The sequence below is a fragment of the Leptosomus discolor genome, chromosome 6 (assembly GCF_034619465.1).
Source record: "Leptosomus discolor isolate bLepDis1 chromosome 6, bLepDis1.hap2, whole genome shotgun sequence".
Lineage (NCBI taxonomy): Eukaryota > Metazoa > Chordata > Aves > Leptosomiformes > Leptosomidae > Leptosomus > Leptosomus discolor.
In genome coordinates, this window is record NC_141396.1 from 48,419,441 (window position 1) to 48,563,619 (window position 144,179).

The window sequence follows — 144,179 nt, forward strand, 5'->3', positions numbered from 1 at the left end:
AGTAGAAGGACTGGTGAATCATAAGCGTGGAGAAAGCTGCTGAAATGGTATTTATGGTGAGATCCTTCAGAGGCCAAGTACAGAGAGGGAAGAAAAGGTGATTGAAGCTGTTTCTTGAATTTGCAGAAAATGCTGAAAAGAGAATGAGGATCCCTTAACACCTTGTAAGAAAGATTAAAGATGCGGAAGCTGAAATAGAATTGTGGAAGCCAAATGAAAGCATAAAGAGTAACCTGAGCAAATCGCTTGAAAGTAGGATACGGATCAGCGGAGGGAGCGTCAGTATTAGCTCAAAAAAAATCAATAGAGGCTTTTGTGGGGCCCTGAAGAGATAACTGGGCTTTCCGGAAGCTTGGGCTGAAATGCAGCATCAATAGAACAGTCTGTTCCTTGTTAGCCTGCATCGGAAGGAAGATGCTGAGAGAGATGCACCATTCCTTTTCCTTCCCCCACAAGCTTCTGTTTTTAAAATACTCGAGTTTTACAAGTTACAGCTTAAAGTGTTTTTAAAGTTTAAATTTAGAATGAAACACTCTTCTTACCTCCAGTTCTGAACTTTAGGAAAGTCATGAGCTAAGCACACTGATCCAGTGGAGCATGGGTGGCAGACGCCAAATCAAGAAAGATCTAGGTCAGAACTGAAGAAGAAAACTAATGACTGTAGATGTGCTGCTCAAGGAGCAGACCCCCAGCAAGGAGAAGAGAGCACCTGGATAGGCAACTGGAGTCAAGGACAAGGTAAGGTGGGAGAGAATGCAGCATCCTTGGGAAGCATTGCTCCTTGCACCTGCAAATACGCTGTTTCCTCTTCCACAGTGAATCCATGGAGGAGGCAGCAAGAGGATGTTACTTTTGTCAGGGATAATGACTGTAACTCTGTGGCACTGACATTATCAAGGGCTGCTCAAGCAGCACATGCACAAGCTTGGGGCTCTTGTGCTTTGCACACAACTGAAAATGTAAAGAACATTCAGATACTAAGTAGGACAACCCCCCAGTTGTTATGGGCTTAGGCACGGCTGCTCCCAGGACACTGCTTTGCCTTCCAGCCCATCTGGACTGCAGCAAGGTTTGGAAGAAGATTCTCTGGCATCTCTTCATAAGTGCAAAGTTATTGTTGTTATGTGATGGGCTAGTGATAGAAACTGGATGAAGTCGTCCAGAGACAGCAGAATCTCCTTTCAACTAGCTCAATTCAGGTAACACCAAATAGGAGGTAGACCCTAGCCAGAGATGGCCAAGCCCAGAGATAAGTTTAAAATGTGTAAGATGTTCAGATTTTGAATTTTAGATGTTTAAACTTGACATCCTCTCTTGCCGTAGATGTATGTAATGTATGTTTAAATAATAATTTTCTCTATGATCTCCTGCTTTTTTTCCGTGTGCGTTTCTTCTCATTGGACAGATTGTAAGGTTTAATACATTACGTTTTCGGTTTGACTTCCTACAACATGGGGCAAGCTGAAGCACCTAGTGGCTTCCCAGGGCTGCCAGCACTCTGATCCTCAGGCAGAAGAGACAAAAGGCTGCAAAATGGCAAATAGGATCACAGGTTGAACTTTTAGAAAAAGAAAACAAATATAGAGTTATGCTGATAGATTAGATGTAGGGAGATTTTAAACAGGAGTTGTCAGGCTATGTAATTTTATGTCATCTGGAAAGCAATAGGACAAATATAAAAATAGGCCAGAATCTAGTAATCTTTTTTAACTCTGCATTTTGCAGTGACTCCACCTAAGCCATTTGTCTAGATATTATTTGGCTGGGTTGTAGTGGCGTGGTATGCAATTTCACTTAGTTATCCATTTTAAGGATCAGCCTTCAACTCAAAAAGGTAAGGGAAATGTTGGGACAGAAAGCAAGAATCTGTGATTCACAAGATGTCACATGCTTCAGTTTCTTGACTGAGATTTCTGAAATGAGAACCACCTGCTCCTGGTAGTAATGAAACATCTCTTATTGAAAAGCCGAACAGCTATTTCAGTAGAGTCGGGGGGAAAAAAAAGCTACAAGAAAGAAATTCTGCCAGAAGCTTCAGCAGGAGTCCTGTGAGACCAGAGAGGAAGTACAGCAGATCCTTCAGAGTCTGGGAGTCCAGCAGAAGGCTGCTAGTTCCAGCGAAATTAAGACAAAGCAGAATTAAAAATACAACAACAGATGAAGGAAGACAGTGAAAAAAAATGCAGTGAGGGAAAAAGGGGGAGGGATTAGCAAGAGGGCAAGGTGCAGCAAGCAGAGTATGAACTGGCAATTGAGCTGCTGGGCAAGGGGTTGAGTAGCTGAACCCCCGCGCAACTGGCCAGTGCTGTGACAAGGGCAGCCCCTCAAGATGCTGCTGCTAAATAGGGCACTGCCATGTGCAGTGCCGCTGCTGGATATTACAAAGCATTGATGCTGCAGCTTCTGCTGTACATTTGTTGTGGCACACTCCTTAATAGCTTGCAAGTAGAGCTGATGCATGTCTCTAAAATCAAGGGCTGTAACTTCTCAATTTTTGAAACAGAAAATCTAAGGCTGTGCTTGCCTGCATCATGTATTTTGTTGTGAAAACCAGCTCAGAAATGTCTGCAAAGGGCCAGCCTGCAGCACTTGTCTCTAAAGTAGCACTTCGCTCTTGGATGTCACTACACTTGGCTGTCCACTCGAGTAGATGAACTTCCATTTTCTCAAGAGCAATTTGAAAATATGAATAGCAGAAGGGGAGATGATATCCAGAAAGAAGGAGAGGGCCTTTCTCTGGCCTCAAGCAATATGCGATATTTGGGTGAGAGGTGCTGAAAGCATACAACTGTTGCTTTCGATTTTAATTGCAATAGAATTTAAAGGAATTGCCATTAATATGACATGAAAGCTCAGATGGAATGGCCTGGCATAAACCGAGCCTGTGGTTAGTTTAAACATCTATCACGCTGACCTCTCGTAAATCGGGGTCAGGAAAAAATGAGAGGGCAGGCGGGTGTTTGCTCTGTTGTTTGCTGACCCCAGAATTCAAAGGAATGCTGGAAGAATCTGCCAAGAATCTGGCTTTGTCAGGAAAATAACTTCTTGTTTCTGGAAGGACTGACAGACCTTTAGAGACAAAGAGGAGTGAGCTGGCATACAGGTGGAGAAGACTAAAACCAGAAGCAGAGCTTCTAGAAGTTTCTCCAGGTGTTGCAAAGAGTTAAGAATAGCAGGAGAGGCACAAGGCAGCGTGCCTTGGTGTGAAACCAGTCCAGAGGGTGGTAGCGAGGTGGGGATTGTGGCATCTTGGCACCATGCAAGGCTTGGGCAGAAGCCTGCCTGGTTCAGTCAGGGAAAGCAAACCCGGAGTCGCCAAGGTAGCTGTCAATTGCAGTGCGCTGAGAAAAGCAGATCGGCAAGCTCTGACATTGCCACAAAAATCTGGGCTGGGAACGAAGATGAGGCCCAGTGCGTATTTTATGCTATTGCCATTGTCAGAAGGGCTCAAATAATGAAGGATATTCCTCTAAAGCCAGTTTTTCTCACTTTGAGGCTGCCATATTGTGCCATAAAATGGAGCAAGAGAAAACCATTTCCTAGTTGCTAAAATAATTCAGCATTTAAATGGGAGCACCGTGATGGGCTGTCGACACACACAAGATGTATCGGAGGAAATAAGGCAAGTGGACCTGCTGCAGAAAGCACATGGAAGGGCAAGAAGAAATTTAGTCTGGATGAGCAATCTGGATGCCATCTTTGAAACACACTGGTTAAGAGGAGGGAAGGTGAGCATCCTTAGTCAAAATCAGACTTGTGAGGGTTCCCTTAACTGTAATGTCTAAGGTCAAGAAGGTAGAGCTAATGCACTACACTCAATAGGCAATCAAGCAGGAATCCTGTGACTGGCTTAAAACGTTGAACACAGAAGTTCTGGTAGAGCTTTGGAAAATAACCGAGAATATGAGAAATAGAAAAATACCTTTTAGCTGAGACTTTATTAAAAACAGGGATAAAAATACTGATTTTTACTTTGAGTTGTTTTTCTACATCCACATTTCTGCTAACTGTTATTACAGGAATATTATACATAAATAAGAACTACTTTTGTCTTTCAGAAAGCAATTAATGCAGATGGTGACACATTAATGCTTAATTGCATATTTTAAAACTAACTTTTAGGGCAATTTTAGGGCATGATGAATTTGCATTGAATTAACTTGGAAGAGTAATGGCAACTTCCCAGGATTTCTCACCTTAGATGAACCTATAGACAAAAGATCAAATCATAAATGCTTGTTTTCTTGGAATGACTAATTAGAAGACTTTCGAAACTATGCTGGCAAAGGGCTTCTGCAAAGTGTGTCAGGGCAGAGGAAAATTTAAAAACCGCCAAAACCCCTCCAACCACTACATTCTTAAATAACTGTTTGTAAGTTTGCAGCTCTTTATCTCTTAGCTATCAGCTGTGTTATGGATGAATACAGTAATATCTACTGGGACACTACATTTCCCTATACATCAAAACCATCTGAAAGAGCAAAAGCAGCAGCTCCTTCAACAGCAGCAGAGGACATTAGCCAGGCCTTGCTGCCTCAGTGTTTCACGTATCTTGGTACTATAATTTTGATTGAACCTAAACATGGAAATCACCTACTTCCTTGATTTTCAAAATAACTTCCCACCCACCCAATTATTTCAGTTGAAGCCATGAGCTGGCAAGGGAATGGTAAGTTAGGATTGGTATTTTTGGACTGTAAACCAAATGTTTATAAGGCAGTCTGGGGGCAAGAACGAGAGCCAGCAGAGGGTGGAAAAAGTGGTTCTGGAAAGAAGCCAAATATAGGTGGTGCTGACAGTCAGGGAGGGCAGCACAAACCCTCGGGAGAAGGGCAGGGGTGTTCAGGGATGCTTAAGAAAGTTAACTTGATGACATTTTTTTCGTTTAGAGCTTGTTCTTTTGTCAACAGCTAACTCCTATGTCTTCACAGTTCTAAACTGTGATCCCATCTGCTCTAAAATTGGGAGCTGAGCTCAGCAAGTACCACGAGACCTCAGCAGGATCCTGAAGCTGATGCTGGTACCTCTGTCACCATCTCTTCTCTGCCACGAAAGCCTCCAAGTCCCGAAGGAGCACAGTGCTTCTGGCAAAGCGCTTGGGCTGCTGCATGCACCAGAGACTACGACAGCCCTTCTCATCCTCCCAACTCACCCCTTCCAAAAACGGCAGGGTAAAACACCACTGTGCCCATCCCAGTTCGGCCCAAGTCTGTTACACCATAGGCTTAGCTGATACTTAGTACTTTATGACCATTCCTACAATATGTAACTTAATAATTCTACATAGTTCAGCACTTCGGCTGCAGAAGGGTTTCTCTTGGCAAATCAAAGTGGAAGGTGCAGATGATCTGCCTGCTCTGTCAGGATAATGGCTGTGTTATGACATGGATGGAACTATGGCTTTAGGCAGGCCAGGTTTGGCCTTGGGGAGCCTCAAGGAAGAAACCTCTGGCATTTGTGAGCAGGTGAAGTACAGAGCAGAAAAAACCAGCTGTGCTCCATGCTGATCATTACATTTCATAAACAAGAGTTTATATGCTACTTTTTTTCTTACTAGAAATGGGACTTGTAAATTTTTATTATGAACTTCAGAAAAGTCTCCTTAATGATGGCTGAGAACAGCTATGACACATCTTTCTCTTCTCAGGTAATGGGGATTTACCTCAACAGCTGTGACTCCCAGAGAACGTTGGTGGATGAACACTTGGTGAGCCTTACCACAAACTGCACAACCACAGCTAAAACCAGCACATTTAGCAATGCATCTACATTCAGCCTGTACCTGGGGCTAAACTGTAATAGTTGCTCCATTACCCAACAACCCCTCACCAGCCAGGGAGGGGAATCGGGGAAAGGAGACTCGTGGGTAGAAGTGAAACAGATTTAATGAAACACCACCAATACCAACAGAGATACACAGAGTTATACTCAGCCAAATGTGACAGGAGAGGCCAGACTAGGAGCAGGAGGAACCCCACAGCAGCTCCCTCCCCTTCCCTAGCAAACCTTCCCCTTTATAATGACCATGACATGATGGGAGGGGCTACCCCTGTAGCTCACTCAGGTCAGCTGCCCTGGCTGACTCCAAACTGCTGACAGCCTGTCTGCCATGGCTGGGCTGGGATTCTGTCCCAGCCAAACCAGGACAGGAATGTATTAAATGTTGTACCAATAATTTAAATTCTCATAGTTAACAATAGTACAAGCATTCCCATTTTTTAGGCTGGTGCCACCATACTAAAGGAGGCTAAAGGACTGTTTGGAATAACGTCCACATTGAAAAGGATACTACTTTCATGCATACACCTATACTAGCTAAAACCTGTGCCTCTGATGGGCAGGGGCTTAACTCGAGGCATGTGAGCAGTTCTGTTCAGCTGGTCTGGGTTTCTCTGTAGGAGTGGGGCCCATATGCTATGGTGTTAGTTTGCTATTCAAACACAGAGAGCATGCACTCCTTCTTCTTGAGAAACTCTACATACAGTTATCACAAGTTATTTTGACTTCACAAAATGCTGTTGTCCTTCTGCATAAAATAATTTACATGTTTCAGGGACTGATGGAGTTGAGACAGTCTAAATACAGTTTAAGAAAACAACCCTGGTAAATCTGTGCCTGAGCAAAGACTCCAGATCAGCCTGGGGCAGCGCTGTGACATGCCTTGACTTCCTTCTTCCCTTCTGCACAGGAAATGTGTTCTTATATTTGACTTTTTCTGTAAATAAATGGAGCATAATCAGGAAAACACTCACTAGCTTTGGACTCCAGCTTGTGAGCCGTGTGGGGAAAATATCAAAATATTTTGAGGCATATTTTGGCTAGGCTACTGTAAGATATGGCTGAGATGTGACAGAATCAACCATGTGCCAGACCTGACCTGGATAAAGCCTCTTCGGTACTTGTCTGAGTACGGGAGCTAGAAATACTGCAGCAAAGCGGGATGTTTGTTGTGCTGATTTGCGTCTCAATGGCTGGGTTTCTCCTCCAGCTGCAGCTGCTCCTGCCTGAGCTCCAGGAGCAAATGAAACCACATTGGGCAATGGTGGTGGCACACAGAGCCCTCTCTCCACGCCTTGCAAGCCAGTTAGCTTCTCCACTCTTGATACTTTGGGACACAAAGCAGAGACTTTTTTTGCCTTAAATCAAGTATTTTCTACTTTTCTCAAAATCTCCCATACGAGATTAATAACTGCCACCCAGTAGAATGTCTCATGGGATTTGTTTTCTTTAGGGGTTGCGAACGAAATGATGTTTGTGCCACGTCTCCAGATCACCCTTCACCTTGCTCCCAGCACCTGCTGTTCTGCCCAACAGGGACTAAGAGGAATTGGGAGAAATAGAAAAAAAGATCTAAAGAATAGGGTAAAGCCTGAGATGGGAAGACCTAAAAACCTCAGAAAGTAAGACAGAGACTGTTAGGAACAACACTGAGGTATAACCAGATGCAGTATCAGAAGTGTCTAATGTGGCCGATTAAATTTAAGACACAGATTCAGATTGACCTTACAGAGCTGAGACTGCTTTGTATACAGCTCAGGCAAAACAGTACTGGAAGCTTAAATCGGGTGCTTGTTAAAAGCCTGAATGCAGTTAATAGCATCATGTTGTTATGTGAAATGCCTTCTGGAGGAAGATAAACAATTTCAGTTTGTTATGGCTTTCTTTCCCACATGGACAAATGGGCCCAGGACCAAACTGTCTCTCAGCAGAAAGCCTTCCATCTCTGCACTCATGCAGCAGGTCACAGTTAACTGATTTTAATATCCTTCCTGGACACTCACTGGTGGAGCTGTTCCAATCAATGCTCTACAGTTAAAGTTCTTAATGACACTTCATTTTTTACCTTCCTTGACTCTTCTGCTGCTCATGCTACTGTTGAGTATTCCTTTGTATCTGGCCTGCTTTTTGTCTCTCTGTGCTAGTGTATGCTGAGCTATTATTTCCAAAAGCTAAATTTTGAGCACTCTCACCTTATTCCAAAGTTCCTAAGAAAAAGCAGAAACACTACTACAATAATTCTCATGAAAACCCAAACAAATAAACCAACTAAACACTTGCATGATTCAGAAAGACAAAGACATATTCATGCCCACATCAAAGAATGACACAATTGTACTTGCCTCTTCTTTTTGTTCTGGTACCTCCTGCTTTCATTCCAAGTTATGTAATTGCATGTTTTCCCAGTCTATCCAGATTAGGTAAGAAACACATTTTCAAAAGTACATAATCACTGAAGGATGCAGCTAGGCATCTACCCAAGCAGGTGAAATCCCATAAAATTGTCTTCGATCCTTAAGCACCTTCAAAACTCTGCCCTTGAGTGTTCCAGAACAAGGGCTTATCTTTCCTGGAAAACCACAAACATTTGTAAGTGTCACTAAAAACTACAGGACTAGCAAGAATTTGGTTAAAAGATACCGGGATAGAACAACATAAAAATAGGGCATAACTGGAGAAAAGCAATCTGAAGAAAAGAGATTAATACTTCTAACAGATGAGGAAAAAGGAAAATTACTGAGAAAATGCGCTTCAAGATAACTCTGTTTTCTGGCATTGCTTCCAAAACATCTTAGCTAAATTCCAATGTTTTTCTATGCAAATTCAATAGCACACAACATGTATCTTCCATCAATAGAATTGTCCCTTGTATAATCTCATGACTTAACAGTGCTGACAAACATACAGAGCTTTACTAACAGTAGGACCAATGGATTTTGGAACGTGTGTAGTAATGATTTAATGTAATGAACTTTTGCATCATGATTAGAAACGAGACCTTATCATTAGCAGAGGCTCAATCAGCAGATCTAAGAGAGGCTGCCAGATCATGATACAAGTCATTTGTCTCTCTCTGCTACAGAAAAAAAGGGGAAACCTTTCGTGCCACTCCTGAAACAAAACTAAAGGTCAGCCTTTGAATGGTATCCAAACCTTTTTCTCTCATAGTACTACAAATAAATTGCTGTCCTGCAAACTCTAGTACTTTGTCAGTAGTTCATTGCTCCATGCAGCAGCAGAAGGAACAAGGCATGACAGCGAGTATTTAACTAAGTGAGCCCAAGTTTCTGCAGATTTGGAACCCTCTTTGTGTTCCAAAACAACCACTGGCAAGAGGGAAAAGTTCAGCTGCAGATACATGTGTTCCTGTGAAGGCACAAAGAAACCACGCGCTAGTTTGACAGAAAAGAAGGTAGGGTCAGCCAGTACTTCATGACAGCACAAACAAGTATCCAAACTACAACTAACAGGCTTCAAGGGGCTTACAGAGCTTCACCCAGAATAGATGTCTCCTTTTTCACTTCTGAAAAATATCGGGTGTTCTCTGTGTTTTCTGCAAAATAAATGATGACAACCTTTCTTCAGTACGTTAGCACTCTCTTCTCTGTTTTGGTTATCTTTCCTCTCTCGTCATTTATGCTAAGTGCAGAGTATTGCTTTTTCTTAACAAAGAATTATACTTTTAACACCACAAAATAATCCCACAGTATAGTTTATGGCTTGTGACCTGTCTTTTCTAGCGGGCCACGTGTTGTTATGGTGTTCTCACTGCTCTGAATACCCCTGGCAAGCGCAGCAGTCCTTCCTGAGCGGTACGAACACTGTTACGGCAGGTACTGGGATAGCTCTATGTGCCCAATTTCCCAGAGGAAGGCATGCCATGTTGCATAAATAATTGTGGAAGGTGTACAAAATTAGGATGAAAGCCTTTATTTTCCCTCCGCCTCATTTTCATTTTGTTGAGAGGATGGGTAAAGTACCTGACACTGCTTCTCTCACCTACAAGCTTTCAAGCGGGGACCATGGAAATAGGCACAGAAAGAGGTTGACTCATGCTCTTTAGCCATCTCAGGCTCTCTGGTGAGCACAGCCAGAGCTGACTTTTGGAAGGCTGAGGTAACACGCAGCCTCATTACCTTCTACGTGTACATTTCTCCCTCCAACCTAAGGAAAAAGAATTTAAGATACCTTTCACAGTATGCTGATGTATTGCATTCATCTCCAATCTTCATACATAGACTGTCGGAGGTTTTGGAAAACATTTTAAAAGGCAAAAGGAGGGAAAAACATTCCCAAATGTGATGGTTTTACAGAAGGGCAAGGATCGCCCCAGCTCTTGCTATGATACCCAGTACTGTTTTTCTTTTGAGATTCTCATTTTTAACTGAAACTGAACTGAAAATTAAAGTTTTCTAGGTAGCTAGGATCAATTACAATCTGCACCTGTAACAAGTTTGATTACAATAGGGGTTTTCACTGCTGTTTTCTCTAAGAAAATGAAAATGCAGAGAAGCTGATTTGGCCTTTATCTTCTTCAGTCTAAAGAAATATTAAAATGCAAAACTCCAATATTTTTATTGAAATAAACGTTACTCTCACCACAAAGCAGGAGTGATGACTCATGACATGAATACATCTCCAAGTCAAGCCTTTTACTGTGCATAAACTGGGATGATTTGATCTTTCACAGATCAGAAACTGTTTTGCAGCTGAATATTAAATACAGTTAATATTGTAATTTTGGAGGAAGCGTTGGAATTTTACATTATAGAAATCTATTCGTACAACTTTGAGAATTACTATAATATGGTCAGGAAGTGTAACACTAATAGTAAGCAATCAAAAACCACACTATTTCCTTCTTTGTTCAACTATAAACCCAAGAATGCAGCAGCTAACCAAATTGAAAAAAATACTTCAATTACAGATCTTTTAGGCTATTTAAATTCTATTTTTAAGCAGAAAACACTAGATATTCAGATCATACCTCTAGTTTGTAACACAAAATCATAAATGATATGCAGTTGCAGGAATTATTCTTAGTTTGGCTTTCTAAGCATGTCTGCTTATGCAATGTGCCAATACTACTAAGTCCATAGAAATCAGAAACATTAAGAAAAACTTTTAACACTCATAAAAGAAAAAAAGAGATTAAACTCTTTTCACCAGCTCCTTCCAGGGGCTGTACAGGTGTGCTCTCTTCTCTAAAGCAGAAGAAAGTTATTTTATGAGTGAGAGCTTTTCAAGAGAACTCTTTAAAAATACAGGTTGAAAGAGAAGAGAGGGCTAAAGCATTTCTCTAACAATCACAACAATTCTTTGATCTTCTTCATTCCACGAACACCATGGATTTTATCCAAACAACAGCAGCTTATGAGCCACAGCACACATATGTAAGGTACGTTCAGATTACCAGTTAAATGCAGTTTTGAAGAGCTTTTACAGGATGTGTGAAATATGCTGAAGTAGGAAAATAAACAACTGTGCAATGTAACAAGTGTTCTTAATGTTTCTTTATTAGTTTAAAGGAACCCGGAGCTAATAACAATCTGTCTCTTACAGTTCAGAGCAAAGCTATTGATCAACAGCTACTTACTTTGCATTGGCTTCCCTTGGGAAGTTGTTGAGAACAGTTACATACACCACAGAATTATATTTTTTGCACTTAATACAGCATGTAAGTTAACAAACTTCTTCAAACATGATACATAAGGGAAGGAAGGAACCTCTAGGGTCTACAGTATTCCTGTGTTAACTGGTTTCCTATGCTTTCCTATATTTTTTTTTTTTTTTTAATACAAGGCTTCTCTACGATCGTCAGATCTGTATTCTTAAAGACAACAAACGGTTACAAAAAGTCTCAACTTAGACACGCTACAAAAATCAAATCATAACTGAGTAACTGTCTGACTAGCATTAAACTTTTGTGCGTAATGAGGTTTTATTTAAGAATAGACGCACAGGAGAACACTAGGTTAATTTTCTTTCTTTGTTTATGTCCTGTAGAAGTAAGGGGATACCACGCAGAAATGGAAACCTGCCTGGCGTTTTGTCTTGATTAAAATTCAGCACATTAAACAGGTTAGATCTGTGGATACATGACAAACCAAAGCCTCAGCATCTGCCCATTCCAGCGTCTTGCAAAGGTTCATTTTGTACCACTCTAGTTCAGCGCATTCTGAGATCGGAAGAGGCACTAATGAACTGACAGAAGTGTACTATCATACCACGTACAGCTTCAGCTGAAACTTTTAATTGTGGAATTAAATCAAAATAATGCTTTCAACTTGGCAGCAGAATATGTGCCCAGGACTAAAGGGATGCTGAAGCCAATAAAATTCTATAAAATAATCTTCATGCTCTGAATGACACTTTTGAATGATCTTGCAAGACACAGTGAAGTACATGAATTGTAACGGGTAGCATGATGGACTGAGCGAAGGAAAGAGGCATTCACAATGAGACGAGGCAGACAAATGATTAGTCAAAAGGCATCTTACATGGTAATTTTAATGCTTAAAGAAGGCAATAACTTTAAAAGTTACTCTACTTCACATTTTAGATAAGAGCTCTCACTTCGGTAAATATCAATCCGTATCTCTAGAGTAAACCCCTTATTATACCGAGTTGAAAGAAACACAAGTCAGCTGAACCGCTCTTCTGGGAGGTGCTTGAAGGAGTGTAATCAAATTTCTGCTTCACTGAGCTTACAAATCTTCAGGTGACGATGTTACTGCTTCAGACTCTATATTTTGCTTTGCCATGATCATTGATAACACATATGTGCTGAAAAAAACCCAACACTGATTGCAACAACATAGTTGATTACATTATTAATAATTACAAAATTTTTCAGAAATACTTTCGCTTGACCATTCTAGTGACCTTGTAATCGCCCCTTCCTTTCTGGAGACCTGAAACTGAATTCTGATTTTGCTTTCTAGCAAGTTTTTCCACTTGAAATTCCCAGCTTTGAGGTCCACTCCTGGGAGCACCACAAGAAGCAAAGGCAATGATTGCATCTTTTTTCCATCATTATCGCACTGAGAAAAGGGGCAGGCAACATAGCAGTAAAAGTCCAGACCTGTCTCGACCGTAGCTGTGTTTCACATTTTACTGCTATCTCTGCACGTACTGGGAAGAGTGGACTGGTGAGGTCCTAGGCTCACAGAAGGTGATAGCGTAGCAGAGGTGTGACTTCTGCTCTTAGGGGGAAGAGATGGGAAGGAACCATTCACAGCACTGAGCAGTGACTCCCCTTTGGACTATCTGAGGTTTTGCAGGGAGGTCTACACTCACTGAAAGGATCCTAACCGTGACATTAAGGCTGCAGGGAAGAGGCAAATTATGGGGTATTTAAGACACCCTGGAAAGCTAAGAGACTGATTTTTTTTTTTTTTAATAAATTTTTTTAAAAGAAACTTACGTTTAGATCTCTGAAGTGCTCGTTGTAGTCTAAGGCATAACCTACCACAAATAAGTCTGGAATTTCAAATCCGTAATCTGTATTGAGACAAGTAACAAACACCATCAATACAAGATTAGTGGCCATTATACAGCCCTTAATTCATGTGTTGGTTCTCTGACGAGCTATAGATATATGTAAACAGTTGAGGTTATGGTACTTCTGACTCTGAGACATCAAGGTGAGCAGTAGCCCTATACCTATTCCCACCCACAGACTATTTGTGACAGGCATGTGAGTAGGCAGTGGAGCGTAGGAAAGCGATGTGCAGCTATCAGTGGCACAACAGACACATTGCGCGATGAAGCCAAAATCAGAGCTGAAAAATTCTGCCTATGTTTGGAAGCTCCTTTGATACATGTGTGTGATGACAACTGTCTAGTATCACGCTAATGATGAAAAAAAAGTACAATTTTAATTCAGAAGTAACTTTCAGAGAATTGCCTATTTTCTTCTGGGAACAACAAAAAACTATTTTGTATCTTATGCTATCAAAACATGTCAAATGCTTCCTAAATTAAAGTCCCAACCTTATGAAGACTCATGCACATGCTTAACAAAGTGAATGCATGCAGTGTAGCCAAATCACACAACTCGCACACTTCAGGCTAAGCATACGTATGAATCTTTTTGAGTGTGAAGGTCTGTGCAGTATCAGCACTAATAAAACAAGTTAGACTCTTTCCAAATTGTTCACTAAGTAACTAGAGAAAAACACAACCTTATAGACACAAAAACAGGTCAGCATAAATAATTTTACAGGTAATTCAAGTAAGGAATTTATTCAACTATTAAAAACTGTGGATAATAGTCACTTTGGAGTCAAATTCAAGTAAGAAAATGACACAGCACTATCAGTGATTCCCAAGAATGATCTCTGATGTTTTATAAAATTCATCACAGTATGAACAAACAAGGATAAAACCTGTTTCATTTTACAAGTTAATACATAAAAATATTAAGCTACCCTTAATGAACTAATTTTATGTATTTTTTTATATGTTTAACATTAATGAATCCAGTCAAATATATACTTCAATTTACTGGATTAAATTCTAAATACTAAAAATATCATGGTATAAAAAGTTGTATAACAAAATGTTTGGGTCACCGTTCAGATTATTGGGCTAAAATCGCAGGGCTGTGCCCAACACCGAGTAACTTTTGCTTCATAAAGTTTTCCTCTCTCCCACATCCCAAATCAAGACCCTTCATGCTGTCTCCTGATACTCACCTGCCTACTCTCCTTCTACCCTCCTCCCCAGCTCAGCTGACCAGAGCCTTCTTCAGTAGCAAATACTGGTTGATCTCTTCTAGATGGATCTATTCTTTTCAGTATGTAGCCACATACCTGTTATTATATCATTTATTCTAATAAGTCTAAAATGACAATAGCTTGGTATAGCTCCATTTATGGCTTCATCATAGCACAGTAGAAGTAATAATTCAGAGACAAGTGGTGCTGGTGTGACACAAACAGAGCAGCAGGAGGAAGTTTAAAAAGCCTAATTTATCTTTTGCTTTTTGGGGGGTGGGGTTTAATTATAATATCTTTGTTTACCCTTTAAACAATACCTTTCAAAAATAATAAAAAGTGTTATTCTGTTATAAAAATGTAAAACTTGTGAATAACTAGGTCAAAATAAAACACCTTTGACATTCAGATGGAATCCTGCAGCTCCTGCAAAGAGATGCAACGAGGAAAGAAAAAGAAGAAAGGGACTTCCTCTTCTATGTAGTTTGTCAGAGAGAGAAGATAAAGTACTCACCTTTCATGGATAAAATTAAACCCTTTCATAACTTCCCTATAAAGCTAGTACTTCACAGACAACACCAGACTATATCAGGCTAGGCTTTCCACACCATCATTATCCAGATCTTTTCATTGCATCCCACAGCCCCATTGACAACTGATACTTTGCAATGCTTCTAGCAGTTCACAGAACGACATGGAAAGCAAGTGGTAGAACAGTGGTAACTTCTTGTACTGTCACATATAGATTTTCACAACAACACTTACAATCTGGTCTGTACCCATCAGGCCGAGATGTTCTTTTCACCAACAAACTGTAATTAAAAACAAAATAAAACCCATATAAATCTAGATATTTACCTGAATAACATGCATAAAACTACTCCCTTTATCAACAAACATTCGAGCCATGTGAATCACTGTTCTCGTTCTGCTTCTCCTCCTGACAAGGTACTGATGGCAGGGAAGAGATGGGTGTGTTCCCCTTCAAAGTCCATCAGTGCCAGTCTTCAAATGGCTGAAGGGTCACTGCCGCTGCAGAACAATACAAAAGCATTTCCTCTCCTTTCCCCCACCCTCCTCTCAGTGACTCAGGCAGCTCCTCTGCGGAGCTCCCCATGCGGTACTGCAGCACGGAATTAAAGCAGGATCTCAGAATGGGAATCTCCACTGAAAAATATCTTGGGCTAGGCTAACTACTAAGTTTTGTGAATGTTTTACTCACCTTGCCACTTTAATCATTTTTGGCTTGTATTTTTCTATATTATTAAGCAGAACCTTCATAGTCCTTCCAGTTCCAACAATATCCTTACAAAACATAAAAAATAGAGTAAGTAAAAGAACAAAGGAAAGCTGAAAAGAGGAAATCTGGACAATGACTGAGCAGTTTCACCTTATTTTGTGGAAATGACGTATTTTTCCCAGTGTATTGTTAGCCACATCCAAAAAAGTTTGTAATTGAGCTCACGCTCTTTGAAGCAAGCACTTTCTTCTCATAAAATAACCAGTTACAGGACTGTCCCCTCCCTCTTGAAAAAACAGCTTTTCCTAGTACTTAGGAAGTAACATGGGACTGGAGATGACTTTACTGGGCACTGCAAGGATGCAGGGATCACTTCTCATGTTGTGCTCAAGACCACCGTATGTCAAGCCCTGTCAGGGCTAAATCTGCCCTATTTGTCGTTTTATCAGTCCAGTACAAATGAGTATTCTCCAGAGCTGCTCTACCCAACCCGATCTGAATGAGTTCGGTAGATACCTGGCTACAAAACTGACCATGACATGGAGAGACACTTGATCCTGAACTCTGTGGGTGTGGACTTTTATTAGCAACGCCTTGTCTCTGCTCCCCAGCTATCTAACAGCATCAACAAAATTTGCTGCAAATTTTTTTCGTTTCTGCTACAACATTAGCAAATATGGAGCTCCTAGCAGTTATTCAGGCAACAGCTATCTCTATGGACAATGACTTTTTTTTCCCTCCTTTGCTAAGAAAAGGCATTCCATCATTTATACATATCCTTCATTCTACGGTCCAGCTTACTTCCCACACAAGCAGACTGGGCCTGAAATGCCAGTCAGATCCTGATGTGCTCTCTAACCATTCCGGTTGCTTTTCCAACATTTTAAAAGAGAACGACCTACATTGATTAAAAGGGAATTTGCAGCATCAGTGAGGTGACACATTCTTTTCCTCTACAACTGAACACTATTGATTTACATCAGCAAAGTATCTGTGATGGGCCCTCCCCACAGAAGGATGCAGGAGGCAATGCTAATGAGCAGGAGTCAGGGGACTTGAGAGAATGACTGACATTCTCAGCCAGCCTGTGAACAACCATGAAGTTGTAAAGCATGTGCAGGGCTGTGCTACTATCTCAAAGTCATGCAACTGAGAAGTGCAGGGCATCACTGCAGTTGATTCATTGTCCTCCAAGGAACAGAACAACTTGTAGAACAGGAGTTGACGAAGCCATAGAAAGAACAAATCAAATGAAACAGAAACAGAGACTCCTGGGTAACACAAGGCAGAGTGCCAATTACAGCAGCAACATAGTCTGATCCCTCACGCAATTGCAAAAAGACTGAGAGGTCATTAAGCAAATCAACCCCTCTCCCTCTTCACCACCTCCCAGCTAAAGAAGTGTAAACACAGAGGGGTTAGAAACTGAACACACAATTGTGACTTGACTACGTGACTTTACATACAATATAAACACCCAACTTACCTCCACAATTAGAACATTCTGAAAGAAACAAACAAAAAGGAATACAATTATACAATATTCACAAACTGAAAGAAACAAACGTTTGAAAAAGAGAAACATAGATAGATAGGTCCATGTGCATACATACGACATGGCAGAACACAAGGAGTTTCCTGTTTCAGTTTTGTGCACTGAAAAAAGAGCCAGCCATAAGAGCAAGCCCTGCAGTCAGGGGCTAAAAACTTTATTCAGCTCTGTCTAGGTTATCCTCTGTGCAAGAACGGATGTAGCTTTGGAAAATAAAATTAAATGGAAGAAATCCAAATGGGATGAGCTTCACTTCATTCCAGTGTGTCTAGCTGTGTACTACAGCGTACCCTATAGTTCACTAAAATACTGTTTCCAATGGTAATATGAGACTATAGCAATAATATTCTTACTCACAAATAAATGCTCTTCCTCCCTCCCCTTGCCCCCCCCCAACCTCACAGTACTCTCTTTCTCTTCCAATACTGCTGCTGAAATCAGTAGTATTACTTGAAGAGAAGGGGAGTGGTCCAGTCAAGAGCAATGATGTCAAGCCTTATGACAGAATGATCACACAGGCTGATCTTTTTGCTGAAATGGTTCATCACTGTTCCAGGAATCACAATACCTAAAGTGATTTCTGTTCTTCTATTAAAAGCAATAAGAAGTAGTAATGTCCTTATTAGAATAAATAAAAATCTCCTAGAGGGCATTATCATACATATGTTCAAAAGGATGGACTCATAATCTTGCATTAAGATCTACTTTCTGGGGTAAAACCTGCAACAGCAAGAGGGAAGCTATTTCACAGATACCTCTACCTATCTATCTATGTATACATCTTATATGCATATAGTGTGTCCTGCAAGACCTTGAGACAGTTTCATCCACGCAATATCCACCAGACTAGCTTACATTCCAGTTCCTCTCTGTCAGGCTTGTTGGCTTTGCTACATACATAACATGGAGACCACCTAACTTACTTTTCCATCACAGAATCCCAAGGTTAAGAGTTCTGAGAAAGATTCAAACACTATGAAGGAGGAGTGTGCGAAGGGAGCGTGCCCATAAACAGCACACCTTTGACAGTTTCATTACCTGATACATAAATCTGTTTTTAATCTTCAAAACAGAAGTTATTAATATAAATTATCCATATTTATAGTCATACTGCAGTTCCTCCTAACAATCACAGTGCTCGGTAGGGAGACATAGCATGCTTCATGCATCAACCACTGCAGAAACATGTTACCACACACTGTATTACCCCTGGATGCTTCTGAAATGGCAAAACACTTGGTAAAGGTGTGGAGGGAACTCCTGGTAGCAGGTCAGCAGATGTCAGCAATGGAGATATCACTCACGAAAGCCACTAATTTAGACTGAGCTCCAGTGGAATGTGTATTAATCTTGGAGGGTGCCTCCTTTTTGATGTTTTCATAACAGGTTTCACTGGTGGTTATCCTGCTTGACACTCCTGACTTTAAACCTCTCAGCTGCTGACACAAACAGCTCTGGATCTGAAAGACCTAATCCTGTAGAGGTAAAAAGTCAAAGGGCTTTTAACAACAGAAGTCCGAAGATGCTCTGCCTCTAGAAATTTCTTCATTCAAGACAGAATCGAAGTATGTCAGTCCTCTAGATAAGATGAAGAGACCAAAACCATGTTCAGGAGAAGCTTATGACAGGTATGCAGGGACACATTTCTTGAAGGAAGCCAGCTGGATCCAAAAAAGGTTTGCCTCTCATCTGGCTTCCTGGATGAAGTCATAAAGAGGAAAAACATTTCCAAAGACTATCCCAGGACACCTGGGTCTGAGGCATAAACAAATCACTTGATTCAGTCAGTGGACACCTGAAGATTATGTGCAGGAGTAATGGTTTAAGTATCCCCCAGGGGACTTGCACACCTAGTGATATATGTAAATATTTCTGTATGTATATATATACACACACACAAACATACACAAGACTGGGAGAAAGCAGAAGAGTTGACAAGGAAAGAACCTCACCAGAAGTAAGGACAGAAATGAACTGCTTTAGTGCCAGCAAACAGTCCAGGATGACTGTGAGTGGCACCTGGTAAGAGGTGCCGACCGGACACCAGCCTGACATCTTGACCCATTCTGCCAGTTCTGTGCATCTCTTGCTGCTCTTCACACTGTTGACAAGAACTTCCCTCCTGAAGGAAAAGCACAGATCTTCCAGCGGCAAGACCCACCCAGCAGCTATGGCATGAGATGGGACATACCAAAACTGACATGGCAGAGGGCTGCAGAGGCCTGCATCAGCAGACTGTCAGGGTGCAGCAAAGGCTGGCTGCTCCCCAAGTGAAGGGTAGCCCTGAGCGGAGTGCAGTAGTACAGCTGGCAGTGCAGGGGCCTCACCAGCCAGGGCTCAGCCCCACAGTGCCCCAGCGAGGGGAGTGGGCAAACCTGGTTCAGCCATGAGTGTGCAGCATCAGGCGAGTTCATGGTGATGAGGCAGATCTGAAGTCAAGCTGGGATGTCAGTCCCCAGGTTGGGACCAGGTCCAGTGAGAGTAACCATGATGAAACACAGCCCACTGATCTCCAGGCAGGTCCACAGTGATGAGGCAGGTCCGAGATTAAACTGGGAAGTCAGTCTGTGAGTTAGGGTCTGGATCAATGTCTGCAGTAACATACAGGCATGGCTGCAGCCGAGTTGAGGATCAGTACCCATACAGCATAGCTCAGGCACGGACTAAAAGCCCAGGGTTGCACTGAACTAAGGCTCCTGTGCCCACAGGTAGGTGCCCCAAGTGACACAGGTCACAGCCATTAAGGCCTATTAGTGTACACAGGGCCATGACAGATTGAGAAAAGCACAGTCCTGGGACATTTAATTGGTTGACAAATATTTTCTTCGCTACCACAGCTGCTTCAGCTACTCTATCATGAGCAGCAATAGGGATTCTCTTGCTTACTCGCAGGTGGAAATCATAAAATTAGAGCGAGGGGACAGCTGCTTCCCCAGCCACGGAATTTGCATTAAACCAATAGGGAGGGGCAGACTTCACTAACTAACCAGTGAGAAAAAAAAGTAGTCACAAACACTATAGACATAATATAAAATGGGGCTGAGGAGATCATGAAAATGTCATCAAGACTATTCTGTTGGCCTGAAGAATCAACTTAAAACTATCTCTCAGAGGTATCTGATTTACCTTTTCTTGATCATGATGAGGACTTCAGAACTTCCCCAGGCAATGTGTCTCAGTGCCTCAATATCTAAGAGCAAAAATACAGTTAGAAAACTACTGCTGATATTTGACCTGAACTTGTTTTGCAGTGGACATAGAAAAAACCCTTTATTTTCTTCTCTTTTTAACTTCTGTATTTGAAGACAGATTATTTCCTCAGCTTCCTCTTCTTCAGATTAAACAATCCCTACTCATTAACCATTTTCTCACAAGTTATATTTTCTAGCTTTCTGATTATTCTTTTATTCTCCTCCAGCTGTTCTCATGTGCAACTTGTGGCCCACATATCATCTCCAGTTCAGAACTGTTGCTTAGTCAGTTGTTCCTCACTTGCATTTATGCAAAAGATTACTTCTACATAAACACAGAAGTTCGTACTCATCTTCACTGTCATTACATGTCATTCTTTGAACCAAATTCTTAAAACAATTTCTTAAGATCATAGTATTATCTTGTAGTATTTTTCCAGGTAGCATCACTAACATTAAATGCTAATTCCATCTTTTAAATCATGAATTAAATATTGTATAGTCCCTGGAGAACATGCTTTAATGCACCCCGTCTGACAGTAAAGCATAATTAACTGTTTCTTCAGAACAGCTTTCCAACCAGTTATACACCCGCCTAATAGAAATTTAATCTTGTCTACATTTCCTTATCACAAATGACTCACATGAAGGAAAGAAGATTAACGTGGATCCAGACATGCCTGAAGGGTTTGTCTGGCCACAAGAGTCATAGACACCTGCGCATGACTTCAGCTGAAGTGTAAGATCTCGTATTTATTGCCTAACATGAGAAGGAAGGATATTGGTGGACCCTGAAATTGTCTGGCCAGCATTCTATTATTCTTGCCTCTTCACCACAGAGTCAAGGAGTCCAACAGTTGCAAGTGATATGCATTGGCTGATTTTGTCCTTTGAATGTCCCATTAATCAGACGGTTGTCTAGGTCAGGAAACACAGCTCCTGTTTTGTATTATGCAAATTTTCATTATTTCCAAAACACTGATGAGGATTTTCTGTGCTATGGAGAAATCCTGCATATAAGGACTTTGTAGTGGAAAAGCAACTATGAAATATTTAGATATGAAAACATTTTGTATATAGAAATAAGCAGGCATCCTGATCTTTGAGAGCGATACATTAGTCCCTGTTTTGATTAGGCAGGGTTACTGTGACTGAAATCATCACACTTCACCTCTGCTTATGACTGAAGACATTCAAAATGGTTTGCCATCCTCTGGTACCAGAAACCATCTCCTGCAAAATGAGATGATGTGCTGGGAAACTGACCATATTGCTGCCTATCCCCTACCTTTCTCCTGTTGAAGCAGGCTACTGATAGAAGGGTTCCAGAAAAGGGTTGGCATAGCAGCGTAGTAGAGGAACAAACTGCCAAGAAATGTTTTGATATACAGTATCCAAGACTAGGTAGTGGTGATGTGTAACTAAAGCTGAAATAGATTAGCTTATCCTTGAGCAGATAGACAGAAGAAGATAAAAGAAGAATGCAATGGATACAACAAATTGCTACATTATCGGTAATGTCACCATCAGCCTAACTGCACACCTAGCTGCTGCATCCGGCATATCTTGCAAAAGGTCACAGTGACATGAAAGACCTTATTCAGCTTCACCTTGAAATCCACCTGTGAGCTGGTGCGCAGGAGACTGGTGAAAGTCATCAGCTTGTGATGCCACAGCAGTAACTGATAGCTGGACAAATGATAGGAAGCTAAAGGATGCTGAAGATCTTGTTTCAAGTATGTATGTTTGAAACTCCTGTACCACATAGATCAAGACTGTTTTGTCCTTTCAGATGTATCTGAGGGAATTGCAGAGGAGGAAAACACATGAAAGGTAACCTGGCCTTCTGGAATGCATTTGATATTTTCTGTCTATTTTTGGAGCTTAGAGAACAGGAAAAATAGGAATATTTACTGACATATTGCCTAGACCAAAGATGGCTTAATTTCTGAGTAGAGCCATCTTCACCAATACAATCTGTGACGTACATCCAGAAATCCAATAATGGTGCTAATATATCTTACAGTGAGACACAGAGAAGTCAGTAATTTTTAAAAATATGTCCTGGAAAGATTTCTTACATAGTCCAAACAAAGGAGGGGCAGTGGCTCAACTCTCTGAGATTGAAACACCCTTCTACTGAGTTGTTGTAAGAGAATCAGCAGCTTTCATTGCTGATGGATCAGAGGATTGGTTGGGAGCTGGTAGATACAGACAACAGTGATTCATCCTGTGTTTACAGCTGTTTCTACCAGGTAGCTGGTAGGAAGTAGGCTGGTGCAATATAGAAATGTAGAAACATCTCAAGTTGGAAGGGACCCATAAAGATCATCAAGTCCAAGTCCCTGCTCCTCACAGGACTACCTAAAACTAAATCATGTGACTAAGAGCATCATCCAGACGTTCCATGAACTCCCACAGGCTTAGTGCCATGATCACTTCCTTGGGGAGCCTGTTCCGGTGACCAACCACCCTCCTTGTGAAGAGCCTTTTCCTAATGTCCGTTCTGAACTTGCCCTGATGCAGCTTCATTCCATTCCCTCGTGTCCTGTCACTGGTCACCAGAGAGAGGAGACCAGCACCTCCCCTCCACTGCCCCCCTTGAGGAAGCTGTAGGCTGTGATGGGGGCACTCCTCAGCCTTCTCCTCCCCAGGCTGAACAAACCAGAGGACCTCAGCTGCTCCTTGTAAGTCTGGCCCTCGAGGCCTTTCCCTATCTTGGTTGCCTTCCTCTGGACACACTCCAATAGTTTGACCTTCTTGCATCGAAGCACCCAAACCACACAGAGTACACACTAGTGCAGTGTAGAGTGGGACAATCACTCCCTCAACCAGCTAGCTGTGCTGTGCTTGTTGCAGCCCAGGGCACACTGTTGACTCACATTCAACATGCCATCAACCCAGATCTCTTTCCGTGGGGCTGCTCTCCAGCCTCTCATCCCCCAATCTGTATGTATAACCAGGACTATCCCGTCCTAGGTGAGGAATCCAGCACTTGCTCATATTAAATTGCCCAGCTCTCTAGCCTATCCACATCTCTCTGTAAGGCCTTTCCACCATCAAGGGAGTCCACAGCTCCTCCTAGTTTAGTGTGACTGGCAAACTTACTTAATAGTTGATTCCTGTGGCAAGGTCACTTATAAAAATACTAAAAAGACCAGCTTTAAAATTGTACTCTAACTGTATTTTTAAATGTGAAGTTTAAAATTCTCCAGTTTTGACTGATCAGGACGCACATAACTTGTGACTGCACATGCACATTTGCACTGAGCAGAAATAGTATTTGTGATGTGAACTGGAGCCACACAAAATTTGTGCTCTTGTATCCTTTTTTTTAGACAGTAGTAGAAATGGTTCACAGCAGCATGTCTTGGGACAGCTGGAAAAAGCAGGAGGTTTGTGACAATATTACTACTATGTAAAATGAAGAAGTAGTAATTTCTAATCCCTGCATTCCATGTGAATTTGTCTCATGGTAAAAAGACACATTTTCACTTTTGTAATAAATTTCAATGTATCTGTGAGTTTAAAAATTTTTAGTAATGGACCGGTAACCTGCAAAATTTGAAAATCTGTAGTTTACTGCTTGAGTTTATACATGGCAAGAAAGTAGGTTGTTGTTATAACTTATTTCAGAAGAAAAACCCTGACTGTAATAAGCTGAAAAATACTCTGGCACTGAGTCAATACATTTCTATTGTTTACCTTCCCACAGGTCAGTAATAAATGGAACAATGTCAGCTAACAAGACCAAGCAGGGTAATAAGATCATAATATGCCTCCTGCCTGAAGTAGTAAGTGCTGTGGAAACTATTTTGCACCTTCCTGGAAAAGAATAATAATTTTTTTCTAGATTTTGATTTTATATTCCATTCATAAGACTGATTTCAAAGGAAAAATTGCTATGAAATAGCAGCGCTTTGAAATTAGCACTAAATAAGAGTTTGGGGGAAAGGCTGTCTTTGAATTCTCATAAAGGGTAAAATTTTAACAAGGTAAAATGTTAAGTTGCAAATTTAGGAAGGGGGATTATTTCCTGGAAAGCAGAAACTCTACTTAAGTAATCAAATAAACAACCATACTTAATGCAATACTACAGCTAAGAGGACAAACATAGCCCTTGCATGTACAGCAAGAAAATCAGGTAGGTACACAAAAAGGGTACTTTCACCTTAAATGTTTCAGCATAAAATCTGCAGAATAACATGCACACACATTTTTTTGTTTTTAAAAAGCTGGTAAAAAATAAACAGAAAGAAAAGATTGAAAAAAGAAGAATGACTTCAGACCTGGAAAAAACACCTTACAGTGAAGTACTGTTTGTAGCAGGAAGTAATAGCTTTTATTTAATTAACAGCCCAGTTCCCAGTGGGGGAACATTTTTTCCACAAAAGAACTTTGACCTTTCAGCCCACAACCTCAAAGAGACCACAGAATACCTTCAACAGCTGAGCCTGGGAACAAAAATTCACAACTGCTGTACGCACTAGAAATCACAGACTCAATGAAATACTGGCTTTACAGCACATTATAATCTTCTACTGCAGCTGACCTCCAACTCATTTATCAGTGTTCCATAGCTGATAAGTTGCTCTCTTATTTTAGCTCAGAGGAATTCTTAACATTTCTATCTGCCCCTTTGGTCATGGGGCAGGTGATCATGCAGGGTAATCACTTTTTTCTCCCAAATTGTCTGAATAGCACATTAGGTTAAAATTAAGAGTTTCTCCCAATCTGTACTTAGCTTGAAGTTTGCTCATTCTGTTCAGACCAACAGAAGGATCTACATACTTGAAATTAATATTAATTGAAATTACATCAATTGCCTAGTATTAATCTCCTACTATTAATTCTACCTTCAAACCTTGTCTCATTTACATCCTACAGCATGCCAGTACTTTACAGCAGGCTTCCAATGTATTAGTTTATCTAGGAGCTTAAGTAATGAACTAATGATAGGCAAATATGCAACCATGTGACAATATAAATTTGATAATGGCAAGCTGCTCAATCTAGTAGGCAAAGATATTAAAAAAGGCAATGGTGAAATGCAAAAAGCTATCCAAATTCAGAAAAGAAAGTTAGGTTCACTATTTTAGTAGTGATGACAGATGACTGCTGGTAAAACATGCCTGAAGTAAGGAGGCCTCCATAGACTTCTCCATGAAGCTTTTAAATCAAAATAGTTGGTAGCTCGAAAAAGAAACTGTAGGCACAGTGAAGAAATTATCATTTGGGATCCTTCAATCTAATTACTCAGAAGTTCAGACAAGAATATAATGGTGCTTTTGGACCTTAAAATAAGAGAATCTCTAAACAAAGCTCTGTTTGTGATCAGACCAAATAACTGTACTGGGGAAAAAAAAAAGCAAACCAACCAGAAAATGAACCTTAATGCAGAAATTTTTAAGGAAGCAATTCAAAATGGCAGATTCACCAAGGTCTTGTAAAGCTCATTGAAGGTAAGCAGGTAGCAAGCTTAAAAGAAAAGAACTTTTTCACATGCTACTTAAATATGAAAGTCCTTGCTATAGGATCTTGTGGGACTAAAGGCATAACTGGAGTTACAAAGAGATGACACAGACATGGGTAACAGTTCTAGCACTGGATGTATTCAAAATGATAGTTCAGATGTAACTTGGATTTTGGAAGCCTCTGTTCTTGCTGTGTTTCATATATCCTTTCCCCAATGAAATTCCAGTTTGCTGCTGAAGACACAATACAAGCCTAGACAGACCTTTCATCCTATTTAGTATGGTAGTAATGGTCTTGCAGGTGGAGACAATACATGGAAATTGGGAATGATAGAAACACTTATCTTCAAGTCCCATTGCTGTCCTGAGTTCCTTCCTCTCTCTTTCTTGGATAGAACTATTCTTAAACCATTTGGGGATACATGCCATATATAGTTATACCAGCTTATAAATTACGCATAAACACACAGTTGCCAGAAAAGGTAAGTACTTTTATACATCCAGTTCCACAGATGAAGGCATATTCGTAAAAAATACAAAAGACTAAGAAATAAGATACAGACCCTTTTTACCTACCTCTGTTTCTTTTTTTGGGGGTGGAGGCAGACGGCTACAAAATAGTGTATTTTTATTCCCTTTAGTTCAATTTCCATTCAGAAGTCTGCATTTTCAGTTAGATTATTTCTAAAGGTATTTTCTTTTCATGTGTACTCCATATAATCAGAAACACATAAACTGATAATGCAACTCTTCAAACTGAATTCTTAACATATTATGAGCTTATTCATCACATCTTGCAGTGCTTGCTTTCTTAGCATTGCATTTGGGGAACCTCAGGTACCACTGGTTAAACAAGACATTTTATGACAACTTAAGTTATGCTTGAAGCAACAGTGCCATAGGGCTGAAGAATCATCAGCAAACAAGGTTAAATCAACAATGCAGCAAGTTTCAGTGAAGAGGTCCACAGAAGGCTACAAGGATCGCTGTTAGAAGTGAAATCATTTCACAGTATGCACAGCAATGAAATCCATATATACTAACACTTCATCAACATGTTAGAAAATAATACAAGAGACTTTTGAGAAATTAGGCATCTAAGTAGGAACTTTCTATAGGGTTCTAGAAAAGATCATGAATGTCTGATTTTAATCTTTTCTGCTGGGTTGATCCATATATTACGGCATTCCTGAAAGACAGCTATCATCTCAAAAATGTGTTGCTTGGTTTTGTTCCGTTTTGGTTTTTTCACACTGAATTTGGTCAGTGTCAGCTGCTGCTGAGAGCAACTTGGTTAGTAGGTTAAGAACCTACATATACAGACTCCAGCTACTTAAAGTCTGTAAAACTAGTTCAGTATCTCCAAGAGTTAACAGAGTGGGGGACGTAATGGAGGGCATGCCGATATGCTCTCACTGACATTTTGCTCTTAGACAGCATTGTGCTGAGTGCTGTACATGAAGGTTTTCTGCTTGCAGCCATCTTTATAACATGCTTCTGTTGTACATAAAAAGTAGAGCAAATTACCATGATAATCTAAAGGTAATGCAGGAATGGATTACTGTCTGCATTCTCTTACTTGAAGGAAAACATATAATTTTCTGATTATCTGGAATTGGAAGAGGATTTTCTGGACGCAGGTCAAATCAACAGAATTATGAATGTGTATGATGTTCAAGCAGGTAGACAGTGGGTGAGCAAAGCCCATGTGAAAAATGGGATAGGAAGGCTGTGAAGTTTTCTTCATATTTTCCTTCCTCCAGAACAACAACAAAAAAGAAAATAATGATGAACAATAGAACAGGTTACCTACGAAAAAAGTGATTGACTTTGGGGAAGAAAAAAAATAGCGTCTTTTTCTGTGGGGGAAAAAAAAAAGATGGCAACTCTCAGAAGAGTATAAAATCTCATTAGGACAAAAAGCAGAACAAAAGTGACTAAAGATGGCAGTTAAGTAGAGGCACTGAAGATACAGAATGCTTCCAGACACATAAAATCAACCTTTGAAAAGACGAAAAAGGCCAGGCTGCACATGTGACAGAAATACAGTAAGATGTAGAGATGAGTGGGGGACGTGACTATTGCAGAAGTGTCTAGTAGATCTTGTATAGCTTTACTGTCATATAAATAGTCTCTTATGTACATAATGTTCTAAAGAAATGTCATTATTTTTTCTGCAAATTTATGGGCATTACTCCAGAAAAGAATGCATGTAGGGAGAGAAAGCACAACATTAGCCAAGGCAGTGAATACTGAAGAAGGAAAAAAAAAACCAATAGCAAGTATAGAACCAACAGAATTCTGAGAAACAAACTTTCAGTTGTGAAGGAGAGGATAATATGTATTTTAAAGCTAGAGAATAAAACTTTGCATTTCACAGCTGCCACCTGTATGGTTTATTAAATACTGAAATGCTGACATATTTAGGAGAATGCTAGAGAAATAGCTCTCAGAACTGTTGTTAGAACCTATGGCATGCAGAGAAAATGGTTCTGTAAAGTAAGAGAAGAAATGAGAGGCGTAAGAAAAGAAAGTTAGATTGCATTAAGTTCCTGGAACATCTTCCCATATGACAAGTGGGGCAAGAAAATGGTGGACAGTGGATAAATTGATTTAGGTGAGACATATAAAGGAAGTTTGGAGATTTTATAGCACAAATCCTGCCACAAGGGAGTGAGGAGTGCTGCATGGTAGATATCTTCCTCCGAGTGAAACCTCTTTTTGATATGACCTGATGAGTCGTTTTGGGAGAGCACCAGAATAGTGATGGAGTACTCAAACTAACACAGTGATGTGCAGAGGGAATACAAGACATTCACTTTTTTTTTCCTTGATTGCTATTTGTTACTTTCTACACTTCAAAAATACCAAAACCCCTGGCTGCCAACAAGATGTACTTAATATGAACAACAGGAATAGTCCTTTATAAAGAACATAAGCATCAATCCATATTACAGAAAGATGGAATATCAGAAATTCACTGGCTCTATAATTGTATCGTACTAACCGTGTAACTACTTTGTTTTAATTAGAACTTCTTATTAACCTAACAAACTATTAATTTTGTTCACGTTATATGTTATGTGGAAATAGTGATATAGTGATACTTATAACAATATATGGATCTAATTTTGACATCAAATACATTATACAACTGTAATAGGTACTTAATTGCAAAATGATAGAAACTCTAAGTTTATGATTTTGTCTAACTTGTCTCATTTGCAAGGAGAAAGTCTAAGCGCTATAAGAGCTTTTTTGAAACGTTACAGGCCATGTTACATATGGAGTGATACACGGAACAATTCCTGTCAGTAGAAACTTTGGACTATGCAACCAGCTCCAAACCTCTTGGGACTAAGTATACACATATACAAGTGTAAGAGGTAAAAGGCAGTGATAACTCACAACTCTGGTACAACTAGATCTACTGAAGTTTCTAGATGTTTTAAAGTTTACTTTAAATGCTACAAATGCTTTGAAATATTGTTACAGTATTAATACTAAACAGGGTTATATTATTTATTCTTTCACCATTACGTAAATTTTCATAGCCATCTTGCTTTTAAAAAGTGCCTCTAGTTTTCTGGACAGTTATTAATTATCTCCCTGTTTTGGAAATTTATTCTTCTTTACAAACATTAATACTAATTTTTACCCAAATGAGCATTTCCGCTTTAAACTAATTGAAAACTAAGCAGCTACTTAACTGTGAAATCAGCTACTAAGAAATGTTATGTTCACTATTTACATCATTAAAGGAGAGATTCTGAAATTATTTTTTGCATAGAAATGAATAGTTACAAACTATTAGAGAGTCTTGAGCTATATCAGGACTCATTCTTCAAGTACCTTTACTAATGATTCATGCCTTGGAAATCTTCAGTCTTGCCTGTGGGACGTTTTTCACAGAAGAAGAATTTAAAATTGTGGATTAGTTTCTTCAGGTAACAGTTTGGGTCTGTATGCTAACTCTCCCCTCTCTCTGAATACTTCTATTTTTCATGGTTTGGGTCGTTATACATTTTTCCCAGGCTTATATTATTTTTATAAACAAAAGCATATTGTAGAGAAGTACAGAAGAGATATTCTTCCTTCTAAAGAGCCATTATCCTTAACAGCCTCTTTTTAATTAGCTTTTATAATTTTCTGCTTTCTTTAAGGTTTCTCAGAAAAACACATTGTTATAGAACAGCATGTTCATGAATATACTCAGTAATCTTTTTTCCCCAGTAACTCATGCAAATGATTTAGTTATTCACTAAGATTATAGGCTAGCCAAGGTTCCAGGCATTATTACTTAATGAAGAGCACTTTAAGATCAAAATCTCAGTATCTTTTGTCCATGTGTTTCAAAACTGTTTATGATACTAATGCTTTTGAACTTTACAGAAACTTAATGGAACATGTAGTCCAAACCCATGCTAGTACTTTCGAAAACACCTTCCATGATCATTAAGTTAATGGGTCTTAGCCTGGCATATTAATTTTTCAATATAATTACAAATTTTTTTTTTTTTTTAATAAGTATTCCAAGCAGGCAGGATCACAGACTGATAGAATGGTTTGAGGTGGAAGGGACCTTAAAGATCATCTAGTTCCAACCCCCTGCCACAGGCAGCAACACCTTCCACTGGACCAGGTTGCTCCAAGCCCCATCCAGCCTGGCCTTAAACACTGTCAGGGAGGGGACAGCCACAGCTGCTCTGGGCAACCTGTGCCAGTGTCTCACTGCCCTCACAGGGAAGAGCGTCCTCCTAATATCTAATCTAAATCTACCCCCTTTCAGTTTGAAACCATTACCCCTCGTCCTATCACCACATTCCCTCCCCACCTTTCCTGTAGGCGCCCTTTAAGTACTAGAAGGCTGCTATAAGGTCTCCCCGGAGCCTTCTCTTCTCCAGGCTGAACAACCCCAACTCCCTCAGCGTGTCCTCACAGGGGAGGTGCTCCAGCCCCCGGATCACCTTTGTGACCTCCTCTGGACCCCCTCGAGCAGGTCCATGTCTGTCTTACACTGGGGCCCCGGAGCTGGACACAGCACTGCAGGTGGGATCTGACCAGAGCAGAGGGGCAGAATCCCCTCCCTCGCCCTGCTGGCCACGCTGCTCTTGATGCAGCCCAGGATGCGATTGGCTTTCCGGGCTGCGAGCGCACGTTGCTGGCTCATATTCAGTTTTTCATCCACCAGCGCCCCCAAGACCTTCTCTTCAGGGCTGCTCTCGATCCACTCGTCACCCAGCCTGTATCTGTGCTGGGGATTGCCCTGACCCAAGTGCAGGACCTTGCACTTGGCCTTGCTGAACTTCCTGAGGTTGCATGGGCCCACCCAGCTTGCTTTGAACGGTTACTAGAGCCAGCAGTTTTAAAAACGAGCAGCTAAACAAAGGCACCAAAAAACACTTCAAGGAATGAGTTACGTTGACTGTAGGAGGCTCTGAATCAGTCTGCAAATGGCTGATTAGTAAAATGTGCTGAATACTTGCACTAATTGCTTAAGTCAACAACAGATGGAGGAGTTAGCATCTGTGGCCATAAGGCCACTCCTTCATATATCCAACTTTAAACATGTACGTATGAACATTTGAGCTCAAGCTTTGCATCCCAGCTTTTCAATCAATAAAATAAGTCTTATGGAAACCCTGTTCTCACATGTCATAGTGAAAACACAATTTAATTGTTCATACATCAGCTGTGTCACAGACAACCACACATACAACCAACCACTGAACATACCCTTTCAGTAAGGGTGCCCCCTGGCAGCCCCAGCCCTCCCTTCCTGCTCTGCTTCAGCATCTCCATACCCAGCTTCCAGCACTGGGCTCCCTTCCTGACCAGCAACCCCCAAACTAGCCCCTTCACGCCTACCCAAGACCCCAGCCTCCTTACCCAGCAATCTTAAACTATATTGCTTCAGTCTTCTCCCCAAGTATCTCCTAGCCTCCCAACAGCCAAATTTTGTCCTGTTCCATATCTGGGAACAGGAGGGCAGTGCCAATGAGAAAAAGATCACTGGAATTTTCAATACAAGAAAACAATTTACTTCGTTTTTAGAAAGAACAGAACTACTTGGGGTGAAACTTTCCTTCTCTCACACACATGTGGACAAACGTAAATACATAAAAGCCCTGCGAAAGAAAATGTTTTGCCCCAGTGAATTCAAATGATACTGGAAAGATTATGCCTGGCAAAGATATTAATAACTGAAACCATTCATGAAGAAAATTTGGGATTGGAAGAAGGGGAAGGGGACCTGGGCCTAGAAATTTAGAAAGTGTTTGGACTATCTGGGAAAGAGAAATGTTGGGTAAGACAAATAGGTGCACTGCCAGTTCTGCCTGTGAGGAAGAGAAACACACGCAAAATCATCATAGAAAAACAGGTAGCTCCAGTGTTCGAGTATTAGAAAGTGACAAATGAACTAGTATTTCCCAAGAACATGATTAATGCTTTAGCGATAATTTGGAAACAAACACCCAGCAGGAGTATTCAGAAGTGCAAACTGAGGACATACATATCACTAAAATATTCTGAGTACAACACCATTTTTTTTCATTTAAGTTCTAGTTGCATCAAAACTTGTTTAATATTAATGAAATATTTAAAGAAAAGTTTTTCTCTTTTTTCTTGTGTGCTATAGTACAACAAAAGAAATGAGTTTGCTAGTGCTACATTTGAGTGTTTTGAAGAAACTAACATTATTTAATGCCAGCTAATAAATGAGTAACTGTATGTACAGTACAAATAGATAAGGATTATGTTGCCTTAATGCACAAGTAAAGAATCCATTTCTGACCATTTTCCACATGGACCATTTGCCTAATGAAATCAGCCTTCCTTCCTCTTCCAAGTACTGCTTTGTTAGATGGTTGGATGAAAACAGCCACTCTCATTACCACAATGTTCAAGCACAGCACAAAGCAAAGCCAGCCTGATGTTGAAATAATAATAAAAAAAATAATCCCATTTGATGATCTGAGCTGATCTGAACTTTGTTGCGTAGGCAAAATTGTATTAAACTCCTCATATGCTGAATTCAACAGGGATACATGTGCAGTTCGCTTGCATGCGCGCATCGAAGGCAGAAAAAGCAATGCTCCAAGACAAACAAGCTCAGAGGAAGCATTCCAGCATAAATTGTGCCCACAATCACACTGATGTATATACATAACTACTGGGAAATCCCTACGCTAGGATGGAGGGGCTACATTCTGACCTTTTGGGGCATCTGCAATATGACAGCAATGGCATTACAGAAATTCAATAGAGATGAATAAATTTCTTTGATTTCAGTCTTAGTATCTGACAGTCCATGTACGAAATTACATAGCTTTTCTCAAGTGTTTTCAGTGGACGTATTTACTTTCTTAAATTTAAAAATGAACCAACCTTCCCAGTCAGCTTCGAAAGATCATCTCCTCCCATTATCTGCATATCTTGCATAGACTGATCATTCTGAAAGAAGAAAGACCAAACTTTGAAATTGGATATAATCATATAAAAGTGTAAACATGTTAACTTTTTTTGGATCTTTCACAGTCTTGGTTACCAATATTTTCCAGTGCTCATCAGTATTAGTTTATGACAAAACCACACTTTCACTCATCCCTGTGGCTTCTATCATCCCTGGTAATATTTAAACTAACATCAAGCTCCAGGCTTTACTGAACTAGAAAAGTATGCATATTTCTTTTTAAAATAACGTTCCCTTGCTTGCTATTTCTTAATATGATAAATGTTGAGTAATGTATTTGTCCCTTTCACAACAGGAGGACAGGAGCATCTCAACACTTGACCGAACACCTATAAGCACATACTGGTTTTGGAACTATCTTTACAGACACAGACAAAATGGGCTTACACGTGTCACACACAGAGAACTCTGCTATTTTTGATGAAATTCACTCAGTACTCTTTTCAGGGGAAAAAAGTTTTGCAAAAACTATCGCTCATTATCAAGAACAGTTTCAGTGTGCCAGACAGTTTCAAGAGCTTTGGTTTTGCTTTTTCAACTAACTCAAAGATAAAACCCTTGGGGTCAATTCCATGAAATAAAATAGTGCCAAGCAGGTTGAACTAAATGTGACAGAATAGTACGCATTGATTTTTGTATTAGAAAAGGTTTTTTGGTGGGTTTTTTTTTTTTAAATCAGTAAAACTTTTTTTGATAAATTTAGTTTACACACATTTCTACTTGAAATTCCTTCTGATGGAAAATTCTCAACCAGTTCTACTTCAAATTCATTACCAGCAGCACGCAAAGTTAAGATCACATAAGGGAGACATACAGAAACCCTACTTCTAAGGGAAGACAAAGGCCTTAAAAAAGGTAGCAAATTAAAAAATATACAGTCATGGCCAGGCTATACAAACTTTCCAGAGAAAGCAAGAGCAAAACCACATACAATTAATGTCTTGTTTTTTGTTTTTTTTTTTTTCCCCAAATTGGTGCATGTGCTAATCTAATCTCCGTAACTATAGGAAGATAGCCTTAGTCCAATTTTAGTAATAGCTGCAGGACCACATGACACTGTGGTCTACTAGTAACATCGGGAAGCTTTATCATTACACGCATCTGACAAAAATGCAATACTTGAACACTTTGCTTTTATTTCATAAACCCAGTGCTCTGAAGTCAAATGTTTTTCCACAAATAAATAATGAGACAGCAGGAGTTATAAGGTAGGTGAGGCTATACTAGGCTCTTATATACTGGGTTTATAGCTCTTCCCCTCAAGAAGCAGCACAGCAGAGGTAGCACACCTGTGCCTGCCACGCAGCACAGCTACAGCTGCACGCCTGGAGGTGGAAACTGCATCTGCCCAAGCGGCAGAAGTCCAGAGACTTCCAAGGCACCTTTGCAGCCACTTGATCACAAGCAATCTGACAACCCCAGGAACTATTTGTGGTCCCCATGGGAACAGATTGTCTAAATTAATACAGCTTTCCTGAGTAACTCTAAGGTTGCAGAATTGCCCAGATGACAATGTCTCTAGGTTTGCATACCGCAGACCCACCAAAAGGCTCCCATTACTCAGACTCCACTCCCTCAAACGCTCTCACATCACAGCTTTGTAAGAGGTCCTTAGCAGTCATTGCCTTAAAATACAGTTTTTAGAACTGCCTTCACTTTTTCTAAACCAGATCTAGGAGCTTTCAATCCTTTTCATGCTGCTCTGCTTTGTTTCCTGGGAAACAGAGCTAGAACAGGAATGAAGGTTATATCCCATATGTTTTCTAATATAAGTTTCAACATTTCTCTTATTTTTGAAGGAAAAACAGAAAGAAAAAACAGAGCAAGCAACTTATTTCCTCAGAAGATTATTTTAAAACTAAATAAAAAGTAGAGCTAGAGAAGATTAAGTTCAGGCTTAAAAGCATAAGCCTTTTGTTGTAGAGCAAGACAGGTCACTTCAAAAGTCAGTGACACAGTCAGGTCAGGACTATTATAAGACTATAAAAACGAGATAGTTTAATATCTACCATGACATGTGTAACCAAGACAGCGACAAAATATTTTTTCATTTCCAAATGAGAAAGTCTGGAATTTCATTAATAACCAAGACATAAGAACTACTGAAGAGGCAGTCTGCCCTTAGTTGCCAGTTGAAAAAGAGAGGAAAAAAGATAACAGTGAGGTGCAATGACTAACAAATTTATTTATTTTTAACTAAAATAAAAAACTCTTTCAGCAATCTTCACAGCAGCACTGTTTGCTTTGCATTTGGTATTTCTGGCTCCAGCTGAAAGGAAGATGATGAAATAGCATCTTCATTGCTGGCAAGCAGTTAAGCAAACACAGAAGTCATTGAGAGCTGGGGATCACAGCATCCCATCAATCTGCATATTCACACATTGGCTGTTGTGGCACAACTGCACACAATTATGAAAATCCCCATATTCTGACAATTGCTGTCAGAAGACAGGGCTGAGAATTCACTGTGCCTAAATATCATACAGAAAAATGCAGCTCAGAACCCTCCAGCCAAGGTGCTTTCAAGAAATTTAAAGAAATTACTTGCATCATGCAGTAAAGCAATTCTCTTGCAAAAAAAAATCAGACCATTTATTTTAATGCCATCTATAACTACCTCTACATTCATCAATTAACTCATATTGTAAAATACATACTTGCCAAACAGCAAGACTGAATACCACAATGTCACATTACTGTAATCATAACATTCATATAGATAAAGTGGACACTATGGTTGCCATAGGAACCTCTCTGTGTCGTCCCCCCACCCCAAGTTCTCAGTTTATAACCTCAAAAATAACACTGTGTTAAATGTTAAGTGTAAAGTACAATAAATGTCAGGAAAGAAAAAAAAATAAATCTGTTTCATTCAGTACTGATTGCTGTTGATTCAGAACTGCTTGTTTAATTTTCATGGTCTCAAGTCATTCAGAGCTTCTTTTTCCTTTGGGAGTAGTTCCATACCTTGACAAAACCAAGACAACTGAGTCTCTTGTACTTCTTATAAATGCAGGGACATGAATTAAGAGTTCACTTTGGGTCACCCAAAGTTCCTCAATACTTGCTTTCTAACATCACTAAACCAAATCAACACAATTTTTGCTGTTAAATGCTTGACAACAAATATGTCTCAGACAGAGACATATTAAAATTGCACTATGTTTTGGTTAATGCAGCACAAAATTTATTGCAGCTGTTTCTAACGTGACGATGCATTGTATCACATCCATACACCTCATCCCAAGCTATATTGCATTTTAATTTTTTCTGTTTAATAAATCTGCATTTTCCAGGATAAATGTCAACTTATTTTACTTGCTGTGTTGTGCTTTTACACCTGTTCATCTTTGGTTTATAATTTTATTTCATTCAGACCTTGTCAATATACATCTTCAGATCCTATGAATACTTGATGGATGAAAGCAAGAAGGTTGCTATTTCCACGGCATGCAAGATAAAACTTCAACTTTCTACACTGTCTGGAAACACAGATATTTAAATTCCATCTATACCAAGTCATGTCTTTTGAACGGGGTGGGAAACAGAATTATTACATCTTTTTTATATCTCCTGAGATCAACAGTTGGACAAAATTGAAGTCACAAGTGAAATGAGTTGGGTGGTCTCAGGAAAATTTATTATAAACAGCATTGCTCATCTGAAAATTGCACCAAACTGTGAACATCTGTTACTCTTCTAAAGAAACAGAATCTGGAGTACATTAATACTGGGATCAGTGAAACAAAGATTCTTTAATCATGGCAAAAAAAGTAGCTTTAACATAACAGTTTAAATGCATAACAGTTTAAATGCATAACCAAATTATGAAATATGGACACCAGCTCATCATCACATCTAGTTACCATAGTCTCCAGAGTTCGTATGGAATTTCTTCAAAAAAATGCAATTACCTTTTTCTCCCGAAATTCATCAGGGAAACTCTTAACAAAGAAGGATGTGACCATCAGGCCTGTTCTGCTTTACTTTCTGCCACCTGGGTGATATAGCAGATCTGCCAACCTGAGGATTTCTAGGAGGACAGGTCTCTCACTTCGCACCACCATCCCACCTCCTACAACTGGGTTTTCCAGGAAGGTTTTGGCCAAAAAGAAGTGATTGACAGACCATCACTTCCAGTTCTCCCTCGGAACCTCAAGCCGTTGAATACAAAGCATGTCTATGGCTTCCCCAATAGCTAAATGAAATGGTTACCACAGAATTACTGCCTGTAAGGTTTCTGACTTATACCCACAATTGGCAGAGTTTGAAAAGCAAGAGTCAAGCAATAAGTTTGGCGCAACATGTCCACTAAAGCAGAGTAGAGTTCAGTCTCCACATTCACTTTGGCTTCACCTTTTTATTTTCCATTAAGACTGTCATTAACTGCATGTCATCTATGCTGCCTCTGTTCTCATAGGGTGACCCATGACCTTGAAATGTCTTCATTAAAGACAGGATTACTCTTTTCCTAATTTAGGTATCTGAAAATTAAGACATCTAAATCTACGCATCCTGGGTTCCCTTCATAACCAACGGAGAAAACAAAATAAATCATCTGTTTCACCATATGGGAAATCTACAGCAAATAACTTACATCAAGACACCTAACTGTGAGAAATCCAAAGTTAGGTGAGATGAATTCCAGCTTAAGAGATGAGATCAATATTTTCTTCCTAAAAACCTCACTGAGCACTCGGAAAGAAATTATTTTCAATTGCATTTCCCACAGGCATATAAGAAGTAATGATCTTGACTGTTTTCCATTAGTAACACCCTGAACTATCCACTCTGGCTCCGTCTCAGACAAATGTTTAACACAATTCTCCTTGTACTACTCCAGGATGATTTGCTTGCATGTTTACTCAAAGGTTTCATTTTAAGCTAGGTGAAATATATTTAAGACATTTGAAGAGATACAACCAATCTAGTATTTCTTCCAACTTATGTAATGAAAAAACTATTAGGAACCAGTCTTTCCAGATTTTTTTACAAAAATATTACACTGGATGGTTAGTAGGGCTCTACACTCTAAAATTCCTGGAGTAGAAATATAAATTTACCTATAGGGTTTACCCACTGAATAATGAAGGCAATTGGATTTCATGTGTGCAGGGTTCATGCATCAAGAAATGGATCTCAACAAACCTCAATAAAACAATAACTTCCTTGGAGGAAGGATAGCAACTGGATAGGCTACAGTAACAGTAACTTTGAAGGTGATCTAAACAGCTACATTTTGAATGGCACTGAGGGAACAAGGTGGATGGTATTAAAACCAAAGGGGACAAGATGTTTACCAAGTTAATGAACAATGACAATTCGAACAAAATTCTTGGTAGTTCATACATGCAGTAAAGAAAAGCTGACACTTTGAAACATCACATGGACACAATTGACTTATGAAATGGGTGTTTTCAGAGACATGGCCTCAATACACTGCTGCAACAGAAATTGAAAGTGACAGAAAACACAAGCAGAACTGTATAATCTGTAGTATGTGTTAATTTGTATGCCAGAGATGGTTTTCAGTTAAGAAAAAACATAATGCTCAGATGAAAACAGAGCAGATATGATAAGAAATTACTTTTCAGTTAATATTTTTCAAAAATGAAGCCACAGAAGCCATGTCTCATACAACTTTGAAATAGAAAATTATTACTTCTATGTGACTTCGCTGCAAACTGATTCATAATATGACCAAGCTTTCTGCACTTAAAAAATAGCATTGCAGAAATTAATTGCAGGTGTTGTCAGAGTTTGGGTAGATGTATCTGCAATTATAAAGACTTCTGCTTTGAAATTATATACTGTTCAATAATTATGATACCTTTTGCTAGCTGACCATGCTCTACCATCTCGGTCATGAACGTAATTAAAATGAAAGTTTTGATTGTTCCAGTTTGGATGCTGACACCCTAGTATGAAACTTAATTGCTTTGCAGCCTGCCTCCCAAGAAGTACGTCAATATATGAATATGTTGGCTGGGGAAGTGTCAGTACGGCACCTACATCATCTGTTAATCTATTTTGCCTACTAGGTAAAGTCAAACTGATATATGAAGTACAGGCTATGAAATTATCCTCAGTATATCAACAGAAGTAAGAACATCAGTGGACTGGTAATACACAAAAGGCTGTACTTACAAGCAACCTACACTTGAACTGATACCATTTGGGGTTTCTTCTCTAAAGAACGACAGCTAAGAACAAAGGACCTCCAGAGTGCAGGTCAGAATACAGTCATGGTTTTCACAGCAGGCAACTAGGACTATCCAGGCTTAAGTAGCAATATTCAGCGGACAACTAATAAGTACCGTTAAACTAGAGACTTGCACAAATGAGTGGGATTTATACGGATCGCTTCCCAGTGAAGACTGGAAAGCACACCTTCCCTTCCCCAGAATCAAATGTATACCAAAGGGCTGACCGCAACATTCAAAATAATCAAGTACCAGGTCACTGACACATTTGTAGGAGGTGCTCTGAATACCTTGCTAACAAGCCAACAGTGCTGAACCAACTGGAAATCCAATACAGTAAATTGGCATACACCCACTGTCAGATCACCTGTCCCACAGGACAGTAAAGGTACCTTTGCACTGAAGCACCAACAGTTTCATGCATATCTGTCAGCTTTAAAGCTGCCTTCCTGAGCTGCTTGGTAATCACACCACCAACTACACTGCACTGGGAACTGCTTTATGGCTATCGCCAGGATAACCTGCGATAGTAAATTTTAAACTAGTGTAGGTATATCTATCAGAGTCTAATGACTACAGTGTAAGACTCACTTTACTTCTCTATGGTCAGATCTACAACATAAATAATCTGAAGATTTCACTTATATTTTATTTTTTTTCTTCCTTGTTATTCCTTATCTAAAAGCTCCATCACACAGGTTTGGAAGTGCTTCAAATTCAGGCTTGTCTATCCAGTTCCAGGGAAGGCCAGAGCTCTGCAATGAGGAAGTTGGCTTTGGACAGAGAAAGACAAACAACGAACTTACTGACAGCAAGGTACTCCTTATCAGCTGACCTATGGCAATGCGTGTGTATGTTTTTTCCCTGCTGTAAAAGCAAGGCAGATCATTCAGCTTAAACACCTCTCAGGGCAACAGTAAGTTATTAAACTGGATTGTTGACAGTCATCTGTTCACACATTCAGCAATTTCTTGTGTGCCAGGACTCCTGCATGCCTTCTCTGTATTTAATCCAAAAAAGGTATGGTATCTCGAAACAGATACTAGAAAATCCATCCCCTATAGTCATTGCTTCCATGGATCTTCTGTGGTATCTAATGAAGCATAAACTGCCATTGAAGCTTTTCTCTTCCTAGTCAAGGCATTTGGAATTCATCTGTCTTGTGTGTACTCTCAGACATCAAAGGTGAACTCACATGCAACATTATTGTAGTTAACACAGGTTAATACAGATTATACCTGAAACTAAAAACATATTTCTAGGGGCAAATATTAAAAGCTGTAAATTCTTTACACTCTTATTGCTGGAAACACATGTTCAACACTTTTTCCACCTATTAACAACTCCTGGGAATATACAGAAAAAAGATATTTCAAATATGGAAAAATCTCTAAAATCATGACGGCATACATGATCTACCCCTGTAGTTTTATTGTGGGTAAAACTTTCCTTAAAATTTCTAAACAGGGATGATTTCAGTTTTATTGGCATAAATATGAAGTAACTCTACAGCAAAACTGTTGTAAAGTGCAGCAGAATTTAGACCAGTTAACTTGGCTAATATGGATTATAGATAACAAATCATTTAGTATTTTCCTTCCTGGTTTAGCAATTAAGTTTTTTATATTTTCTTGGTATTGGTTCAATGGGTTGTTTTATTTAAGAATGAGGCTTGCAGCACCAATATAACCATATGGCACAAACAGCACCTGCACACTTAAAAAGATCAGCAAGAAAACGTCATACCAAATGTTTTGAATCGTATACAAATCAGAAACACAATATATCCTCAAAACTCAGGTTAGTTTTCACAGAGCATAGTCTGAGATTTTCTTGTGCTATAACTTATTTTTTCTGTAAAATAATATTTAAAACATGGAAATAAAACCTGCATGTGTTCCAGGATAAGAAAAGGTACTAACAACTTCATAGGGCTGTTCAGTCATGCAAGGTGAGGTTCAGACCACATACTTTGTCTCCAGAGATGGGAGGCAAATAACGTTTAACACTTACAGGCAAAAGAACAGTTTAGGAAGGTGTACTCTCCAGAACTGCCATAATCCTACTCAGGTACTCATTCTGGATTGCCAGGAGGCATTACTAAGGGTGTCCACCTTTTGCAATAACAATGTGATACAAGCCCACACTCTTGGAATAAGAGACTTGGGCTTCTTTTCTTCCTCAGCTCTCAGAAGACCACCACAAGCTAAAGAGTGCAGTGAAAAATCTTCCTCCTGTTACGATGCTATGGTAATGCAAAAAATCATAAAGGACACCAAGCATGCTATAGCCAGCTATACCCGACTCAGACAGGAAAAGGTCAGTTTGGGTTCAAGTCCACATGAACTGGAGTATCTGTCTTTTACCCAATTATTGTTTCACATTAAATACACTAACATTACAGCAGCAGAACTAGAAGTCATGTTTCCCAGCATCAGAGGGTCTCTGCTGGGACTTGTTGGGACAAGCATGCCAGTCGGGACACTACTAGATCCATAAGTACCATCTTGCCCCACTTTTTAAACTGTGTTGTAAAGTAATGAACAAAAATAAGTGAACACTGAAAAATTGTATAGTGAATTTGTAGCTCCATGCTAAAACCCCTGTACCTTGGGGGGTTCTGCAAGAAGAAAACAGCTTTCTCTAGACTAAGCACAAAGTACTAACCTTCTGACCCTGACTATCAGCATTTCCTAGGATACAGTGCCAAAAGAAAGGTAGCAGAAGAATTTTCAAATTTCTCAAATAGTCACAGGCTGAGAAAACAAGATAGATAGGTGTAAGCAAATTCATGAAAGATGAGACTGAAAAACCTCAAATGCTTAGTCCCTTCCAGAAACCTGGAGTCTAGTGAATCATTGATTCTCACAATTCAGTAGTGCTCTTTCATACCACCATGTTTAGTCCCTTGGCTAGTGACAACTTGGAAACTTTTGACAACACACATATCCTTTGTGAGTTTTCTTGCAAGGTTATTTTATAGCATCCCTTCTCTATTTAAATATTCTAACTTCTATCTACCAAACGTGAAGGGAAAAGAATTTTGTATGTGTCACACAGATAAGCACTGCAATAATATAGTACATCTAGTTATTGCCATATTCCTTTAAAGTAACCTTTTTGGTTTATGCCTTATAGCACCCCTGGGGTGTGGCATGGCATGAACATTGCACAAGCTATGATCTGTTTTAAGAAACAGCATTTAAGAGATGCCAGTAAAAGAGAGTCATAGACTTCCTTGGGAAAATTAGAACTCTCCACCTTATTTTAATTAATTCTGCCCCATTTCAGATCTCAATATAACACCCCCCCACCCCCCCCAGATGGTATTATTAGCACCCAAATAAGTAATCAAAGTGATATTTTTCCAATGCATAAACATGTCACAATACCTTCAAACTCGTCAGAATTTATTTGTACACCAGGATTAGCAACCATTATGTTCTGGACCTCTCTAATATTTAAAAGCCTATCTCCCTGAAACTGTAAAAATCTGTGAAGCAGACTGAAAATATAGACCAGTCTCTCCTAATGATGACATAGAGTATTGTTGCATATGTCATAATTTAGTAGTAGCTTGCTGTATTTTTGTTAGAATATGAAACAAAATATTTTACTAAGACTAAACTTAATTTTTTTTTAGGCTTTGTAACAACTCACTGCCTTACAACAAACATTGTATTCAGGGGAACTTCAGAATCTAACTCTTTGAGAAGACGACTTCTTGAATACTTTTAATTAAATCCCTTGACACTTTGAATCTGACCAACTTTTAAAACATCCACAGTCTCAATTGTTAAGATGTTCCAGAAACCTGGACTGCTTGAAAATACCAAAGATTCAAGCTCCCAAGAAAAACATTTAAAAAACTGAATAAAAGTTAACTTCAGATCTAAAGCTCCATTTATACATAGTAGCTGTACCCTCTGTAACATACTGCAATCTAACACATTTATTGCAAATTGGAAAACATTTTTCAAAGGAAAACATTACAGCTTGTTGAAAAATGTGACTCTTCAGGAGACAAATTTCTCCAGAAAAATTAGAAAATACCTCTTGTGGGATTTGCATTAGATCTGAAGTCCAGAAGAACAGAGTATCAATACAGGAAAACTGTAAAATTTTTTCAGTTAGAAAAAATAATTCCACAGCTAAAAATCACAAATCAGTATAAAGGAAGGTAATCCCTAAGCAGGGATCAATAGACTAAAACTAAAAGTATCGGGGCAAGGCAAGTAATTACTTGCTTTAATATGTCCCATAAATGCCTTAAACCAGTATCTTGATATTGCTAGAGAGCTGAAGCACAGCTCAGTACCACTCTGCCTTCACTGCCACATCTGTTGTAGTTTTGTCCCCATGGCAATCAGGCCGCTTCCTACTCAGTTCTCCCCCGGCTGAGCTGTTTGGTTCCCCCAAATCTTTTATATGTGAGTCACCGAAACACTTACTCATACTTAAAAAAAAAATCACTAAGAATTCAGATGGTGCTAACATATTTAAGTGGTGTGTAGGTGTGTTATCTGATGCATTCAGTTAGAGATCATCCCTCTATGAGTAAGTTTTACATTACAGATAAACTTGATAAACTGACTGTATGATAGGCTTATTATGACCTTTCCTGAACTATGCCCACAAATTAACACCTACTTACATTATTAGTAACACTCCAAGCCCCTAAGCAGTGCCCAACAGGAAAATACTGTATGTTTTAATTAAAATAACTTAAATCAGAAACACTTTGTTCCTCCTTACACTCAAGACAGCTTTGAGTGAGTGATGAACTCAAGCTCTCACATCTCACAGCTCTGCCATCACATTAAATGGAAGCTGTAGACACCTAGAAAAGAGAGCATCTGCCTCCAGACCTCAGAAATTTCACAGCACTGAATTTTAAGGTCACCTTTTATTACATATAGTACAGCCTTCTTCAGCTTGCCTTAGAACACTATGAAAAGTAGGTTGGTTCACAAAAATAATTGAAAAATCCATGCTCCCTCTGGCACCTCTGAGGAGCATCTCTCAGATAAAGAGGGGAGTCTGAGGCTTGCATGCCTGGTAACAAGGATCCCTTGACTATGTGCAGACTTTTCTCCAGCAAGAGCTGTGCTGACTACAGAAGTTACTGCTCACAAGCTGTCCCCAGCTGCTTGTAACTCTCCCTCTGGCAGGGGCTACTAGCAGGCTGCGATGCATGTATGCGTCTGGGTCAGTGAAAACGAATCCAGTGAGCTGAAGCAGTTCAAACAAAGTTCCTCATACCTGGTCTCATCTAGGCTGAGACAGGTTAGGAAGTGCTCAGAAGCAGCTGAGCTGGCAAATGTGACTGGCAGGAGGGCACTGCAGTCACGGAGGAACGAACTAGAGACTGTCATTGTTCCAGCCACTGCACATGCAATCAGGACAGAGACCCATTTCCAGTGTTTTAGTTTTCACACCAAACCACCAGCTGTACCTGATGTACAGATAAATCTGGCAGGAGAGTTTATTTGCAAAGTTGCCCAAATCATGCTGTTAGTCTGATAACACCAGCCACAATTGGACCAATGAGGCTGCTGTTCTTCTCACTACTTTTTTTGTAAATTTCCTAAAAAAAAAAAAATATTCATTGGCTAGTTTCAAGGATAAACTTTTGGGACAACTTCTGCTACTAACACATTTTCAGCTATTTCTCTGAAAAGCTTTAGTGTCTCTGAGGCTGACATTTTGCAGTAAGACACTGCTGCATGTAGAAGTGTTTGTTTCTTTCATGAAAAGTAATTCTATTTTTAAACAGGTCTTAACACTTGAAAACAAACATTTGGACACAGTTCAGAGGACTGAATTGTAGCATCTCCAAACATTCTATGCACACAAATTATTATGTTTCCACTGTTCCTCACCTTCTAAACTATCTCAGGTCCTGTTAAGTTTCCCAAAATAGCTGAAGTATCAGAGACAGAGATAGCACCAGTGCCTGCTTAAGACTCTGGAGTATCTTTGGCTTGGAACTGTAAAGGACCAGTTTTATTCACTCATTTTAGCAGGTTTGAGCATTTCACAGAGCTTTCACTCAAAAAGATACTACTACTTTAGGATGCAAATGCCATTTTATCCATTCACAGACGTGGAAAAGTACACACAGATAAAGTCCCTTTGGCAATTCTAGGAGTAGATTTCTAGTCCCAAATCTCTCATCTTTAGCTTGCCCATAAGACATCTATTTGGCAGCATCATCTACAATCACTAGAGCACATTTCTCAGGACAGTAACAACTTTAAGGTCTATATCCTTGACACTGGTAGCTTCTGTGGACTAAATTAATGTCATATTTTTGTTGCCCATTAGCTTCTAAAAGTATATTGTGCTGCAAAATTCTCTGTACAGGTGTTCACTGGCTACAGTGTTGACTGCAAGTCACGCATCTGAAAAAGGTTATATTTTAGTTTTTGAGTGTCCAGTACATGCAGAACCTCCCTCCAAATTAATAAACAAACCACATTTTGCCTACACTGAAGATATTTATTTGCATGTCAAATTTGCAGTTCAATCCGACGAAATTATTGCAGACATTAGCCTTACAGTTGACAGGAATTCGTGCTACCAGGGAGGCTCCAATTTGTAATTCTTCCATGGCTACTCAGCATCAAGAAAATCACACAGTCATCAGCTAAATGCGTGCGCAAAGCAAAATAAAGGGTACTCGCAACCTGCCCCAAAAAACCCCTGTAAGTACAAAAGCTAATGTGGATTCTCTTTCATCTCAGGACACATTTTTCCCAGAGAGGTGGTAGTAGCCCCATCCCTGGAAACATTCAAGGCCAGGTTGGACAGGGCTCCGACCACCCTGATCTAGCTAAAGACATCCTTGCTCACTGCAGGGGGGTTGGACTAGACAGACTTTGAAGGTCCCTTCAACCCAAACTACTTTATGGTTCTGCGATCTTAAGTTGTGTTTTCATGACACACAACATGGAGATAAACAATCACTGTAACACCGGTGTAAAGTCTGGGTATAGCCATGAATCATTAAATATACCTAGTTGTTTCTTTCATGTTGTTAAATGAATAAAACCATTTTGAAGTGACTTGCTTTTCACAGTCAGGATTACAAACACATTGTTTTCAGATGTAAAATCCACACTGATCTTAAAAAAAGTTTCATACAGTAAAATTCTACTCAATAAGAATAGGTTATTATGCAAAGCAGGAATGTACATATCACACCATTCTCTACTCTGATTATAATCTGATGCCTCAATGCTGTTGTGTTTTTTGAGATGTATTTAGTAATGAGTTATAAGAAGCTACACAGCAGAAGAATAAATTACTTTACTACATTTACCAACCAGCTTTCAACTTACTCATTATAAAATCCATCTGTTTCCTTACTCCTACAGTAGAGAGATTTATCAAAACTATTTACTGAGATGGCTTCATATAGCAAACCCATTCAGATTTCTACTAAACAATGCTTGTTTTGTTACTTGTTTTCAGAATTTTGCAGCACTAATATTTACAACTGTTGGTTATTAATCTTGGCACAAACAGGACTATATGTCAAACTGGAGGCTGAAGAGGAAACAGATCATATCAATGATTTTGTTTGTGGACAGACTTCAATGCAACCATTGTGCAAGGATTACAATTCAGAGGTCATGCTTTTTTATTAGTTATGTTCTGGAAGCCATAAATAATTTATTCATGTTAAAGAATTACATGAATTGATCAAATCCACATAATCCTCTAGAAGTTTCCTCTAAGTGACAGCAAACAGCACTCCTTTGAAGTTCATTCATACTTTTCCGGATGATTTTCAACAATATCTTCTCGACATCAGAAGATGAAAAATGCGCTTCTGGAATCCACAATTCAGATACTATATGGAAAACAGATCAATATTCTGTAATAACCTGTGCCTAAAATGAAATTAACAACTATGATGTATAATTTGATTATCAACAACTCATCTACTACCCTCTTTCAGAAATGCATTGCACAATTTCATAGAACAGTTTGGGCTGGAAGGGACCTTTAAAGGCCATCTAGTCCAACCCTCTGCAATGAGCAGGGATACCTTTAGCCAGATCAGGTTGCTTGGAGCCCCATCTAGCCTGACCTTAAATGTTTCCAGGGATGGGGTTTCTATCACCTCTCTGGGCAGCCTGTGCCAGTGTTTCACCACTCTCATTGTAAAAAATTTCTTCCTTATATCTAGTCTAAATCTGCCCTCTTTTAGCTTAAAACCATTACCCCTTGTCCTATTGCAGTAGGCCCTGCTAAAAAGTCTGTCCCCATCTTTCTTATAAGCCCCCTTTAAATACCAAAAGGCCGCAACAAGGTCTCCCTGGAGCCTTCTCTGCTCCAGGCTGAACAACCCCAACTCTTTCAGCCTGTCCGCAGAGGGGAGGTGCTCCAGCCCCCGGATCATCTTTGTGACCTCCTCTGGACCCGCTCCAACAGGTCCATGTCTTTCCTGTGCTGAAGACTCCAGGTGGGCTCTGAGAGTTATTCAAAATAACAGAGATGACTTCTGTCACTTTAGTCCACATAGAAATAGCCAAAGAAATCACAAAAGTCTTAAGGAAAAGTACTGTTCTCACTCCTAGTTTAGCTCTCTATGGTTTTCAGTGGGGAAAAAAAAAAAAAGCGCTATGCTACCAAGATTCACTCACCCTTCCCCAAAACATGAGGTTTATTACCAAACTTTGTAAAAATATATAATTAAGAGAATGAAATAGATATCTATGGATAACAATATGAGAGTACTAAATGTTTCACAAAAACAGGTAGCATGTAGAACACACGCAGAACAAGAATGCATGTAGAAAGCACACTGGTCTGCCTAATAAAAGTATGTGGTGGTTTTCCCCTCTTCCACCTGCCCCAACCATCACTTTCAACAACAACTCTTAGCGTGACTCTTTCAATTTTAAGCTTCCATCATCTGTCCACTAAAGAAGTCTTAATTCACACACATTTACTTTCTCTTCTACTGACAGGTTGCTGAGAACTTCAAGAAAGTCTACAGATTCTGCATACCACCTCTACTTCTCCACTTAAATTTTTCCAATTCCATTTCAAAACTGAGGTTTGATTTAAAGATCACATTTGGCATACCTATTGAACAGGATTAGGTGATATTGTTGCATCTGTTAGCAGGAGATTAGACTTGACGAGCCAGAATCTGTCTCAAGCTCTAAACCAACCTTTACCAGCCTGTCTTAAATTGTCTCTTCCAAACTGAACAAAGATAAGTTCTAATTATTGCTTGTGAACACTCTACTCTTCTGCTATATTTCTCATGCTATGGCTTTTCACTAAAATATATCCCATTCAGCCCTTCTCTTCATGACATCCACATCCTTCTGTTCCTAGGTTCATTTTCTTTTGGTTCATCCTCAAACATTTCTTGTCTAGTCCTACCCATCAATTTGTAAATACTCTAGTAAAACACCTGCCTGCTTCCTCTGTTGTACTTCCCTCTGGAAAGTAGTTCTTTAATCTGCTGAAGTTACCAATACCACAAACATATCAAAGAATTTCTGGATCCATGTTTCTTATCTCTCCTGTTGGTGTCATTCTCTTTCGATAACATTCCCGAGCCCAACTTCTTCCTCCACTACTTTTCATCCTTGACCTCAACCTATCATGTTTCTGAAAATAATTTTGAATTCTTCTATGCATCTGAAACTCTCACCTCTTTTCAACTTCAGAGCTCTAATTCCCTGTGGAGGAGCAATCACTCAGGGAAAAAAAAAAAAACAGTATGGTGAAAACCGAATATATTAAACTTTATTCATTCAGTTTTAAACTCAAAAATCTCTGCAGTTAATTCCACTGTTTCTAACATACTGAAATGTCTTCGAACTTAATATCTAAGCAGCTGCCAAATTTTATCAGTTCTTACATCTGTGTTTCCAGAATACATTGTTTTCCCCTAAAACTTGGCATGCAGCTTTCCATACCTGCATCATATTTCACTTGAGAACTATTGCAGTGCTTCCTTGTCTATCCACTATACTTATTGCCTCACTATTCTTCAGTTCATTCAAAAAAAGTGTTTTCTCTTCTCCGCCTCTTAAAACTGAGACCTGCTGCTTCTCATTCAACTTTATGTCATTAGGTTTTATTTTCCTCTTCATCTACTTCCTGACCCTTACCCTTAAGTCTACAGGATACTTCCATATCTGTTTATTTCCGAAATCGTATTTTCTAACTCTCACCTTGGTGCTCTGATTTGCCCACTGTGCCAGAAGCTTGTAAAGTCATTATACAGCCTCTAATCAAATCCCCACTCAATCGTCTTATTTTGAGCTTATTTAAATACACGTTTCAAATGAGAACAAGTATGTCATATCACCTGTAAGTCTACAAGAAATGGCATTCTCTAAAAAATCGTATTTCTACAGATGAGGACTATCCACATTATCTTCCAGTCACGAATCTCTTCCATTTCATAATTATTTTTAGTAGCATTCTTATTGATTAAGAAGCACTAAAAATCTGGGTTATAACAATGCTATCGAGTGTTCCTTCGCAAATCATGTATTTCTCATTTTACAGATATAAAACTTTGTTTACAAATAAACACACCTCATCTTTTTATTGATCTACACCTGAGCCTACAAGTTTCTGTCCACATGTGGAAATGCCTTAACGTGCTCTACTGAATCATTTTAGCATTCTAATGAAAAAAAAACCCTAAAGAAATGCAAAAATACAGTTCGATTTTTCAGGAAATAAAAATATGCTTTCAGACAAGGCAGCACCTCCAGTTTCAGCTGCAGGAATTCTATTGAAGGTCTAAGAACAAATATTGGTCTCTGTAGAGACTAGACAGTCTAACCACATTATTTTTAGGCTATGGTTTCCTAAATTGGATTCTACTTTGTTTCCTCTAAAATAATAATCAAATGGTATTTTCCCACATTACCCGTATATATACTAAATTCAGTAATCTCATATGCCAATTTGAGATTATGAAATAAGACACCACTTGTAAAACACAGGGAAGTTTCTCATTAAAATGCCCAGCCTTAGGCACATATGTCAATACTCTGCAAACGAGATAAAACCATCCTGATTATGGAAGTACAAGCAGCCACTCATCTCATTAATGTCCAGAGAATCTAAATGTACTATGGTTTGGGTTTTTTTAAAATCAATTTGTTTGTATCAAGAAGCCTAAAAAAGAATTTACATGCCCAACTTTCAGCTACTTAATATGAAGCAGATCTTAACAGTGACTAAATTCTAGAATACAATAACAGGTTTGAAAAACAAGAGGAGCCATGTAAAGCTGGTCATATTTACAATCTCCTTGCAATATCCCAGACATGAAAGTACAACATTTCCACTGATACTTTGCAGTTAAGATGTGCTTTCACTGATAGCAAGGTCTGACTCCGGGTCACAGTTAACACCCATTTTTGCTGCACGATTAAACCAAGAAAACCCACTTTAAATTGCAACCTCTAAAAATCAACTAACCTTCCAGTATTGAAGCTTGAATGAGACAACTCAAGAATTCCATGAGTTTGAGCTGAAATTAGTTGTTGGATTTGAACAGCTGGAGGGGGGAAGGGAGACATAGCTGAAGGAAGTATATTGAGAGCAGCAGGACTCCCTTTAGGAGAGAAACAGAGAACAGTTAGTAAAAGGAAGTAGGACAAATAATGTGAGAGGAACAGCATCTATAAAGTGAAAAAGGGATAAAAAGAGAGAACAGTAACAAATCTTAATAGAAAGTGGAACAGAAAAGGCAAAGGGAAGCAAAGGAGTGGAACCAAAAGACTTCATGTAGAGTCTTACCTCTAAAACTATAATTATTCGCCTCCAGTTAAAACGTAAAACACTGTGAGAGGTATGTTATTACAGAATAAACTGATATGGGGGATTTCAGAGTCTCATATGGCTGGGATAAAGAGTCACTCAAACTAGTAACAGCAAGTTCCTCAAGTGTTCTGACCACGGCTATGTTGACAAAGGCACATTCTCTAAAACCTGCAATTGGACAGGACACAACAATAACTCAAAACACAAAGGACTGCAGGTAGTGGTACTGGTACTCTAGTCAGCATTACGTTTATGCATATCTCACGGAATGAATCTACCATTACTACTGTAATTTCAAATATATACTGCAGTATCATTCATCTTCTCAAGACCAGGCAGACATCAAGCTCTGTTCCAAGCACTAAATCAAGCACAGCTTCAGCCTCTAAATACAGGAAACCTGTTTGGAAGCACTTACAAGAAAAAAAAAAAAAAAAAGGATTTATTTTCTAAAAACTAGATGCAAGCACTAGTTCTAGAGAAGGTGCTACCTTCCTGCTAAAGCATGAAGCTAAGATCCAAAACATGTACAGCCACTAAGTGCTAGGATCATCTAGGACTTAGCCTTGATAATTGCATCCTTGCATAACAATACGGGTATTGCCATTTCAGCTTGACATAACACGCTTTTATTTCACTTCTTAAGCAATTATGTGAAGATTTCCATGCTTGTGTGGTATACATCTCCTGCCACTCACTGGTTATGGGTTAGTGTGGCTAATAAGAGTTGACTTGTCACCAAGGAAAGAAGTTTTAGAACCAGGGTATCCTCACACTGGATAAGAGATAACCCAATCGGAAAGGCATGTGCATTACCTATATGCCAGGTACAACATAAAAGCTGATTTAAGTAATTCCACTACTCGCCAAACAGTATTATTGAAGTGCTATCATTACTACACCAAAAAAGTTTAAGTATAATTTCCATGCGCCTTTATGCGAGAATCTTTGTTTAGCCTGTACCTGAGGCTAAACTATAGCAGTAACTCTATCACCTGATGACCCCTCCCCAGTTGAGAAGGGGAATCGGGAAAAGGAGAGGAGACCCAAAGATTGAAGCAAAGACAGATTAAATGAAACAGCAAAACAAATAAAGTACACAAAGCTATACTCAGCCTAGAATGTTCAGCCATCACAGTCCTCAGGAGCAAGAGGAGAAGGAACAAGGAGAAACAGAAGGAACCTCAGCCAGAACTCCTCTCCCTCAGCAAACCTTCCTCCTTTATAATGACCATGACTTGATGGGATGGGCTACCCCTGTAGCTCACTCAGGTCAGCTCCCCTGGCTGACTCCAAACTGCTGACGGCCTGCCTAGGCTGTGATTCTGTCCTAGCCAAACCAGGACACTGAGACAAACATTATATTTTAGTTTGCTAATTAGTTCTGTAATAGTGCTAAATAGCTAGAAATTATATATATTAATATTGCACATGTCCTTCATAGGCCTGACTAATTCTTGAAAAAGAAGTCCCACGACTAAATCCTAACCAAATGGCTACAAAAGGCTCTCATCCACTTCTCTTCCATGATGGAAAAAATTCAGACTGGATTTGTGAAAGTTAAGAAAAGTCTATAATCACTGGGGTCAGAGCAAAATGCCAGCCAGCCAAACTCTGTCTGTGGAAAGGACATAGAGTTATTATAGGAAATGTTGGACTCAGCAAGTTGCATCTGTGCTCAGAGAGAAACTGTATTATCACTCCATTTATTTAGTGTAGTTCCTCAGACATTTCTAGGACAACTTACTTCTAGAAATGCTCCATCTTTATGCAGCGTGCACTACAAGGTGGACTATAAATGTACAGGTTATGCGAATAGAAATTGTAATCATGCATTCTAAAAAAAGGGCAGTCATCTCACTATCATTGCCTCACTGAAACAAACGAATCATTATTGCATAATTTCCTCTGAAGATAACAGGAAGTCTTGATCCGTACTTCAACAGCAGATTTGGTTCAATGGTTTATTTCATTTTCCTATAAAACACTATAATCATCTGGTATATTCTGCCTCTATGTAAACTGCATGTTATGAAGATAAAAGCATTTCATTTACTTAGCTTTAAACATTTAGAATAAGACATAGACTTATCATCTTGCAGTTATGCCAAACTATGTTGAGGTGGGGGTGGAAAATGAAGTAACATGAAATAACTTGACAGAACTGTTGAGGATTTTGAGAACAAACAACATCCGACATTTTACATGACGGAAACGAATAATTTTCTGTCAAAAAGTAAAGACAGACTAAATAAAAAAATACAGTTTGACGATGCTTCATATCCTCATTCATACTATCCACGAAGTATAAAGGGACATAAGCAAACATTTTAAAAGAAAACTTCACAGGTTTTTCAAACAAAAATACTTTTCACACTGTTTTTCTTACAATTTTGGGGAAAAAAAAATTCCCATTTACAAAAAGTCCACTATTTAGTATGAACATATAACCAGAATCTACATAAATAAGTTGTTGACTTACGTGGTAACTTTTCAGTCTAACAAAATCGACTTTCATGGAGATGAACCTTTCTGAATTTCTGCTGAGATTTTTAACGTGCTCCACAAGATCAGCACAGAACTTGTAGCCACCTTTGAGAACACAGAGAACCACAATATCATTGTCTCCAATGTCTTGCATAATATCTTTGGCCAATCGTTCTGTCCTGGGGCAAAAAAATCAAGGATAAAATAACATTAGATGCAGATTCTCTAAGTTCATGGTATGCTTTCCATGTAGTTAAAAAGAAACATCATGGTGAATATACAGCTTGACTGACAGGCTGTTTAAGTGTCTCGGCTTGACCGGGTTTGGATCAAGTTCACCGTAGACAGAGAGACAGTGACGGATGTAACATGCAAAGCATGTGAATCAAACTGGTTAATCTTAAATGCATAAATTCCCCAGTTACAGAAAAGGGAGTAACACATGTCAGCATATGTTGAATTCATAAGCATTTCAGAGACTTTGAAGTAAAGAATACAACTTAGCCTTCAGTTTTACCTCACAGGAAACATCAATATAAAAAATTCCTGTACAATCCACTAACTTATTATGTTAGCACGCAAGAACAATAAATGAAGTGAAAGAATTATTAGGGAAAAGAATTATTAGAAATATTTCACACTGATAGGCTTTGAAGATGCTACCCCTGTAATTTTAATAAAAATATAAACAAATACTATAAAGAAATACAGCATCACTTAAAAATTTATAGAGTGTACATTATCACTATTTCATACAGCAAAAAAGAAGAGCTTAAGTGACTTGTTCAAGGTCACACAGAGGAGAATAATCAAGGTTATGCTCCAATGAACCTGGAATCGCAGCGTTCCCATATCTCTCTTCCCTTGGACAATTCCGCATTGCAAATGCAGATGGCAGATGATTGAAACCAAAAGATACACATTTCTTCCATACAGTAGTACATAAATTTTCTACATAAAAATAATAAACATGAATCCTTATCTTAATTGCTTTGCTTTCTAAAGAAGAAGGTAGATGGCATTTCTAGACCTAAAACAGGGTACTAGGTCATTTCTAGGTGTAAAGCAGGTATCAAGAGAAAACTGAACAATGTTGTCGATGTTTTAGGAAAACCAGTTTAATGCATTACTTCCTGTAAAAACGTTCACTGGAAAGTTCTTTGATAGCTCTCTGAATTAGATTAGTAGTTTCAATGAGAACTTCTTGCCAAGATGCAATTTATTAAATAATCCTATAATTTATCCCACATCTTTCATGATTACATTTTTCGTATTGTTTTTTTCTCTACCCATTGTAACATGGGAATCCATTTGCCACTACATAAATGCATTGAACTTTAGTGAAATGTACACGTGTGCATGTACCAGAGAAGAATAAGCTCTAAATTGAAGGTAATATACCAGTTGTGAGCAAAAGCTGTCACTTCGTTTTCACATCTTTGTATTTATAATGCCCAAGTAAATTCCACATAGCAGTAATTAGTATTTTTTAGATTTGAAAAATAGAAGATAACATTAGATCGCCTTCTTTGATCTCAAACACATAATTCCTTTTAGTGATATAAGAATGAAGATTAGTAAAAGACTTTCACTTACTTTACTTAAGAATAGTAAAATAGCCTTTTATCTTCTTTTATCAAGTCTGAGAATAATGAGGAAAACCTCTCATTAAGAAGAAACATTTCTCTGGTGATTTTAATTTTCTTTTTATTCTTTCTCAGGTTGTTCGAGGAGCTAAAATTTCCAAAAATTCCAAGACTATTTTGTATTTTAAAATAGTATGTACTCCAGCATAGACAAAAATGTACTGATCTCAATTTCTAAATAAAAACATATCAGTTGAACCTATATTCAATTGCTACCAACTGACAAGAGAAACTTCTCAAGTGTGGAGCTTTCTTCCTACATGAAAATTTTGCATGATCAGAATATATTCAGTTCTGCATCCTTTTCCATTAGAACAGAATCAGTCTTTTCTGCTGGAGTAAGAAAAAACAGTGGAGTTCATTCTGCTGGAGTACAAAAACAACACTGGAGTTCAATGCTTACTTCAAACAAATTTATATTGAATGCTATGAGAACTGAAGCTGTAACGTATTTATTTAAAAAAGAGGAATTGAAAGCCAGTTGACTCTTAAGGAACAAACAAATACAGGAGTCATAACTCTTCCTTATGATGGATATTTACCAGCTTCTTTCAAGGAGTTCCAACAATTTCAGTACTTGCAAACGGCTGTTCAAATGTGGTAGGTAGAAAGCTGCAGGCTGAAAATGTCTCATAAAATTCCATTCAGATGTTCCCATTAAATACACTGCTGAAAATTACCACTTCCATTTTGTAACTTCTTCCTAAGATTTTTAACAGCATATCAAAAGAGTAACCGAGCGCGAACACTGAGCTGGACTACCACAAATACCAAAGCACCATCAGATGCCTACACTGAGAGCACATGGGAACTACTACGAAGTAAGGAATGAGGGATGATCAAGCTTTCCCACTGCCACCGTCCAAACCTGGCATCTGCACCCAAACAGCCCATGACACACTTTTTGGTTGTGCTGAACGGCAGAAGTCAACAGTGCAGTCAGGAACTGGAACCATTAGGTTAACTGGCATCAATGATTTGTACTAGGGAGTTGCCAAAGTTGTACATAATTGAACATAGTTTTTTCTCCTTTTTGTATTAAAACGACAGGATGGTTAGAGTGCAAGTGGGACATTAAAGTACAACTATATACAAAGCCTGGTATTTGCCCTTTCACCTTCAGTTCAGCTCTCTTGTAATTTACATTCCAACGCCAATTTCACTGTATGATCACATTCTCCTTTTTGTGGGACCCCTGTCTCATTCAATGCCCAAATCAGAAACCAGGTGAAAGAAATTAGACAGTGAGTTGCAAAGGCAACTACACATCTAGCATTTCCTAATCATCAAGCATTTATTTACTTTCCAAATTAAATAAATAAAGGTCTTTTTATAATTGCTAGTATAATATTTTAGGACAAATGTTATATACACCCTGCCCGTGGATGACAAGAATACTACTACTGACCAAAGAATTTATTTAGCAACATTCAAACTGCATGTACCTGTCAACAATAATGCCGTGAGGTATGAGCACATATTCCAGATCTCCGTAGTAGTGCTGAGGATAAGTGAACAAATCCAGACTGTATCCGGGCCAATTGTCTGAAATCTGCATATCAAATAGTACTGTTAAGAATACTTCATGGTGTTTGACAATGTGTAACTGATATAAAATCACTGTTCTAGTACACTCTATTGGCTGAATTAATCATATGACATACTCTCTTCCAGTTATAATCTACTATTTCACTTTTCCTATTAATAATTTTGCTTCTCAGTATATCTCAGAAATCAAACACTACAGTTTTTTTCCCACAGAATGTGGGAAATTTCACCTGAAATTACAAACAACTAGCTAGAAAGAGGAAATATTTAATACTAAACTAGTGACAAGTCTAAGTTTCTTATTACTTTCAAACTTGAAATGCAAATGTAAGATTACCAGTAAGAAGGGATTCTCCAATGGGAGATTCAGACAGCGGGATTAAAATTCATAAAATTGTATTAAAATCGTACATTTCTGGTTTACAGGAATTTTAAAGTCACACATAAATAAATAAATATTCTACAGGTGAAACAGCACATAGGGAGAATAAATCATGTGGTTCATGGATGGTATCTGTACAAATCAGTAGGAAGACTGTAGTTCTTGCCAAAGGTGAGGTTCTTAATTTAGATAAGTCATCAAAGGTAACTGATTACACAATGTTAACATCTCACTACACTATCAACTAGTCTGTAAATCTGCTGAAATACATTCACAGCAAAAATATTTTACAGATTTAATATATGCTAGTTCCATAAATATCAGTATACTAGAGCATTAGGAGATCCCACAGCGTACAATGGCAGTAGAGATTAAGCAGGGCAAATCAGCCAACAGGTGAAGGCTTCAGAAAGTTATTAAGATGCAAAGTCAACAGCACAAGAACCAAACAAATTCCAAACCAGCAATTTTCATAATTCCTTATGAAAGACAAGACCTGCAGGTTCACAAAGTATCTCAGAATCATTACAAAGCTTTGCTTCAGCATTGGTTCAGGATAAAAAGCGACACCTAACAGGTTTTCTTTAGAATTGTGTTCCTCGAGTCACATACTGCCTTTCTTCTTTCTACAGATCGGCCACATGAACCTTGAGCAGAAGGATAAACGGTGAGAAACTTGCCTTTGCAAAGTGCATGTCTTAATGGCATTACTGCTAAATATAGCCTTTAAAGGACCACCGCTGAAACTAACCTCTGCTTACGATGGCATGTGGTGAAGCAATAAACCATGTCTCAAAAATATCTAGCCTAACACAACATATTTGATGCTAAGCTGTTCCTCCCCATCTAGTCTCCTTGAACTTAGGCACAGCCCTGGCCTCATGCTGTACTGAAACAGTGTTCTGCTTCATGGATTTTTGTTTGGTTGAGGGTTTTTTGCATATTCATTGACAGCTACAGACACCTCGACTGTCGTGTTTTCTTAACTCTGTCCAACAGTTTCTGTATCAAAAAGAAGTTATTTGTTGGTAACTACTACCGAACATAAAGAGCACAACTCATGAGATCACTGGAATCAATGAAAGCTTTCCCCCTGACTTACACAAGCCTTGAAACTAGACAAAAGACAAAAGTTACTTAGTTATGTTCTTCATTTCCATAGAAACAGGAGATTATAAATATCCCCCTTGGCAAGGTTTTTAATTAGAGGCAAATCTTGCTCCAAAAACACTGCTGCAGAAGGCCTGGGAAGCCTATTTTCCCATCCTCATTTTCAGAACATTCGGGTGGCTGCCACTTTTTAAACATTTTGTAGCAATGAACTGTCTGGCATGGTTTTGTTCAAAAGGATTTTAACATAAAATGAAACAATTTAAGTGCTTGAAATGGCATAAGTACTATAAATACCCACTAAGAACCCCTGTCAGTATTGCTTACTTATGCGTTCTCATCAAATTGCACATTTTGTGTCATGCAGAAGGTCGCAGGAAGTGGATGGAAACTGCTTCAGAATTCATACAAACGAATAGCATTCACTTAGGTTACAGTAAGTCCTTTATAAAACAGGATCAGAATGAAATTTTTGATTCTCCTACTTATCCTTGTGGTTCTCTTGAATAAAAGAACATAAACTGCATCACTTTGCAATAACATAGAAGTTCCCATTTACAAGTCCTCACTGGCATTTGACAAATAAGATTAAATTCACATGTACTTTCTAATTAATTATTTTTCTACTATAACAAGCCTATTTCTTATTCTTCTTTCTTTTAAACAGGAACTTCCCAACAATAAGGCTTAGAAATTCTTATTTACCCTAAAGCTATTCATAGTGTTATGTTACAGGACAATTTTCAACTATAAATTTTTATGAGTTTTCTGCTTGTGAATTTAAAAAAAAAAAAAAAGTGCAACTATCCTCAGTTTAACAGCCAAGCATCAAAAAATACCTGCCCCAAATTAAACTCAACTTCTACTTACTTCTGTACTTCTGGCTTTAGCCCTTGAAAATATGAAGGAATTATTTGTGATTGTTTCAATAAAAAGACAGTAGTCAACTGGATAAATAAATATATATACTAACTATATTGGTACACAGGTGTGCAAAAAAAGAAAGTGAAAGAAAGCTATTTTAAATAGTTCAGGTGTGGCATGTTCAAGCAGCCCAGCAGAAAGTCTTCAGTAGGTCTTTAAAAAGTTGATGTGACTGTATGCAAAAAGGAACAGAAATACATGGCAATATCTGAAAGTGTTCCCTTGAGGCCTAACAGAGAAGCTAGAGACATTCAGTTGCAACACTTTTGGAAGAACATTGCTAGTTTCGTTCTCTGGCAAAGCGGGTACATGTGAGGTTCAAGCACAGCACTAGCTTCAAAGCGACAATGATCTGAATTCTGCTTTGGTATAAAATAAGGGAACAAGCATCAAGCAAAGTCCGGCTTTTGTAAACTTAAATCATACTGCCCTGGCCTTACTTTTGCTTGTTTTTTGGGGGTGTTGGGGAGCACATGCACACATTTCTGTGTGGCAAGCAGAAGAAATTAAATCAGTACAATAGATCACAGTTATGAGCATTCATGTCCTCTGCAATATCCTCACGTTGCTGTGGCACTAAACACAGTCACCTGCTTTAAAAATGTCGTTTATTACACGGGTGTCAGGAGAGGTGGCTGATGCACAGTGGTTTCAAGACAGAGCTTGAATGTACCGGATGGGCTTCTTTGGAAGGGGGATGGAGTGGACGCTGGCATGGGCAGGGTGTACCCGCTGCCTACACGGAGCCCCCAGCTCTGGCCCCATCCGGGCGGCTGTTCTGGAACTCAGTTAAAATCCCAATGCCACAATAAAATAAGAAGGTGGTGGCATACCCAGGGTGGTGGCAGTAGTAGCACCTGCTTCGCAGGAGAATCTGGTTTGTCCCTCAGAATAAGGAGCATATTCGTTCGGTTTTGCATAATTTATTCAGCCCCACAGCTACTCAAAACCCACTGCCAAAGTCTGGGCTTTTTCCCACTGCAGATGAACAAGGGGCAGCTTAACAGCGGGCTGTTACAGCGCTCCCTGATCCTCAAAGGCCTCTAAGCATTTCGGTGGGAGTCAGACAGACACGTCGGGATCGCTGGACATCCTGATCTCAGTCATTCAAGGAACCCGGTGAAAGGCACACGCACAGCCACTACTCGGGATAATTCAGGACCGTATTTTCACGGTGGGAGGCAAAAGCCCGGTGAAGCCTGGCGAGCCGGCCTGCCTGCCTGCCTGCCTGCCTCCAGGCCGGGGAGCCCAACACGTACCTTCCCGCCGCGGCCGGGCCCCCTACCCTCCGGCAGCCCCAGCAGGGCTGGGGACGGCGGGCTGTGGCGTGAAGCAACGCAAGCGCGAGGACGCGCCTCAAGCGCCGACCGGGTGAGCCGGAGGCAAGCGGGGACCGTCGCAGAGCGGCTCCGCAGGCGGGAAGGACGTGAGGGGGCAGGCGGGGGCTGGCGGCCGCTTCGGGGTGGGCGCCGGGCAGAGGGGGCTAGGCCGGGAGGGGTGCCGAGGCCCGGCAGGGAATGGGGGGTCACGCCCAAAGCGCCCAGGGAGCGACAGCCGGCGGGGAGCCGCGCTGATTGGCAGCCGGCGCGGGGTCTGCGGCAGGGCATGGCGGCGGAGGGCGGGAAGGAGCGGCGGGGAAGCGGGGCGGGGGGGTAATCGCGCACCGCGGGGGGCGAGCGGCCGGGTAGGGCCGCGCGACGCTTTGCATTTACCACAACGCCGCGGCCTCCGCCGCTCCGCGCCGCCGCGCCGCTCCCGCCTTGCCCGGCCATCTTCCTGCGCGCCCGCCCGAGGGGCTGCGGCGGGGCGGGGCCGGCCGGGGGAGGCGGCGGGGAGCCCGGTGCCTGCTGGGCTGTGGGGTGCCCGAGGGGGCTGGCCCCGGGGCGGGGGGCTGCACCTGTGTTTGGGGCCGGTCCCCCCTGCCTCCCTGGGGAGCAGAGCCTGCGGTGTGCCCGCCGGTGGCCGGGGCTCGCGAAACAGGCACTGCTCAGCTTTTCTTACGCCGTGACAAGGTAGGCCGGATTGCTGAAGGTGTCTGGAGAGGAAATGCGGGCTGTAACGCGTGAGCCATGGGGTGGGTGTTCAGAAAGCACTACACACGGCCCGGCGGTGCCTGCAGGCGGGTTGGCCCTGTCTGTGAGAGGGTTACGGCCTGAAGGAGCCAGCGCTAGTGACAGAGTGGCAGGATGGTGGAAAGGTTTGGACTGAGGTAGGTAAGAGGCCTGTTAGCGGACAAGATTAGGTTGGTGTGGTTTAAACTGACATTTTGACAGGTTTTTGCTTATACTCTATGGATGCCAGAAAGTAAACTTAGAATAGTTCATCAGTCTTGCTTTCCATCCTTGCTTACTTCTGAACTGGTGCTCCTTCTTCCCCACCACTATGTGTGTACATGCTGGAGCAAGCTATGTCTTCCCAATGCCTTCAGCCCACTGCCACGTTGCTCATGCTGTCTGTCCAGTAGAAGGAAAACAGATCAGGAACCACGCAGCCTTCTGCCACCTCCCTTCCAATTCTTTTAAAAGTATTATTAATATTTTGCTTTCACAGCCTCACAGGTGAGAAGGTCCTTGTTTCCTCTTTTGGGTTGCCGAAGGTTGTCTACCTTTACATTCCCGTATAAGAAGTTCAAATTCGAAGTTGCTCCATCCTTTTTGTATCCTATCTTTTGGGGAAAATGGTAACAGCCTCTTAGTCCACTGTGGGTAAAATTCAGCTTTTCACTTTCTTAAAAGTGAAAGTTGGTTACGATTTCTCGTGTTTATCTGTTAAATACACAACCGATAGAATTCTGCTTTTCCTATACTGTAAATTATTAAAGGAAGAAAATGTTGCTCTTGGGAGACCTGGGCATAATGAAATTTGCTTGATGATACCTGAGTGGCTCCTGCCAACCAAGTAGAAAGACATTTCAATTTGGTGCACTCCTTTTCTAGAATTGAAAATCATCTTTTGATAAACGGTTTGTTTCTTACATGCAGCCAGATCTGTTTGCTTTTAGGTGGATTAAGGAACTTCTCTTAGAAGGACTATCGCTACAATTGACAACATGTCTGAGAGGACAGAAGGCCAGGTTTAAAAAGTGACAAGAGTCCAACTCAAGAATATGTCTGCCTCAGAAGTGATGCCTCTATACGAAGACTGAGGTATGCTGGAAAAAAATAGTTCCTGTTCACAGTGCTTTAAAATAAACTTAATAAAAAGTAGGGAATTTGATAAACAGCATATACAGACTTAATATAAACCTACATAAAGTAAATAAAAATATTTGTGTAAAATAGGAGATTTTCATAATGGGCAAAATCTCTAAATACTTTTGCATTTCAATTGCATGTCAACATTTCATACAACTATTGAGAAAGTCTGATGTTTCATCTAAACTTTGGGATTAAATGCTACTGATTTGTACCCACAATCACTTTTCAAGATTTGAAGATTCTTCTTGCTTGAAGGTGGCAAGAACCCCTTCTAAAGGCCACGTTCTCCCTAAAGCTAGGGCAATCTGATTCATTTACCACCACACTATAGATAAGGCTGCTGTTGCATAAACATTGCAGAACTGGGCTCTATAGTTCTGAAGCTATTTGGATTACGGCTAGAAACTCAGATTAATTTTGCAACTATTGTATGAGTACGTGTTTTTTTCTATCTTTTGGATAGTTGGGTTACCATTACAGAGTTTTCTGCCAGTTTTAGCCACATTCTTTATCAGACCAGTGCAATACAAGAGATTGTTCTAGCTACACCACAGACAGAAGCTTAACGATTTGAAAAAGATTAACATGAACAAGACACTGAAAAATAAATTCCTCTGGCATTGTGCTGAAAAACTTAAGCAGGAAATGTTTGTTCTTCCCGTCAAGGTTGGAGGACTGCGTTTTGTCAAGTCTTCCTTTTGGTATTCTTCTCTTCCAAGAATTTTACACTGCTCGCTTAAGAAGTGTAACGAAGCCTCAAGTCTTGCTAATAACAATTAATACAAGTATGGAAATGAAAAACTAGATAAATTTAGCTGGGGTACAGTTTGAAGGGTAGTGCTGCTATCGGCAGCCACCAGTCCAATCCACAAAGTTGCTCTTCTCCATGTAAGATTTTTTTCATTGGCATAAAATGTAATTTTTTTTTTTTTTTTAGTTTTGTTGCAAATACGACAAATTCATGGTTCTGTAAACCCACAGAACTAATAGAAACCAGAATTAATGATGTTCTTTGTGCGTGATGGAAATGCAGCTGCTAAGGATCTTGCTGTGGAGGTATATGTACTCACTGAATGTTGACATTGGTTTTTTACAGTATGAACTGGTGTAGAATGAATGAATTTACAGTAGCTTTTCAAAACCTTTTTTAATTAGGGCCAAAATATGATTATTTAAAACATGGTATTAGGGCTTTAACTGTGAAAAAGACTGTAAGCACACTGAAGAATGTTCTGATTATCTTTGTTCAGCTGTTTGTTTATAAACTAAAAATAGGAGGAAAAGAATAAACACTTTTAGATACCCAACCATGGGAAAGGATCAAAGGGGAAAAGAACAAAGAAAACAGGGTAGATCATACTAACCAGTAGGTCTGTGTAGGTTTGGACACATAGCCAAAAGACATAAAGGAGCAGATGGAAGAAGCGACACACAGAGAAACAAAGCAGAGTTAAGACTCATATGCAAATCCCTTGTGAATGTATTTATATCTTGTCCTTTACAGAATGAACTTTATAATTTCAGTTAGTTACACATCTTTTCCTCTCTTACCCTTTTACTGGTAAAAGCAGGACTTGTAGTATCCACCCTTTCACAACTCCAATGTAAAGAAGTACTGAAAATAGAAGGTTGGGGGCAGGGATATATGAAGAAGGTCGTCCAAGACAAACATTACAGTGGAGTTACCTTTGCAGCCTTTGCAGCTCCATTATGTATTCTCCTCCTAAGAAGTTATAACAGACATTTGACAACTCAGTTTAATATGTAAGCACCAAAAATAGACAAAAAAAGCCTGAAAATCCAGAGTATTTCAAGAGGTATGGCTTACCTAGGTAGAAGCTTGCCAATTAGGCGGTGAAGTAAGGGCACTTATTCTGGTTCTGCCTGTTGCTGCAGTTGTTGTGTGAACAGCAGAACTGTAAACAATCTTATCAAACATAAACCTGCATTTCTTAATGGTTACAAGGTGAGCAACCCACCCTGTTGCAGAGAAAGGCATTTTTGGGTTAAGTGGTCACCGAAGAGCATATTAAAAACAAAAGTTTATCATATACAGTACTTTGGGGCATGTTGAAAGTACTTCTGAATCGTATTTCCTTCATAATGGATACTTCATATCCAGTTTCAACATACTGCAGAATGTTGAGTTCTTTTGCATTACCTGAGGTAGTTACCCTGTCCATAGGGCGGCTGCTGAAGACTATTTGCCAGACAGTGTTACAGACATCTGGGAGAACAGGAGGCAGTGTTTCAAACCGTTCCCCTACTTCCAAGAACCTAGGGACACCGTAGGAAAAGCTATCCAATTAGGCAGGGCTAGGTAGCATCCTAGGATGTACAGTATTATAGATGCTATACTTCCCCTTTGTCGCTCCTGTACTACCACACGTGATGGAGTGGCACTGCAAGCTGGAATCGAGCTTCTGTCCACCTTCAATTTCATCAGAATTAGCACCTTGAGGGATTGGAAAGTTCAGCTTTAAGGCAATTGCAGCATTTGAGACCCACAAGGGAAGCTCAGAGCATTTAGCTATCACAGTTAACCTGTACTGAGTCTGCGAGACTAACATGGGCTTTGAAAATTAACTACGGTAACTTTGGTATCAAGAAGATGGCTAAAAGCTGCTATTCAAGATGTTAGCTTGTTTTTTAATATTTTATGACATTTAAATCAATGTTCGGTACCGCTTGAGAGAATTCTGGGCCTTGAGTTATTTGGCCTATGATAAACATCTTTAATACAAAACTACATTTTTGTTTGTTATTAATCTCACTGTGCCAGACCAGAGCAGCGAGAGCTTCACTTTGTAATTTCCTGGCTCCTGAAGATTCTCTTCCTGCTTTTCAGGTTCACGTTATTAGTATAGAGTTCGTTATAGCTGAAATAAATGCAAACAAAAATTTCCTTTTGTCCTTTAATACTAGAATAAACTTTATTTCCTTCATAATATTGTGCAAATATTTCCCCTAACCAGCTATTGAGAAGTGTTCACATTTGAATGATAAAGCATTATTTTCAAGAAATGCTGCTCACATCATATCCTGTGACAAATTCATCAAGCGTGGCCATGAAAACTAGTTAGGGAATTGTAAATATATAGTGGGTCACACCCAAGGTAATGAATTTAACTGTTAGTTTTCTTTTTAAAGGAGGTTGCTCACCTGGCTTCATTCTTCTTTTTTTTTTTTTTTAATAAACAACAACAAATTTGGGAACATCTGCAAAGCAAAAGAACTGAGTGTTTTAGACAACCAAACGAATAACAGTTTAAGGACTTTTTTTTTTTTTTCCAAAATAGCTCAGTGGTCTTTGATGTAATTTTGTATACTTCACAGCTTGCCTAGAATAAACAGCGCAGTAACAAAAGTGTATTGAAAAGCAGAATCTGGTTCAGCAAGTTCTCCTGTAGCGTAGGCATGCTAAATGTTCATGGCTGGCCAGCTCCTGAGCTCTGTTGCTGCACAGAATGACCTGCTCCCTAAGGGTGCTGGAATGCTCATTTTTTTGTTTGTATAAGAGACAGACCATTCTTCCTGAGCAAACAGCAAAACGTGGTTGTTTCTTGTGCAGTGCTTGGGGCCACGTATTGTGTTGAACACCACTGAAGTTTTTTCCTCTGAGAAGAGAAAATTATTACATGGCTTCCTCAGCTCCACTATGGCCCTCAAAGCACTATGGGAACAGTTCTAGAGGTACTTGTCTATCCTTACAGCAGCTCTGGGAATTAGAGCACTGAGTCACCTAGATTTTCCATATGGGGCTCTTACCTAGCAAGACTAAATTAAATGTTAATTAATGTTGAGTGACCAGTTTGAGACAATAGCTTTCAAACTATTATATAGCACTGTCTAGGGTTGAGGCATAGCTTCTAACTTTAGGCACACGTATCTTGTATTTAAAACATAGAGGCTCAAATTGCAGAAGTCAGGAACCCCCCGCGAAAGAGAAATGTTGTATTAATGGCTACCAGTGAAAAAGCCAGCTATGTCATTTATCATTGCATTTCAAAAACATTCTATGACAAAGGCATGAATAAATCATATTGCTCCAGGGAATAAGTTAAGTGCTTTAAATCTCATTTCTCTTTGTTCAACTCCTACTTTCCAGTTGCTGAAGCAAATGAGATGAGGGTTCTTGGAAAACAGATCCCGTTCGTAAACAGCTTGAATCCATTCCCTTTATTGCAGGGTCTTAATTCATCCCCAGATTATCATATTTATTCTAAGCATCTCTACTTATACACAAAAATTTTATTGTGTCAGGCAGTAAGGAAAGAGAGAAAAAGATGATCCACACAACAGATAACTTAGAATCTAAGCCTAAGACAAGAAACAACTAGCTACAGTGCCAGGGGAATTCAAGGAACCTGCAGAGGTCAGCGAGATAAGCCCTAATCTCGGCTCACCAACAGCCCAGCTGTTAAATTTCTGGGTACCATTGGAAAGAACATCTGAGGAAGGATTTGAAGACAAAGTTATTCCAGTGTTTGCACATTTGTGTGAATTTCTCCATGCTACGTGGAGGCAAGCATGGAATAACAAACTGACAACGCAGGCTAGTCCTGTGAGCCGAAGTCCATCCTCATAGTCGCATCAACAAAACCAGCTGACGTGAAACTAGTCTACTGTTTAACTATGCCTGCTTGTCTACAACCATTTGTTGGACGTACAGTCTAGAAAAAAAATGGTGTTTTTTATAGCTTGGTGGAATGGAAGTCACATTTACCTCAGCACCCTTTAAACAGTAAATAAAAAAAAACAAACAAGAAACTCATAAACTCATCTCATCTTGGATTGCCGCCATAATGCCACTGCTTCACGTGGAGGGTGAAAACTCTGAATTTACCCACATTTTTTTACGTCATGTTACATAACAGAAAGGAGCTGGGCAAGATTGAGACAGAATGAAAAAAAATACCATCTAGGCATTCAGCAATCAAGTACACATCACTACCATGGATGTCCACTCGTGGGGAGGCATGGCCAGTCCTCCTTAGCTTGGTCAGGCTCAGAACGCCTCTAGTTACTGTGGTGGCCGATCCCGATCCGCTGCAGGGCTCAGCAGCTGGCTTCCTTGGCTATGGGAAATGTCAGGCAACCTTAATAATAGGTTTTGCCACCTGTCTGTCCTGTAATCATATTATTCATATTATAAGCATCAGAAAGCCAAGGATGAAAGTGTTGACTAGCATTTATCTAGGACTCCCATTTATCTGCATATATGTGAAATGTTCTTATCTGAGAGATATCTGCCTTCACTGGGGCTGAAATTGTTTGATAGATTGTTTTCCCTGAGATGTATGCCAGTGAAAGGACTACATTTTAGCTTTGTGGCAGAGGGGTCACAGCTGCAGTTTGCAATGCCAAATTTTCACAAACATATACAAAGGGCCAGAACACGCCCTCCTACAATAAACCCCACCTAAGAAAATTGGTGAGGAATTTCTCCCATACTATTTCTCCCACAGAATTTTGCCCTTACTGTTTTGTGAGGGGAATGAGGTTACCCCTCTGCACAGAAGATTTTGAAGAACTGTCCCAGACTTAATCCCCAGGAATGCATGCAGAGCCCAAGAAACCACCATGCTTTGAGACCAGCCACATGGAGCCCACATGCTCCGGTCAGACCTGATGCTTGCTCGAGGCAGCTCTATTGGAGCCATACAATCAGGAACTCCCTGTGTTTGTGACGATGCCATATCTGATCCCTTCCTTCCTGGATATAAATAGTTTCATTCTGAAGAACAGCCAGCGAGGTATTTATCATAATTTCATGTTGCTCTTTTTAAAAAATAGATACACAGTGTTGTCATGCACAACTTCCAACAGGAAATATTTTCGGTTTGTGGCAACATAACCCTTACTGACCAATAGAGCATTCATACCCCGTTCAGCATGTGTTTTGTGATGGTTATCCAATTTAATACAGGCCATTTAAAAATACCCGCTTGATAATTATGAACTACTAGAAGCATTTTGATGATTTTCTTTCTCATTATTTCATTGATGATCAGTAATTGACTAGGGAATTTAGAGCACGATTCAACTGGTAATGCTATTTTTTAGCCTGTGGACAGATTTGTTTCTGTTAATGTCTAATATCTTTTATGAAGAGATAACTCTGTCAGAACAATTGAGTTTACTCACCTTTTTGCTTCAGTTAGACTGGTGGTATATATTAGTTGATTCATGAACATTGCATTACACCTTCAATTTTTGGCATTTCCTGAACATAAAAATACAAAGTTACATTCTTTGGATTCTGTAAATTTATTTTGTCAAACTTCCCAGAGAGAATTAAAGGGTAAGAATGTTATCCTTCTGTGTGTATTTTCTATGGTTTTCATTATAATGTATTTTTTCCATCATCAGAAGTGTTGGTAGGTCACATGGAATACACATCAGAATAGACAGAAGGAGTTAGAACCTCCCTTCCCATAGGGTGACAGAAACTATTCACACGTATCAAGAGGGGAACATCCTGTGTGGCAGCAGAGCTACCTGCAAAGGGCTTTATGAGGTTTATGCAAAAAAACCCACCCCCCACAGTTCTGTTGAAAGACACTAGTGACAGCCCACTCAGCTGCAGAAGTGCATTGGCTTTAGTCTCTCCCTCTCCTGTTAAGCAGGAATACTTTTTGCATCCCTTCCTGTTCACTTCCTAACTTCCCAATAATACACTGATACCCTTCTGACAATTGTACAAAGCAGTCATTATTACTGGGGAATGATGAATGTTTCCAAGTGTGGCCTAGTTGCTTGTCCCAAATTTTGGGATAGGCCATCACCTACTTTGCATTCCATAAAGTTAGCACTAGTGATAACTGGAAGAACCAAATTCAGATCCTCAGCCTAACTCAGCCAAATGGTCTATAAGTAACTAAAAGCTGAGAGTGAGGCAGTGGGAATGCACGCTGTTGTGGAGTCAAATCTAGGTTTTGATTTTAAGCCACAAGAAATGGCCATGTTTCATTATACCGCATTTCTTAAGAAAGGCACCTTGTACTTCACCAGGACATAATGTGACATGTTATTAAGTGCTTATAATTGGTGTGGTTTTGTTAAAATATACTGTATAAGTCATTCTTTTGAGTAAACAGTAAATAAAATTCATATTTTACAAACCCACGGCTTTCTTCCAGCTTATATCTTTCAAAAATAAACATGATTGCTTAACAATAGGTTACAAAGAACAAAATACACATTCCTGCTCACCCACGCTTTCCTAGTAGATGTCACAGACAAGTTTAAGATGCACAAGAAATATAGCCTAGAACCACTGTGAAGTCTTCAAAGCCATTCCCTGACAAATTTATGAAAGGAACTTAATGTACGTGAAAATTTGGCTTTTAATAGCGTGTTTGAGATTTTTTACTTCATCCTCTGCTGATGGCAGATGCTATGATGTCACAACAGCTGCTGGTGGTAATGATTGATACCATAGAGAAAAAGCTGTGTTCTGAAGCAAAGGTTAAGCAGTAGGAAAGAAAAATTTTTCTTTTTATGCAGATAATTGCAGCATAGTGTGCTCATACAACTTCTGCCTAGGTCTTGACTCACATGCTAGTATATTGCTTTCATTCTAACATTACACACATAATAGCAATCAAAACATATTTTTCTACTTCAGTTGTGGATTAACTATAGTATTACAGAATTATTTATACATAAACACAGCAAGCTACATGTGGTGTCTGTATTGTGTGAAGTCTGTATTATTAGGGGCTTCCACTATAAAAATTGGTTTTGGTAACAAAAAATGAGTACACAAAAAGTTATGCAGAAGCCAAGCAGTTTAGAAATACAATCACTCAAGCTTTTAAGTAAAGTGCAACAGCTCTTTAGTGACTAGTCCAGAAGCCATCCCACCCTGAAATTGTATTTACCAAGATGTCTTCAGCAGCCAATTATTTCACTTTGTTTTGGCTATGCGAGGAAAGAAGTGCTCCAAACATATGAAACAGTATTTTTTATGCTTTTTGTATGATGTTTATAGAAATTTTAGTAGTTAATAAAAATTACAAATAATAATAGATTAAATTCATGTTTTTACACTCAAAGTTTAATTAAGAATTTTATTTCAAAACGTTTTATGAATTACACAGGTAAGAGCTGTATGTAACAACTTTTCTAGGAAGTTACGTAATTAGATTAGTCAAATATTTCCTTCTGAATAGTTGGCGGTGTCATTTTCTTCTGAGAATTTAGGGGGGCACTTCTGGAGATGTAGCGATAGAGAAAAGGCAGGAAAGAGGCAATATCTGAAAAAACAGTCTTTACTCATTTGCAATGTAGATAACTTTGTGCTTCTCAATTACTTCTATGTCATGCTCCAGTTGTTTCATCTGTGATTCCAGCTTTTCTTTCTGTCTCTTCTTGGTTATGTTGTCTATTTCTATTGAAAGACACTGAAATTCACGATATGCTTCCTCCCAGTTCTTTTTCAGCCCCTAGTGCCATTACATGAAAAGGAAATGTATGAGAAAAACTTACTTCATTAAGAATAGTATGTACATAAACTACTTCGGGGTTTTTTTGTTAATATTGCATTTGATAGGTGTCACTGCAATGTTAAAATAATAGATAAATATATGGATAATGTTTAATCATCTTAATTGGACCAGATTAACAATATGCTTAAAAGTCAAAGCAGTCACAGCAGAAATAATTTGGACTCATTCTGATGCAATATAAGGAATGGTCTTTAAAAAACTCTGTGCCTTGGAGAGAAAAAATTATAGTCTTTAAGAAGCAACAAAACAATAATTAACTAGCCAATGAAGGACCAGCTACAAAATTGCAAATCTGAAAAAAAGTATGTCAATGTGACTAACAGTCAACTCTGTAGCCCACCAGGAACTCAAGGAAGCCTGTACACTTCATTTCCAGTCCTCAGTATCTTCAAGAAAAACTGCACAAGGTAAATGAAGAGCAACTCTTCCTTATTCTACATAAGAATTTTTCTGTGCTTTCAATGATCCGCAGGTAGGCAACTTTGAGTACTCCATTATATCTAATGCTAATATGCTCACTGAGGAACTACTAGGATTCATAAAATCTGCCTCAAAACTGCTATCACTCAAATCCCTTCTTTTCTCCAAAATGCAACAGGAATCATCTTACAAACTGCACTAAAGAAACCACATCCCCATGAACAGCAACCTGGCTTCCACAGACACCACCACGTCACACACAGTGGTGTTACCTACCTTAAGTAATCACAAGAGTACCAATACGTGGAGCTCCAGCCAAAATGGCAGTTTCAGTTCATCTCACCACCAGCTCCATTTTCCATAATTGAGACTTTGCTCAGACCATGGACACCAAACTGATCTCACAATATTTTAACTTCTATGCGCTACTTCAAAAAAAATTCTAAATAATTGCATTCCCTTCCTAATCTACATTTACAATAACATCCACAGGCAACTTATTTGTTATTTGGACTAAAAAAACCTAGCTGTCACTGACCCTATCAACAATAATTTCAATAACTGCTACCTCTCTTGAATGCTGCTATGCAAAGAATTACCTTACTGGATAAAGTGAACTGTATCTTCCATATACAAAAGCCCAAGATTAAAATTCTGCCTAAAAAAATGCCATACAATAATCTGAAATGTACTCATAAATCTGTTAGTTCAACATCAGAGACAATTTGATCCACCAATATATGCTGAACGGAACCAGACTATGGTAGAAAAAGAAAATTTAAAATTTGTCTTTACATCCTCACAATTACTGCAATAACTGCTCTTACTTTCTCTCCTCAAGAGGATAATCAAAATCTACACATCCTATACATGCATATATGATGATTTAGTAGAGTTTATTCAGTGCATCAAATGTCCTCATGAAAAGTATATGGGTGAACTTAATAATCACCCCTACTACAAGGACCTCATACAGCAATCAGTAAATCATACAATATGGCTATCAGTGAGAAAACACTTTCCCAAAACATTTTTGGCTCTCAGTTTAGTTTCCTTAGAGGAGATCACAAAGTATCTTCAAAAATGAAGAACTGAAGTTACTCTCTTGGGAACTGAAGTTTTCAACTCTCCTCCAAACCTAAAACTGGATTCAACTGACACACTGATTTTATGGCACATAGTGATTTCCAACCTCATTTCCTCCTTCTCCACTATTATTAGCACCTTTTCTCCCAGATCGGCTAATTGAACAACATACTGAAGTTAAATTTAGAGGAATTATTTTTAATACATATTTAGCTTTGAAGATTGTTGCTTCTATTTTGTAACTCAAAGACCCTTGTGCTTAAAATCTTTGATTTTGTCCACTGTATGAATCGATTTAACAGAAAAAAATTACCTCTCGCTGCCAATACTAAGAAAAACATACTTTTTAATATGAACTAATATTCTACTGATTCAAAGCAGTGTATTTATTGCATAGCAATTTGTGCTTTTTGCATATTTCCATCTAGCATCTAAGCGTTGTCCATAAAGGTTACCCCAACAATATTCATATACAAATATCTACATAAATTTAAAAGCCCTACCTCAACATGTGAAATTTAGAGCAACGAGGCTATTTATTTACTGTCTTGTAATGCTACTTGTCTTTGCAATCCAAGGCTGTAAAGTACTTAAATAAAGCTCCCAGTCTAGCAGGTGTCAGGCATCATTTACGAATATATAGTCATGACAATAAATACTGTATTTCAAAAACTTTCACAAAAGAGTCATTCATAGCTTCTTGTAAATAATTCTTCTTTGTGTACATTAGTAAAAACTACTTTGGAAATGACTGAAAACAGTGAATTTTAAAACACATTAGAGCATGCACTCATCACAATTTACTCTGTCCCTACAGTGGAGAGATCAAAAGCAGATCACGACTCCCTCCATAAAAACCTCCCTCACAGCTCCTCCAGCAGCAATGGCATATGCTGACCACTATTGCTATGGGCTGGACCACAAACTGAATGTCTAACTCTATATATAACTCTAATACATATTGGATCAGTGAGAAATATATATTGCATTTATCAACATTCTCTTTTATGCCCATAAAATCCCAACAAAAGTAAGTATAATGGAGAGATCAAAAAATGTTGGCACAAATTATTTCCCTTTATTTTTGTAAGTTCAAGAGGCTTGATTTTGTTTTAAGACATCTATTGCCATGCATTCTTTCAAATCAGATGGTGCGTACGTGTTCACTAGCAATGCAAATTATTTTAAAAGACAGGAATTCCCATATGTCTGCAGCTGAGCACTGGGTAGAAGCCACATACCCTGGGGACACTTATTCCTCCTGACAATATAACAGTATAAGTAATCTGGCCCAGGAAAGAGCAAACATTTTAAAAAAAATTTAAAACAAAATGCTGAGTTAATAAAAACAATCTAAAATATTTTTAATTAAAAAATACTTAGTGCACTCTTGTATTTAAAAATACAGAACGTGATTTTAATCAAACTAAATGAAGAACTCTAAGCAGCTGAACTCGCATGCCTTTTTGCACATACATTTTTGCTGCATAGTTAACTTGCTGGACCATCAGCTTGTCCCATGCCTTTCCCACCATAAAAATATCTTAATCTTCACCCTTGCTGTTATATTCTTTATACTGCTGTCAGTGCAATACCCTCACCTCTCTCCCGTACTCCTTCCTACCTTCCACTGCTTGCTGCATAAGCAAGAGACACCATTGTGCTAGTTATTTTGGATCTTGCTGATTAACCAGTTAACCTTTGCAAGTGAGTTAGATTCTGTGTTTTCTCTCTAGATATGCTGCTGGCTGTTTATGGGAATTTAGCATCTTGGAGATGTCCATCCATCTGCTAATTAGTTTCAGGTGGCTGCTAAGATCAAGTTATTAAGGGACAGACTCATAAACAGACATCACAGTAATGTAAGCCTCATTTTCATAGGAAATATGGCTAAAATGTGGTCACGAGAAATTCCAGTTCAAAGATTTTAAAATGTCTCTCTTCCTGCTCTACTTCTTTTATGGTATTATTTCTCTTTAGAAAATCTTGTGCAATAAAAACTGTGTGAAAGACAGTATCCAAAACAGCTTGACAAAATACAGTTTTTCCAGGCATAAGTCTACAAATATATTGCAATTTAATTCTGTTTTCTGCTTTTGCCACATTTTAAAGCATGACCTTATGCTTTAGTCAGCGAGGTCACAATGTGAAGATAGAAACTGCCAATAAAAGTGGCAATGTTATGCATCAGGGAAAAAAAAAAAAAGGCAATTTTTGGTTTTCCATGATTCACAAGTACAGAGTCATAACTCTCACTAAATCCATATAGGTGATTTTCTGCATTCCTTTGAAGTTTCACTGAAATTCCAAGTCCTTAAGGGGGATAGGAATCCAACAGAATTGAAGTACTTGTAAAACTACTAAAACTGTAGCTAGATCAGCTCCCTTCAGTTCAGTTTACAGCTGTTCTGCAGCTCCATCTAGTGAAAAAGTAGCAAATTCATTTGCCTTGCTTAAAAAATCTAGTATACTTTTATTATTTCTATGGACTTGCATTACCTTACTTAATCTTTTGTACATGCTCCTAATTACACTAAATCAAAATATGCACCTGCAGAAGACTTCTCCTTTCTTCATCAGATAGCCTTTTTATGAATCTTTTCTCAAGATGCTCCAAGATACCAGCCTCATATTCTTTCTGAGCTTTCTTAATTTCTTCATTTCTCCGTGCTATGTATTTTGGTGTAACACCATAATCCTATAAGGGTAAGGAAGAAGTTTTTTATGTGCTTTTAAGAAGGAAACAAAGACATACCTGTCATTCATAGTATATTACATTTGCAAAAACAGCTTGAAATGGAATTTTGTGCCACTGAGTAATGAAATCTTGAGCAATAAAATCTTAAATCACCGCATTCTTCGAAGTATCAAACATGATTATCTTTGTAGCCTGAGCAAAACATATAAACAGTTCCCTTCATTTTCTTTTGGCGACCTTGGAAGAGAACAGAATCCAGAAAACAAATCGTCTATTTGTAAGAACTCATGGTTAAGTGAGGAGTTTGACACCTGTTAATGACAGCAAGCTATTTTACATTTTTATATGGTGTCAGATCCTACATTCTGAAACACGTTCCTTAGATACTTCCTTCGAAAGGTCTGTATCCCGATTTTTGCTGAACAATGCACGCCACAGAAGAGTGAATAGTGTTAACACATACAGGAAAACTGGACTAGTTAGGAATGATAAACTATCCCATACTGGATGTGGCAGAATTCTGTTTCTGGGAGGAAAAATAATTTCTGAATATCCCAGATGTACTTGGGAGAACACATCTATATTGCCTTATCCTTTGTAAAATGAAGCCTGTCTAGCTCTGCCAGAAGGTACCTTCTTTCTACCAACTGCTAAATGATTCACAAATCTTTCAGTGTTGGGTAGCGCTATGACTAGCAGTTTATATACATGTTCAGTCATGGAAAGGTACTGCAGGGGCTGCAGATTCACTTTTTTGCAACTTCTCTGTCATAAATTATGTCATATGCCATGTCTCTTTTCGCATAATGCTCTGTCCTAAGTTACCTGTTTAGATAAGCCAGACTCCTGGCACATTGTGTTTCCCCGAGTAGTAGCATGGACTGTTCTTATGCTTAGATGAGGCTGTCCTTAAAGGCATGCTGGCCCTCTGAAGCCGTCTCCCACGGCGTCCTACCTACTAGTTCCCTGAATAAGATGATGTTTGGTCTCCTGAAGTACAAGGTATGTACACTCCCACCTGCCTCCCCGAGGAGGAGGGCATCTCGAACTACTTCATGGTCTGTGCAGCCAAGACTACCATTGATTATCACACCTCTGACCAGTTCTGTCTCATTTGTAAGCAGCAGAACCAGAAGAGAACAACCACTGGTTGGCTCATCACCATCTGTGTTAAGAAGCTTTTGCTGATGTGCTCCAGGAACCTTTTTGGATTGCCTTCATCCCATTGTTGTCCTTTCAGCAGATATCAAGGATGGTGAAGTCTTCTGTAAGAAGCTGCACTGTGATATGAAGATTTCCACAGGTTGCTTAAAGAGATTTCATCCAATTCCTCACCTGATTGGATGGTCCATAACAAACACACTTTTGACACTGGCCTTTCCTCTAATCCTGACCCACAAGCTCAACCAGCCTGCTGCCAATTCCATAGAAGAGTTCCATATATTTGAACAGCACCTTCATCCAAAGGGCAACCCCTCCTCTTCTTCCCTGCCTGTCTTTCCTAAAGAGCCAGCACTTATTCATCACAGAACTCTATTTGTCTCCGCATTAGATACTCTCTGGGTTCCCAATGCAACACGAATGCCATTGCTTTAGCAGCATCATTCTGCCAATTTTTTGCTGACAGCATAAGCAAGGGAAAACAGCAAAGGCAAGGCACGACTCCAGTGCCAGTGATTTCTCCTTGATGAATTTCAAAGGTCTGCCACAAACAGCAGTGGTATCTAAACATCTCAAAAAGAATCGTAAACGTTTCATAGGAGAATGCAACAGAGAACCTAAAATAGGCACCACTACTAGTATTTCCACTATAATTTAACAAAACTTACCTTTTTTTTAATATATTTTGGAACAAGTCCTGAAGTTTCAAGCAGCTGTTTATCTCCCTGTCTTGTATCAACATAAACAGGTTGAGGCTTTTTAGGCAATCCTGTGATAGCAGCAACTGCATTTGTATTTATAAAATTCTTTTTACTCTGAATTCCCATAACTGGGTGATCTGTCCTCCGTGGCACTGATAATGTAGGCAATTTCTTACTATCCTCTTCTTTTTTTTCTGTGAATTGAGCATGTAAACATTCTCAGCAATAACCATGAAAAGCTTTGCAATTTAATGTTACACATTTTTCAAAAGGGAAAAATGATGTACAAAATCACATAAAAATAGAAACCAACTGTATCTACAATGAAAGGATTGACTGGGACTCTATGATGAAAATTGGTATGCTTGTTTGGCAGAACAGAAGTTTCATAACATAGGAAATACTATGTTGTTTTAGCTGGATTTTCCTTATAATATGCCACTCATTTCCTCTTAACTGCAGAAGTACGGGACTTTTTAAAAATGTAATTAAAGCTGCTTTTAGTGGAGATGCTTGTTGTCAGGGCTGTTAGGCATTAATGGCCCTGCCCACTCTCAGCTGGGGCACCTACCGCACACCCTTGGGCTCAGGAACCCCATTTCAGCTCAGCCTTGTGCTGTCACAGTGCCTGGCTGAGCTGCCTCAGCCATGCCTGCCTCTAGTCCTGCTCCTGAAGAGCTATGTGGAATCCGTGGATGGACCTGGCACGTTACCCCATCTTGCCTGATGGTCACTAGGCCATTGATAGGACACATTCTCGTCACCCCACTCTGCTTGCCTGCCTCTGGTGTGGTGGGACTGCACCCTGTTGGTGAGGTCACTGCCCAGCCTGCATACTGGTTGCCCTCAATTTCTGGCTCACTTCCCCGCTGGAAAAGCCCTGCTCTTGCTGCCCCTAACACTTGTACCAACTTCTCACAATCCTTTCTCCAGAGAATACAGAAACTCTTCCTTTTTAGTGTAATCTTTTCTCCAAGGCACCAACAGAAAGTCAGTAGTCTCCTGAGCAGTCTCACTTCAGTTGAATGATGAAAGACAATTCATTTCCCACCATATTTCTCACTAGATATGATATGACTCTAACTCACAGTCATTATCAGAGATAATTATTTGATTCAGGTTGTCTGAGTTTGTGTTCTTTTTTGGCAGAAAATAAGTGTAATGTCACAAGTGACAGAGCTCATTCCTACAACAGCTGGTTTCCCAATACTGATTGACTCCACAAACCAGTGCTTCCCTGGATTTTGTTTTCACAACCTGATAGCCTGCCATAGCTTAGCACTGTCGGACACACAGATGTAAATCTCTGTTTCTCTTCGGATGTTTTTTTGGAAACAAGAGCTCTGAAGCTTCTCAGTGAGCACTGGCTAACCCTTGTCTGCAGTACACTGGTGCACACTTGCTGTTTTGGGAGCCCCTGCTTCTTCTGAGGCCAGCAACCGAGCTTGGTTAAAATTAATGCCAGAGTCCAGTAATACAACAAGATTAATCTGAAGGTTAGGAAACACACCTTTTTCAAAGAAGTGGCAAGTAATGAGACTTCTGAAAGAATGACACTATCACAGACTTCAGGGAAAAAAATTCTATCTTTCTGTTCTGTCCTTGCAACCTATTTTTTAACTAGTTGGATCAAACCCAGTTTTGAAGGCAGCACAGATACCACAGACACAATGCCATAATCCCATTCAGACAACTGATGAGTGGTTAAATTCCAAGTGATGAAAGTGCCATGCTTTAAGAGAGGTGATTAAGCAGTGTAACTTCTCTGAGGTAGGTATGAAATTCTATCCAACAAAGGTACAAGAACTGTCTGAGTTAATGATACAGTTCCTTCACAGGATCTGTTAGGATCTAATCATGGCAATGAAATTACTAGTCTGGATCAAAGCTATGATGTGTTATAGCAATTTTGAGGCTCTGGTACATTGACTCCAAATGCAAACACCAAACCACACATAGCTATTAGGAAGCCCTGGATCAACAAGTTGAAATAAGAAATATTGTGAGCTGCTTGTCTGAGAAAAAGGAGTCAGAGTGTTGTATCTCAATATATAGCAAATTTGAAGTAGATAACACTAATTTTATAATACAAGTACTCAAAAGGGATCTTACAGACTGCTCCAAATTATTGGTAAATCAACCTTCTTTCATATACCCGTCTAAAATGCTAGTGTGGTAATTTAACAAGGTCTTGAGCTTGGAAGCATTTATGCCCAGATGTCACGAAGAATTACATTCCAGTATACTGAATGCTGTTCAGATTTCCTGAAAGAGTGAAGGCCTTATTCAAAAATGACCCAGGATGCCTAAAGGACCTCTAGGACCCAAGCTTACTTTAAGGCTCTAATAATCCATACTGTGTGAGGCATTAAGCCTTCAAAGCCTCCTGGGACAGCCTGTATTTTCAGTGCTGAAGCCATTTGTGTGTGCCATGCAAATTCGTGTGCTGGACTCCTATACCTACAATCTCTTAGACAGCTTTATTTTTTTTTTATGCTGTACATTAAGGTCTTCTATTTTTCCAGGCTAAAACCAATTTTAAGCTGAAACTTTATAACTCAATTAGAAATTCTGACAGCAATGTACTTGGAACTCCATCAGCACTAAGGTCACTTCACCCTTGCAGAAGCAGCCATAAGGCTGAACATTAGAACTGTCGACTCATAATTCATACCCAGACTTATGGTTTGTGCCCAAAGATAGGATGCATTTTGCAACAAAACATTCCAATTTTCTAGTTTTTGTGACATGCAGCTCTTAAAAAAATTCTGTGCTTTCAACACTGCCAGCCAATCTAACACTACCAGATTAAGAGCTGATGAGTGCTGAAGAGTAAGAGCTGTACCTTGCTTATAACATCAAGAAAGGCACGCATACTTCCCCATGTCTCTTCAAGCATTAAACCCAATTAGTTCACTTTTAATACTCCCATTCATATTATTTACTTTAATATTAATGAGCAGTTGTAGAAAAGAATGATGTACAAATCTAAACTATGTAATTACAAATTGAAATACCAGTAGGATAGAACAAACCATCAACACATCTTCAACATCTAAATAGCTGCATCCAAAAGAGAGATAATTTTTCTTTCTATTTCAGCTGGTTTTGTACCATATGACAATACTTACTGTATTTTCTAATCATATACATGATCTCCTTGTTGCTTGTTTCAGTATTTTACACAATAAATAAGAAATATTTTTGTAAAATAGAGAAATAATTTTGCTATCATAGATACTACAAAAGGAACAATGAAAACTGCCCCAGCATACAAAAATTAATTTAAATTTTTAAAAAATTTGATTCTCCATAACTGTTACTTTCAACATGAATATTATAAATTTTAAAATTAAAAAAAACCCATTACATTTCATGTCTACACTTACTTGCTGGTAGCTTGGGTTCCTTTGAATGTTTCCGCAGAAAGTTTTTTGGAGATGGCACTGCAACTTTTGCTGGTCCCATAGTTTTCCACTGAGCTTTATTTTTCTCTGCTTCTTGTTTCACAGATGGTCTAAATATGGATATATACCTGGGATATTAAAAAATAGCCATAAAGAAGTTAAAGGTCAGAAAATGATTAAAAATACTTCTTTATAGAATATGTACTTTTGCAGTAGTTCATGCCAAAAGCATAAGCTATTTTGGTTTGTACTCTCTCCCCAAAAAGGGCCATCATTCGTACACCTCCACACTAAGGCTAAGCCCAGCACTGCACTGACAAGTGGTTTTTCCGATTCTGACGTTAGCTTGCTTCTCGCTTTTTTCTTGTGCCTCCCGCATCAGTATTATCACACTTTGGGAAATAGTTCCTGTATGCACTGTTCATACAAACACTGAACACAGACATTTTGAAACTCAACAAAACCTAAGCTTTGGAAATAAACTGCTTTGAGTACTGCTTGCATGAATTCATTATTTTTATGAGGTTGTGCATTACACAGGTTGGTTGTTATTTTTTAATTAACTCCATTTTGAAAAGTTTTTTTAATGAGGCTCTTTGTTGTGTTCAAAAATGCATCCAAAATATGCAGCTGTTGTGCATCTACAGGCAAATAGTAACCACGAACCTACTTTGCTAGATTTTCTATATTTGAAAGTTTGTAGTATGAGAAAGATGCAAACTCCAATGTATCTCAGCCGTTTCAGAAGCTGCAGTTGCGGTACATTGTAGGGCCTTACACAGCAATCCAACTCATTTAAAGAAAAGCTCAACTGGCTTCAAGAGATGAGACATGTATGGGTAATGAGAGCATTCACTGCTTCATTCTATGGGATGAAACATATTTTAGAGGTATGTAAAAGCTCTTGCTTCAGAAAACATGCCAAACATAGTCAAGAGTGGGACAGAATGTCCTTGACTATCAGTTCATCTTATTACTGTCCACTGTATCATTGTCTCAATGTTCCTGTTGAACCATCTGTTACAGACTATTATAAGAGATAGCTGAGACGGATGACTGCTCCAAAACAGCAGAGCAAACTGTGTATGTCTTACACTACACAGATTCAAACTATGATCCTGAACTATTGTCATCAGCGGTGGTTTTGGCACTACCCAAGACGGCTATGTACATAGCATGCACACACTGCAGTTTGGGTGTCATGTCGCATATGGCACTGTAACTTCTGCTTTAATCAAAAGTAGGGAAACATGTTCTCCAAAATATGCCAAATGCTCATCATTAGCTGATTTGTAGCATCTTGCCTCTATCTGAAGGACTGAGCTGTCACAGATGTTTTCCTGAGGGAGCAGAACTCCCTGCTCCTGAAGCTAAGGCTACCTCATTGTACCTTTTAAAATCTGTCCATCTTTAGGAAACATGTCATATTAAATTATGGTAGACAAAAGCTGGTGAACAGTTGCACTCTTCTTTCACAGAAAAAAAAAAAAAAAGTGTTTATGAAAAAACTATACCATGTTTTCAGGTAAGGAAAAAAAGAACAGAAAAGATTATGTTGTATGAATATGTAGAAAAGATTATATGTATGCATATAATGCAACTCATTTTAGGAAAATACTGAAATATTGTTAAAGAAACGATGTAATGCTGGGCCACTGAATAAGAAACATAGTAGCAACACTTATGAAAGCTTTTTTATGTGAGCTGCAAATGTCCAATACATGTATTTGTACTTGATCATAACATTAGAACATGTAAGAGGACTTCATTAAAGATATGGAGTTATTTTGTCTCCTGGAGGTTTGGTCTCCACAATCAGAAAGAGGATTATGTACCTAAGATTATATATAAAACCAGAAATACCTCTAATTGGAAGGAATGAGGTTTTCTTTCTTTTTTTCATGTTAAATTCATGGCAAACAGCTACAGACATAGGCGCTAACCCACCACTGATAAATAATTGTGTTCCTCACCATTTGCTAGGAGTACATTGTAGCCACACAGCAAAGGCAGGGACTTTATGAGGAGTTTGACCTAGTAGGGTTCACAGTCTTGGAATGAGAAAATGAACGAGAAGGCCTTGTTACATATCGACATAAGGTAAAGATGTCTTTTGTAGACAGCTAAAGGCATTCCTTTGGACCAAGATATGTGGCAGTTGTACCTTTTCAATGACTTTTCAGGCCAAGAAAGTGGCTAAATGCTGTCATGCACCATTATCATAGGGTTAGAGAGGGCTGTGAGGAAGAAAACATGGTATGGCGGAGTTCAGAATCTTAATCCATTCATCATCAGCAAGGGGAAAAAAAGACAACACATTTGTAAGAAGACAGTTACTATTCCTTAGGTGTCATCTTGGGACATCAAAACTGGGGAAAATGAGGATGCTTGCCACGGTTTCATGAGTAGTACCTGGTCAGCTGATAGTGAAATATATATGATTTTACTTGAAAAAAAAAAAAAAAGACCCTAGATTTGGTATGCATTAGTTAACACACACATTAATTGATCTGGCACTGGTCAGATCATGCTACGAACCAGGTTCAACTGTTGTTGCCAGCTGGGTGGCTGGCACACTGCGAACCAAAGCAGGAAGCGGGGTGACAACAGAAGTCAATGAGATCAGGAGGGGATTTAGTCAGATTGCATCTAACCTAAGGAATCCCTTGCCTAAATGGAACCTGATGGTCATGCAGTATCCAAATCCCCGAATGGTATTAGGGCAAGAATGGATTTAGTGCGCTGCCTGCCTCACCACACTGTCATTTCACTTTCCTCTGTCTGCCGAAAGTATCTTTCATTCACGTTGAAAACAAACAAACAAAAAAAGTATGACATATTCTTACACGGAAAAGATGCAGAACTAGGAATCTCACAAGTCTGAAGTCTTTTACCTGAAAGGGGATAACTATCTTTGTTCTAATAAGCATCACTGACATTTCTACTAATTTTAAAGCTATTGAGCTATGACCTACGTTAACTTTCACCAAAAATGATAACTGTAACAGCTTGCTTTCATATAAAGTAATACGAACTTGAAAAAAACAACATACGTTTGCCTAATTGTCAAATAAATTTAGAAAAACTCTCAAAGGAATTAATACTAATGGGGCAAAAGGCCTTTTTTATGTTTTTAAGGTAAGGAGTGAGAAAGAAAAGCAAAAGAAAATGTCAGAAGACACACCTGACATGTGAAAACAATGGAAGTATGGCACTGAGAAAAAATGTTTAAAACTTCAACTTTTCATGTGCTTACTGAAAAATTGTTATAAGTGCAAATAACGAAGATCTCATGTAATTCCTCAACGTGGAAAGAGTGCTTTGTAAATTCTTTGTCAATGAATAAGATAGCACTGAAAACACCAAACAGAATCATCAGCTCACGAAGCAGGCTGTAAACCCTCAGGTGTTAGGCAGCGACTCATTAGGAGGAGCGATAACTACGCAAAAACTGGATCTATTAATTTTTTTAATACCTGTTACCCGTAAGATATAGTGCCTTGCCAGAACCAGTCGCGGTGTCTGCAGGCGGTACTGTCACCCCCACGTACCTGGGAGGTTTGACAGGCTTCTCCTCCAGGCGGGGCAGGAGGTTACAGATGTTCTCCTGGGCACACTGCGCCGCCATCCTCCGGCTGAGGGGACCCGGGCGCGGGGAAGCGCCCACCTCGCTGCGGGGGCCTGCACACGGGGAAGCGCCCACTTCGCTGCGGAGGCCTCGCGTTTCCCCCCGCCTCCGCAACTCCGCCTCGCCCGCGTCCCACCCCGGCGATCGCCTCCCTCCCGTCGCGGCCGGCGCGCTGTTGTCGCCGCGGTTCCCAGGGACGCCCGTTGCCAGGTAACAGTGCACGAGCGGGCGGAGCCCCGCGCTCCCGCCTCCCTCAGGGGGAAGGCAGCCGTCAGCAGGCGCTAGGGCCAGTGGCGCGGCGCAGGCGCAATCGCTCTAAGCGACGCCTGGAGCCGCGCAGGCGCACTTCCGGAGGTGAAGCCCAATTAGGACGCGCCAGGTGGCCTGACTGCGCGTGCGCCGCGGCTGCGGGAGGAGTGGCGGGCAGGTGGCTGCGCGTGCGCGGTGGGGGGCGGGGGGGGTGGTGTGAAACGGGGGGCGCGGTGTGAAACGGGGGGCGCGCAGGGCGCGCGCGGTACCTGTGGCAGCTCTGGGTCTCGCCGGTACGTGCGCGCGAGCCGCGCGGAGGGCGAGGGGAGCGGCGAGGGGAGCGGCGCGGCGCCCGGGCCGGCCCGGCCGGGCAGCGGGGACAGGGCGGGGCCGGGGCGCCGCTGCCGCCGCTCCGGAGGGGAGGTGGGAGCCCGGGGCCGCGCTGGCCGCGTGACTGACGCCCCTCTGTGGTGTGGCGTTTCGGCGGCGCGGCCCCGCCGGCTGCTCTGTCCCAGCCGCGCTTTGACACCTTTGGGGCGTCGAGAGGGTGAGGCGGGAACCTTCACAGGACGTTGGTCTGTGGGATGATCACGAGAAGGTTGGCGTTGAATGGTTTACTTTGGGATTTTATTTTTTTTGCTACATAAAAGCTCAGAGAAAAATGGAAGTGGTCCTGTTTTAAACAATTTTGAAATATGATAATTATCAGTCTTGACCTATCTTGAGGTTTTTGGCAACTGCAAATTGTCACTGACTTGTTTGGTTACAGATTTTAGCTGTTCCTTATGTTGTTGAAAACTTTGTGCCTATACCAGTAACGAAGCCCGGTTTTCACTAGAACTCTTGGCACTGGCAATGTTTGTTAAAATGGTGGCTGATTCCTAATGATGTGTAGGTGCTGTCAGCATACAAGTGAAGGGTCAAGGTGTATTGTCAAAATTTCATTAGAGGTATGGGTGTGAGCTCTGCTCCGAAAAAAAAAACGATACCCTTTTGGGATGGGATTTATATCTAATGATGGATGGCTTGGTGTTTTAACTAGACTGGTAAACTCTACTAGTGATAAAGTCTAATTCAAGCTGTTCGTACAGAAAAGTTTTGCCAATTGAACAAAAAATTATTTCAAAGAAACAGGTTGTGTTCAATGTTTGGAAGCTTCTGTGTACCCCTACTTTATGTGAATGCAAAACTGGATTACACTGGATTAGGTTGAACTGAGCAGCTGAACAAAGGAATTCCCTACAAACTTTTGCATCAGATTAACTAAATTGATTTCAAACAATGCCTGTAGTCTAGATTGATGAAGCAGTTAGGTGTTACATCTAGCAGCTAGATAGTGCATACCAGATGACTGCACCTCAGGGTGAATCTGGAGTGCAACTAGACATGGCAGGCAGGCCACACTGCTTGGCATGGCTTGTGCTGCCTTAGTTCACACATAATGCTTGAAGTGATTCTTAGGTCAAGAAATAAAATCACTAAAATGTTATATTCAGGATTAAAATTTGGAGACAACTTCCTTACATTTGGAAGTTCTAATACAAAGATCTTCTGGCTCTATAGTGAATGCAAACCTACAGAGCTAGAGTCCATTACTGTTGCAGTGCAGCTTTAGTAATGGTACTGAACAGTACAACTACTCCGCTGATTGTCTTGTCTTTAATAATCGTTACAAAAAAAACTTATATTGCATCTACAGAGGTTGGATGATCTTTGAGGTCCCTTCCAACCCAAACCGTTCTATGATTAAGAAAAACTGCGGTATGATATGCCTTGTAATTACAGCGTGTTTGTCATGCCACAGCACTGGGTGCAAACACTTACTGTTTGCAAGCTCATCTCTGCACAGAGATGTGAGCAAATGCAAAGATTTAAAGTATTAGAAGTGCTTTGGCTTGTTAACACATGCTAGTAGTTTGGTAAAGGAAATAGAGTGTAAAAGACAGATTGAGGAATGCAGAGCACTACTTAGAGCAAGGAGCATCTGGAAGCAAAGAGTCTTTGTTTTTGTGGTTTGTTCTTACAGAACTTAAGCTTCTGTGTCATTTTTGAAGTTTGCGATCTGTGTCTCAGGTCACTTGGTGTTATGCGCTCTGATGGGGAACAGCAGGATCATCACAGGATGGGTGTGACAAGGGTGAACCTGGGTTAATCACCAGTAGGTCTGCAGAAGATGGTGCCATTCCCATTGAGTGCTCACCTGCCTCCTACCACAATTCCAGGCCACCTTCTACTCTTCACAGTGATAAAAAGGCTGTTGAAAAGGAGTCTAGAGAAAAGGCACTGAACAATTGAAGGATTTGGAAACAGTCTATAGTGAATTCCGTTAATTGTTCTGTTTAGTCTGTCTTGATTAATGTGGGGAAACACTTTCTCATTAAAATTTTTTTCACTGGCAAAAGTAGCTGGTATATAAACTAAAATATTTTGATAAGCATTGCCAAGCAAATGCTGGGGTGCTAGCGGTTAGATTGAGTCTTTAAAATGTAGTTATTAGAAGTTGCTGATTGCCTGTTTGGTTATGTGTTATAGTGACAGGAGGAAAAAAAAAAGGTACAGCTTGCAGCTTAGTCAACCATCTCTTTGTATTGCATACTATAGCAACCAAAAGTAATTTTTAAAAATGCTGATTATAGCATAGCAAATATATATATGTAGAATTGATGAGCAAGCACCAAGTTGGATTTTTACATCTAAAACGTCATTAATTTTCTGAAAGGAAGTTCAGTGTTGCTTTTCTTTAAGCATATTTTAGTCATGAAAAATGAAAGATTAACAATATCAAAGGGACACTTGTTTGCCTACCTGAAATGAAAACATAGGGATTTTCTGTGCAAATTTATGCTAATTTCTCCCTGCCCCAACTTTATGGGGATTTTGAGAGTTTAGTGCCCTAAACATCACACACAAATCACATGCTGCAGTTCGTGTGGATACTGGTCTTGCTTTCTCTAAGCAAGCAAATTGCAACATTGAGAGCTTCTTGCTTAATCTTTGTTGCAGATCCAACTTTCCTAGTGTCTTTTTGTTTTGAGGGTAGAGCATCTTCATGACATGTCCTTTGTCAGTCTCTCTCACTTTACACTAGGTACACTCAATACAGTTCCATTATAGGAGTTCTTCACAAATCACTTGCCTGGTTTGCCATTCATTCAGAAGACAATTGGATGCAAATATTGCAGCCTTGCTGTTATACAATTCTGAGTTTTCTGTCTATGTAAGTGGGTCTTGCTTTTTTTTTTTTAAAAAAAGAAAGTTGTCTACATTTGGCCTGTACCCAGGGCTAAACTGTAACAGCTGCTCTATCACCCAACAACCCCTCATCATCCAGGGAGGAGAACTGGGAGAAAGGAGAGCAGACTCATGGGTAGAAGTGAAACAGATTTAATGAAACACCACCAATACCAACAGAGATACACAGAGTTACACTCAGCCAAATGAGACAGGAGAGCAGTCCTCAGGAGAGGTCAGGCTAGGAGCAGGAGGAACCCCCACAGGAGCCCTCCCCTTCCCCAGCCAACCTTCCCCCTTTATAATGACCATGACATGATGGGATGGGCTACCCCTGTAGCTCACTCAGGTCAGCTACCCTGGTTGAATCCAAACTGCTGACAGCCTGCCTGGGATTCTGTCCCGGCGAAACCAGGATGAAAGTATGAGAAATCAAAGGTATCCTGGGAGGTGCGACAAATGCGTGTTTTGTTAACTTTGATTACAAGAAGGTAATTTAGTTAATCTTCATTATTTGTAAATGCATACTTAAAAGTAAATCTACTAGAGGAAAAACTAATTGGTTTTGAATTCCTTTAAACAATATTATTTGCAAGTAGTATTGTAGTGTTGAGTTTGGATGTCTTTGTTTACTCTGAGGACATAGACTGTTTGAAGTTGGATTTGTCAGTGGAAGCAAGCTGGAACTGTACAGGAGAGAGAAATGAGTCTTATTCTGAAAAATTCCTTCCTGGCACTGATGAAGTCATAACTGGTTTTATGCTTGAATTCTTGTTGTTCTGAGTTTTGTATCCTTTAGGTTTCTTTCCTAGATGTTTGCTGAAGGACTAATTACTGTTTTTTTTTTTTTTGGAAGGAGTTAAGTGGATTGTCAACTTTGCTTGAAAAAAACCACAACAAAACAACCCAGCAGAAGATGATGTTTCACGTTGTTCAGTATCAGCCTTTTAGACTAATAACCCAAACCAGTCTTTCTAGCATGTGTTTAAAACTGATGCTTTCAAGACCTATTGCATTTGCACAGATATGGAAATCATGGTTCTCAAGCCATTCTCTTGTTGGAAGCAAAAATATTATACTGATGGGACCTCCGGGTGCTGGGAAAACAACGATTGGGAGAATGGTAGGTCAGAAACTAGATTGCCCTGTCATAGACATAGATGACGATGTCCTTGAAACAACCTGGAATATGAGTGTGGCGGAAAAACTGCAGGACGTTGGTAATGAGCAGTTTTTAGAGGAGGAAGGAAAAGCCCTGTTGAAGTTTTCAGCATCTGGAAGTGTCATTTCCCTTACCGGGTCCAATCCAATGCATGCTGCTGGCATGCAGCATATGAAGAAAAATGGAATAGTTGTGTATCTGGATGTACCCACAGCAGTCATTATGAGCAGGCTGAAATCAATGAAAGTGGATCGCATCGTGGGCCAGTCTCCTGGTATTTCTCTCAAGGACATACTTCAGTTTAGGAAGCAGTTCTACAAAAGGTGGTATGACATCCGTGTTCTTTGTGGAGGGGATGTTGCAGCAGAGGTTGTAGCAGAAAAGGTACTTGATGCTGTGAAGAGATATCAAAACTCAGAACTGGAAACTTTCATTTCAACTAGGTCTAGTAAGCCTGGAAGGAGTATGGAAAAAGACTCCCATAAATATTTCAGTGACGTTGTTACTGAGGGCCTAGCCCCTGATGGAGGACTCTTTGTTCCTGAGGGAGGACTTCCAAAATTCACTGCTGGAGAATGGCAAAGCCTAATAGAAGCAACTTACATTGAAAGAGCCCAGGTGATACTAGAAAAATGCATACATCCTGCTGATATTCCTGCTTCGAAGCTGGCAGAAATTATTGGAACTGCTTATGGAGAAAACTTTACTTGTTCTAAAATTGCCCCGGTTAGGCATCTGACAGGCAATCAGTTTCTCCTTGAGTTATTTCATGGACCAACAGCATCATTTAAAGATTTTGCATTACAGATGGTGCCACATATATTTGCATACTGCATTCCCAGAAGCTGCAATTACTTGGTTCTGGTAGCTACTTCTGGTGACACAGGGAGTGCTGTCCTAGATGGCTTTAGTCGTCTTCATGACACTGACAAACAGAGAATTGCTGTGATGAATTTTTTTCCTGAGGATGGAGTAAGCCCAATTCAAAAATCACAGATGATTTGCTGTCAGAAAGAAAATGCCTGGTCAGTAGGTGTCAAATCTGATTTTGATTTTTGCCAGACAGCTATAAAGCAAATCTTTACTAATTCTGATTATACTGGCTTTCTTACAATAGAATATGGCACAGCTTTAGCTGCAGCAAACTCCATAAACTGGGCACGACTGCTTCCTCAGATAGTTTATCATGCCTCTGCATACCTTGATCTTGTTCATCAAGATATTATTCATTTTGGAAGCCCTGTAGATGTTTGCATTCCTACAGGAAACTTTGGCAACATATTAGCTGCTTTGTATGCTAAAATTATGGGAATTCCTATTAGAAAATGTATTTGTGCTTCCAATGAAAACAATGTTCTGACTGACTTCATAAAAACAGGTGTTTATGATTTGAGGGGAAGAAAATTAATTCCCACTTTTTCACCAGCAGTAGATATTTTGAAGTCCTCCAATCTCGAGCGATACTTGCACCTGCTTGCTAATGAGGATGGACAACTGGTGACACAATTGTATAACCAGCTGGAAAATCAGGGCCACTTCCAGCTACGGAAAGATCTACTTGAAAAGCTTCAGCAGGACTTGGTGGCTGGATGGTGCTCTGAGGAGGACTGTCTGGCTGCCATTCACTCTGTGTACAGTACTACAGGATATATTTTGGATACACACACAGCTGTTGCTAAAGTAGTTGCAGATCGGTTACAAGATAGAACTTGCCCAATTATTATTTCATCTACGGCTCATTATTCTAAGTTTGCACCTGCTATCTTGAGGGCCTTGAAGATTGCAGAAATAAACCAGAATCCATTAAGTCAGCTTCACTTGCTGAGTTCTTACAGCCCTCTGCCTCCAGTCCACTGGGGCCTATTAGAGACCCTGAAAAGGAGGGGGAATGAGGACTACCAGGTCTGTGCTGCTGATATGAGTATGCTCATGTCCCATATAGAAACCTTAATTCAAAATCATTTTATGAAAGTTTTCTGAGCAACTGATCAGATGTCCAGTGTCAATTGTGATACCTTCTTAACAAGCTGCATGTTTTAATAAAGTTGTGATTTGTCTGGCCTGTGTGCAGTGCACAGCGTAACACCTGTGGTTTTATACTCTATTGTCAAGTCTTCAGCAGTATTTGTAAGTAACACGGGTGAGATTTCTCATATTGGTGAAAGGTTGTGAATTGAGAGTATAACAGACTAGAATACTTTTTTGCAGGTCACATGTAGTAGAGATGCGAGTGCTGCTGGCTTTCCTTGGCAGTGCTGTCTCCTTCACAAGCCTGGAGTGTCCTCCATGTAAGGAGGAAGATAATGAAGTCTGACCTTTCTGAAACTGACAGCTCTTGTTTTGTTGCAAGAATGACGTGATCGTTTGGTCAGTGGGTGATTAGTTAAACTTTAACTCGCTTCACTTAGATCACTGAAACATAATCCAATATTGTAATGATGTTCGTATGTTACTAATGAGGGTTGATGTCACTACAAAGACTGAAGTACACTTGTATTTTTATGTATTGAGGCCAGTGTTTATGTAAAAAAAAAAATTGGTCATTATGGTTTTCACACTTTTTTCCTCCCTGATATTTTCCTGTGTAAAATAGAATCCTTCATTCAATATTTTTAATATTTTTTGAGACCTGACTCTTCCTTCAACATGTTGTAGTCTCTTTCCTAGATCTTTTCTATTTGAACTTTCAACCTTAGAATCCTTTTTTACTGCTGTAGGGGGATTTGCTAATAGTAGCAGCAGTGTCCTTAAATAAGAACCAGATTTCACCATTTTTTTGTATTTATTTCTTGTATTCTAAGTTCTTAGAATATCAGTTTTGTCTTTGGGGTCATGTAGTTTTCTTGTTCTAATTACTTCGGTTTTCATATCTTTCTGATTTCCTTGACACTATTCTAGTCATGCTTTGCATGAATTAGTATAAGAAAGAAGCTTCCCAAGTGCTTGGCATCTCATCGAGGACAGTGAAGGATGAATTCCAGCGCTGGAAAGCATGATAGCATCAGACGTATTCATTGTCTAACCTAAAACAGATCTGTGTTAGCAATCTGGTTTTGCTGATGACAGGATTTTTATTTTTTTTTGCATCAGAAAAAAAATAGAGCAGGTGGCCCTAGGAGTTCATGTGGTCATGGACAAATGTATTCTGCTACCTGTAGGTTATATTTGGCAAGGTTGTAAAATGTAACTACATTTCGCACTAAGAGAAAGAGTAAAATGATGTATTGGCACATTTTGAATGGCATGCAGTTACAGTAAAGAGCTAGGAGCCATCAGGTGTGAGGACGTACAGCTATAGGAGCTTGTGTTTCCCGCCAAGGTTCAAACAGGGAAAGTATTAGCAAGAGAGGTGGTGATTGATGGTTTTTGCCTCTTTGAGAGGCAGCATCTCCTGGATGTCAGGACTCATTTTGGGCTTTGAACTGTTGCCATACCTGCCAACTTCCTCTGTGTGTCTGCTTGTACTTTTTGTCACGTTAGAGGTGGAGAAGACACCACCTAGCAAACTGTTTTAGAATTGTCGTTTCTTCCAGTGTAAGGTAAAAGACCCAAGCATGGTGTGCATTTGCCACAGTGAATACATTATACAATAAAATTAGCTGTAGCTGAAAACACAGGTGTGACACAGTAGCTTTCTAGATTCTGCCCTTCTTGGATGCATTTTTAGCAATTTTCCACTTCTTTTCTCTGCTCAGTCCTTGCTCACTATTTCTGCAGTAACTTTGGAAAAGTTTTTATTTTCAGAGTCATAGAACAGCCCAGGTTGGAACGGACCTCAAAACATCACCTGGCCCAACCTTTCATGGGAAAGGGAGCCTAGATGAGATTATCTAGCACCCTGCCTAGTCATGTCTTAAAAGCCTCCAGCGATGGGGACTCTACCACATCCCTGGGGAGGTTGTTCCAGTGACTGAGTGTTCTCACTGTGAAAAATACCTGTTTTATTATGTCAAGATGAAACTTGTCCTGGTGCAGCTTGTACCTGTTTCCCCTTGCTGTCTCCATGTGGTTCCTTGTGGAGAGAGTGCCTCCGTCCTCTTTCTAGCTGCCATTTAAGTACTGGAAAACTGTGATGATGTGTGCCCTGAGCATCCCCTTCTCCAGGGTGAAAAGACCTAACTCATTCAGTCTCTCCTTGTAGGGCAGAGGAATTTTCATCATTTCCAGACACACCATGAGAAAGACCATAAATATGGAGTTAAAAAAAATAATCCAAGTTCTGTTAGAAAAAATTGCAAAAGTGTATTGCCAAAACAAAAGTGTTGCTTGTGTGAGTGATAAGTGCACATCCACCTTGTATTTCTGGGTGTTTCAGACTGATTCTCACAGTAGTTCCACTGGAAAAAAAAAAAAGTAATGCTTTCTCTGGGTGTGGACCTGGTTCCATGGGGCTGAATGCCATTTGACACCATAGGGCAATTTGTCAGACACTGTTACAGTACTTTATACAAATGTCTATAAATAAGAGCTTGTTTTCATATAAAGTACCTAAAAGAGAAAAGCTGAGATTCTAAACAAGATAAGGCTAGAAGCCCACATCCTCCCTTGAGTTAGCTCGTTATTAGATAAAAGTCAGAACTAAACGAGCAGCGGTTTTATTTCGGTGTGACTCAAACAATGAGTATTTCAAAGTTCATGGCGGTAACTCAAGACTGGTTTGAAGGAGAAAATATTAGTAAAATTTTTAGTTGCTGTTTTCATATCACATGAGCCATTATAACAGTTGGTTCAAAATGAATAAGTAAAAAAATGAGCAGTTGTACTTAGTTGTGGGATTTCATTGTGGATTTAAGGAGTATAAGGGCAGTGGTTAAAGGCCACTGTAATGACCACTGAAATGTATTAGTACATTTCTCAGAATGTCTAAAAGCTTTTGCAATACAGTATTTACTTGGTTTTATAAATAATGAATTCATTTTTTGGACTTTCTTAAAACTTCAGTGAACTGTTTTTGTGCACCACATCTGCTTGTGGATTCTAGTAATGGGCACTATAAAATGCTGTAGTAGTGTCGTGGTCCTGGATGTAACGCGGTGTTTGTTGTAGCTGTCACGTACAGCCCTCTGGCTTGCCTTGTCCTGCTGCGCAGGGGCACAGGGCGGTAAGGGAAGCAATCCTTCTGCCAGCTTTTCCGAATGTCAGTCAGCAAAATACTGTGGTGCAACAAAAGCTGTGCTACTGTTACTGTGCTTTTTTCCCCCCACTGTCAGTATTATGAAAGATTCAAGGGGCATTAATGACTAAGAGTGGACACAAGTGCCATTTTTTTGTCTTTTGCAGACATTGTGCACGCTGAATGTTGTTGTGCAATATTTTCTATTAACTTAAAGCAAGGTGTGCTAATGATACACAGAAGCACATCTACATTGTGATGGTTAGCAGGGTCCTTTAAACCATTTAGGCTTGGTGTGTACACAGTTTGCTCCTGTTTGTCTAAAGATAGGATGTTGGAGTGTATGTCAATAGAAGCCAGGTTTACAGAGCATGTGAGCATGCGTATATGCACGTTTCCACTAGCTCTGTTGACCTGGAATAATAGCATAGCTTTAGTTAAACTATTACTCTTCTGTATACATAAATGTTTTCTGAACACTGACACTACAGGAAAAACCTTCAGGACAAATGTAAAGACAAATATAATGTCTATATTTACACTTTTTGTTGTAAGAATATTTGTATAGAAAATACTTTGTTTTGCTTACAGATTTACCAGCTGCTCATTGCTTGCCTTTAGTCACAGTCCTGCTTCTCAGGGTGACAGAGTAGTTTGAGGTAAGGGTGAATAGAGCAGATAGGAATGATTTCAGAAGATAATTCTGTTTTCTTAGTATCTTACAGTTTAGAAAGAATTGCTATTTATGTTTTTGAGGTGATGGAATATTTTAGCAGATGGAACTCTAAAGGGAAGATTCTTGGTTTTCAAGAGGCCAACTTTGCTCTTCAAGGACATCAAGAACACACGTTGTTAAGTACATCATGTTTGTCATGCCTGCAATATGCATTAGTCATTTGTAGCCACTGTATTTTTTCTAAATAAATAATGTGGGATCCACTCTAGTACTTTCTTTGCAAATATGTTCATAAATACTTATTGATGTGATTTTAAAGAAAAAACACTAAAAGAAGTGGTTTCAGAATTTGATATTCTTAAATCGTGAAAGATGTGTTCCATCCTGCGTTCACCTAAGAGTTAGCTGTATAGTGAGTGACCTAGTAATTCACTTTGCTGAGATTGACAGATGTTAGGCCATAATTTGCATCATCCTGGAAGGAAAGTATGTATAAAAAATAAACCCACATCAAAAATAGGAGATGTCTGAACACTCTGTTTATGTTGCACTGCAGACTTTGCTGCTGCTGCTGCATGGAAAAGCTGTATTCTGAGGAATTAATGTGGAAAAGAAAGTCCTTGACAGTTTAATCTTTCTTACTCGTGCTTAGTTCAGTGGAGGGATGAGCTGGATGTCTGTTAACAGTTGCAGAGCAACTTTGGTCCATTTGAAATATGATTTCAGGATTATGGACTTAAAAATTACTTGAATGATTGAAACCAGAAGAAATGAGTAGCTAATTTCAGTGAATTAACGTGAAGAAGCAGTTAAATCTGAACATGTATTAGCAGCTTGAGAGGTATTTAAATGTTACTGTGTCTTTTTACAGTAGTCATAAATGTGCTCAGCACTCATCAGAACTGGGAAACTGTTGCTTCAATGGTTTTTCAGAATGCAGCAATCTAAAAGACATCAATCTTGGTCTTGCTGTCCAACTTCGGTAAAACTTTTGAAGGTCTCCCAGCATGCAGGTAGATCTAAGCTGTTTGTGCCTTTTACTCAAGAAGACTTTATTCCCTGGTAACTGTTTAAGAGGTTGACAGCACAGGAAATAAAATGTTTAATAGGAAAATTGTTCAGCAGAATTAAGAAAACACCTGATTTACTTGCTTATGTACAATATCTTATAAAATTTAACCAAGTAGAGAAGCCACAGTGTTTTGCCTGTGTAACATGGAAACATGTTTTTCATAAAAAGTGTATCTCGGACTTCAGAAAGTCACTTGCATACCACAGGAATTGTTGCTCTAGCGTTTTATTTAGACATTTCATCACTGGTATTTGGAATACCCTTAGACTTCCAAATGATTTATTTATTTTGCATAAGTTATTGCTATAGAAACATGCCATATATCACCCCCAAATTTAAAATTCATCATGACACTGAGTCCAAACCTGAAATCTCAAAATGCACATCTGAAAGGACAGCTGTGACTGAACAGATTTGTTACGTGAGTTCACACAGGATTTGGCTCCTCACCATGAGTTTAAGAACACAGAATGAAATACAATGATGACTGCTCAAATCTGTGGATGCCACAAAACTTAAATACTAAGGAGCCACTTAAACAGAGTAAGGTGAATTCTTGGTTGGGAGCTGGAAGCAGTCTGCATTTCACTGTGGCCTAAAGTAGACCTGTTTTTAGGAGTAGAGGTTGGAGAACATGGTTGTCAAGTAGAACAATGTGCTGTAGGAAATGCTGACTTTGAACAGTGTCTGGAGATGATGTGTGTGCTGAACTGAACAGGAATCTTCAGCATGCCTTGTGGCCAAAAGGAGCTCCTCGGGTTAGAAATGGGAATACTGTCAGGGAAGTAATATCACTGTCTGTGTTTGACTCTGGCATAACCTATTGGAAGAATGCTATGCCAGCTTCAATAGTCATAATTTCCTGTAATGCTGGGAACTTGGACAGAAGAGAGTCATGGCTGCCATCAAAGGATTAAAAAGCAGCACTGTCATGAGAGTCTCAATAAGTAGAATCTACTTAGTTTAGTGAAAGTTAGCCCAGAAGAACCATCTTTGGAGCAAAAAACTGATAATAAAATAAAGGCCTGTTCCATCTAGCAGAGAAAGAGGAAGAGGAAAGAGTGATCCAGCAATTGTAAGTAGAAGTCGGACACGTTACAAGGAGAGAGAAAGGCACCTAACAGAACGGTAGGTTTCTCTAGTCTGGATGTGTTAGATGGTTTCTTGAAAGGACGTGATTTGATAGAAAGAGGACTAACTCAGACAGGTCAGATCCACGTCATGCAAGAGGTCAAACGAAACAGTGACGGCACTCCTATGGCTGCCCCGGGAGCGACCCACGTGCTAGCAGAAGTATGAGCAGTATTTCAGAGGTCTGAGTGCTGGAGATGGTGAACTTACTCCAATTCTGCTGCAGTGTTACTGGTACACAGAACAAGTTGTGTGCTAAATAGGCCACTGGATATGTTTAGCTTTGTTCTTTCTGTCTCTAGAGAATTGCAAATGGATTGCTAATGCACAGCCTGACTTGACTCATGGCTATTAGGACATGGCTCATTAGTTTTAAATTTCATTATACAGTATGTGTTGTGATTGTTTGGGCGATATATACTTTCATTATGAAAATGAGGTGAACATACACAGGAGGAAAGTGCCTATGCGAATGTCAGCTGTATTGAATGCAGCTAATTATAATTTATTTTTCCAAGCTTTTAGAAGTTAGAGATCTTTTAAACTTCATTAGATGCTTTTGGACCCCTTCTTTCCATTCTTGTTTACCTGGCATTTCTTTCTGCTTTCATGAGCAAGTTGCAATCCACTGGCTATTTTCAATTCATTTGCAGCTCAAAATAAGATCTATATAAGACAAATTGAAAGATCCAATGTTTCCTTTTTATAGCTAAACTTGACATTTTATTTACCAACCAAAGGTGCTCCATAAAACAGAGAATGTGAAGCATGCTCACAGGGTTCTGCTCTAGAAATGTATTTTGATGGAAATGTATTTTGATGAAAATATATTTTCTATACATTTCAGACTAATTCACTAAATTATATCTAAATAGAGTAGGCATTTACTGGACTTTTTTACTAAGTACATGTGGCAATCTGGATCTGTTTAAAATGCTAATAAATGCATGCCATATAATGAAACTAGTGCTCCCCACATAATTAATTAGTATTGTATACAGATGAGGGTGGGAAAGCCATATTCACACTCATTTTCATCCAGAATGGTTAATAAAAGAACAGTATACGGTTCTGAAGGGTCAGACATGAATAGCTCATTTCTGCAAAAACAGTATTTTGCAAGTAAAAATGTAGTTAAAATTGCCTCTATCGTTGTTACATACAGCTTGTAACCACAAGATGGCATTCCTAACAGAAGTTTGCTAGACATGATAATTTCTTGCAGGTTTTGAAGGGCTCTAAATGAAAAGCTATCATAAGCATTTGAATGTTATATGAGCTTTTTATATTTTCATTTTTATAAAGTGTAGTTAACAGAAATTTAGGTAAAAAACCATAATGATAATTAGGTTAATACTGTGGAGTACCCAGAAATACGTAATGGTTCCAGGTCAGCAAAACACCACATTAGTTGATGGCATTATGTGCCACTGGAGACTTTTCAACTGAAAATCTTGAAACAATTTTGCTTTAATGTAAGAAACTAAAATTTAAAAATGTAATTCTTTAATGTGTAAATCAAGAGCACAAGTAATACCATGGTCTTATGCAAGACACTAGTGTTTGGGGTTTTGACTATGACGCAGCTTATGGGGTTTGTAGTGAGTTTTGGGATAAAGAAGAGCAGATAACCATGTTTGCAGGAAAAAGCAGTATAAATAATGTCTTGCTGTGCAGGGGAGGATTTTTCATAACTTAATTTTAAGCAACATTTTCAAATGTCTGTCATCCAGGTTGATAACTGATCCCACAGGCAGCCCTGCTTTCTTTTGGGCTTTATGTCTTTTTCAGTTTCTTATAATTTTTGCATGCTAAATTCAAATACCTTGTTATCCTTTTTCCTTAAATACAAGCATGAAGGGAGCATAATACAACCTACTAAACCAATACAAGTGCACTAGATTTCATAGAGACATGCATATTATACTTGCTTTTTCCTCCCCCATGGTTAAGGGCCTGATCCTATTTTGCTTATTTTTGCTGACTCCGTAAGATGAGGCCTGAGCTAAGTAATCATTTATGTCTCCATTCTAGCTGGTCTTCTAGTTGCATTTTGGTTTGGAAAAAAAGACATTACCTTAAGTTTGTGCTTAAGCTGGAATCCAATGTAAGCTGTGGAATTTTTGTCAAGTCTATTTCAAGTTGACAGAAAGGATTATGACAGATTAATTTTCTTTTATATTTTTATTGTTTTGTGGTAGCAAGACTTCCATGGTGTCTTTTCTAATGCATATGTACGTTTCTGCTAATCCTTCTGCTCCATGTGCAGCCCCCTGCTGATGCCTCAGCCCTCTGGTTTTGGTTCCTGTCATTTAACACAGCTGAGAGGACAGAGTAGTGGCTGCATCCGCTGCTGACACTAATGACAGTCTTTGCAAGTGAGCGAGTACTACTTTGACATTAAGCAGATGTTCTTTTTCCTAGCACGCTGTTATACCTCTGTCATCTTGCAAAGGTGGCTATGCAAAACAGAAGATGAATTTTTGTTCACTGGAAACAGTTGTCAGTCAAAAAAAACATTTTGAGAATGATCAGGTTGGTAGAACCTACCTGCTGGTTGAATCTGACACCAGGACTGCAGAGGCAAACCTGCTGAGTTAATAGTATCTCTTGTTGACTGCCAGGAAAAATTGAGGGCCTGAACATCTTCCATTTGCTGCAAATTTTAAAGAAATGTGGTGAACTGAAAGTGACTATTTCAAGAATGTGGAAATGGCAGTACAAATAAAGCTATACATAGTAATTGTGAAAAGTTGATGAGGAAGCAAATGATTTGTTGCTGTTACCCTTCCAGTTAAGTCACACACTGAATTTTCTTTGTAGTCATTAGGCGTAGCACTAGGTGATTAGATGGGGACAGCATTCCACTCAGAAGGGCAAGAAGCCTGTCCCATGGGGGAGGTTTAAAAAAAGGAAAAAACAAATGTGCTGAGGAAAGAAACATTCTCTATGCTCAAGGGCTGATGGCTGGCATGTGGAAAAGGCTTATCCTGAAGGACAGCCTGTGAGTAGAAATACACACAGCTAAACAAGTGAAACAGGCTAGTCAAGGCAACGGCAGGGTTCAAGGTCCCCCAAAATGCCACAGTGAGTAGGGTGCAATAGAAATCAGTGGTCCCAGCCATTGCTGGTGTTGCTTTTGGGACATCTCATGATGTCGAATCAGATGGATATGTACTCCAACTCCCAGAAATGAGGAAAATAAATGATACTGAATTTGTCCTTTTGTCTGAGGGTGTCTCAGTTATGTGACAGCTACTATAAGTTCATGTAACCAAGGACTTGCAGGTAACACTGTCAGAAAATGGCCGTACTGACTGCTGAAAGTTATAGTACTGATAATTCATGACGGATCTGCAAATTACTTTGCAAGTACAAAGCACGTCAGGGGCTAATTTGATACAGTTTATTGTTTGCAAGAGGTGGATTATGAATGTGTGGAATTGCGTCTTATGTAACTGCTGCTGGATAAGCATAGCTATGAGTAAGTGTGAACTGGGAAAGGAAAATGTGATACTGGGAACTGCAACCACAAGTATTATCACTTCCCATATGTAACAAACTTATGCCTAGGGCAAGCAAGCACAATTACTGACAGAAGCTGTGTTTGTTCGTGCAAGTGATGTTATTGTTCTAAATGATTTATCACTCTGGATTACATTTTTTGATGAAAGGTTTTTCTGGAATAATTGTACTCCAAATGAAATGAGTTGTTTACCTTCAACAGATGACCAGGTTTGCCTGTTGAAAAGCAGTTAGATTTATAAAGCACTTCCATGAGGTTTTTAAGTAGGTGGGATACAAAGGGTCATTGTGCAGTACAGGGGGTTGCTTCCCGAAGTTAGTAACATAATCTCTTTCACTCTCTCCCTTTCACTTTCTTAATCTCAGAAATCTAGAAATACACATTTTAGAAAATTATCAGATATTTAAGTATTTAATATACTTACAAATCATAATTTTACTTTATCTGTGATCAAAACAATGAGCTGAATTCTCTAAATTTCTGTTGGATAATTAAATACTCTGATGATTACTGAAAACAGAAAAACAGTCCTCACTTACTTTACAAAAAGATGTTACGATTTCAAACAAAACTAGCTTGTAAGTCCGGATTCCAGGAAGTGTGCAGCACCGGAATTGCCAACATCTCTGTCCCTTGTGCTCCTGGGCCACTGATGATAAAGCTCTTACTTTATTATTTATTTATATTATTGTGAAATGAGATAGCTACAAGTACAGGTCCCTTCCTTCTCACAGGCATCTGAATATAAAGCATACACAATTATCCACTGTATTTCTTTTGCCTGACATTAGAATTACTTTAGTGAAGACACAAATCACAGTCAACAATTCCTCCCTCTTCAAAATGCAGAGTGGTGAAGCTGAGACAGAAGATAGCGAGTGCGAAGTGAACTTTGCACCACTGTATAGAGCTGGTATAAAAGCTAGATGAAAACTACTTCACAAACTACTAAGATCTCTGTAGTGCCCAATACCACAAACTGTTACTTTTTTCCGCAAGGCACAGCTGACAGGGGGAAATGAAGAAATATGAACTACCTTTTTTTTTTTTTTTTAAATCCGTCCAAAATAAAATTTGCCTCCTGTGATCACTTAGCTTGTTGTGCTAAGCCTACAGGGTGAAGAGTTGGTGGTAGCTGTTCGGTCAGTTCAGGGGCAGCAGAAGCACCCTCTTCTTTAGTGATGAGTTTTTGTTCCTTGTATTAATTGCATGATCTGCTTTATAAATCAAATTACATATAAATGGAACAGCTTAGCAGTAATTGTGCAGCTGAGAAGCTGACGAGTTATTGTGCCTTATGGCTACTGTGGCTGTGTGGGTAAGGACCAGAAAGACATAAATTGGTCTCCTTAACCTCCAGTGTCCCTTAACTTTCCCCTGGTGAGTTTCCTGTCACTTTAATTTAAGATGTCTTTTGATCAACTTATGAAAGCAATTTTCTTATGCTGTTGTCTCCAGAAAGTTGCCCTGTCCCACGTTCCTAAATTCTCTTCTGTATGCACTGTGTTTCCTTTGCCTTTCCTTTTTTTTCCCCTCTTTTTACAGCTGCAGTAGATGTAGTGATGATGTGGTTTGTGGATCTGTTTTTGCAGAGTAGACAGAAGAAATAAGCCACATGACAGTAACATTTGGAGTGTCATTGAGACCACCTTGGTAATGTTTTTCAGTTTGCAAAGCAGATGTCTGTGTAATTCTTCACCATCACCCATTATCATAAAGTCATTTAGCCTAACTATTTTTTAATTTTCTAATACTTTTCACAGGAAGATTTAAGATCAGTCTTTGCAGAGTAAATGTAACTATATTACAACTCAAAACACCAGAATCATAAAATTAAAGAAATAATAATCTTGTAGTAAGTATTTTGTAGTTAATGTGATTAAGTTCCTTTCAGGCTGATGCTTGGACTAGAAGTCAAGATTTTTATTTCCCTTCTGAAATTGGGTACACCTTGAAATGTTCGTACTTAAATTCTATGAACTGTGTTGTCATTAACTCTACTTCTGATGGCTATCAGACAGCAGGATTTTACAAATTGCAATGAGTTTAATTCCTTCAGAACAGAAGGAAAAATGTACATACGCAACAATTTTCAGTGGGGACGAAAACCAGAACACGTTATTTTGTTATTGTAACTTGACCTAAGAGGAGAAGAGGCGTATATGCATGACTGTGCTGGTATTTGATAAGCTAATACCCTTCTCAGAAAGCTTGAAAGTGGTGATTTTTGCACCATTTCTTCTTGTTCAAATCAATTAGGGGATATTGTCTTTTTTTCCTGCCTTCCTCCTCCCCAAATTCATAAATGAATGACACAAAAATGAAGAGCTCTTTTTAAGATCAGACTTCAGTATGTAGAAAGTAAAAAAGGGGAGAAAACGGCAGCAAAAATTAGATCCAGTGCATAGTTGGAAGCTGGACACAATTCTGCTGGGTGTCTGTGAATTCATGCCCAGGATTGAAGTTCTGACCCTTTAAACAATTCTTTTAAACACGGCCATGACTAAAACAGGCCACCTGTAGAATTGAAATCTCCCTATAAAAGTGGAGCTGTGGTTTTCTTGAGAGATTTTTGTAAATTCCTGCTGCAGCGAGGCCAGATATGAGGGAGACAGCTTTTGAGGGGCTGGGGAGGGGGGTGGTTCTACTTTTTTGTCTGGCAATAATTCTGAGGTAAAGGATGAAGAAAGCATTGATTATTTTTTTTTTAAAAAAAAACATCAAAAATTGTGTTTAACATGGGTTTTATACTTTAGCAGTCTGTTTAACTGAAGCTGTGTGGCTTCTTCCTGATTATGAAGGTTCCCAGGGTATCTTGTTCAGTTTACTGTATGTTTTGAGAGACAGAAAACATATTTTGAGAGGTGCATTTGAGATTTGAGAGAATTTGCATATATGCACCTGTGTATATAAAGTATATGCATATAGGTTGTATATGTATTTCAGTTTATTGCATGCACAGAATATCATGCTCATAGGGTCATTGTGAAAGTCATCTTGACTGATGGATCTCAGATCGTGTAAATTGTGCATCCCTGTGGATACCAGTCTGTCGCATCAGCAGGTCCGGGTGGGATCTGGCCCATGCAGTTGTCCCTCCTACGCAATGCGTGTGAGGTGTCGCGGAGGGACCACGTGGCCATTCTTTTTAGCGGTGCCCAGTGACAGGACAAGGGCCAACAAGCACAACTGGAGCACAGGAAGTTCCACCTGAACATGAGGAAAAACTTCTTTACTCTGAGGGGGACAGAGCACTGGAACAGGCTGCCCAGGGAAGTTGTGGAGTCTACTTCTTTGGAGATGTTCAGAACCCACCTGGATGCAATCCTGTGTGACCTGCTGTAGGTGAACCTGGTTTAGCAGGGGGGTTGGACTAGATGATCTCCAGAGGTCCCTTGCAACCCCGACCATTCTGTGATTCTGTGATTCCTGAGCTGTGCAGTCAGGCTCAGGAATGGTCTGTGGCCCAGGGCTCTGGCTGGCCCTGACCCTTGGCTGGTTTTGTGCAGCACCATTGCTTGACCTTGGCTCACTGTCGCTGAGAAAGCTGTCACTGAGGTGTGAGAGTATGTAAACTGAAACTGTGCAAGATAAGAAAAGTAAAACCAGGCACAACTGAAAGTGCTGAGCAGGTCAGAATGTCTCTGGGGTTGGGGACAAAATACTGACATGGAATCTGTAAAACTTGAGGGAGAAAGCAGTGACACAGAAGATGGAGTCTCTACAGCTGTGAGGACTTGTAGTGATTTACTGGGGTATTTTGACACCATTGAAATACTTTTATGAAATAGAAAGTCTGCAACATGAATAAAAAGCTACAGAAACCACCTCATATGCTTTTCTTTCCCCCTCTTCCTTTCTCTTTTCCACCTTTTTTCTGCACTGATCCACATCTCCTTTTGTCAGCTCCCTCCTGACCTGTCTGAGTGATGCTTCTCCAATCAGCCTCTGGTCAAAAGTGCTTCTTGATACCCTTACTGCTTTGCTCTCATTTCACTCAGTGAAATCACTTGAATCGTATAGCCCCCAAGGCACACTTGGCATGTGGTACTGTGCTCTGGCTGCTCTTGACCCCAATGTCCACACCGGCATGGCGTGGTGGCCCTGGAGCGCTGTGGTGACCAGCCAGCCCTCTAGTCCCCCACGCAGGTGCCCAGCATGGCATCAGGGCTGGAGGAACAACATTCCCACCCCCAGTGTGGGTATCCAGGGTCGGGGTAGGGACTAAGGGCGAAAGAGACTATGCTATGCCTTGTGCTAGCACCCAGATGAAAATGGTTTTCCAAACGCAGCAGTCACCCGGGCTGCTGGGCCCTGGCTCAGGCCCCCCTTTGCTGGCACAGCCAAAGCCAGCAGCTGTCTCCAGAAGAATACCGTGTTTCATACGTGGCAGAAGTAGACTCTCAGCTGCCTTCAGGTCCCTCTGATTAAAGAAATCATCTCATTTTGGGAGTGTCTAGTAGCCTTTACGGGTTTAATGTCTGAATGTACTATGCGTACAAATAGATGGCATTCAGATGCAGCAGAGCCTTATTGAACTTGTGTTGGTTTTCACTTGGTTCAGGCATGGAAGAAATGCGTGTGCCACCTGGCATGTGCTCTGCAGCTCCTCAAACCTAAGTGGAGATGCTGTGTCTCCTTGTCTCTGCACGTCTTTCAGAACAGGCTCATTCCTGCCATTCTTGTTGCCAATTTCTTCATCTCACTTCTCAGGTGATTAAACCAGATGATTAAGCAAGCGAAGGGGCATTGGACTAAAAGGGACTACCTGGATAATTTAAGCTGGACTGCAAATATATATTGGTTCTATATATTTTAATTTTGGGGTTTTTTTTTGGTTGGTTGGTTGGTTTTCTTGTTGTTTTTTTTTTTAAAAATGAAGATACAAACACAAAATGATTGACAATTTAGCTGCCCCTGAAAAGTCAGTTCCGAGGACCAGGTTTGAAATGGGTTTTATCTATGATTTTGCTTAGAATATCCATTTTGGCATATAGTGAAGGCTACATTTGAGTCACTAGTTTGAATCAGACCGATCGATACGTTTTTATTATACTATATAATGACATGTATGTATTTCAGTTGTAACTTCAAATGCATGAATGATGCTTGCTACTTGCCAACTGATATTTAAGAAAAACCTTAGAGGTTGGAAAATAGAAACATTCAGAGAAATTAGAGATATGAATTTGTACTTGAAGTGGTTAAGAAATTCTTCAGTGTATTCTTAACTAAAGAGAGGAATAAACAAGTGATGGAAAACCAACCAAGAGGCAGGGGCAGAAGACAGGGAAGTAATTGTAGTGTTAGGAAGAAAGGTCATAACTCATTAATGTAGTGGAATTGTTTGAAGATATTAATGTTATGGTGTACAAGGGGAGTGCAATAGCTTTTTAGAGCATTTGGCAAAATTTCAGATCAGAGTACAATGTCTGTGATGCAGAGTAATGGAAAAAGTGGAAAGTTGGCTCATTAGGTTGATAATTGGGCGAAAAGCAGGAAATAAAAGGTAGCTATAAAAAGGAGCTTTTTTTTATCTGTGAAGAAATTAGGCAGTCATGTTGGAAGGCTATTTATTACAAAGAAACCTCAGTTTGCCCTGTAAACTTTGTTCTCGGGTGATTTTCCCTCTGCAGCTGTACAAGAAGAACCCCGTGAATGTTAACTGCAGAATAGCAGTGAGACATGCTATTGGTGAGAGGTCTCCAAAGCTACAAAGTGTGAACTGACTATAGACAAAAGGCAGAAAAATGTGTCCTGTGAACTAACCTGCTGTCTTGATTGAATCACTCAGGAACCTGGAGAAGTGGAACTTCCTCCCAAAGAAAGAGATGAAGGTGCTCAGGAAGAAAGGCTTCCTAGTCACACTGTGAGCTCCTGCTCTGCAGCAGCTGCTGCTGCCCAAGCTCTGCTAAGCAAATCAGTCTGTGTTTGGTGTAAGCTGAAGCCAAAAAGGTTGTTGCACAGTGTACAATAGCATTTACTTTTGGGCATTTGCTAAACAGGCAAAAGGTACATTTTGGAGAGGCTCACAGCAGTCTGGCAACTGGAAAATAAATAATCCTCTTCTGCAACCCACTGCGTTATACCCCACTGTCCTTAGTTACCTCCTCTGAACTTGGATTCACTAAATTTCCAGTCATGTCTGGGCTTGGAGAATATATTATGGAGCACAAGGGAGAGCAGGTGGTCCTGTGAAGCCCTGTTTGCGCTCAGCCTAGTCTGAGAGATTGGCTTTTGGAGGAGGGGCAGAGATCTAGGGGCATATGTGCAATTCATCATCAGTATTTTCAACTGACTGTGAGAAACTGCTCCACCCGCTGCTCTGCTTCAGATGGGCTTTGAAATATAGGCAGGCTGAAGGACGTATGAGGTTTTCTTTCATGATAACAAAAATAAGCACTTTGTTCTGATATCTGTAGCGTTAAGGCAGTTTCCTACAAGCAATGATAATTCAACAGCAGTTTCTGCCGTGTGATTGATACATAAATGAGAAGAATATTTTTGGAAATGCTGGTTGCTTTTACTATTAAAAAAATCAGTGCTAATTTGCTGAGTTTCACTCAGTTTGCTGAGTCTTTTAATACGTTTTAATACGTTAATATATTTCCAACAGAAACACTTTGAGTTATTAGACAGAGGGGAAATAAAACCATTGTTGTGGCAGTGTGACAAAATCAGCAGTCCCTAGTATGGAGCTACTACCAGAAATCTGCATCTTGTTCTCGGAAGGAGTCTGGGTGACTTTATGCCCCCGGAAGTCCACACAGTGTTCAGCTGGGAACCAGGACCCAGAATAATGATGCAAAGCAAATGCCCGTTGCTTTATAGAGCCTGTCCAAGGGGAATAAGAGCGTGTTAGAGGGCTGGCAGGATGCCTAAACCCAAACTGCTGGTGTTGGTACCCTGATGGGAAAAAGACCCAAGAAAGAGTAGCTCGGAGGCTGTGTTGGAAGATGCAGCTGTGAATGCACTTTCTGTGTTTGCCAGGCACCTTTAGAGAAAACTGGGAAGACTCATTCCTGATTCATCAAAGGCTTTCGCAAACCTGCAGATGCCGAGCCTGGCCTTGAGGTCTGGGAGAGGCCACGTGCTGCCCATAGAGACTGTTGCAGCAGCAGAACTAATGCGTCCTCCCCAGAGCATCGCTGATGCGGGAATTGGGGAGCTGCACTGCCCTGCCACAAGCAGCCAGTGGGTATCATGCCCAGGGTGAGCGCGGGGCTGGGTCCTGCTTCCCAGCACTGCCAGTGCTGCCTGCCCCATCCCATCCTGGCCCCCTTCGCCTTCTGCCATTGCTGCTGTCCCACAGCTGCCTGGTGCCACTGGCCTTCCCTGCAGTGAGTGGTTTTGCCTGAACTGCTGAGAGCCCTTGAGCTGATTTGGGTATGTATAGAACATGGTAACGGGTATCTTAACGGTTAAGGTAATATTTTATTTTGGAATAAATATTTGGCATACAGTTGCCTAATGGCATTTAAAAAATGGGTTGCAAGAAGAAGGTGAACTTCCCTTGTAAACAAAACAAAAAAAAGAGGTAAGTTATCCATTGGAAATACAATCTGTAGCTTCACTGAAGCTCATTTATTTAAGCATGCTATGAATTATTCTCCTCTTGTCCATCACCTGACCGTCTGGCTGACTCTCTGTAACTTCAGCACTGTATAATGGGAATAACAGTACTATGCATCCTTGAAGAAGACCCTGGAGTTTCAGAAGAAAGTGTTTATTTAGGTGCTGAATTTTACTTTATGATAGCTCTGCAACCTGATTCATTTCAAGTGAATCACAAAACTACCATGGAGTTCAGCAGAAGCAAGACAGGCTTATTGCAAAATGTAGACTGGAAATTAATGATGTATTTACTAACTTTAAAATAATTATCCACGACATTCCTTCTTAACACTTTCACTATTTTATACAGGCTAAAAGAGCTATCCCAACAAGTGACTTCATATAAATTTGAACACAAACAGAACATCATGCTTTCCAAAGCAATTAAAATTCTCATTCATTGTTTCCATCTCCCTCGTGCTTGCCGTGTGTAATGAAGCTGAAAAGACAACAAGGGACATGGTCAATGGAGATACTTGTCAAGTCTGTGACTGAAGTTACTGAAGCTCCTTACTAATATGACATGTGAAAACTTGGGTAAAGAAACGCTGCAGTTCCAAGGTCATACGTTCAGCTACTAGGAAATACCCAAGTCATAACTTCCAAAGCAGCCTTAGCTCAATTTCCCTGTATGCACCCTTTATAACATAGAATTTAATTACATCATAATTTACTCCTGAAATTTCCTCCTAATACCTACTCTGAGCATAGGTGTGTTTATGTAGCCCTATAAGCTGGGTCTTCATGTCTCATGGAGAGCATTGTGTCAGAACCCAGCCAAGAGAGATTTGACCTAAACTCTTGATTTCCTAAAGTTTCAAAGGCGAAGTTAACCTGGAGAGAGTGGACCCATGTGTCTGTCCCACCACTTCCCCCTTATATTTCGCTGGAAATACAGTGACCAAAGTGATGCTCCAGTGCCTCCCCAGCCATACAGCTGCACCACTTGCTGATTAAGCAAAAGCCCCTTGCCCAGTGGGGAAAGCTCATCCTTGCTACCTGAGGGTTGAGGGGTTTATTTTGTTCCAGAGACAGGAAAAATGCAGTGTGGTTTTAAATCCTATCACAGAGGAAGGGTACAGAGCAGGTGGCCAAACATGCTAAGGAGGGTTTTGGAGTCAGGCCATGGCTGGTCTGAGACTGGAAGGTATAAGGAAACACCTTGCAAATCACTGGGAACGAGAGCGGCCGAGCAGTTCTGCAAGTCTCCCTTTTCCCTTCAGCAGTAGCTAATTAGTCTCAGTGTAGGGAATAGATTCATGGTGAAAAGCAAAGCCCTGCACTGGCTGTTACCAAGCAATTACTCATGTCTGCCTCTGGGACAGCAGCTACGTTCTTATTTGAGAAACACAGGAGATGACTTTCCGTTAAGCAGTCAGTCTTGTTGACAGGAAAATGCACAAATAAATGAGAGAACTGATCTACTGAGGTAAAATTGTACCTTTTTGATTTTTAAGTGAAAACCCTGAGGGAAGGCACTGAAATAGAAAACACTGAAGACTTTTGGCTCTACTTAGGGAAAAAGAGAAAACCCAATAGTTTAAAGCCTTTTCTGTAAAAGATTTACCTTGTGTTTTCAAAAGTAATGGTAACCTCTCCAAATAGGTAGAAAAATGTCACTACTCACAAGTTTGAGGGTGAACAAAAGGTTTAGATATCTCTCCTTTCAAACATCTAATTGCTTTCAAGTGTTCTGGTTCTAAATTATTTAGATAGGAAAGTTCGAAAGGATGAATGTTTCTGTCTGACGTCCAGGTGACACTTAAGGTGGTCCTGGCTGCGTGCACTGGCTCAGGGTTGCTGCAGACCTATGTTGGAAGCCACGTGAATAGCAGTGAGATTGCACATTCAGTGTCACACAGAGCCATCTGCAGTTTAACGGGCATTTCCTTGTCTGGATATAAGCACCATATGTGCCTAGGTCTCCATTATGCTCAATTTTGGGGTTTCTTGCAGGACATTGACTTACAAAAAGCTGGTTAGAAATAATGAACGGGATCAAATGGAAATGAACGGCACAGCGGTGAGAGGATCTGTCCTTTTAACAAGCCGTGGCAGTAACAGATGAAGCAAACTGGCCTTCCCTGGCTCCGCAGCTTGGCTGGGGAATGGCTCTCACGAGGGGGCCAAGCCCACAATAGCGTGGCAGCACAATTGCTCAAAAAACAAAAAATGCTGCTTTCCTGGAAGGCTTACATGGCACATCATGATGCAGAGCTGGGAAAATAAAGCGCACGTTGCTCTTTCAGCCTTACGATGGTATTAGTAAGCTTTTTCAGGAGTTTTGCCGACATATCATGCCATACTTTTGTAGCCTAAAGCAGGATGAAGGCCACAAAGACGCTGTGGCAGCCTGCACTGCACTTGGGAGAGCAAATACAGCTCTGGCGCTGACACTGCCTGGGGTGGGAGAGCTCCTGCCGCACGCTGGGCTTGGGGACAGAGCGCGATGAGTCTGTCATTAAGAGCTCAGCTGTGCTTGGGGGCACACTCTTTTCATTCCCCGTTTTCCGGACAGAAAGGCATCCCCAGCAGCCATCTGCCAGCCCCCCGCCCCCGGCCGGCCAGGGTGTAATGGCTCCTGGGGGAAGCATCTGACTCATTTACGCTGGGCTAATAACATATTGCAGATATTTTGCAGAAGACAGCTGAGCTTTTTCATGCCCCCTGATGCCCAAAGAGCGTTTTGTTCCTTTTGCCTTCCCTGTACAGGCCAGTTCCTCCATGGTGTTTTTGAGGGCAGAACCTGTCATCCCCAAGATGTTTCTTGCTTTTGTACATCTGCCTCGTCTGAGGGAATTGGGATGTTAGTCCTTCTGCAGACATCAGAAAATAGTCTTTTAAAGGGGCACTATTAGTTAAATAAGTTACAGTTTAAGAGCGCATGACCTGCTATAGGTGTTCATAAAACTTTGGATTAATGCCTTAAAAGCAGTTAACATTATTTTATTGTGGTTTTATTATCTTCTATTACTTTATTTATTTTATTAATTAATCTTTTGTTTTATTTATTTTATTTTATTTTTTATTCTTCGGCTTGCTTTTTTTGCTCCAACATAGCTCTTATGCACACATGTTACTATTAGTATATCAGGATCAAAGAAAGAAAGAAAGAAAGTGACTCTGTTGCTGTCTCTTTTCATCCTCCCTCGAGGATGCTGTGACTTAGTCTCTAATCTGGAGGGCACTGTCATTGGGAACAATGCCAAGCCCTTTTTTCATAGCATGTTTCAGACTGAAATTGCTCATTAAAATTCTTTCCCACCTTAGCGCGCAGTGTTTGCTGTGGGCTGCACTGTTATTTGACTGTCTGTGTCAACACCGTCTGGCCGCTCAGCATCCCCAGCCTGGGAGGGCCCCGTTATCCCTTTCTGACCCTGCCTTGGCATACTTGCAGGATTGTATTCAGGTGCCTTCCAAGTTTCAGCATCTTCCCTATACAGATTTAATGGCCTCACCAGTTTTATCTGCTTGATTATATTTTTTTTCAGCTCATTTATCTTAGTTACATTTAGTTAATTGCGGCTAATGTTTTGTTGAAAAATCTCTCTCTCAGTCCCCAAGCTGAGCTTTTGAAGTGAACAGATTTGGGTAAAAATTTGCAAACGAGCTATTAATATAACCACAGCAAAGATATTCTCTCTTCACCCATCATTTCCACACTGGCCTGGAGGGGATTCCCTTTCCTCAACTGATAGTCAAATAGTTGCCAGCATCACTTTCCCCTTTCGGTACAGCTGGAGCTTTATGTCTGTAAGCCTGATCTACTTCTGACTGCTATACTAGAGCAATCATACTTCTGAAGATGAGACTGTCATATCAGTCTTTTATCCCAAAAGAGGGGAAAATATATCTTTTATCTCTGACTCCTTAATATCATTCTATATATGAATCTGAATCCTTATTTGGCTCTTAGGTTTGGGTACCACCAGATACAGTTTAGGAGCAGGAGGTAGAAGTAGTTTTAAATGTTAAACCAAACCCACTCCCATTTTCATTACTTAGGAATGTGTGAAACTGTGAGTAGATATTTGGCAGATCCCCATCTCTGCAGCCAAAGGTCATCTCCTGAGTAACTAGTTCAGCAACAGGGAAGCACCTAGTGGTCTTTATGGAGATGGTCTGTCCTGTTGCTTATAAAAGGACCTATAGTCTTCTTCTGTTTATGGACCCAGTGCTGCTAAGTATGTTAAGGTGCATCCATTTTTCTGTGTTGGCAGTGGTTTTTGGCATTCCTTCAAAGCTGGGTGAGCCTGGCTTTGTCTCGACTCTGGGTTCCCATGGCTAAGGATGCCTCCACTGCCTCCCTCTCCAGCCTGGGCACTGTGATATGCACCATGCCAGGTCCCTATGGTCCAGCACCACGAGGGTTGGTTGCTCAGCTGCTCTACAGCTGGAGCACTCCACTGTCCAGCTGGAGAAATGCCATTTGCACCAGCTGAAGGTCTTCCTCAAATCTTTAAGGGCCACTCCTTTCACAGCTCCTGCCCATTTTTGTTTCCTAAATCATGTGTGAGTGAATGATTAGATAAAAACAGCAAGATGTTTGAATCTACACCCTACAGAAGGAAGAAAAATGTCATAATGTTTGGTCTTGCATTTGACTGAGTAACCGGTCAAACTGTCAGAGTCACGGATCAAGTCAAAAAATAAATCCTCTAAAAACAAATCCTCTGATTTCCCCAAACTGGAAGAGAACTTGAGAGACAGCTTCATCTTAACCCAACAAGTAATTTCATTAGGGGAGAACCAGGAGACAGAGCCAGTCCAGAAAAACAAGCTCCTCCGTGCCTCATTCCATAACCATGCAGCACTGCTGGGGCAAGCGGGAGTGGAGACCTCAGGGAGGCACAAGTCTCCCCAGCAGCAAAGCAGGATCGATGGCAGCACCCTGAGCTGGGGAGGCAGACGGTATTTCTTCTGCAAAGTGGGGATGGGAGCGCTCCACCTCTGAATTCCCGGGCTGCAGAGGTTAGTACCATGTCTGGGGACTGGGCCCCAAACGACCACGATGAGATCTCATTGCACCTTCAACCACCTCCTGTCAGTGCAAGAAAGTTATGTGAGAGCGACCAGACTGGAAGTGAGTTTTCTGCTCCCGTGCTTATTTCCTCTGCAAAGATACATGAGCTGACAAACTGTGAGGCATTTCTAATGCTTCTATCATGACTTATTATCACGGCTGCTTTCCGCAGGATATTCTCAGCCTCACAGTCCACTTAGCATTTCTAGCCACTACCACCAAAATGAGTGCAATACGTCTTCAGGCTCCTAGTCTGCTCCAGGATGGATGGGTTGCAGAGGTCTTTGGCAGCAAAGCAGGGAAGGGGAGGGTGTTCCTTCTGGAGTGCTGTGGCAACATCACATGTACTGAAACTAATCACGCCAGTCATATTATTTAAAAGGAATACCCCCAGGTGGAAAGGTAAACACATGCTTCAGAGTAGGGCTAGGTTAGGGGCTAAATAAACATCCCTGATATTAAGGGCTCTTTAGTGTGAAATGTTAATTGTGTTGCAGAGGCGTCAGATTTGGCAGGATAAAAAAGACTAGCCAGCGTTTCTAGATCCCAGAGGCAAGTTGACAACAGGTATTTTGCTCTGTTATATTGTATGGGTTGTCATCTAATGACATCGAATTACTACTAATAATGGCAGTAATAGTGTCAGAGAGTTCAAGAATGCTGCAACACACATGCTTGTGCAGCCGAAGTGCACCCAGTGACTACTGCAGGACTTGTGCTGAATGGGGCAGCTAACACACCACATGCTGGCACGGCTGCCAAGTCTTCAGGAAGGCAAAACATTTCTCTTTCCTTTTGGGAAGTGCTTTCTCCAAAAGCACTGCTTTGCCTTAAAGCCAGAAAATTGACTTCATGTTGCTATGAGGAGGTGCTGAATGAACAGGATGTGATAACCAGGTTATTATGGGTATGTATTGTTATGATATTTATGAAGTAATATTATACGATATTAATACTAGGAAAGCTCAGGTCGCTGCTCCCTGGTCTTGCCTTCACAGTCATGGAATAAAGTAATCCCATGAGTGACACATGAAAGAAAACAAACCTCAATATTTCCATAAAGCAACTTGTGTTCTGAAATAGATTTGCTTTTTGGTACCCAAAATTAGACACCACAGAGAGACATTTTTTAGAAACTGTTGGTTGTGTTCCAGCTCTGAATATAAAGGCTCCTGGCAGTTCAGCCATGGTGAGTATGCACAGCTCTATATTTAGGTATCTGAATGTGAAAACCCTGGCCATGGTCTCCAAGCCAACTTCATGAAAGCACGCAGAGCTGCTGCAGCTCAGCTCATCCTTGCTATTTTCACAACCTTTCATGCTCTGTAGGTGTGTTTCTGATGACTGAAGTAAAACAACCCTGTTTTGTGGGAATCTCAGGGAGGAGATAGCATTTCTTGAATTTTTTTATTTATTTATTTAAAGCTGAACAGACCATTGAAGCTTTTGTCCTCCACAAATACAATAAAGTGCTTAAACACTGAAACATTTTCACTCTTGGCTCGTTACTTGGGGCTTTCAGCATTGTGTTTGAAGAGGAGCTATTTATGGGCTATCAAACAACCTGCTGGGAGAAAGGAATTTAGAGAACGTCCTTGAGTGCTTTGGGGAGCTTTACAGAGCAGGAACACAAAAAACTTGTGCCAGCCCTTGATGCCTCCCCGTTTGCACCCGCCTGCTGCTGCAGCGGGATTCTCACCCTGGGCACAAAGACATGGGGACAGGGACAGGTTATGGGAAAGGAGTCACTGCATCCCTTCAAAGGTGGTGCAGGTCTTTACACTGATGCTGTTCTCAAAGGGAAAGGAATAGCTACAAAGCTCTGCAGTGTGTTTTTTGTTGGAATGGTTTCTCCATGGGACCCAAACAAACCTTAGAAGGTGTGCCACAAGGGAAAAACTGGATCAAAACCGAGACCTGACATTACTTCTTCATACTAGGAAAATACGCACTGATGTTTAAAGCATGTTAAGTAAATATTTGTATGAACCTCTTTTAAACACAGCACATTTTGTAGATGGCAGGAAGAAGAAATCATAATAGAGAAGTCACCCATTTCTCACCATTAAGTTTAGTGATGGGCAGAAGGGAAGGCTGCCTCGGCCACCGTGCAGGCTCACATGCCCCGTCCTGCCCCTGATCTCTTCCCTTTCACATCAGGGCAATTTCATTAGGGAGACCCAGGAGACTTTGTCCCATCAGCATGGGCTGGTGAGTAAGGATGCTCTGCCGTCTGAGGGGTGTCTGCTCTGCCGTCTGAGGGGTGTCTGCGTGGGCTCCTTGCAGAGCTCTGTCAGTGATCTCAGGGATGTGTTGTATCAGGTTTGTGTGGCAAGATTTTGGTAGAGGGGTGGGCTACAGGGGTGGCTTCTGTGACAAGCTGCTAGAAGCTTCCCATGTGTTCAGGAGGCACCTGCTTCTGTCCAAGGCTGAGCCCATCAGCAATGGTGGTAGCACCTCTGGGCTAACATATTTAAGAAGGGGAAAAAACCCCTGCACCGGAGCAATTGCAGCTGGAGAAAGGAGTGAGAACATGTGAGAGAAGCAACTCTGCAGACACCAAGGTGAGAAAGGAGGGGGAGGAGGTGCTCCAGGCACTGCAGCAGAGATTTCCCTGCAGCCTGTGGTGAAGACCATGGTGAGGCAGGCTGTCCCCCTGCAGCCCATGGAGGTTAATGATGGAGCAGATAGCCACCTGCAGACCATGGAGGACCCCATGCTGGAACAGGTGGACGCCCAAAAGAAGCTGTGACCCAGTGGGAAGCCCACGCTGGAGCAGGCTCCTGGCAGGACCTGTGGACCCACAGAGAGAGGAGCCCACATTGGAGCCGGTTTACTGGCAGGACTTGTGACCCCATGGAGGACCCACACTGGAGCAGTCAGTTCCTGAAGGACTGCACCCCATGGAACGGACTGGTGCAGTAGGTGAAGAACTGTAACCTGTGGGAAGGACTCACGCTGGAGAAGTTGATGGAGGTCTGTCTCCGGTGGGAGGAACCCCACACTGGAGCAGGGGAAGAGTGTGAGGAGTCCTCCCCCTGAGGAGGAAGGAGTGGCAGGGACAACGTGTGATGGACTGACCTCAACACCCATTCCCCATCCCCCTGCTCTGCTGCTGGGGAGGAGGTAGAGAAATCAGGAGTGAAGTTAAGCCTGGGAAGAAGGGAGCGGGGGGGGAAGGCGTTTTAAGATTTGGTTTTATTTCTCATTATCTTACTCTGATTTGATTGGTAATAAATTAAACCAATTTCCCCAAGTTGAATCTGTTTTGCCCATGTTGGTAATTGCTGAGTGATGTCCCTTTGTCACGGTAGGGACGGACAACGACAAAAATATATGTAAGAAGGCAGTCTTTATTAAGTTGCAAAAGCCAAGATGGCCGAGATGGCGCAGCAGAAAAAACATACCCTTTTATAACCTTTCTTATCTGTCCACCTGTTCATGCACTAGGGCTGCTAAAATGATTCGCTCAATAGCTCTGTCCGTTCACCTCTATTCACATACTGATTGGCTGGAGCTCCTACTGTATTTCCCACTTTAACTACTGTTCTCTTGCCAAGTTTCTGCTCTGTGGTATTTACTTGTTCAGTCTCTTCTTGCTCAGTCTCTTATCACTTCCTCAAACCTGTTTACAACATTCTTCATCCACTTCTTCATTCATCTTCTCACGGGTATACTGGAATGCTGTCAAGGCCAACTTCATCTTCCTCAGTCAGGCTATCCCCGACATCCCTGTCCTTATCTCCACCCACGAGCCTTTTATTATGTTTTTTCTCCTCTGTATATCTGAGGAGGGCAATGACAGAGTGGCTTTGGGGGGCACCTGCTATCCAGCCAGGGTCAACCCAACACCTATGTCCAGCTTGCCCAGGGGTTGCCAGCATCCTGCGTGGCTGTAGGACGACTCCGGTGAACTACTGGCCCTGCCTGCCGATACACCAAAGGGGAAACACTGGGAAAGAAGAGACCCACCTATTGAAAGAACAGAATCGGCCCACAAATGAGCATGCAGAGAGGACACAGAGTATATTTAAGTCAGAAAGTTTCTACCCACCCAGATACCAAGGTTTTGCAATAAGCCCTTCAAGCTATTCACAGAGCAAATGCTTTGCTATTTTGCTAAAGAAAAGTGGCCAGTGTCTGGAGGGGATGACAGGATCTGGGCTGTATGATAGTGGGAGATGGGACTTAGTGACCTGTCTGTCTGCTCTAGGTCTCTGTTCTCCTCTGCCTTCAAGGAGAGCTTCCCCCTCTACCCCCTAGTAATGCATTTTCAAATACTCAGTATTTCTAAACTTGCTTATCCTCAAGTGAGTGTAAATCCTACACTATCTGTATAACTAGCAAAAGCATTATCCTCAACAAAACCAAATAAACTAGTATCTCACTGCAGCACAGCAACCTAGACTCTGACTTAGACAGTTGGTATTTGTATTATCTTGGTGTTTTGTATCTCAGTGGGAAACAGCTACTGTATTAAGCTGCTTCTACTGAATTCAGGATCTCATGCTTTGAAGATGCTTGGTGATGCCTCAGGGACACACTCAAACTCCACACCCTGGACAATCACTTTTGGTCAGCCAGGAAAAACAGCAGCTGAGGACAGAAGTCAGCTCTCCAAACCCCGAAGTCCTGCTGTAGAGCTGAGGAGAGAATAGAGGGCTATGTTCAAGAGCACTGCTTATGGCATACGTCATCTGCCAAAGAGTGATAGCAGAAGACATTTCCACCTGCTCCTGCCCGGCCAAAGACTGACCTCAAGGAAGGGCTATAAATCCAGCACCTGAATTTTAAGTTTGTTTTACCAGCGGTGGCACTCTCTTCTTTCTGAGTAGGAAGTGACACACTAGGAAAAGGATTTGAACTCCAGCTGGCTTCCCATGAGCCAGGGAGATGTACCGGAGAAATCCTGCCAGTCTGAAGAGACAGACAGGCAGTTGCTTTAAGGGTGTAAAAAGATCAGTGGCTGAAAGAATAGGTCTCCTGACACTATAGGGATGACATTTGCTGTATGACATTATGTGAACTTTAAAATAATTAAGTGTGAGGTTTCTGCTTGGCTTTTACACTTCTACAGCATGGTGGCTGCTCTGGTCGCTCCTGTTGGACAGGAGGGGCATTGCCAGGATCCCCGCCACGCACTCACAGCCGACAACGTTCATAAGTGTTTTCCAGATTTCCTGCCTTAAACTAATCTGAATTTATCACCTGACAAACTCAGCAGCGAGATCTAGTTTTTACCTGTCACAGAGCAGACGGCAGTGGAAATGAAGGTTCATTACTTTCTCCCTGGGACCGGGGCACTCTGCGTTTCACCACCGGTCACTGACCGACAGACCGGTCACTCTGTCTTCATAGCTGACAAGGGCTGTTGCAGATACCATCTCATCACTGATTCGATCATGTTGAGATGAGGGAGGATGCGGTTCTGAAACCTTGAACGCCCTTCACTCTCAGACTGCTCTGCTGTTCGGCAGCTGCTGTGCAGCACGGGCTCTACAGTCGTCTCCTGGATGAAATGATCTCATTAGGTGATTTCAAAGAGCTGGATGGAGCAGAGCCACCTGCTTTCTCAGAGAAACAGTCTCATCAGCTTTCCTGGAATTGATAAAGCACATGTGAAAGAGATGTCTGCATCCCCTGAAAACCTTACTTTAAAGATGTAGCTCCAAGATATCTTAGTTTGGAGAGCAGTTAAACTGACCAGACATTTGCCTCCTCTCCTCCCTCCTTCCTTTTGTCTCCCCTTTCCACAGGCTTTTTTGTTTCCTTTATACTTCCAAATAGCTTAGGAATATTTACCAGTTACCTATATGTTTATTCTAGTATACGTAAGCCAATATAGATGCATGGGTTTAAATCACCATGGAGAACCCCACCTTGATCCTGGAATAAGACTCTGTCTGGGGGTGTTTTATTGACATGGCTGTACGGGTTTGCAGTGCCAGGTTAGTGTGTGCTGATACAACTCCTCCACCTACAAGAGCTGCCACCTGTGTAGAAGCGCTGCCCTGAGACCCCGGGAAGGCAAATGCCTGCTGAGTGGCACAGGGACGCTGCTGGAGCAGGGCAGCCTGGGCAGCTACGTCCCCACCTGGCTGTAAACTGGGCAGAAGGATGGTTTCTGGGAACGGATGGAGGCCTGGGACTGAATTGTCTGCCTCTGGTAAGAAAGACAATAGCTTTGATGATGATTTTTCTAATGGGAATATCTACTGCCTCCAAAAGTGGGGTGATATTACCAGCTCAGTTCACAGAGATCATTATGTAGCTACTTAATCTGCCTTGAGATTGTGGCCTGCCTGGTTTTGTGTTTCAGCACCATTCTCCAATCCTCCTTCTGTCCTGTAACACAAGCAGTATTAGAGCCATAACTGTAGCCATCAAAGGTGGGGTGGCCTATTATCTTTTTAATAAACACGGTAGACTATTTGCTTGGCTTACAATTGATATTTTTTCATCCCACTCCTCTTAAACATAATCTGTATGCTGTAAAGCTAGGCTGGTTTTCTGCAGTGCGTGCACATCGGTAGCTGAAAGGTAGACGGCAGCATTCAGTTTCCCCAACGATGCAAAGGGCAGACAGACTCTGCTGCACTCCTCTTGTGCTATTGCCTTTGTGGGGCTGGCAAATCAGGTTTTTTGGGTCAGAAATGTGGCTGGGTAAAGCAGGAGAGAGCATGTACTTGCAGAAGAAAATTGCAATTTCATGAGGTTTTTTTTATCTTAATTGAATTTTTAAAATTACAGTTGGTTTAATACTTCATATTGCTTTCACTTGAAAGCTGAGGAGTTGGTAGATAGATTATGGAAAACACACAGTCTCACGAGATACTTTTTAGGACTTTCTCAGAGTTATTACAGGAAAATATCCTTTTCTCACAGCATCGTAAGTTTAGTCTGTTGTCTCCTCCTGTGTTCTTCAGAATGGTTACTATTTAATTATTGATATTTACAACACGGCAGTATTTAAATGTGGCTGCAGTTCCACAGGTAATCTTTGTATGCCTACATTCAGTGATGAAAATATTTGTATTATGATGAGTCACAGGAGCTGATTTAAAATGCCGTATGTAAACATCTACACGACCTCTATCTGCAGCCCGAAATTTTTGGTGCAAGCTGTAGTTGCTGACTGAAGTCTGCAGGGTTTCATCTGACTGTTGTTTCCCTTTGCTGACATGCAGGGAACGGTGTGCTTGCTCCTGTCTCTTCTTGTGTGGTGGTTACTGTGCCTGGATCAGTGCAGCAGGAGAGCCGAGGCCCCTCGGTCGTACACTTGCAGCTGACCCGCCCTGCTTGCTTCATCAGACGCATCCAACGCTGCCTTATGGTTGCACAAACCCTCCTTGCTTTTGTGCCTTTAGATTTTGGCATCGCCTCCCTGAGGAATTTTCTCGCAGCAAGAGCTCTCTGCAGCGCTGGGAAAAGCTCTGCTTTCCTCCTGACAGGCATCCCCAACCCCAGCCTCTGCTGCTGAGATTTCTCTGGGCACTCAAACCTCCTCTATTACATGCATTAGCAGCAGCACTCGGGAACAGCACCTGAAGGCACCAAGGGCTTAAAAAGTGTGGCTGTATGGGGCACACATTTGCGAAACCTCAGTGACAGCAGCTGAGATGGTGCCGCTCTTTAGTACCAGGCTCCAGACAGGGGCCCTGGGGTAAGGATGCTTTTGCCCTCCCTTCTGCAGAGCACACTGGCTCCAGCTGGTGACAGTCGGTGTTCCTCCGGCTCAGCCCTGCGAATAGCAGGGTTAGCTTTTAGTAAGAATGTGAGTGAGGCACCCATCGAAACAATCCCATGTTAGGGCTCAGCTAGCTCGGTGGTGTCTCTTGCAGGCAGGTTCATTGTGCCAGGATTTTACACTGATGAGTGGATGAATGGGGACCCATCCTCTAAAAATGCCTGGGGTACCAGTGCACGCTGGCTCATGCTTCAGTGAAAGTGGATTTTCATGGAGAGCCCTGGTGACCTCCACCCATCTGCTGATCTGGGGACTGGCTGACGAGGATTAATTGATTCATCTTGGGCCACCAGCTTTCTCAGTTGGTTACCACTCCCCAGGAAACATTATTTTCCTCAGTCAGACTTGACTAATTGTAAGCCTTTAAGAATGGCACTTCCAAAAAAGAGCGGCCTGCTGAGTGAGTTATTAGTCATCCTTATCTGGGAGGGAAGCGACGGCTGCTCTAACAGCTTCTTTATCTCTGCAGCGCCATGTTCTCCGGAGAGCGGGCTGTGGGGATGCTGTGTGGCAGGAGCTGCCGTCCACCTTCCTTCAAGGAGAGCAAAGGGCAGAACAGTTTGCTTCTAAAATGCTTGTTCTCCACTCTCCCAATCATGGCTTTGCTTTTAAAAGCTATTTACTTTTTACAAGTTGTGGCTAACAAACGCCCCTGTGTTTTTCTAATGATGTCTGACACAGGCTTTTTTTCCTTGGCCAATAGATGTAGCTCAGTGTTTTCCCTGATGGATGATCCGGCTCTGTGCCTGAGAGAGCTTTGCAGCAGACTCCAAATGTCTGGCAGCAGATCTCCTCGTCTTGCAAAAGCGTGTCCCTCCCATGACAGAGCCCAGAACACACTTTCAAGAAAGTCATGGTCAGATTTGCTTTTGTAGCTGCATTTCGCCCTCTGAAGCACTTCCTCTCAGGTTTCAATATGGTTTCTCATATTCTTTCCAAACTTGACTGCGTTGTGGCTCCTTTTCTGCGGCGATGAGGAAATTTCCAGAGAGTGTATTGAACATGTTATATGTTACACAAGTGTTGGAAAACGGCTAGGGCTGTACCAAAATGGCCTTGTCAGAAGAGGTGTCCTAAATGGGAATGTGAGAGCGTTGCTGTGTGCCCTCTCTCTTTAATCCTTGTATACTGCAGAAAGAAGAAAACAGCCTTGCTCCAAACCTCTCCTAGCAAAAACTATACAGTCTTCTTGTATTTCAGCGTAACTGGTAGATCTCTTCAATCAAACAAAGTTTCGAGTTTGGTCTGTGGTTCATAGGTTCCTTCATTGGCATTTCCTATCAATTAGCAAAATACTTGTACTCCAGAAAAACTGTCAGTGATCTGCCTGTCCAAAGTAACTGAATTGCTGCCAAACTGTCCATCTTGCACCTCCTTTGCATAATGCACTCTGTTACAGCCCCTGTTTAATACAGCAGCATTGTCTAGGAAATGGCATTTGGCTTTTGCCTTGACAGGTGTTTGACAGTATCTCAACACCTTTCCCATTATTTCCCCATCACACGTTTTAACCATAATGAGGCTGAGAATAGGGGCTCCTTTGCACTTATCACAGAGATTGTCACAAATATACTTATCCCCAGCTTCTTGGAAGGACCCATCAACACCCAGTTTCTGTTGCTGTCACTGATTAGTCCCTCTAGGACTGCGGGACTAATCATCAGCGAAGTCCTCCCGTGCAGCAGGAAGATACATCTCTGCAAAGCCCTGGCTTGTGCAGGTTGAAGAGCTGCTCTGTTGTTTTCGTTAGCTGCACTATCCACACAGGCATTAACGTCTTAGGTTTTGCTCCTTATCTGTATCTTCAGTCCTGTCTGTTAGGACAGTTGTGTGATAAAAAAGTGCACCTCCCAGGCTGATAACGTTGGGTTATTTTCATAAGGCATATATCTGCATACCAAATTTGTGGTATTACTTGCAAAAGTAAAAATAATTCTAAATTTAATACCTGTCTTGTTTGTAAAACATTCCAGGCAAATTCTATACCAAAAAGTAATGACAATTTCTGTTTCAGAAATATTCTATTTCTTATTTCAACAGAATAAACCTCATCTGGGCACAGAGAGGGGACGATGTCATCGTCAGGGACTGAGATTAACATCAGGTTCCTATGACTGTTACACAGAAAAATGTGTATTAAAATCTTTTAGAAGTCAAAGTACTTCAATCGCATCAAGCCCCTCACTACAAGAAAGACACTGAGGTGCTGGAGCGTGTCCAGAGAAGGGCAACGAAACTGGTGAAGGGTCTGGAGAACAGGTCTTATGAGGAGTGGCTGAGGGAACTGGGGTTGTTTAGTCTGGAGAAGAGAAGGCTGAAGGGAGACCTTATCGCTCTCTACAACTACCTGAGAGGAGGCTGTAGTGAGGTGGGGGCCGGTCTCTTCTCCCAAGTAACAAGTGATGGGACCAGAGGAAACAGCCTCAAGTTGCACCAGGGGAGGTTTAGATTGGACATTAGGAAAAATTTTTTCACTGAAAGGGTTGTCAAGCACTGGAACAGGCTGCCCGGGGAAGTGGTGGAGTCACCATCCCTGGAGGTATTTAAAAAACGTGTAGATGTGGTGCTTAGGGACGTGGTTTAGTGGTGGACTTGGCAGTGCTGGGTTAACGGTTGGACTCGATGATCTTAAATGTCCTTTCCAACCTAAATGATTTTATGATTCTATGAAAAGTCTTCTAATTCAGAATACACCATCTACTTATTGATTGTGCTACCAAGCTTATGATGTTCTAAACACTACAAAAAGTGGTAAATAACTGATGACAAGAAATTTTGCTTCAGTATGTGCTTCTGGTTAAAGTCGTACATGAAAGGGCTCACAGCTTCCTTTATGATTTATGAAACAGGATAAAAAGTCTAATGGAAAATTTGTATTCACTTTTCTCAGAATTTAGTTAGGTTAAGAAGTTGCTGAAACAATACCTTTTCAATTTACACACATATGAATTTAGAGAGATTTCCCTTTTAATGATAAACCAGATACGTGTCATCACAGTGCCAGATAGCTGTCTCCTGGCTTACACAACAATGTTTGTCAAACAAATGGCAAGGAGAGCGGGTTGCAGTAGTCTCTCCACCAACCAAACGCCTCCTGCCAGCACCGTAGGTGGCTGACTGACGGCCCCTTCTGAATGGGGACAGTTATATAATAGCAACTCCACTCTGTGTCAGCCGTGATGCTAATGTATGCAAATGCTGCTATAATGAATCCAACTAGATTTCTCTGTACACAGAAATATGACAAACTACCTGTATCTAATCTCACGATAAGGGGAGAGAAGAGGACTTTAGCCTTGGAGATGTCTCCCTTGCCTCTGCTGCCGGAGCTGCTCTGCACAAGGCTGGGGTGCCGGCACGCTGCAAAACTCTCAGCCCCTGCAAAGTCCTGGCTGCGGCTGCTGCTGCTGCCTGGGAAAGAGGGATGCTGTGTCCGAGAGGACTCCTGCCCCCTTTACCAGGCTGCAGTGGGTTCCGAGGTACAGTTGGTCAAAGCCAACAGAGAAATAGAGACCTGCGGAATGTGATCACCTGCTTTATATTTTCAGGAGCTCGTATTCACTTTTATTACAGAGTCATAGAACAGCCCAGGTTGGAAGGGACCTAGAAAGATCACCTGGTCCAACCTTTTGTGGGAAAGGGAGCCTATTATCTAGCCCTGGGACTGGCCCATCTTGAAAAGCTCCAGTAATGGGGACTCTATCACATCCTTGGGAAGGTTGTTCCAGTGAATGGTTGTTCTCACTGTAAAAAAATTTATTTCTTCTATCATGGTTATGTAATTGCTTTCTCTTGGGACAGGTAATCAGTGCATGACAAATCTTTGTCACTCTTTTTGAGTATTTTCAGTGTATTTCCTGAGCATGATAGTGAACAGACTCTGCTGTGCGAGGGGGCTGGAGGGGAAGCTGCTAGATCGGTAGTCATGAACGAGACGCTTCCAGACATCATGAAAGAGGGGGTGTCATTTATTAAAGAAATTTTACTTCAGGGCCTCCTGAATATTCATGATGTGCTGGTTCCTGCTGATCAACGTTTCTGTTGTCTAGATTAATCAGCTGATCTTGTGAAGAGTTTTAATCAGCTCTGACGTTGCCAGAAACTAGCCCCACTTCAAGTGAAGGAAACGTGACTGTCAGCAGCTGACGGGACACCCAGCTGCACATTGGGCCTGGGAGCTGGATGCTTGGGGTGGTATGTAGGCAAACTCCAGGAGAAGGAAAGAAGACCTATCTGTCATGGCTCTACTTTGTATAACACCCTTCATGTAACCTAACCAAACTAGTTCCTAATCAGTAAGACAGATAATGCCAGTGTGACAGTGCTGTTGAGAAGGAGGAGCAAGAGAGGGGAGGTTGGGAAAGACAAAAAAAAAAAAAAAAAGATAGGTAAAAATCACGGAAGCAGTGACTGTGGAGAAGGCAGTGGCATCATGAGCATGGCAATGTGTGGCTGGGCAGAGAGTTGGCCAGTGCTAATGGCTGGGGAAAATCTCCTGCTTGGATTGTTAGATCATGCAGTGAAAAGTGGGTAGGTGCTGCATAGACCAGAATCAGGATAGGTAAACTTCATTTAGCTGTATTTATATTACTGGCCCTGATCCCCAGGGAAGAGATTGACTTAAAATCACAGGATTTTCTAAGTAATAAATTTGTGTTCATTTTAATTTGTCTCACAAGCTGTGGATTCACCCAATTTGTATGCTAAAGCTTTTCCTTGCAATGACAAGGACCACGGCTGGCTGAGTTTGTCCAACTGTTCAAAATTCTATGAACCTGTGGGCACTGCTGCAGAGAGACAGGATACCCAGCCACAGCCATTTTGACAAGGCAGCTGGCTCAGACGTGGCAGTTGGCAAGCTGTGGCCATGCCATGCCACAGAACTGCAGACGGGCCAAAGCAGTTACGGGGGAAGCACCTTAATACAGCACATGCACTTTTAGGCAGTGCTACAGCAGTGTTACATGGCAAACTCCTGCTGCCCATTCCCACAACATGGACACCAGGCTTCATCAGAGCCAATAAGTTCCACCAAGAGACCTATTAGTTTCCTTACTCAAATAGAGCACAAGAAAAACGGGATCAAGCCGTCCAGGCCCAAGCTGCTGGAAACACTTGCTCAGATCTCTGTAGGCACAGGGATTTCTGCAGTGCTTCCCAGGGCATGTTACAGCAATGCCCCCGCACTCCTGCACCCTGTCCTGGTTTGGCTGGGACAGAATCCCAGCCCCGCCATGACAGGCAGGCCTTCAGCAGTTTGGAGTCAGCCAGGGCAGCTGACCTGAGTGAGCTACAGGGGTAGCCCATGCCGTAATGTTGTGGTCATTATAAAGGGGAAAAGTTTTCTGAGGAGAGAGGGCTCCTGTGGGGTTCCTCCTGAGGACTGCTTTCTGGGTGATTGTGACAACAGCACATTCATTTGGCTGAATAGATCGCGGTTGGTACTGGTGATACTTCATTAAATCTGTAGCAATTCTACCCATGGGTTTGCTCTCCTTTTTCCCCGATTCCCTTCCCTGGCTGGTGAGGGGCAATCCAGTGATAGAGCAACTGTTACAGTTTAGCCCTGGATACAGGCTGAACGTAGACATACCCATCAGAGGTTTGCAGACCACCAAGCAGTCCTCTCTAAGCACCCTGCTGACCTGACGGCTGCATTTCGTGATGAGATTTGTCTGCCTTCAGCAGCCAGGCAGCTCCAGCCTGATGTCTACTTGGCCTGGCTGCAGGTTTGCAGGGGACAAACTCTCTCCACCTCACACATTTCATGGCACATCTCTTTCCAGAGCTCAAATTTCTGTCTGGTTTGGTTTGTCTTCACAGGGTGAATGGAAACACATACCTGGCTGTCAGGTACCAGTGGAGGAGATGAAGGAGCCTCCTTTCATCACCTTGAATGCTGAATGCCCCTTCCAGGGCTGACTCCCCTATCAGCTGCCGGTGACAGCGAGTGCTGGTCACCAGTAGCACCGCTTGTCCGCCGGCACAGGCAGCTGTGCTGGAGCCTGCTCTAAAGCCACCTCTTTCTAGGACCAAAGCCCCTCTGTCTGCCTTACTTCAGCCTGGCACCGGATATGTTAGGTGGATTTCTTTACCTGGTGTGGACAGAAAGCTGATCAGTCATGAGATGCAGCCAGTGATCATCCTTTATACAATTCAGTTGCTCCCCTACACATTGCAGCTTACATTCTTTTATTAGTTTTCCTGTTCCCATGATGCATTTTTCTAATGGCTTAATTATATTATCTGTATGCTAAGCATGTGCTAAGTGGGATCCTGTCATTAGCAGCTGTTGATCTGTAAACCTGAGCTGAAAGGAAGAAAGCCAAGGAATGCACTCCACAGAAATGCTGCGCTCCCTGTTGCGGATGGAGGAGTTCTACTTTTATTTTTGAACACATGATAAAAAGAATAGGAAAAGGACAATGCCATATTAGGAAAGCAAAAGAGATTCTATAAGGCTTCAGTACTACATGTCTGATAACACATAGAGCAGTGGGAATTACGCCTGAAAGCTCTGAGCCCTGCGTTAAAGATCACTCACTCATAAGGAGGCCAGTTCTCTAGCAGGGAAAAAATCTTACCTAAAGTTACCTGACCTCTAAGGAAGGTCCCAAGCCATCTGCAGATAGGAATCTTTCCTTGCATATGAGTTCAGATGTGAGTTGAGTTCTTCCTTTAACAGCTTATCTGTAATATGAAATTATCTCTGTCTTTTTAAGGCCAGCAGATACTCCTCCTTGCTGTTTGCAGTCCAGCTTCTTTCTGTTAATCCAGCGGACAGGACGATCACAGCTTATCGCTCCCATCTGACACTCTTTGCCTCTAATACTTTCCTGTTACTTTATTTCCTATTAACCTAAATTAGCATGATTGAAGTCAGGCTGAGGCTTGTGGTAACATTCAGTCACGTTCTTCTACCTCTGTTACTTTAAACTACTTATCTATTATTTTACGCTATTTGGCATACCAAGGCCCACGATAATATTGAATATTGAAATACATTGAATAATTAAGATTATTCACAAAGTTTATACAACAGTGGGTGCGGTTCGTGCTGCACATCTTTTAATGCCACACGTAGCCATTTCCTGGTTTGCATGTCCTGCTCAAGGCAGTACCACGGTTGTCTCACCTCTACTTCTGTCAGCTCTTTGACGGATCACAGACAGGCGTAACGTCTAATGGCTTACCTGTCATGCCTAAGCACACCGCTGCTTCACTTGTGCAGATACAATAATAAGGCTTCACAGTTTTAGGGCTTTGGGGTATCACTTCCGCCTATCACGTAACCCTTGATCGACATCACCAGATGTTTAAAGTCTTCACGGTGGGGGATACATTGAGTAGACACTTGCCAGTTTTCTTTACCTGTCCGCCTTCTCTGCTGAACAAGGTTTCCATCTGAGTGGGAGACACATAAGCTTTAGCAAAACTTGGAATTTGTCTTTTGTCATCACCTTTCCCAGCTACTCCCCAGAAGAACTGGAAAAACAGCGGCAAGAAAGGCAGACTGGCCTCCCAAAATGAAGTTTGCAATATAAGATGTAGTTGCTATTGCACACTGAGAGTTTGTAATAGAAATATTTAATTGGAACTTATAAATTGCTGATAGAGACATTTCCAAAATGATCGCTATTTCACTTACCGTCAATCTGCTAGTATAAATGACTGACCAAGGTACATGGACAACTGGTATAAAAATCAATCTTACATCCCTTTTATCAGGCTTGGCTACACAATTGTGTCAATTTTGCACAGAAAATCAATAGCAATAATAGCTGTCTTATTAGCAGCCATCATGGTGTCACTAATACGGCTTCTCTGTAGGGCCAAAACATCAGCTGGCCTATTTTTTTTCTTTCACAGGGACTGTCAACGGATCTAGGAATACCAGAGATGAGCTAATTGTTCAAATTATGTTCGGAAGATATCTTCAAAAGAAGTCCCAGTCTGCTTTGTGAAGACCTGGGCTAATCTTCCAGGGCCCAGTTTTGCATCTCAGCATCTGTTTTCTTGCAGAAATAATTTTCTATCTGGAGTCTGGCATTGCAATTCTCTTGAGATTTTTCAAGGAAATTTATGATAAAATTAAGTAAATTAATTTTCCTATTTCATCTATTAAATATCTACTCAGCTCCATTAGCTAAAGCTTCTTATAAACTAAAAAAGACCAAACCAAGCCTTTCTTTTCTCTGTCCAGCTGGGTCGAGCAGGGAAGCATTCAGGTAGGACTGTGCACCCTGAACTTCTCAGTCTTTCCTGTTCCTTGATGGGGGATGGCCCCCCTCCGGGCCCAGCACTGTGGGAGCACCGACCTCCCTCAGCACCTCCTCTGCCCTGGTCCACGGTGTCCATCCTTGGAGAACCTTGTTATGCAGAGGTAGTTTAACCACGCAGTACCTGCACCACCTTGGTATTGCCTGCTCTCACTGTCAGCAGCTGCCATTAAGGCTGGCATTGGCTTAATTTAGCGGTGTGCTGAGAGGGATCAGTGTCGGGCCCACTGCATACAGGACTCATCTGCCACGGCTTCACTTGCCGTCAATTCACGGACCTGACCCAGACATGAAAGCTGGTCTGACACAGAGGGCTGAGGGGTTTTGTTTGGAAATGAGATAACAAAGCCGAGTAGTTGAGAAGAAAACTGTTCCCTGAGATGAACAGTTATCAATTAAATTCTGATTTAAGAATAAAACAAAAAAGAAATTACATTTTTTTTGGAAGAAACTTTTTCACAATAATACTGCAGTTTTTTACTTGGGCGATTTAAAGGCTCTCCTGAAGGTTGCAATGGGGCTACTAAAGGGTGCTGCAATGAGTGGCTCTACTGGGAGGGTCAGTCGGGTCCTCGCAAAGATCAGCTTTGCTTCTGAGTGTGACCAACACCCCTGGAAACAAGGGGCTCAGTCCCCACCTGGTCCTGAACACCTGGTTAGAAAGGTCAGTGCTGAAAAAGCTACAACAAAAAAATCACGGAATATTGTCAGGTTTTTTAAATACCGCTGCCTTTCTTGGAAAGCAGGCTCTTGGCCAAGGTCATCCAGCAAAGCAACCCACGAGGGGACCGGAGCAAGGGAATCATACCTCACCACCTCGGTCTGATCCCTGCAAGCGCCCTCCACCTTCACAGGGCTGGAGACCTCAGACTACACCAACTGTTCAAATTTCACTGACGCAACGAACCTCCCCACCACCAATGCATCTTAACAACAAGTGCTCAAATCTTTTTTTCCTTTTCCTGTTCCTTTGTGTGTAGGCAGCACTGCACTAAAAGGTCATTTTGATCATGCTTATGTGACATCATTTGATCCTTGGAAGTGGGTTTTATATGCCTCAAGTAAAATGCTGCTCTGCTCCAAGGGAAGAGGAACTTTTCCTTTTATCACCTTGTGTTAGTGTCAAATAGAATAGGATCAGCGCAGAAGAAACAACTGTTCTCACGAGAGATAAGTCTCATGTACATTGTCATAGGAAAACTCAGGAGTCTCTGCCCCAGTGCAGAGCTGTTCTGTGTGCACATTTAATCTCCAAATGCTTCCACCTTGTGCTGCCTCTTGGGGATGCTGATGCTTCTGGCCACTGATAGAGAAGGGGTCCCTGAGATGCTGCCTTCTCCTTTTCCCCAGCAGATTGTAAGCAGAAATGACATAAGCTGAAGAGATTTCCTGGGAGAACAAATACAGGAACACCCCAATTTTGTGTTTGCTTCTCCAGCTCCTGCCCGTAACTGTTTTTTTTAAAGGATTTGGACTCTGCAGAGGAGTCTTGGTGTGCATGACTTCTGCAAGGACAACAGAGTGGGAGGAGACTGGAAGACCCCAGGAGGGGGTACAGAGAAGCAGGACCTCTGTGTGGCCGTCCCATGGTCTCCTTATTCTTGTGCAGATGCTATGGGATACCAGTGGTGGCTGATTTTCTGTTTTGTCCATGGGAAGAAAAGAGATAAGCCCGGTTTAACTGGAGTGGGAAGAAAGGATAGGGTGTTGTGAAGGGAAACTCCCTGCAACCTACTGAACAGTAGTGACAAGAGAAGGAAAGTCATTACAATTTACGTTTTACAGACCAGGCAGTAATTTGTGAAGCATTTGAATATACTTCAGTGCCAAGGTGCCAGGCAAATGTGACACCTAGTCAAGAGTACAGATGGTGAAAATAATTAGGAAGGCAAGACACGTAGTTTTGGTAATCTTATTTAATAACAATAACAACCTCCATTTCATCCTAAGAGCTCGGAGGCTAATCCTGCTATTTTATTTCTGAGCATTATTGAGTGCAACTTTTAAAATCTCTCTGACTAATTCACTGCCTTCTATTTTGGGAAAGTCTTGAGAGGTGTGCTGTTAATGAAGACAAATGAAGGGAAAGGAACTTGACCCCAGAGTATGAAATTTTGCTCATTAACTTCTGCTTCCATTTGGCTGATTGATATTATTTGGATGTAGATGAGGTAATTAATGACAGGAAGTAATGCAGCAGGATATGAGTTGTGCAGAACGCACTTCAGTAAATCTACCTTTTATTATGTCTTGGTTTATTTATATGTGCTATATTTGTTATGCCACTGCCTGATGTAGTTACCACCCTTATTTGGAATTTCCTTAACTTAATTTTCTTCATTCTTTTATGCTATTTTGGGAACTTTTTTTTTTTTATGTTTCTGTACGTAATAATTTCCTAGTCTGTTTTTAGTAGCATGAGGATGCATTTTCATGGCCATACGGAACATTTCAGCATGTGGAACATTTCTTACAACAGGAATTGCCATTGAAATGAATTATACTTCCTACCTACTTCACTGGACAGGCTATTGGTATTGCCAGTAAATTAATTGTCACAAATCCCCTATATACTCTCGCTTACATTATTTCTCTGTCTCAGAAGGAAATGAGCTAAATATGAAATTTTTTACATTTTTGGGGCGGGTGGAGGGTGAAAGGCTATGTCAGAACTTTTTTCAAATGACACATCCTCCTGGGAAGGAAATTGTCTTATGGTTTGAGCCAAAGGATTTTAAACCAGTAAAATATCACTGTGCTTTTGATTTAGCTTCTTGATGTGTGGACAATATATATCACCAAAGAAAAAGATAAGCTTAAAATACTGAGTGATGTGAAATGACCCCTGGAAAGATTCTGTAAATGTTTATGCATGTGAATAATTTTACACAAACTCATTGAGGTCATAACAGAATATGCCCAAGAAAAGTTATTGACCCAAATGTTTGTTTGAAGGATAAGGCTGTTGCCATGAATATTTTTACCCAGGTCTCTCAGAGAACACTGTATTTTGTATGTTTTTCTGTCCACTTGTCTTTTGCCACCCAAAAACTTTTGAAACCTTTGACATAAACTTGGTATCCACACTTGAGGTCATACAATGAAACCTCTTATATAGGGCATGGCTCATAAAATAAAAACATTTGATCAAAAAATTACACTCTTTTATGCAAGATGCAAAACAGCAAATGGAAGAAAGTGCCAGGACAGATTAAGAATGTGAAATTAAGAGTTAACACCTGTGCAAATGGAGCTGGTAGGGTCATAGGCAGATGTTCATAGGAGGCAGACAAAATAAGAGTGACAGCTTGGGACTATATGGCAACTGTCTGTACCTCTGCAGATCAAGGAGAGTGAGACTGATTAGCTGTGAGTGAAATGGGGGAAAATGACCTCACATGTCCTGCAAGGAAGAGCATTCAGATGAGCAGTTGTCAGACAATAGCTGATACTCTGGAATTTCCTCTAACAACAATAACTTGATTGCTTGTGTATTCTCGCAGGTGTTAAAAAAGACAGGAGGGGAGAATCAGGTACTTCAGCAACTTTGATATTCCTCACGATTTTATTTAGAAAATGTTGAGATAAGAATGGAAAGTGGTGTTATAGTGTTGCATTCCCGCTGAGTGTGACAGTGTGGTTCAGGTGTGCGTTGCTTTTAGATTACAAAAGTATCTTTCCCCGTGCCAGACTGCTCCATCCTGCTTGCTTCAAATGTGAGTATCGGGATGTCCATGAATGATGAGCATCCTCCAAGACATAAAACTGAGATCTTAACTTCTGAAGACACCCAGTGTTGGCTGCAGAGTTTTTGCTAAATACAGAGCGACTGAGTCCTGATACTTATCAGTGCCCTGTACCTAGATGTGGCAGTGGCTTGTTATCTTGGATCACCATGCAGTGAAAGTAGTGCAGTGCTTATGTTTAACCCCACAGCTGTCTGCATGCCTCACTTTTTGTAAACGGAACAAGTTAGAAAGAAAAATCTGTCTTTAAAATTACATCATTTATTGGAACATCCTTGGAATAGTTCAGGCATAGGCTCAGTAAGGGAACTTCAAGTGATCTTATTCTTTAGCCTGCTTCAAAGAGCTAATAACCCTTTTAAAGTTCATAATATAATACCCTAATAATGAATATTACTCCGTGTGGACTCTTTTTATGACATAATAACAATCTGAAGTGAAAGTTCATCTTGATGGAAATATATAATACAGCTAAGAGGAAAAAAAGCTCTTACCCTCTCCGGCGAGAACTGCAGAAAGGAAAAAGCAGACTCTTATCATTCAGAATTTACTGAAAACATGTTGAATGTTTATTTGAAATGAGAGGAATGGCCAGCCAGCTGGCAGCCTTCTGAAAGTCTGTGTGTTGCCTCTCAGCAGATGGTGCACACAGAACCTGAACACAAAGCCTCCTCCTTTTGTCTTAGGTGCTTAAAAATGTGCTTCAAGACATTAATTGTGGACTGCTGTGCGACCACTGCCACTGCTCCAGGGGACTAGCTAGGGTAGGAAGCATTTTAAGATAGGTAAGAGACCATTTAGTACAAAGCATTCTATTTTTCCTGTTGAAACAAGCCTAGAGTTGATCTTTGTGTCCCAGCACCAAAACAAATGAAGAGAATAATAATCCCTCTGGTAGTATTACATAGATTTTGTTGTCTCTTCCAGTCTCCCCTGCTCTCCTCCACCCTCCTAGAGTACCCATCTTTGCCCTTGCCTACAACTGCTCCGATGTGATCTGTCCACATTTATTTATTTTCTGTAACTCAAACTTTTCCCACCTCCTTTGAATCAGAACTTTTATTTTACTTCTTCTCAATTTCTTCTCTAATTATTATTTATGAATTAAACTACACATATTACAGCCTATATGAAAATAATAAATGTTCTGTGATAATTACTGTAGTAAACTCTCTGGGTCATAAGCCATAAAAATTGCAGGGAAACTGCCAAACCATTTCATTGTATAGGCACCACAACCTGGGAGCATGAAGTTCCCACGACCAATTATTGATCTTGTAAGCTCATCAGTCTGCAGATGTAAAGACTACGGTTAAAAGTAACTCTCTGTCATTTCTGACATTTTGTCAGAAATGACAAAATCATTGTTGATAATCCGCCACTTTTAAGGGCGGGATTAGCTGGCTGCCAGTTTTTCTAGTAAGAAAATACCTGTAATCCACCTGACCCTATTACCCACCAACACTCGTTATCCCTGCGCAGCCGCCTGAGACTGAGCAGGAAAGACGGTGATTTCCCGAGAAGCGAAGCCTCTGCTCTGCCCCTGACACAACTCTTCTAGAAAACTGGACTAAGTAATGGAGCTCCCCCTAATGTTGTTTCTAGATTATAGATTCCCCGGGCCGCCGGCTCCTGCAGCCCCCGGCTGGTGAGGCCAGACCAGGGTGGGGGGCCGGGGGGTGCTGCTATGGCTGTCCCGTGTACTTGCCTCCACACACCAGGGTCTGCCCGTGGAGCCCCCGTGTCTCTAGGGACGGGGCTCAGGGTACCGCATCTGAATAAGGAGCCTTTGTTAGCCCATCCCAAAGGTGTTTGCTGGTTCCACTCTGAAGACTGGGCCATATTAACAGTTTAATGACCATTCCTGCTGTTAAGCCTCCTACGAAAAGCTCTTCATAGCCATTTAGGTTGCTAACTCTAAAGTAGGAACAAAGTGAAGCCTAGATTTCCAGGCTGCCTTTAAGGATTCCACTCACTGACATGTCAGAGGATTGCTTTCTACCACTGTAGGTCCCAGGGCATCCGCTCAGGTAGAATTATTCAGCTGCTCAGTTAGTCATTAAATACAGTTTTATGTAATGTTTCTTTAATCAGCCTTGAGGATCTCAGGCATGATGGCTGCTTTTATTATAGCCACAGATCCTCGTACAGCAGATCCTGGGAATTATGTAGTAAAGAGAAGCTTTTTTTTTTTTTTTTTTTTTTTTTAATTTTAAAGCCTACTTCCACAAGAAGAAATGAAAAGTTTATTGTTTATGGAGACTAAAATCCACCCTTTTTTTTACACATACTTTATCTCATCTCTAAAGCCCAGTGAAGAGCTCTGAAGTGCATAAGCTTTTCACAGATAAAGACTATCTTATGAAATATCAACAGGTAAGGGTTATCATACAGAATATTCCTGTTCCCATTCAGAGGTCCAGAAGCCCACGCAAGTCTGTAAGCTATAGGTGGCACAGATGCATTTAAGAAATTAGTGTGATTTGGAGAGAGCAGCATTCTGGGTGAGGTTTGTGGCTGGGTTAGGTAGCTGATCTGAGTTATGGTGCCTGCTGACAGAGCTTGATCTGAAATATTGTCATGTGGCGAGAAATGTCGCAGAGACTTTACGGAAAGCCCCAAAGTAAACAGCTCAGGACAGGAGCACTGTGCTCCAGACTAGCATCACTACGTCATCAAAACCCCATGTAGGTAAAAGTAGCTGAAATAGACACCAGACTACAAAAACCTCCCCCTGAGTTCTGACCTTGGCAACACACCTGAATACCCTCAAAAAAGGTATAGACAGGGCAGGTACAGCTCATAAAGACTGCGGTGTTATCTAGGGCCCTTCAGTCAGGCACAGTGCAGTGACAGAAACCAAGAGGTGAAATAAAGCTGCTGGGGAACCTCAGGTTACTGTGTTAGCTTTGGCTGGCCATCGGCAGAACAACACACGTTTGAGAAGGGATGCTGTCAGGCTCATTTACTGCAATCTACCTGCCAGGACAAAGCATTCGCAGCTGTAGAAAAAGCACAACAAATTCTGGATGCTAATCTTGGCATTAATGACTTGAGTAAATATAGAATCATAGAATGACTTAGGTTGGAAAAGACCTTTAAGATCATCAAGTCCAACCATTAACCTGACTCTGCCAAGTCCGCCACTAAACCACATCCCTAAGCACCACATCTACACGTCCTTCAAATACCTCCAGGGATGGTGACTTCACCACTTCCCTGAGCAGCCTGTTCAGTGCTTGACAACCCTTTCAGTGAAAAAATTTTTCCTAATGTCCAATCTAAACCTCCCCTGGTGCAACTTGAGGCTGTTTCCTCTGGTCCCATCACTTGTTACTTGGGAGAAGAGACCGGCCTGCACCTCACTACAGCCCCCTCTCAGGTAGTTGTAGAGAGCAATAAGGTCTCCCTTCAGCCTCCTCTTCTCCAGACTAAACAACCCCAGTTCCCTCAGCCTCTCCTCATCAGACCTGCTCTCCAGACCCCTCACCAGCTTCGTTACCCTTCTCCGGAAATGCTCCAGCACCTCAATGTCTTTCTTGCAGTGAGGGGCCCAAAACTGCACACAGTACTCAAGGTGCAGCCTCCCTCACCAGTGCCGACTATAGGGGCACAATCACCTCCCTGCTCCTGCTGGCCACACTATTGCTGATACAGGCCAGGATGCTGTTGGCCTTCTTGGCCACCTGGGCACACTGCTGACTCTTGTTCAGCCGGCTGTTAACCAGCACCCCCAGGTCCTTTTCCACCAGGCAGCTCTCCAGCCACTCATCCCCAAGCCTGTAGCGCTGCATGGGGTTGTTGGGACCCAAGTGCAGGACCCAGCACTTGGCCTTGTTGAACCTCACAGCATTGGCCTCGGCCGATTGAGGGCCCAGCCTGTGCAGATCTGCAGAGCCTTGAGCAGATCAACATTCCTGACTGACTTGGTGTCATTTGTTAACTGATTGAGGGTGCATTCGATCCCCTTGTCCAGATCATTGATAAAGATATTAAACAGAACTGACCCCAGTACTGACCCCTGGGGACACCCCTTGTGACTGGCCACCAACTGGATTTAACTCCACTCACCACCACTCTTTGGGCTTGGCCATCCAGCCATTTTTTTACCCAGCGAAGAATGTACCTGTCCAAGCCATGAGCAACCAGTTTCTCCAGGAGAATGCTGTTGGAAACAGTGTCAAAAGCTTTACTGAAGTCTAGGTAGACACATCCACAACCTATATAAGGCTATTTGAACTACTCAAAGAAGGGGACCAGACAAGTTTTAGAGAGACCTATTTGACTTCCTGTGAATTGAGAGTAAAACTTGAACCAAAGTTAGACATTAAGGAATCTTGGGTGAAAGAACTGGTGTTGCTTATTCTCTTAGATCTATCTATCACAAAGTGGTATTTCTGCATTTCTAGTTCTTTCAGATTAATGTCTACATTAGTTTTTAAAAGTAGAAAAGACTCTCTGGTGAGATTTGTAATAAACCTCAGTGCAAAAGTTCCCATTGTGTCCTTAACACACTCTGTGTGTGCCTGTGCATGCCTGTGGATGGATACCCACCTCTGATAGGTCTTACCTATCATTCACAGAAAATTCTCACCATTCATTTACATGCCCTTTAGAGCATCCTCATTTCCTACAGTATTGTCAGGAGCCACGAAGTTGTTGTAAGGAAATTACAGGCTTAATGTTAGCTGCAACCTTTGTCACAGGAAAAACTTAGACAGGACTCTCAGAAAAAACTACCACAGGCAGCCAGCGTCTCATTAGAGGAAAAATCTGACCAAGTGCGATTTCTTTATGGAGAAGTTTGAGCATTTTGGCCTAAGGATAGATGCAGAAGGTGTGAATAAATCAAAGGGAAAAATAACTGCTATAACATCTTTTCTTGTAAACATTACACCAGGGATCCCAGATATTACTTTTCCCTAATGCTTATGTTTTTCATCCATCAGAGTTTTTTCAATGTGATCTAATTCTGCAAATCCTGAAAGGTCAGTGGTTGTAGGTGGGTTTATAACCTTCTGTTACTTCAAACAGAAATACGGCACTGAACTTTGTGTGTTTGGCCCTTTATATGTCTTCACGAAATTCTAGAAATAAAATACTGATGGATAACACAAATCCTGTAAATAACCCCTGCTATTTTAGGGAGAAAGAAAACTATTAGTGAAAATGAAATGAGCCACTTAGAAGTAAAATCTTGTAGAACAGAAGAATTGACAGTGAGGCCAAGGGTACCCTCGGCCCAAAGGCACTGCTAAGGGAATTAAGAGAAGAATTATTAGGAAAATACCCTGCGGTGCAAGGATGACAGAGAGTGAAGCAAGCGTGTGTTACATGATATCAGAATTATTTCAAATGCTTCTATATGCATTAACAAGCATTCACACTTATGTTTAGATCATATATGAATCACAGACCTGAGCACTGAGACTTCGTCTCCAATACAGAAGAATGTAAGTGTAAACTTTACTGGGGAATGAGCAGACTAATGGAGAGGCAAATGTTTCTCTTCAGTAAAGCAGGGTTAGTGTGTTAGTATGAGTAATCTGGCAGGGAGAGAGAATCTCGGGTTGCTGAGGACAGAACACAAGAATGGTCAGAGCTCTAGAAAATATGACACAAGAAAACAAGAGTGATACACCTGTGGTAGCTCAGTCCAGAGAAGGGAAAGCTGAAAGAAGGTGTGTGCAAAATCTAAATGGTACCTGCAAAGAGGAAGGAGTGAATAGTTCACCACGGCCACTGTGTTGGCACAAGAAAAATAGGCTGACATTGCAACAGGGATAAGCAAGGACAGGGAGCAAGGCTAGTGGGGCAGGGGTCAAGTTGCTTGGGAAGGCTGTGGGAGCTCCACCGCTAAGGAATTTTGAGAAATTATTTAATCCTAGAACAAGAAGTATGCTTTCAGTGTGCATTTTAGTGCCAAAAATGAGTGACTGAGAAAGCAGGGCAACATTTTAGGGCAATGATGATTTTTAAAACTGACATAGAGGTATAGACATAGAAAAAGATATAAACTCAGTGTCAAAACCTCTGGGCTAGACAACACTGATTGGCACTAAAACCTAGGATGAGTAAGAAATTTTGGGGCATAAATATTTTTCCAATGCTGTAACTCACCAATATCTAGAAAGCTGTGCACTAATTTTAACAGTGTTTGCAATCTGGTAGTCTTTAATGTTGAAAGAAAATTTCCTATGAAACAGAACTAGCTAATAGGGCCCTTCTGCCTCTGGGATAAAAAGGAAGGGAGAAGCAGTACAGAAAAGATTAAAAATTTTGTGGGGAAAGCTATGAAAGGCACCAGGAAACCCAGCTGAAGACTAGACTATGCAAATGCAGACCAGATGCAAACCGAGAAGCTGGGGCACGAAAGATGACAGGTGTTGCACAGAGATGAATAGTTCCTGCGAAGATTAAGAGTGGCCGCTGAAAAAGAAAAAGGGAAAAAAGAAAAAACGCTTACAAAGCTGCAGAGGGAATAGCAGGGTGCTGGTGAATTCTAAAGATGTGGGAAATGAATATGAAGTGACATGGAACGAAAGTCAATGGAGAAGATAACCAAGAGAAAAAGGAATGAGAGAGAAAAGGAAGAACTATGAGATTTAAAACCATTACTACCATATGTTATCGCTTCCCAACAAAAAGTGCTATTACCAGAGTGCTGCCACCAGAATCAACAGAAGAAAAGAGAAGAAGGGAGATAACAAAGATGGAAAAGCACCAGGAATTTACAGAGGGTTTGAAGGACAGAGTGTTCAGATGACAAGAAACAGAAGGTGGTAAGAGGTGGTGGACTGGCAAAACTGAATGCGGGAAAGGGATCAAAGAGGAAACATCCAAGAGTTGGCTGCAAACGAGAATGCAGAGAGGGAGAGAGAGAGCATGTCTGTTTAGAGAGGTGTGGCTGAGCTTGAAATGGCTGAATCTATGGGGTGAAAATAGGGAGGTGGGAGCAAAGTCAGATGAGATTTGTAGGCTACGTCTGCAAAATGGCCCAGGGACCACGCAGAGGCTGACTGGCCCTGGTGGAGCTTGCACCTGTAAGGCTGAATGCTTTCAGACCACTGAACAGGGTGGCCATATCCAGAAACCCTGCTGGGGATGGTCCAAGTCTGGCATTAATGCCCGAACACTGCCATGGAAGTGGTTTTGGACAAGGCCAGCAGCCTCCCAGGGTCCAGATTACCTGTGCAGGCTGGGTGCTGCTGCTCAGGACTCTGCCCTTGCTCCCCCTGTCACAGACGGCCTCCCACAGGGGCCAAAACTCCAAGGTGTGGAATAGATTAAAGGACTATGAGGGGTGCTCTACCATTGCTACTGATAGGACCATGCCAACTTCCACATCCTCATTTAAAATAAGGTGACTCGAAGTAGAATACGTTAAGCTGCTGAGTGGAGTCATGAGTGAAAATCCTGTTCAGATAAATACAGCATTGTCACGCCACTGACAAAATCAAAGGTAATCATTTCAGCTAACAGGAAGACTCAGAATTGAGTCCAACTGGCATGAATGTAAAATGTATGCATAATGCATATTCCTGGGGTAGCAGAAATGAAAATAGACTTGGTATCATTCCACTTTGCTAGACATGGAGCTTATCTTCTGTTTGCAATAGGAATTTATCAAGTCTGATGGCCCAGAGCAAAGTGACAGGTGAACATCTGCAGCGTAGTGAACAGCAGTGGGAAGCACAGCTACACAGCTTTGTGGAGCTCACAGGGTGCAGAAAAAATAAAAGTACTGCAAGGTTCAGTCAGAATATGTGTCCTGGACCTCAGCTGACTTAACCCTTACCTCTCAGCACTGCAGTCTTTGTTATAGCCAGCAGGCACTAGTCCTGGGCATTACGGGAATGCTGAAAGAGCTCTTCCACCTGTCTTATCCCCTACTCCTTCCCAGCTGTGTGAGCCAGCTGCACCTTCCTCTGCTCATCCTCACAAACAGTTGCTGTGACATTGCCTCAGCTGAGCAATAAAGTCTTTCAGGCTTAAAAACATAGAAGGGATAAGTAAAGGAACACAGTTACGACAGTGTCATAGCGTTCAAAGCGTGTCGATGTATGTGCATGTTTACACTCAGATGAATACATAGGAGTGCAATGGAAGAGACAAAAGCAGAGAAATCAATATCAGAGGATCAGAGCTATTAGAAGATAAGGGAAGGAAAGGTATTTTTTTTTCAGTGTTGGGTTATTTTTGCAGCATTTGATAGTTTAATGGAGGTATCTGGTGTGTTTGGTATGTGGCATTTCATTAGTACAAAAGCATTGTCATTCATAGAAAAGAAAAAGGCAGTAGGAGATACATCTATAGCACTGCTCCTGGACATGAGTTGTGTGGTGTTCCCTCCTCCTTTAACAGTGCCTGGAGCTCGGACAGACCTTGGTGAACCCCAGCCAACAGTATGCAGCCTTGTGCTTGGGTTGGGGTGGGGCTACTGGGATATATGGTTCTAAAAGACAGGTCTCCCCTGGCTGAGCCTGTGGGATGGTGAAAAGCAACCCTGACTGTGGGACACTGAGAGCCTGCAGAGAATACATATAATGGGTTTTAAGAAGATGATGTGAATTTTACCCAACAGGTACATCAAAATGACAAGTGAAAATTTTTCATTTGGGCAGAGGTAGAGAAAGGAGACTCCTACTGCCTTAAATTGCAGAGATGGTGGGACATGAGCCAGCTGCAGGCAGCTGAGTTTCTCATTTTTGTATAGCATAAGCTACAGTACTTTGCAGGCTCTGAAGACATACTTCCTTTCTCTTCCCGTTTTTAGTGTCATGGAGCACTAAAGCCAGCTTGCCTTCATTCTTCCATCCTCATTTGTTGTGACTGTTCCTATACGGCCTTTGTGGAGATTAAAGTGTCAAAGTCACAGAATGTTTTTTCTAGAGTTAGGAGGAAAGCTATTACAGCTGATTTTAGCTTTAGGGAAAGAATGAAGTCACCAAGTATCACAGCTGATTTTTACAGAGAAATGTTTCTTCACAAACTAATTGAGCATACTTAATTAAAAAAGCATTAAACCACCCTTTCTGCCTTAAATAAAATTACAGAAGTTCAGATGGAATGGCTGGAAGAAGAAAACATTATCAAGTCTCATATTTGATTTCCCTTACTGCTTCTTGTTGGCTCACTGAGCACATTCACTTTTTCATCAAAATGGTCACCAGAATTTTGTTCTGCTCTGTTTGCAACTGAGAATTACAGACAGTGCAGATCTTAGGAAAAAATCTATTCTCCCTCCTTCTCCCAATGTGTTAAACTGCCATCTTGTAAAATGAACTAACCTTGCAATTTGGTATTAAAATAAACTGCTATGCAAGTCATTTTTACAGCAGGAACAAAATTTAAGAAATGAATGCCGATACGCCCACACAATACACATACATGCACACACTCCCACACGCAGCCATCCAAAGTGAAGACTGAGTTTCAGCTTCTGTATAAATTTGATTTGGGTTGCGCTCATTTTGGATGTGGAAATCTGTAGGTTTTGTGGAAAATGCCTTACAACAGTGTGCAGGGCAGTGTAACACATTCGCAGAAGGGCAGTATAAATAGCAGATCTGAGATAAGATGGCTGATAAGTTCTGGCTTATCAAACAGAAGATGCCTTTCCTGTTTGTGGAAGAGAAAGGCTGCTTTACATATCTTTTAACATAACTCTTCGAGATCTCTGAGGAAAAGAAGCAAAATGCTTTTTGTCAATTGCCCAAGTTAAAGAGTCCAAGTCTTACTTTCCAAAATTATTTTTAACTAAAACAACATGATTCAAAAGAATTAGTGGCGGATGGGCTGCTCACACTTACTGAAAATATTAGCTGCAAATGATTGATACTGAGATCAGAGCTGAAGGTTATATGTTTTCCAACCACAGCAGGGTAAAACTAGAAGACATTCTCTTGCAAGTAAGTAAAAAGAAGACATTGACATGAATGGTCCTCAGCATAGTTAAACGCAAGGGGTGCCCACTTTCCAGAAATCATGTCTGGCAACATGGGTTGGATGTACTTAAGCTGTCTTCACAGTATTATCCAGCTGCTGTTTCAATCTACGTAGCATGCACCAAGGGCAGTGGAGGACTTAGGGCTTACACTGTCAAGAGCTACATTACCTTATCTTCCGCTCTCCTTCATTAACGTTTGCAAGGGACAACATCAGTCCAGTGCAGAACTTGATGGTGTGTCTGTTTTGCCCATGTATGCTAAAACATAAACTGGCAAAATCTGTGAGTGGTTTACTATTGATTGCACTGGAGATAGATTTTAGCCTTTGCATCTACTTGAAAATGAAGACAAGTAGACAGACCAACTAAAAAAAAGTAGATTTTGAAAGGGAAGCAGCACTAACAACAGTGCACTTCCAAAAATAGGTCCCCAGATTATCTTACTACCACCAGTCATTGTATTTTTACCTCTCTGAAAGCTGTCATTCATGTTTGAATGAATTCTCTAGAGCTGGCTGGTTTCTCTTATAGCTACTGAAAGTCTATTTTATATGAATAACCATATGTCCTTATGTAGGTTGCCCATAATCAGTAAATTTACTGTATGTCAGTAAAGGAAAAGAAAACTTATGCTTGGTAAAAACATTGTATGTCTATGAAAGCTGGCAGACTGCCTTTCACACCGGGTAGAGCAGTATAAGGGACATGAGGGTTTTGCAAGTCCTCTTGCAAGTGCTGTTACCTGTGTTTTGCTAGTCACAGTGGCCCATTACTCACACTCTTGGAAAAGGACGCATTGATATGGCTTCCTTGCGTTTAGTCATTTGGTGCAGCTAAGTCAGGAGAGACACCAGTTTAACAAGTGACCTAACTCATAATTCCCTTTCTGGAGTACAGTGGGGCTCAAAAAGCTTATTCATTCTTGGGGGAGTTTGTATTTTAGCATACATTGGCAAAAGAGACACACCATCAAATTCTGCACTGGACTGATGTTGTCCCTTGCAAACATTAATGAAAGAGAGCGGAAGATTTTGGTAATATAGCTCTCGACACTGTAAGCCCTAAGTCCTCCACTCTCTGCCCTTCGTGCATGCTACGTAGATTGAAACAGCAGCTGGATAATACTGTAAAGACAGCTCAAGTACATCCATCCCATGCTGCTGGACAGGATTTGTGGAAAACAGGCACCCTTCACAAATTATGATTTGTATCAAGCAAATATCAACAGTCTGTTAGCTGAAAACTGCATACGAGCAAAAAATGTCCTTGAAGCTATAGCTTAACATGTAACTCACATACCTTTG

At 40.9% G+C, this 144,179-nt stretch overlaps 3 protein-coding genes across 3 annotated transcripts; 1 reads left to right on the top strand and 2 right to left on the bottom strand.

The window, feature by feature from the left end:
* Window positions 1-12,516: 12,516 nt before the first annotated feature.
* PRTFDC1 (phosphoribosyl transferase domain containing 1) lies at window positions 12,517-61,318 on the bottom strand. Its single transcript, XM_086466852.1, has 9 exons — window positions 61,259-61,318; window positions 57,028-57,134; window positions 53,932-54,115; window positions 33,345-33,410; window positions 17,225-17,242; window positions 15,721-15,803; window positions 15,264-15,310; window positions 13,205-13,281; window positions 12,517-12,564 (listed from the first exon to the last, which is right to left on the bottom strand). The coding sequence occupies exons 1-9, from the start codon at window positions 61,316-61,318 to the stop codon at window positions 12,517-12,519; spliced, it is 690 nt and encodes a 229-aa protein (XP_086322978.1).
* A 9,674-nt stretch (window positions 61,319-70,992) lies between these two features.
* Window positions 70,993-84,357, bottom strand: ENKUR (enkurin, TRPC channel interacting protein). Its single transcript, XM_009946888.2, has 5 exons — window positions 84,281-84,357; window positions 80,712-80,857; window positions 77,290-77,516; window positions 75,314-75,460; window positions 70,993-71,193 (listed from the first exon to the last, which is right to left on the bottom strand). Exons 1-5 carry the CDS (start codon window positions 84,355-84,357, stop codon window positions 71,020-71,022), a joined length of 771 nt encoding a protein of 256 aa, XP_009945190.2. The 3' UTR covers window positions 70,993-71,019.
* Window positions 84,358-88,756: 4,399 nt separating this feature from the next.
* THNSL1 (threonine synthase like 1) lies at window positions 88,757-91,020 on the top strand. Its single transcript, XM_009953740.2, has one exon. It carries the CDS (start codon window positions 88,757-88,759, stop codon window positions 90,977-90,979), a length of 2,223 nt encoding a protein of 740 aa, XP_009952042.2. The 3' UTR covers window positions 90,980-91,020.
* The last annotated feature ends 53,159 nt before the right edge of the window (window positions 91,021-144,179 follow it).

Coding starts and splice junctions, on each gene's coding strand:
- ENKUR (XM_009946888.2), bottom strand. CDS start 84,357: ATGGCGGCGCAGTGTGCCCAGGAGAACATCTGTAACCTCCTGCCCCGC. Junction 77,517..80,711: donor GGAACCCAAGCTACCAGCAA/GTAAGTGTAGAC, acceptor CTCAATTCACAG/AAAAAAAAGAAGAGGATAGT. Junction 75,461..77,289: donor CAAAATATATTAAAAAAAAG/GTAAGTTTTGTT, acceptor TTACCCTTATAG/GATTATGGTGTTACACCAAA.
- THNSL1 (XM_009953740.2), top strand. CDS start 88,757: ATGTTTCACGTTGTTCAGTATCAGCCTTTTAGACTAATAACCCAAACC.
- PRTFDC1 (XM_086466852.1), bottom strand. CDS start 61,318: ATGGCCGGGCAAGGCGGGAGCGGCGCGGCGGCGCGGAGCGGCGGAGGC. Junction 33,411..53,931: donor TTAGACTGAAAAGTTACCAC/GTAAGTCAACAA, acceptor TTCTTCTTTCAG/AATGATCAGTCTATGCAAGA. Junction 13,282..15,263: donor TGATGGGTACAGACCAGATT/GTAAGTGTTGTT, acceptor GTCTCAATACAG/ATTACGGATTTGAAATTCCA.